Source organism: Pipra filicauda, unplaced genomic scaffold (assembly GCF_003945595.2).
Source record: "Pipra filicauda isolate LSUMZ 115617 unplaced genomic scaffold, ASM394559v2 scaffold179_size1759329_pilon, whole genome shotgun sequence".
NCBI classification, from domain to species: domain Eukaryota; kingdom Metazoa; phylum Chordata; class Aves; order Passeriformes; family Pipridae; genus Pipra; species Pipra filicauda.
The window spans coordinates 496,300-640,478 of NW_024104286.1; the positions used below are offsets into that span (position 1 = coordinate 496,300).

The window sequence follows — 144,179 nt, forward strand, 5'->3', positions numbered from 1 at the left end:
GAAAGTATTTCTGTTAATCTATTCCCAACCACCAACCCCCTAGTTACAGCTTTCTCAGGTTTCTTGGAGAATTGGCTACTGAAATCAAACAGATGACACAGTTTCACACTGATTACAGTGGCACAATGTGCCAGTTTCCCTCTGTCCCTTCACTGACGTGCCCAGGAACTGTCATCTCTTGGAATTTAAAGCCAAGGGTCACTCGCATAGTGGAATGCACTTCATGTCTTTCAAAACATCATTAGGACATAATCACTCATCATTTCCAAATAAATCAATCATACCTCCAAGGCTGAAGACTTAATGCTATACTTCATGCCTAACCATCTCCCTCTCAAATAGACTCTCTCTCCAAGAAACTGTCTGCAGGAGGAATATATATCTATGTCAGACCAGCTTCCAAGTAGCACTGAGTTCATTAATTCCTGTTAAATTTTCCTTTATATTTTTCATAAGTGTTTCTCCACTCCTTGCCTTTGCTCAAATTCACTAGACAGATTACCATGACCCAAAGCTCTACCATATAACCCCCAGAATCATTATGAGAATATGTATTGACTTTTCACTTTGGAGCAGAGGCATGGTTTTTTGTTTCTTGTTTTTTATGTTTGTTTCCATCATTCATCTCATCTGGGAACAGAAGAATAATTTAATGTCTACCTACAAATTCTAAAAAATCTATGAATAATTCATGCACTGGAGGAGACCAAATTACCACCCACCTGCACCTGTGGATGTCAAGGGATTAATAATCATTAATAAGCTCCACGTTCTCTTAAACTGCACTACTGTAGCACCAAATAATACATTTGATCAGCGTCACTGTCAACTTTGGAAAGCAAAACAGATGCATCACTGGAAGGCAAATGTTCTTTTCTAGATTAAACAAAATTCATGAGAAGGGCACACTGCGGATCTCCTCACCCCAGACTTTGAGGTCAGCAACTCATTTCACAGGAGAAGAGCAGCAGGCACTTATCTCACAGCTTCAACCTGGGAGTCCATCTTTGCATTAGGGGAAAAAACCAAACAGATGAAAAATACAACTCCCATGTCATGGAGTGTAAAAGGAAATCAGCATTTTCTTTTTTTGTTACCAGTCAGTGAAACAGGTCTGTCTGACCCCCTTCCACACACACTGAGCTGTTCAGCTTGAGAAAGTACCAGCTCCTGCTGCTAGATCAGACAAATTTCCTCCTGCCTGTTTTGTAGGCAAAGAGAAAAAATTTATATCCTAGCAGCCCTCTCGCTCCAAGAATGGAGCCTGAAGTGTTGTCTCCATTGTGACAGTGGAGCTCAGGTCTCTCCAGCAAACAGGGTGCCTGGTGCTACATAATGCAGAGCTCTGTCACATCAAAAGGTTGCCAGGTTTTTATACTAACCACTGTGAATTCTGTAAGTGTCAGCAACGCAAATGGTATATTTGATCCAGAGTTGCTCCCTTTTGGAGATTCAGCACACCAGGATGCCCCCATCCCTCATCCTGAGAGAAGCTATGCTCCTGGGGTCTCCCTGCCCTTCCCCCAGGCTTAGGGGCTGCACTGCAGCCAGGAGGGTCTCTCAGCCCTGCACCCACCAGCTCCCCAAAGAGACATGCCCAGCTGAGGACTTGGAGCTGCTGCACCAGCCCCTCCTCCTCCATCCCATCCTTGCCCTGCTAAGGGCTCTTGGCTGCACACATCACCGTGGGACAGGCCCAGGGACACTGCCTGGAGCACCTCCTGCCCCGGGCTCAGCCTGCCACACGTCCTGAAGAGAAGGCACTGAGGGTGCCCTCCGGGTCAGTCCCAGCTGCACATGGTGCGTGTCCAAGGGTAGCACTCGGGCACTTCAGGCCCTGACCAGTGTTCTGCTCAAGAAGTGACCACTGATACCCCGAGCATGAGCCTCCCAGGTCAGCACCAAATTTACCCTTTCCACTTACCCCAAATATGTTGTCCACAGTCTTCAGCTGTTTATATTTGCCTTACTTGGGGTTTGTTGGCTTTTTTTGTTTGTGGGGTTTTTTTTGTTCTGGTTTGGTTTTTTTGGGGTTGGGAGGAGGGGGGAGGGAGGTGTGTTATGGCGGTTTGGGGGTTGTTTTTTTTAGGTTTCTACCCTATGGATAAAATATCCCCCAAATTCAAAATCAGATATTGAGAATATAAGGAATAATTAGTTTCCAAATATTTGCAAGGTAAACAAGGAACATTTCACTCCCCATGGCCTTAAGTACCAACCCTCAGTTTCCATTAAGTGTCTCAGTGTAAGCTGCTAAAGCATTAAAGTGTAGAAGTAGCTTCTCTGAGAAGCCTAAGACATTGTATTAAACCCATATAAACACATTAGGTTTTGATTGCTGCTTAGGAATAGTCACAATATGTAGCTCTAAATTATTTAACATAATTGTTTACTCGGTAATTTCAGGTGCCAGCAGCAGGTAAAGACAGATGTGTATGACCTAAATCATCCTAAAATATCATGGCTACTGGAAGCTATTTACAATAGTGCTTTCATGTGAAAGATGCATGCTCTGGAGTTGGAGTACTTCTCAAGGAGGTCAGAATCAGCATGGACAGTGCTGTGTCCTTCACATCTCCTTACTGCCTTATTGCATTGTTGTACCTAATCAGTCAGTTGGCTTTGAGGAAATTTGTGGCTGGTTGTAGTTGATGCCAACTTCATGTCAACCTCCCAGTTCTATCACATGGCTGAAATTACCCATCTGGAAAAAAAAAAACTTAGAAAGAATATACTAGGAACATCTAGTGCTTCCCCTCCCTGCAAATGGGATGAAGCCAATCAACTGTGAATTAAACTAAAAGCAGAAATTGGCATGAATTATGCAAACTATCTCAACTGAACATTTTTTTCCCTTCACCATATCCCTGCTTTACCTAGGGCAGAAAAATTCTTTCAGACAGCTGTTATTTTTTTTGGCTTCTTTCATACATCACCAGGAACACCTCCCACTGGGTTGCTCAGGAGATTGCTAAAATAACATAAGTAATACAGCACAAGTATTCTATCATTAGTCATCGGGATGAAGATCATTCTGGCTTTGTCTACTTCTCTCCGTGATTTCTTTCACTGCATCAGTACAGTCCTTTGTTCTCTGTGAACACACTCATCATTCTTCAATCCTCGTAGTACCCATGTGACAAGTTATTACACTCAAAGCCTTATTATGGGCAAAAGGGGAAACACCTCATTTGGGAAGCCAAGAATTCTATGTTAGACTAATTAAAATCCTAACAGCCTAACTAAAATACACTAAAGTGTTATTACAGTGCAGTTACAATGATATCAACCTTCGGAGTCCAATTACCTAAACAACACCATGTACAGCTCAGCAATAGAGTCAAAGATTGCTATACAAAAGTGTCCTCTGACAAGCTCTCCCTTGTCCTGCCCCTCTGGCTATCAAGTGTGACAGTAAGTTAGCCCCAAAGATCAGCCTGGGGAGAAGGACAGGGGTTCGAGTTTGAAATAATTTGTTAGCATCCCCAGTCCTTTGCTAGAAGGAGCATCATGTCCATGATGGGGTTTCTTCCTCTCCTTTGCTGAAGAGCATGTCATCAATGGTTTTTTCCTTCTCCCTCCAGGGCCCACATTTGAGTAATGTAATAAATTTTCTAGAATAATTGTACACTTAAATGTTTATTCTCTGATGTGCAAGTTGCTATTGCATCCAAATTTGCTATAGGTAAGAAATTCTCTCCATAAATTGAACAGCTCTCCTCTTTCTCTTTGTTACCACTAAAACTGGTTTTGTCCAGCTCTACAGTTTTTTAACTGAGCTGTCAATAGTCTTAAGTTTCCAGTATTATTCTTTGCCCCTTTCATTACCATCTCATGTCTCTACTCCTCTACATCACATCCTCTGACTTTTTTTATGGCCTCTACTGTCATACCACACCTACATTATCCCACATGACTTTATTATACAGCAATAAATGTTTCATTTGAATAACTGCTTCTTATAATTGCCTATATAAAATTAAGGTAATTCCTAATGCTTATATGAAATTAAGCAAGAGCAAAACAAATTAGGCAACAGCTTCCTTGTCATGAGGAAAAACAAAACTAATAAAAAAACTGTCATTGATAAACAAACAAAACTAAAGCCCTAGAATGGCTAAGGCAAAATCAGACAAAGCCTAACACGATTCATCCTGAGGCCTTACAAAGTAGGCAGGTTATAGGGCTATAATGACCGAGATATCTCACTCTTCCCAAAGCATCATAACTCAAGTCTCAGTGTCCTAGAGCTTTGTGGGCTCTTGAAGCCACTGAAACGTAGTGGGCACTTGTCTGTGTTACTTCCACTCCCATATGGCCAGTTACATCCCTTCATAGGCAAAGAAAATGCCTAGGAGGTAATTAAAAAATGATTTAGGAAAACACCCCAGAACCCCACCACCCCAGATCCAGCTATAAATAGATATGAATGCACCACATTCTTCAATTTGCTCCAGACAGTCTCTGGTTTGCTTTTGCTTCTATAAGTGTAGACCAAATTGAGAGGGGTGGAGAGCACGTCTTCAGCAGCTGGAAAGGGGGAAACTGTGCATCTCCTGAACAGAAGGTGCAGTACCAGTCAGTCAATTCTATGCTATTAGTGGCTGGGCACCTATCACACTTGTTAGTCAGCCAATTATGCTTTTTCTTTTCTGCTGGATTCAAGATCTTGAAAGTTTATTGATGTATGTATCATTTGTGCTCATTATGACAAAGGTTTCATCTATGTAAGTTGTCACTTTGTTGTGGTTGTGGCCTCACTTTACAAAAGTTTGCCACCAAATTTCAGTCAAAATTGTCATCAGTTCTCCTGAAATACACCAGGTGAAAACAAACTGCAGCTTTAGCAGAGCACAGAACAGGCCTATGTGACTTTTCAAGCATCCCCTCAATATCCATCCCCAACTAGGAGTGGGAGGGGAAGCTGCTGGTCCACTTTCATCTCCTGAACACTGTGTTTCATGGACAATATCTGAAGCCTGTAAAGTATTTGCAGATCTTCTTCTCATTTGCCTAGACTAACTGGCTTCCACAGAGACTAAATATAGTGGATCTTAATCTACAAGGCTGTGAAAAAGTCAGTCAAGTCCTGACAGCACAAACCAAATAAAATAGGCTCTTTTTCCCTCCCAAGTATAATGTAGTTTAGAGAAGCAGATGTTACCACCTTATGGCAGAGAAAAAAGGCCACATTTTCAGGCAAAACAGCCCCTTAATACATATTGAAGAGCCTGCACAGTGGAACACTCGGTGCAATCCAGAAAAGTCCAATTTGTGAAAGCAAGTAATTGCCTACAGCTGTCTTTTGAGACCTTGAAGGAAAGAAGAAAGCCATTGAAGAACGTACCCTTCTATGCTCAGCAGGGCCTGCAGTGCTACATCCTCATTATGCCAGGCACCACACAGAGTGTAGCTTGTAGAAGACTGAAGGCTGTAAGGAGATCCTCTACAGTTACATATATTTACAAAACCAGAACAGTGCTCCATTTTGAGCTAAGCCTATTCACTTTAATCCAATCTGTACTTGAATGAAGCTGTCCTTATTCAAGCTTCCATGTCAGACCAATCCAACTCTGCTTTTAAAGAATTGTTGAGGGGGGAAGGAGACTCTTGAGATCCTCCAGTTCAACCCCTGATCAAGCAGGCTCTGTGGGAGTGGGTTGCAAAGGACTGTGTCCAGTCAGGCTTTGAATACCTCCAAGAATGATGACTCCAAAACCTCTCTGGATCATTCGTACCCATATAGTAAAAAAGTGTTTTCTTACGGAATTGGATGGAATTTTCTGTGTTTCAGTAGTGCCCACTGCCTCTTGTCCTGCCACTAGGTACTACTGAGAATAGTTTGGCTCTGTCTTCTTGACACTCCCATCAAATATTTATACACATTGATAAGATCTCCACATGCTTTCTCTTCTCCTGGCTGATGAGTCAAAGCTGTCTCACAGCCTTTTCTTATGTGAAAAATGCTCTGTCCCTTTAGTTATCTCTATGCTCTGTCCCCTTAGTCATCCCTGTGACCCTTTGCTGGACTGTCTCCAGTGTGTCCCTGTCTCTTTTCTACTGGAAAGCCCAGCCTTGGACATCTCTCCAGATGCAGCCTTGCCAGCTGAGTAGTGGGGAAGGATAACTTCCCTCAGCCTGCTAGCAGCTCTCCTCCTAATGCAGTCCAGGATGCTGACGGCTGCCTTTGCCATGAGGGTGCACTGCTGGCTGGCCATCACCTTGCTGTCCATCTGGACTCCCAGGTCCTGGTCTGCAAAATCACATGATCTGTGATTTGAGCCTATAAACACACACTGGTGCAGGAGAGTCCTTGTTTCTTGCAGTGAACACTTGTGTCCATAAGATGTGCAAGTGTCACACTGGGGTAATGGCACCAGGTGGCTGGAGTAGCCAGCGTGCTGTACCAGCATTCATTCATCACCCCTGAGATTTTTGGTATATTTTACTTTCCTTCAAAGAACGGCAGGGAGCAGGTGGAAAGCTTTTCAACACAACTAACTGGCTGATCCTCCCTGAAAGCTCATAGACTATTCCCATAGTCTTCTGAATAAACTACTGTTTCCAGTGGGTTTGAGAACACCTGGCTGCCCACATGCTTGGCGTATATGCAGTAACACGAGCTCTTGATCCAGAAGCTGAGAACATGTCTTGAAATTTCCAACAGCAATCAGAACCACCTATAATCTAAACCTGAGAATCCTTAAAGGGTGCATTTAAGCCCAAAACTTCCCTGGCTGGTATGGCATCGTGCCTACGCTGTGTTTATTTCCTGTGCTTCAGACTCAGATTCAGCACCAGGCTGAAAACATCCACTGCTGACAGAGGACAAAAAGCAGGATTAGTCACATTCGAGCACCCGCTTCCACACCTTCTCCAACTTTAAGAGCCTTTGAGTACTTGCCACGTTGTTTCCCCTTTCATCTCTGTACAAGTCATTGCTGATTCACAGAGGTAGAAGAGGAAAATAATGAGGGAAACGTACATTTTGCAACACTAAAAAAGAGATATTAGTGTAAAGAGCCCAGCTGGAAAAAGCAAACAACAGAAACACAATGAAACAGTTATGTTTCTAGTCGAGCTTAGTCAAGCCTTGTAGATCCTCCCACACTCTCACAAAACTCGCCCTCCGGGTCTGTTTGCAACCAAGTTGCAATCCACCACATGCCATGAGGACCTGAGTCTGTTCTGCATGACCCACGTGCACAAAACTCAACAGCAGTCCTCTTTTTCAGTTTATCTGAGAGAAAAATCTGTGGTTTCTCTGCATACTAGTTGTGCTGAGCCAGGGACAAACAAGGTGGAGCACTTTGGAGTGGCTTCCTGCTAATGAGCTAAGATTTCCAAAGTGGGCTCAGGCAGATGCAGCTATAAAAGTACTGTAATTCCAATTCATTGGCCTCTAGTGGAAATGAAGCAATGAATAAGACAGCTGCTTAAGAGTTATCCAAGAAAGAAAACTATGATTAATGTTTGTCTTATTGCCCTAACATCTTCCTTTTTTCTTTTATATAAGGCAATATGTGTGTTCAAAGTAACATTCAAAGAAAATATTTCGTTACTCATTTTTCTTCCATCCAAAAAGCTAAATATCATCTACATCAAACAAATGTATTTCTGACCTACTGAGGCATGTGGATATGCAATGAGCATGTTTCCTCTCCCTTCAGTTTAGCTATGGCGCTGAAACGATCACACTTTCCACCCACAAGTCCTTCAAACCTTTAACTTCATACAACATCCAAAGTAATTCCTGCATGATCTAAACCAAGTTTGTAAAAGCTGTCATCATGTCTCATCCCCCTCATATAACTCGGTTGTTTGATCAACATGCCATGAAATAGCTACAATAAACCATCGACCCACTTGGCACGTAACCAGTGGGCTGAGCAAGGAAACCTCCCATTGCTTTAGTGCCAAGGGACGTGCTTCATCTGCTGCTTACAGTATAATACAGCATTTTTTTCAATACATCAGTCATAGTCTATATTGGGGTCACAAGTTCTTCACAGAATCAGCTCTGCCTTTCAGGAGCAGCAACCTCTGAGCACCAGCCAGCTCGTGGTACTCCATATCCTCTCGCATTCACGGAGCTGAGTCAGGCTCCTGTGCAGTGGTCAAGGCACAGAGACACACTTTTTCTGGACACAGGCTCATGTCAGCCCTCTGATTCCTCTGGGATCCTGCCCGAATTCTTCAGCTGCTATAGCTGAGGGAAGAAAGGCATGGAAATACCCCTCTCCAGCAGTAAAAATGGAGGCTCAAATTCAGGCAAGTCCCATTCTCTAAATGAAGCTGAGAGGGATGTAACCCTTTCTTCTAAAACAATAGCTGCTCTGTCAAACACTTATTTTAGCTTATTTTCTTAAGGCAGAGAGGCTTCTTTGAGCCCTCTGAGACAAGCTGCACAAACCCTGGGCACATGCTAGATAACCTAACACATGCTCACAGCAAAGTTTTTACCACAGCCACATATTTCTCTTGCAGCCATATAAGCAGAAGTGTGAGGCTACTGTTTGGCCATGTTTTTACTTTCCAGAACAGTTTCAGATATAAACTCTAAACAGGAATATTGTTGTATTTGGCAAAGTTTTTTAATATTTTCTCTCCTGCACTGGCATCAAAGGCATCACCTAGATCCACAAACCCCCTTCACTTAAAATATCAGTAGATAAAGCAAAGCGAATAGATGCAGCATTTTCACATATATAGAGCCCCCTAATGTTTGGCCAGGTGGTTTTGTTGGAGGAAGCTGTGCATGTCCATGTTCCAGCCTCTTGCACCCACAAGTATGCCTTTATCACCAGTTACAGTCCTTGCAGACTCTCCCTCCCCTCTATATTTACCAGATGGCCCAGCTGCTCACCTGCTCCTCCTCTCTTAACCAAGTTACATTTTGATTTTGTTTCTTCCATGCTTCTTGCTTGAATTTTTGCAGCTGGTACTTCTTTCTTCATCTGTTACTAGAGGCTATCAGGTGGTGTGGGACTGATCCATCAGCACCCTCCATGATCTCACTGTGACCTACAAGAGCTGACTAAGACATCTGTATGTCTGGGCCATGTCCTCTGCTCCTCTAGAGAGCTGTTGTCCAGTTGCAGTCCCTCTTTTGAACATCTAAACAAAGACAAAGCCAACGAATCCTCATACAAACTGCTCATGGTTCTACACCAGATTTCATGTTACATGCTCTGAGACTGAAAAGTCTCATGACGAAGTCTTCAGGCCCTATTGTACTAATGGAAAAAATTAAATGGGAAGGGGAAACGGAAATGAAATGGAAAGGGGGAAAGGGTGAAAGGGGAAATGGAAATGAAATGGAAAGGGGAACACGACGACAAATTTTGAAGAATCCAACCTGACCATCGGCAGAAAAAATTAAACTTCATGTGCAATAAGTACCCTGGCCTCAGTGTGCATTGCACAGCTAAAAGCATGCTTGAATTAGAAGTTTCTGAGTTATTTTTCAAGTCAATCCCTGTAAGAGGCAACAACAGGTTTTTACTGACATTTTCGTATTGCAAACAATTTTTATTATATTCCCTCATGTACTCCAGCAGCTGTGTTAGCAATGCCCTTGGTAATAGACTTCAGACTCTCCAGTTTGTTTGCATCTGCTATATTTAGGTTTGTTGTTCAAACCTCTCGATCTGAATATTGGTATGACTCATCAATTGTTGGCAGCGTATTATTATAACCAATCAGCATCTTACAATTAGAGACAATGGCTTCTGAATAAAATTAGTTGACTGGAATCCTTTTTGAGCCAGTCAGCAGTAGCCATCAGAGAAAAAGCTTAATCATTTGTAATTTTGTGTTATTGATCCCAAAATGCTAGAGATAAAACACCGCTGGAAAACTTCCTGGAGATTATGTCAATACACACTGAGTATTAACACAATCATTTTTAAGAAGCCAGACACAATGATTCATCCCTTTTAACACATTCCTGGACTTTGGAATTACCTGTTATGATTTCCATATCATTATTTACACTAACTGAAAAGCTTACCTTTCTCCCAAAATACTAATTTTAAGGTTTCACAGGAAAATTCTGCCTGAGCAACAGTTCTCCGAGTAGTTTCATTAAGTGTCCAGATCTATTTGACTTTGCAACCACATGGGAATTTTGCTACTTACACGTATGAGCTCCACAATCAGCATTTTTGGCAGGTTCTCCTACGCTGCAATTTGTTCTTGATATAACTTCACAACAGAGATCAGTCAGTGCAATCTTTGGACTCTACTGCCTCTGGCATGTCTGCCCAGCATAGCCTGTGAGTGACACACTACGCCGGTGGAAGCTGTGGCATTTGGGGAGAGGCAGAAGCCTCCAGCTTTGGGCACGCTCTGAAGTTGGGTTAGCCAGAAGCCCTGCCTTCTTTCAGGGATAACACATTGCTTGTCGGCTGCTGAGTGGCATTTTGCCACCAAGAGGCAATCTTCCAGCTTCCAGTGCTGTTTACAGGCATGTTTCACCTATAATTTGGTAAGGCAAATTGTTATCTGGCATGGCAAAAAAAGGTTGTTGACTCCAGGTAGAAGCTATTTTAAAATGCTTTTATGTCAGTATAATTTTTCCTCATTTCCATTTCTACCAGGGCATAATTTTAAAGCTCAATGCAAAGAAAAATATATCACCTTACTATCTTTCCAGAAGAACTCAAATGGCAATTAAACCAGCATCTTAACCAATACATCTTTGTTTGCAAGCCCAGCATATCAAGCAGTACCTTCACAGTGCCAGTGAAGTTTAATTGATGGCACCACCTTCCCCAAGAAGACAGAACACCTCCAAAGAAAGCTGTAGGAATCCTGAAATATAATTTTTCAAGATTTCACACTCAACAGCATTGATTATTAATGATTTTAACTCATATACGGAATTTGCTGTTTGTCAGCTCAAATTGTATTAACTTCATCTACGAGCATCCCTCGCACCCTGCGATACCATGACAAGCCAGGGCTGTGTACAGGCTTCACATCAGTGTGGGTGCTCTGTCTGCAGAGCAGCCTCCCCAGGCCAGTGTCCTGAGCCCACGTGAGTTTTAAATGCCACCAATCATCACTCATGCTCAAATGACAGCACAAAAACTGTAACACAGAGCGTGGTGCTTTTTTATTTCTTCTTTTTTTTTTCTTTCCCTTCACCCATTCAAACAATGCCATTTAAGCTCTGCTTTTACTCTAGTCATTGATGGCAGCCCAGCACTCAGCAGTAGGGAGATGAAAAAAAGGTACAGGTCAATCCTGGACCTAGCTTGCTGCAAAACACAGGAGTACAGGTTATGATACGCTATTGCTACACCAGCAGGGTATCTTCCTGAAGGCCTCACATTGCAATGTCACTCCTATGAGAGTCTGAACATCTTATTTTGAGACACACACTCTCCTCTGGGACATAGCTATACACTATGGAGAATTTGTCCCTCCTTCCCACATGGCAATTTAGGGAAATGAAATAGGATGGACATGGTTGATGTGCAGGGAAAATACATCATATTAGTTTTCACAAATGGCAGATTCTGGAACAGACACTTGGGCTATTAAGATAGTTTTAAAAGAACAAATAAAAATACAGCCAGAATGGCAGTAAACGGACTTATATCAAGTCATAAAAAAGCAGAAAAGTAGCAAGCAGGTTCAGACTTCAGTCCAAAAATTGTTGGGACAAACTCACAGTAATACAACACTGGACAACAGGACTCACAATAGCAGCATTAATTTTACCCTGAAAAGCTTTCCTGTTACACATTTACCACCACTGTCAGCCAAATCCTAGCCATGATTTCAAGTGTGACATGAGTGAGTTTTCATATGCCAGACTTTATCTTTCATAGATGTTTCTCTCTTGACATTTCTATGCAATCATATTATGAGAACATGGACACACATGGATTTACCAGTTCCTCAGCCTTTTGCAGGATCCAACACTTGTACAATCGTTATTTCCATTCTGAGCCCAAGTCCATCATTTTCCCACACGACATTTTCCTCTTGCTTTACTCATAAGTTCCAAAGGAAGTGGGAAGGAGGAAGACCACCTCTTCCAAAATATCCTTTTTCCAGGGGAGAGTAAGCTGTTTGAATATGGGCCGCCTGAGCAGCTCCTGAGGCTGAACAGTTTCCTTGATGTATACATGACAGCACAGGATTTCAAATGAGCAACTAAGTGCTGGAAGTGAATAAATAATTCAGTAGGAGAGATGGTGAGTGTGCCATTCAGTAAGATTAATTTTATTATGAAAGAAAAACGTTCACTGGAGATTGTGGGAAAACCTTTTGGAGGACAGGTTTTCTACCAGCTAATGGTTTGTGCAAGGACTGCATTGGTCGACTTGTATTTTAGAGCTGTTGACAAGAAGTGGCTCTTTAATGTGCATGTTCACATTTCTAAAATGCTGCACTGCTGCCATGAGCACCACTCATGGAGTCCACCATGTCCTGTACAGCATCAATCACACACCAGGGTGCCTTGAGCTCAGAGATCATTCTGCTAAGCTTTGGGAGAGATAATAGCAGTTACAGATTCAAGCCCAAACAAATCAAGTTAATAGATTTGTTTCCTTAGTAGGGGGGAAGGAGATTTTAAATCCAACTTTTACAGGTAGCAAGCTTATGTTCAAACATCTATGCAGCAGGATATATCACCTCATGACACTATTGTCCTTTAAAGAGCTTTTCTGTAATTTCCACTGAGCTTTAATGTCTTCATGGAGAATAAATCTCAGCCACCAACACATGCTTAAATTTTCCACCACTGATCCCCGTGAGCAAATGAACCAGAATTTCTGACAGAGTTCAGAACTGCCCATGGAAAATTCCATTTTCTTCCCATTTCATAGTCTTATTTCCACCTGTCTGTGCACTGTGTAGTCTCTTCCGACTGCACTCAGTACAAGGCATATCTTGGCCAGATTCTCATCTTGGGTACAGCAAGACAAACCCAAACAAACCACTATATCAATGAATATTTACTTTGAGAAGCAGTTCCACTTTTAGCCCTCTAAAGAATTACTGAGTATTTTCAGATTCTAGCAGAAATAGATTAGGACCTGAAAGTTTAACTAGATTTAAGTTTAACTAGATTAAGTCTGTAGAGTTATTGCTCAAGTCTGTACTCTATCTCTTTTTTTCAGTAATTACTGGTCTCCCTGTAAGAAAGATTTTGAGGGCCAGTACTTCCAATGAGGTTGATTAGTTTATGTCTGGTCTTTATCAAGAAGCAGTAATGAAGTCTCTGGATTTACACTACTGAAATGATTTTACTTACTCATCTTTTCATTTTCAGGCATTAAGTTTCAGTGGCTAGACCTTCCAGACTGAACATACCTAATCCATCCAAACAGGAGCCTACTGCCAAAGGGGGGGGTTAGGGTCCCTAAATATCCTGTTGCTACCTGAATACTTGCAGTATTTCCCATTGACTGGATTGAGCAGTCAGGTGGCTACAGTGCAAACCTTTGATCCAGCCAAAAAACTCACATCCCTAAACTAACCATGGTTAGATTAGAGTTGACTCATCTGTCAGTTCCCAAACAGCCAGACAAGATGAACAGTTGGATTTGATGCATGGTGGAAGCAAGCAACTGGGAGACTGGTACAGCCTCTTTGAAAAATCAGTCACTATACAACTGAGTTAAAACTATAATTTCTTATGGTGGTAAGTCACTAAATAGAGAGGTAGTGGTAGGGAGTAGCTAGAGTAGGAATGTGAAAGAATTCATGGTAAGATGGTTATCTACAAGGAGAAATGAACTTGGTGGCTTGCTTTGTAAAAACCTGTTTCAGAGATTGGTCTTTGCTGAAGGTGCAGTAAAGCAAGTAAACTGAGCAACAAGAAAGCTCCATGGGCAAAGTCATTCCTGCTCAGCTACCTTTACTCCATTGTTTCTTTGGTCTAAGCAATTTATGAAATATGAAATAAAAACATCAGAGAAAATGCCTGTGTCCTGACTATTCCCATGAAGTTGATCACTTCCCATGTCAGAAATTCTGAATTAGAAAAAAAACCCCAACCAACAAACAAAAACTGCAGCGTTTTTAAGATGAAAAAAAAAGAAACTTCCGTATTGCACAGTCAAATGAGATGAGGGTATCTTGCCATAAATACCCAGAATTTGGAAACAGGATAGATATATTAATAGGTGAACATCAGAACTCAGAAACCACCACTTAATCACAGAGACAAATAGCACAATATTTCAGATTCAAGCTTATTCACATATCTCTTTCTTCTCTATAGAGAAAGCTTTTTTTTTTTGCTTTTCATGAGAAGGAGCAAGGAGAGGTTGATTATAACTGAACTAAAGAAACTTGACTATGAAAATATGCCAAGAACCAAAAGAAATCATCTGTTAACAGGAGGAAACCCCCCCCCCCCCCCCCACCGTCTGTACCCTAACATCTTTTTGATTCCAGCTGTTCCTGTGAAGAATTTCTTTCTGCCAACACAAAGTAGCCCAGGAGCCTCTTCAGGTTTTTTTTTGCCTGCTGGTACAAATCTACTGTGTGCAGAGAACAGTCTTTGAAAAACATAAATGATGCAAGGCCAGATCTAAAGCATGTTGGAGGTCTTTCAAATTTTTTTGTCTTTCAGATTTTTATGAGCCTGCTACCTGTCTTGACTGTTTTGAGACATGGTTTGACACAGGTAAGGAGAGGGAAGGTGTGTAGCAAGGCAGTGATGAACTTGTTTTAGCCTCCAGAAGTCAGTGTGATGCAAACCTCTCTGTCTTCTCAGGTAAGAAAACAGCAGTGACTGTTACCTCCTCTTGTTACTGTATTACCATGTGACACGGTATGACTTTTGAATTCAGCATTTCTATTGCTGTTCTCTATAAGGAGCTCACCTTGGGCAGCTAATTCCTGGCTTTTAATCCAACAGAGCTATTCTGGCAGCACAAAGGCTGTATTAGCCTCTAGGTAAGTGCTTTCCAACACAACCTCAGTTGGAACTCCTTTTTATTTCAGTCCATAGAAACACTGTATCCTACCAATTCAGTTCAGTACAGGTGCAACTAGTTTCCTCATTTGCTGTATCCACGAGTTTCTATTTCTATGCTAATTTGACTTTTCACTGTTCCTTAACCACAAGCAGCAGCCTCTCACAAATCTCTTGTTCTGTTATTTACTCATCTGCATTCAAGTGTTGCCTTGTGACCAAAACATCCTCAAAGTGTTTCAATGACTCTACTAGTTTTTCCACTCATTTCCAAGCACCACCCTTCTCAGAGTGTATCAAGAAACGGATGTTCTAATATCTGAGCTCATTGCTACAGAAGATAAGAAACAGGAATACTATGTAAATGCACCAATCAGTACCATTGCAATAACTGGGCAAAAAGAGTAGAAAACTATGAGAAAGAAGCATCTGGTCACTCTTTTTTTCAACCTAAAAGCAATTTATTATAAATCAGATGACCTACAAATAGGAAGGTCTACTGCTCTGCAAATGACTGCTCTCTTCACGTGTCCTCTTAGCCCTGCTTCACTTCGACTTGACTAGTTTTTCAAGCACTGGTATGACAATAAGTCTTGAGAAAGCAGCATTTGCCTCACTAGTTCAAACTATTGGTTAACCCAGCCCAGTAATTTCACTGTAATGGCAGCCAGGTCTTCCCACTGCAAGATAGATGCAGAAGCAGAACAGGTTTGCCACCTGATGTCAGCCAGTCCATATGCACTCAGTCCTGGGCTCACAGCTGCACATAGTGGAATTGCCCTCCCTGCTGAATATACTTCCCCAAAATTAATAGTCTCATCAAGGCACCTACTAGAGATGTTAGTCAGGAGAGAACATCCTATGCTCTACAATTCAAGGTCTACCCACAGCACCTTCTCCACGTGCCTTTAGCAAACATCAGTCCACAGCACCCAGCACCCCTCCTTGCCTGGTCAGTCCACTAATTATGGAAGGAGGGGGGCAGGAAACACAGCCAAGCCCCCTCATTAGTGCGCTGCTTTCCTCCTTACAGCCATCAGAGAACTGAGACAGGCCAGCACTGTTTGTAACAGCACACACAGCTGGAGATCAGACAGACCTCATTAGGCTTTGACAAATCCGCCTTTAGAACCCAAAGTGAAGCTCAAACACTAAAGCAGCTGCAGAAATGCATCTTCAGCCAGTCTGGGCAAATTCTCAATTTACCCAGCACTTGAAAGAGCCTTACAAGCATCCTGCTCAACATGCCATGGCACTGTGAAGGATTTCTCACAGGCCTTCTGATTAGCTGAAATTTTTGTTATCATTCAGTAACAGGTCTAGATGCTTGCTTTCCAGATTCTTCCATGCTGATGATTTGGGCTCCACTGTAACTACAGACTGACATTGCTTACTGAGGTGCAGGAGTAGACATGCAGGGGGTCTAGCCAGACCTGGACAAGAACAACACGTGCCACTTTAGATTTCTATCCAGAGAGGACTATCCCTGCATCCTTCTAAAAAGCCCAGATCTTCACTTCAAAAGCATTTCTGAACATTAGGTAAAGGAATGCTCTCTGCCCTTTTCTGCAGTGACTGAAGCTGGTCTGAGCTGAAGAGTACACTGAAAGGGCATCCCGGCTCCCTTCTGACACACTAGCCTTTACGCTGTTTGTGGTGTCTCCCCTTTTCCTCTTCCCTCAATCATTGCAGAGTAAGGCAGGTTGTCTCTCCCATGCCTAACTGCTTTCCTTAACAATTAAAAATTCCTTTTCAAGATACAAGCAACTTGATCTTTTACCTCTTTCTTCAGCCTTCTGACATTTTTGATGTGACTTTGATGAGACTGATGAATCTCTTCATGTTACCAAGATTCAAAATCCTTAGAATTCACCCTTTATGTCCAGTCTCACAAACTAATGTCATTATGGATTTCGTCAACTATCTATTTTTCAACACTTCTAGTAAAGTAACACTTAAACATGTAACATTCTGCTCCTTAATAATGCTCTTTAGCAAGCATCTTAGGACAGGAAGACAGGACTAAGGACTTTCCCAGCCAAAACCAAAAAGGGTAAACAAGAAAAGAAAGAGGGAGAACAGTCACATAAAAATCCCATGGCAATCAGCAAGTTCCTTTCATCGCAGTATCATCTTTAGATTAATAATAAAATGACGAAGAAAAAAAAAATCTTTACGTATCTTCAGTTTTTGATCCAAGCATTTGCATGTTTCTGGGCATAAAAGGACCTTTTCTTCATTTTCCTATACCCACATTTATGCAAAAGAAGGCAGAAATCAGATGTGTCTGTTCACTCCTAAGTAGCTGAGCATCCACATCCTTGCTTACGCACCCATCGGTGTCTATATTTTCATACCGTAGTTGATTAACCAGCACTACATTATATCGAAGGAAGTACTGCTTCCCTGAAAATGGCTATTTGAATTTAATGGTAACTGTTTTATATCCCAGGGGTATTATCACTATTGCAGTCAGATTTCTACACTTAATTAGTTCATCGTCTGCCCTTGATGATTAGGTGGCGCTTCTCCATGGCAACATTGATTTGTGAAGTTTAGTTTCAGAAGGAGGAGAAAGCCACAAACCCGCAGATTTCAGCATAGCTGGCTACACCACGAGCAGGGATCGCTCAGGCTGCAAATCCTACGAGAGAGGAGTTGTTTATCCAACTTGTGCTGTGCTTCAGCAACTGGCAGGCTAAGCACTGCCCAGTGCCTCCCTGGCCCTCTGCTGTGGGGCTTGCAGCTGACTAGTCATGTGTTGACTCATTATTTCAGAAATGCTAGAAAACCAGCCAAAACCAAGGGTTATAACACTTCAGGTTCCATCCTCATCTAAACAGAGCTGGGCTACTGGGGAGGTGCCATTTATTTCTTGCCATGTTACAGACCAACTTGTTTCAAAATTTTCCCCTTGCCTGGCTTGACCATGCCTCTGACACCTACTATTCTGCTGTAATAATAAGAAATAGCAACTAGTCTTTAGACTATTTTCTATGTTGGAAAATCCCAAGACAGTCTGTACATTTGGTGAAGCACACACAAGACATCTAATAACTTGTCCAGCAGTTAAATCCTCTGAGTTGCAGAACAATACATGCTTAGCTGACATCAAAGCTGCCACAAAGCATTAAACTCACATAGCAAAATCAGACAGAATTGCCATGACTCTACCTGGGCAGTAAAGAGTTATTGATGTTGAAAAAGCTTTCAGTAGCCAGTATTTCCTCATTCTTCAAGGAATTGGAGACCTATTGCTATTTTCTAAGAAGACACAAAACCTCACAAGAACGAATAAGTAATATGAGAATACTTACTATGGAGTCAAAAAAGCCAATCCCAAATTTTCATCTTCAAGCAACTTTAGCCTCCATTGTATAGGGTTGCTACACATGAGGATTAAGTAATGGTTACTCAGTCTGTTCTAGTCTGGCTCTGAATAGCCCCTACTGAAGGTTTTCTGTTTTGAAAAACTAACTGGAGCAGTTTCTGCCCACCATGCAGCTTAATGAGGGTGGTTGGATTCTCTTGCCTGTATAGCAAACACCTCATTGTTTGTACAAAATAACACATTCCCACCAGAAGAAACCTTCCCATTTCAGTGGTCCTTGTGGTTCCTCTCCTGTCCCTCCCAGGGGGAGCCACAGGAACCCCACAGTCCCTCAAAGTGCAGGTTGACTCCTGGCTCTCTACTGGATGTAGCTCCACTGTGCAAAATGCTGGGGGGTTGGGGTGGGTCATTTAGACCTCCTGTGCACTGTTAACAGCAGAGCTGTCTGAATGAGCTACAGTAAACCAACAAGGTTTCAGTTTCTGCTGCACGCTGCTGAATTAAAGTCTCCTCCAGGGACATCATTGCTGTTAGAACCACCACCTTCCCGCCCCCGTTGTTGGTGAACAAAGTCTCTGTATAGATCTGTGATCTATTTCAAATACAACAAAAATCAGGCTTTAAAAGCAGCACAAATCATTGACTGAGCCCCCGACGGCAGGTCCCTTGCAGGCCACAGAAGAATGCCGGGTGGGAGCAAACAGGCAATTACAGTTCCAGCTATGCCTGACTTATCTAAGGTGCTCTATTGAACCAGCAGCTTAGCCAGCCAGTGACATGAGCAATGCCCAAAGAGCTCAGGGTACTAATTGGTAGGATTTTCAAGTGCACTAAAGGTCTGCTCTACAGGACTTCCTGGCCACTCTAATGGAATTAATTTCATCCTAATGCCTCATTGTTTGTATTATGTATCCTCCTCCTCCAAATATAGCATTTCAAATAATTAAAGCCAGGTTAATTACTCTGCCAGCCACTGGGAACACTTACAATGCCACCACATGTGGCAAAGGAACCACATGCAGCTAAAGAACCTCATGCTGTTTCCCATGTGTCTGGATAGTAAAAAACCCCACACTCTTCTGCATTTCAATAAATAATACTATTAACTAAAATACAGATGTGTGAAATTAGATGGTGTATTGGGTATGAGATTTGAAAGTGGAATATACAAGTGCTCACAACAAAGCAGGCCATCTGAAGGTTCAGGAATTATCTGTCTCTTAGGGGGTAACATCCAATAGTCTGGCATTACCAACACAGAGCTCAAATTCTTAACCCACCCAGGGGAAGGGCAAGGGGAAAATACAGACGTTGGGTACGTAGGCACTAAGAGGCCAAACACCAGAAAGGAAAAACTCAAACTGAATGCAACTCATCGTAGGAGTAAGTAGAATGGATTTACCAAATACACCTGTAAGCTGGAAATCAGGATGTCCCTAGCCAGCAGAGACATTACCCATTTGACCTTCCACAAAACAACAGCTTTATAGATGAAGTAATGACAGTCAGGGAAAGTGAATATAAGAGCAAGTACAAGTGACGGTGGGTAAGCTTACTTTCACAGCCTGAGATATCCTTCTAGTCTTACATTTAAGATCTTAAGTACTCCATATGTCCTAGCAGATTTATTGGGACATTTTTCACACACTCACCTCCCCCAGACACCACTGTCTCAGAGCTCAAGTGTTTAACAACAGGGGAACAGTTCACCCTCTAGGCTTTTGATCTACCCATCATCTAAAACAGGGAGATGAAAGTATTTCAGCTCTCTGGGAAGCATGGCCACTACTTACTTGGGTTTTCTACAGATAAAACATCTGGAACGACACAAAAAAATTCAAACTTACAGTAAGTACTTTGTAAGATTGGAGAGGTACATAGTGCAAGATCTGTTACACTTAAAGCAACAAGTGGCCCATGTTTTCTCTGATTTCTATTACAGCTTGGGTAATTCAGCAGCCAGGATTTCATTTGCTGCTGGCAATTCAGACAGCATTTGTCCCCAGATCCATAAATGTTACCTAAGTGAGTTTCAAACAGAAGTCTGTTTGGACATTAGGATGTTTAACTTGCAATCCAAAACTAATCCTTGTCCCTCTTTCACTGTTCATCACATCATTCACAAGCTTGTTTGCACTGTCCATTTCAGGGAGCCTTAGTAAAGTCTGGGAACAGTCATCTTTACACTGCTAGTATTACAGATGGAGGAAAACCTCTTCTTAGACTGAGCCACTAACCCCAAGTAGCAAATTGTACTTTTTACTTTCCTTGCTGGTCAAATCTCATGTTTTCAGAAAGTGCAGAGTGCATCAGCAGTTAAGAAAAGAATAAAAAAGCAAAGTATAAAATTACACAGTTCTGTAATGGATCATATTCCCCTTCCCCCCAACACCTTGACTTAATAACTTATGAAGCCAAATAATAAACAATTTGTTCCCAAACCCCACTATGCTGTTCTGGGGTTGTTTTCTGGGAGCTGGGGTTGGGGTGTGTATACAGCACGTTGCTGCTATTTTTGGGGTTGTTTTTTTTTTTTTTTAACTAGACTTGACACACACAGAGGTACATCAGTCTTTATTCTGACAAATAGCAAGCCATGTCCTTTTTCACTCATAATCCTTGACCCTCAACAGGACTTCCTTTTCCATAAACTCTGAATCTGGGTGCTCCAGTAACTCTGAGAGCAAAATCCACCTGTGACTTAACCTAAACCAGATTACATTCAAGTTCTGCCAACAGGGAAGGACACCTGCAGGACAGCAGAGTTCACTGTGTCAGGCTGCTTTGCCTTTCAAGGACTTCTACCTTCCAGATCTGAAAATGATAATCAAGCAGATTCAAGGATAACAGTGTGAAAGAGGATTTTGTTGAACAAGCAATTTAATACACCTACCAAGCTACAGACAGCTTCCCAAAAACTGGGAAAAGTTCTGTTAAAAGTCTTCGTTAAAAATTAATTACCCAAAACATGAGAAAGGTAAAAAATTAGCTAGATTCTTCAATAGATATATTTACCACAAGTTATCCTGTCAGGAAGCTACCTCTTACAATATGCCAAGTTATGTGATCACTTGCTAAAGTGATTTTGTCCATATGACAGAATTTATGAAGAAACGGGCAACAAACAGCAGCATCACTGCTCCTTTTTCTACCCACAAATAATTTTTTTTTAAAATACAATATTTTAGCTGGAGCAGGTCTCTGGAGATGATTAAGTAGTATTAAAGGTACTATTAAGAGACTGAGCTTGTAGTGCAGCTGCACCTTCCACAACTGTTTGGTTTGCTGATAACCTTTGACATATAACCATGGCAGCAAAGAGTGAAAAATGCCCCTGCAGTGTGACAACAAGTAAAGCACAAATCCACAGTGTGGCCAAACACATGAAGCAGATTTTCACTTTAGAAATACAAAGCCAACATATTTATCAAGGTCAAAGTTTAGTGACCACTACCCATCATAACTATATGCACAGCACATGTACGTATCAAACCGAGTATATAACAGCAGGATTCAATTCCTCAGTCACAGAAGTTCAACTTGAGCCATATGTTAAAAAAATGCAAGAACTGAGGAAGCAGAGAGCAAGTGCTGGGCTCTGCAGAAAAGTATCTGGGTGCCCTGGTGGATACCAGCTTGCAGCAGCATGCCCTCACAGCCATGAGGGCCGGCTGCCTGCTGGGTTGTACTGGTAAGAGCGCAGCCAGGAGGCCAAGGGAATCAGTCAGATCCTCTCTGTGTTTGTGAAGCCCCATGTGGACCTCTCTGATTACCTCAGCCCTTCCAATACAGGACAGCAGTTGCCAAGTCTCTTGCAGTGACTAAGGGTGACAAAAAATTCCGGAATTCCAAAATGAAGCGCAAGTGTACAGTTGAAATCAAAGTAGGACACTTTTTTTCAGAGAACTTTCTCCTCATTTGTAAATTCAGATCATCAGTTCAGTCTCCAGAGGCTATTCTGGCACCATATATAATTCTATCTGAGAAAAGCATCCCACCAGTTTTTCCTGTGTTCACTAAGATGATCTTCATTATATTTTAAGCAATTCCTTAAGTACTTCAGGGCATTTTTAGTCACTTGGAACTGCAAGCAACTGCAAAAGAAGTATTCCTTTAATTGCACTCACACTCCATATGGTTAGCTTTAAAGGCACAGGAGCAGCCTGACAGGACTGACAGCCCATCTCGGTGTTCAGCAGGGACTTGTGGGATGCACAGTCTGCATTCAGTACAGCTCACACTGGTGACACACTAACCAAAATCACCTGCTAAGCTACCAGCTCTATACAGAGACACTTAGTGCGCTGTCTCACAGCTGCTATACCTGTGACAGACCACACCCCAAGCATGAGCATGTTTAATGCACAGAGATCCTTGCAATACCATTTTCAGCTGCTGAAGGTGTGCCATCCTGATGTTAAAGGATTTTCTTTCTTCAACTCACTCTTTTGTCCTAAGGTGCACTCACACAAGTGGAGAGAAAAGGTACTACCGACAAACATATAATTAAAGGGAGATCTATACTCTGGCTAGACTATAACTTTCATTTGCCAGAAAAAAAATCCATGGGAAATTTCAGAAAAAGAAAATCATGAATTATTAGGAAATACCACAGCTGAAAAAATTTCTAAGACACAGCTAGTAAGGGTATAGACATGAGCGACAGAGGATACTGATGAAGAATGCAAACTTGAAGCAGTACAGAAATAAAATGCAACTTATTCCTCTTGCAGGGCATTTTTTTCCTTTCAATCTCGTATGCAGAATTTGCTCAGGACCCCGAAGTGTAACTAGGTTTTATGTCACAATAACACTATGTAACTTCAGATTTCATAAAGGCTAAAAGGAAGCCTAGGTTCTCTTGAAAAATTTTAACATTATCTCAAATTAGAATTTCATCTGTGTTTTTTCCAAGGTTTGCCATTTAGGAAACAAAAGAGTGTTTCAGTTTGGTGCAAGCAACTTCACTGAACATACAGTGTTCTCTCAAATAGGCAAAGGAGGGAAAAGCTACGGTTCAAGAAAGAAAATTCACTTGAAGGGGCACGGCAGCGTTGCATCATGAGGGTCAGATCATTTTATATTCCTCTATATCTGCGCAAATGTTAAACTGAGCATTAGTTATGCCAGACAATCACAGACCTAACGAGGGCAGCAGCATTGACCACATACCTGGCAGTAGCCATCAGCTTTCTTTTACTCCCTGTACAGGCCTGTGGGGAAAGACACCATCACTTTGTCCTGACATTTATTGTTTTAATTGAAGTGAAATAAAACCCATTACAGGTAGTCACAGCAATTAGCCCCATGTGGTCACTCAACCTATTTTTTGAATAAAAGAAGCATTTTGATAACAGCAAAGCAATTCACTGAGGGAAACACACAAAAAGGTACCTTTGATACTTTTTGCCTAAATAAAAGACCTGAGTTTGGGGACTAACCCGAGGCAGGAGAAATCCAAACAGCAGAGCAAACAGCTCATCTGTATTAATTGACCAATTGCTCAGAGTGAAACAAATTTTACACTTAGGTTGAATTTCTTTATCCTTTCACCAGCTGACTTCAAATGGTGACTTTCTGGAATTACAGCCCTACAGAAGGCCTTACTGGCCTATTGGTCTGTATAAATATCTCAGACTTTTCAGTCTTCTTCATTTACAAAACCAGGGTGTGCTCGTGCTGGCATTAGAGTCAAACATGCATGAAAAAAAAGTATTTGAGAGACCATATCATTCTGTTACTTTATAGGACCATTCAGTATTGAAGACACTTATTTGATAGTTTTCAAAGGATTCAAGAACACTCCTAATGAAGAGAGCCAGATTATATTTTAATTACTTCCTAGTACTAATCAGTGTGATAAACATTCTTTAATAAAACGGAAGCTATCTTGAGATAGGGCGAGTGCTATCCAGCTGCACAGTAGTCCTCAACATTCACTATTCCCTTTAGCCTCATTTGTTTAGTGCTCCAGTAAACAAGTGGGACTTCAGAGGTAGTCCTTAAAATGGACTTCTGACACTTGGGAGGAAGCACATACCAGCATCCAATTTGGTGATTTTTTTTTTTGGTGTGGGTTTTCCCACACCCCCCTTCTTTTCAGTTTCATCTTCGAAACTATCAGGCATGCTGCTAAGTCTAAATCAACTGTAATTCAAAACAAATACACTTGTTAAATGCACAGACATACAGAAAATACAAAACTCAGTAAAAATATTTCAGACAGACTCCAAGTCACAAGGGAAGGGGAGGGGTTATTAAAAAGCCCTCAATAAAGGGCTCTTGTTTAGAACTTGTTAATTACCGTCAGTCAAGCATGGACAACAATGATCTGATCTTTCAAAGTGAAATTTCCATCTCCAAGGAAAGAAAACAATGCTTAGTTAAATCCAGAGGAGCAGCAAGCCTATCTTTGTAAGAGGAAGAAGTAAACAGGCTTCAGAAGAAATATGAAAAATATTTAGATTTCCTAGAGGATTCCAAAATTCCAGTTATAAAAGCCAGCAAACATTTGCCGTTAGAGTGTTGTTTAATTGATACAATTAAACTTATGAGAAATGCCAAGATGGAATTTGTGACAGGGAACAGACGGTTTCCTGAACTACATCAACCAACATGCATCTTGTCATATGCATATTCTGTGTAGGAAGCTTAAAAGAAATATTTTTATTTGCATTAGCAGCAACTTGGCCAACTAGAGTTAAAGCAACTTCAAGGTATGTAATTTAATAAAGTGTCCTCCCACTTTTTTGCAAACTTTGGCATCTCTATACCTGGGCACATAATGGTAAGTGCCCAGCTTCCCTGATTTTGTCTAAAATATCCCAAGTGGAATAGAGTCAGCTCCCACATAAACTGCATTAAGCACAGCCCTTTATGTGGTCATTTCAGATTCAAATTTACTTGCATATCACCTAAGTGTTTTCCGGTTTTTTTCCCCTTTTTACCGAATGTCTTCTCAGGAACCAGAAGACATGAATTATATGTATTCAAATGAAGATGCTATCTGCCCATTAACATTATGCTGTGAGCTGTAATAAAACATCAACAGCAGAAAGAAAGCACTACCACCTCTATGACTCTGTGTGGTTTCATAAGGAAGCTCTTCCTTTTAATGCACGTCAGGACTGTTTCAGACAGCACTTGTCAAATGGTGCTGGAGTAGGTCCAAAGCAGTTCCAAACACTTTCAGGGCATCCATTACCCTGCTGGTAGATAAGCATCCTATGATCTGCCACAGGTTCTTTAAATCAACATTTCAGAAGTGCACTGACATCGGGTCCTTTAACTCTAGAACATTACCAATTAAAAAAATTTCCCAAAATACTGCTAAAATCTCGGCAGAGGGAATGGCGTTGGGAAAGGGGCGAGGGGACAGGCAGAAAGAAGTCCAGAGTTAAATTTGGTACCGGCTCAAACTGCCGGCGTCGAGACAAGCCGAATTGCAGCAGAAGCCCTCCTGCTGAGGCTCCAGGCAGCCTAGCAGAGAGGGACAGCTCGGTAAGGGCACAAAGTCAAAGGTGCAGTGAGCATCTGCAGCATTCAGTCATCCCCATCGCGCATCTCCCCGGCTTTGTCCTTCGACACAAAAGGCTGATGGCTGTTTCAAGCAAAGGCTTGAAAAGTCTTCAGGTAAGCTCGTTTACATTCTTGCAAGAGAAAGACTTAGCTGAAAGCTGAAGCTTCCATTACAAAAGAAGACAAAGTCACTACTTGCTGTGGCTATTCAATTGTAGTCGAAGTTGTTTTCTACTTTAAGCTGCCAATTTGTGTCTTGACAGCAGCTTCTTCCACCCCCCTCCCTCAGTTCCCTTAAAAAGAACAGATTCTCTTAGTTAATTCAAAATGACTGAATTATTTCCCAATACAGTAACTCAAAGTACTTACTATATAATCAATGCTTTTAGACACAAGTATCCACTGGGCATTTTATTTCACATAGATATCCAGGGGGTCAATTACACTTGCTGTGCAAATCATGCACTCGAGCCTGATCAGTGACACTAGAAATTCAATTATATTTGGCTTTCTAGATGAATCTTTTGATGGACTAGGGTGCAGCTATGCAGCTATTTAATTTAATAAAGCTATTTAGATCCAATGTTAAGCAGATGGTGAAACTTGGATGTGATTTCATAGTAACACATTTGAAAGTGACAAGTCTAAATCTCTCACTTCGTCTGGAAACCGGCTTTGGGATAACCTACTCCAACTTACGACAACCAGCTAAGTAGCGTCGACATCCAAATTAACCGGATTCTTCCTGCTATTAGGACATATCTGAAGGCAATAGGCAAGTAGTCTAAATATTGCCTTCTGGTATAAGCAGGACCATTTCCTCCAAGCACCATTCCGCGTTTGCCTTTTTTCTTGCTTACTCTGTGTCATGTATCACTTGAAAGTAAGGTGACTTAACCATTTGCAATGCTGCATCATTGTAATTTTTCCAGCTATAAGAAGGATAGCTGACGTTGATAAGTTACCCATTTTCCACTTGGAAAATTTCTCAGTTAAACATACAAGCACACTCCACAGCCCTCATGCCTTTACACAACATGAAAGCGGAGGAAAAAAAAATTATGCAACACCGAATCTCAAACATTTCCATATTGAGTCGAAAATTAATTAACACTGCCCCAAGAAGCCAGAGCAGAGAGAGACAAATATGGAACAAAATAGAATCTATTCTCCATCTTACAAGTGCATTAGGTATTTTCTCGTCAATAAAGCCCTAACGAGGATTTATTAGTGAGAAATAAATTAGCCAAGAACATAAAAAGAATGCAAATCCTAGGGAAGAGACTGCTAAACCAATTTTTTAGTAGCCAATTTTAAAACCGCTTGAAGAGCCAACACAAAATACATCTGAACAGGTGAGACTTTTTGCCTTAACCCATAGTTGGTGTTTTGTTACTAATCCAGGGCTTCTAGCAATATTCCTGGGGATGGGAGACAGATCCAGCTGACAGTAGACATCACATCGAGTAATCACAAGCATTAGTAAGAAAGTAGTGTACTCTGAAACAGTGTGTGTCTTCCTCCAGCCACCTTAAGCCTTTTGTTCATTTGCTTAGCCTACCTGGGTAAACCAATCTCCAACTGATGCTATCCATCACTCTGGATTTTAAACCTAATACAAAGGCATTTTATTTGCCCATAGCCATTTCTCTCTTTCCTCTCAATTCATGTCAAAGAAGGAAAGGACTTTGTTAGTTGTGGGATTAAAGTCAGGCTGCTTCAGTTTTTATACTTAAAAAGAGCAGTCACATCATTAGATGAAGTCTGGTCTTAAAAGAGCCAGTTTAGTCAAAAGACAGAAGTAAAACTGCTCTATGTTTTACCTACCATACTTGACAAGGAATTCAGCTTTTGCCACAAATAGTGCTTGAAAGTAATTATTCTCAAATTACTAGAGCAATTCAGAAAAGTTAGAGATCTGTGGGCTCTTTTTCTTGGGAGTACAATACACTATGGTGGCAGCAGAGACCATGCTTAGACACGTGTCTGTCTCTCCCCTGACCAGCCAGCATGTAGGTCTGAAGGGCTGAAGCATCTTTAGCAGGTCCACTGCTGCACTGCACATGACCTAATACTGCATACAGTCATAAATCAGCAGGAAAAACTTAATTTTCTGGAGTTTGCTACAAGCTGAATTGTGTAAACAAATATTGGCCCAAAATATTTTGCTGTCAAGAAAAGGCGCTGTTCAAGCACAGAATATCTGAAGTCATAAGAGGACTATAACACACTTCTTAATGGGACAAGCAAGATGAAGTATTAGGGAGACTGAAACTGCAGTCACATGTCCCTAGGGACAGCATCTAATGCAGCAAGACCACCAGGAGCAAGAATTCAGAGATCCAAGACAATAATAAACAAGTAAAATCGAACATTGGGAAAAGGACAAAGGGAAAAAAAAGGCGTAGTGGAATCTTTTATAACATGTCTTAAATACTTCACTTGCAAACCTTAACCAATACAGCCAGGCCACTATTTTCACACAGATGCAAAAATGAAGTTACTTTCCAGTATTTAGACTGAAGTCACATGGCACTGGAGTGGAACCAGAGGCAAAAGTGGTAGACAAGGATTTAGTCAAAGACATCTAATTTACCAAGTTACACTAAGAGCAGTACCTGATATATGGTCCCAGGCATCATAAAAACTCAGAACCCACTAAAGTTTTACCAGAACAGGAACAAATTCAAGTGTGGTGCAATGGCAAATATTCAAACTTCTTCCTCTGGCAATCAGTATCAAAAAAGTTATTTCCTGTAAATCTCTGTTGGATTATAATTCTAATTTAACCTAGTGGAAGAGTGCATTTCAAGTTGGAATATAATAAATCTGTGTCTAGCCTCAGTCAAATAGAAATGACTTTTTAATATATTTCACATACTCTATGCATTCTGTGTGTAGCCCTGCACAGAAATTCAAATTCTTCTCAGCTGTTGAGGAAGTTGGAGTCTACTTGGTTTCCAACTTGGTCCCAAAATTGTGAGGTAAATTCCAATTTACAGTCTTGATTACTAGTCATACAAAGGGTAAAAGAGTCACAGCTTGCCTTGTAGGCTCCCAAATAGAATTCATTTTCTACTGACAATTGAAGGATCTAGATTTCGATACAGCATAAAATTAAGTCAAGTAAGATCACAAAACAAGACTAGAAAAAGTTTCACTGAGGGGTTGTCAGTGCCGATTGAAATGCTTAACACATCTCTACTTGGGTTTCACATTGTTTGAATAATTATTAGTAAGACTTGCAACCTATTTTTTGTACATCTTCATTCAGTATAATTCAGCTAAAGGTACTAAGCTAATGACCAAGAACAATGCCACACCTTTGACTAAAGGCAGGAACATCAAATCTTTACTTTCTGTCAGAAAGGAACTCTGAGGTTGTTAGAACTTTGAACCATTACTTTTGCCAGGTAGGTTCTTTTACAAGTACAGTTTTTGACTAAGGATGAAATCATAGGCCTCTACTTCTCAAAGCAGTCATATCAGAAGCAGAGTGCTGAACAGTAATATCTAGAAGCTGCCCAAACTTCAAAAGTCAAAGTTCTTTCAGAAAGCTCTCCCCACAATCAGGTCCTTTCACACACTGGTTTATTAGCAAAGACACTCCCACCTAGCAGTTCTTCATTGCTTACAAATATTTTCAAAATATATCATCTCAGTTACACATCACAACACACACAGACAACAAAAAAATGAATGAACACTGGCAGGTTTTAATGCCATTGAATTTTCTAAGCAATCTACCAAATACACCAAAAATTTTATTATGTGTTACCCTGCTGAGATATTCAACCATTCTTCTGCCTTTGTTTTTTACTAGTTGTTACAGTTTACTGTAACTTTGACATATCTTTTTAGCACATTGTTAGAACATAACTATCTTTAAACACCTTCAGAAAAATGGTCCAAGCAAGTGCTTCTAAGTTTCCACAGTATTGCAGAGATCTATGCCACCAATTGCACAAACCCATCTAAACCAGCTTTGGAACACCACTGAAAACTCAGGCCACCTTGATTAATTTCGAGCCTAATATTTTAATGACGTTGGTAAGATACGTTATGTGTGTAAACTGCAATGAAGCATTAGCTTTGCTGTTGGGAATAAACGCATTTCCAAAAGCTAAACCTAGTCTTCCAATACTCTGGGCATGTACCACAGGTGGACAGAAAACCCCAGGCTACCTCCCACAGTGAAGTGACCTGAGTTGTCAAAACAATTTTGACTGCTCTGCTGCTACCTGTTACTACAGCACTCACATGCAGAGCCTTCAAACAACCCAGTGGTTCAGAGAGAACAATTTCAGGTCTGTGGCATCCAAAAAGTTACTGTGATACATCTTAATCACTTATCTGTACAACAGTATAGTTTTCTGCACCTGAATTTGTGTCACTCAGAGATGGAAACAGCAGCGACGCTGCCAGAAAGAAGCTAAACTTAAGAACTCTGAAGGTAAAAACCTTGCCTCCACTCTTCATGAATTATAATACCTTTTTATGGGGCTTTCCTTGAGCTGGATACCCAATACATGAGATAATTCTGTGACTGAACAGCAGTAGTCCTTTATCTTGCTTAGTGTTTCCCTTCTTTTAGTAGTACATTTTCTTAGTTTTCATTTGTATTGTATTCACAAACATTTTGGATACTCCAAACATTAAATCTTATACTTTCCATAATTGGACTAACCTGTAGAATTTAAAGATACTTAAGCAGAGGACAGCTTACATTTATCAAAGCTAGAGATGTGAATTACTAATCTTCCCCTCCTTTCCTACCTCCCTCACCAGTGATTTTGGGTGTTCAGTTCACCTAAGTGCTAGATTTTCACAAAGTACTATGTGCTTCCTGTTATGTAAAATAAATATTGAAAGGATTTCAGCAGGCAACACCACAGACATTCAAAAGTGGTACTGTTAGGAAAAAACACATGCTCTGCATATGCAACCACAGAGGAGGAAACTTATCACCAAAAAGTGGATCCATTTTTCCATACCTTAAGCAATCTGAAATCTAAACAATATACAAAAATTTTATATTTTGAATGTTTTTATTCCAATCAAAATACAAATACAAGCATTTGAAAATGTACAAAAATAAAAAAGGACATTTTCTACATCTTGAAAAAGCAGATCAAACCTACTTCTATATGTACAATTCTTTCTGTGGGAAGTCCTAATCAGCAGACTTTTTTCTGTTCTCTTCTGAGCATTCAATGCCAAATCCCCTCTCCCAAAATCCAGCCACATTGAAGACTACAAGCAACAATTCAAAAAGCTAACACATTGTTAATGTCCCTGAACAGATTACAGAAAAACCATTTCTCACAGGTAATAAACCTGTAGGTGATAATATATTTTGCTAATGACTTTAGGGCAAATTACATCCTGATGGGTAGTTTGCAATTCAAGCTTTCTGCAGTTTGTTGATATATAACTTGGGTAACAGAGTTGGACTACATTTTTAAGTTATTTTTACAAATTCAAAAAAACAATTATAGCTTTGTTGATAGCATTCTTCCTTCCTCCCTCCTTCCCCCAAAGTTTTAACTCTTCACACAAAAATGTATCTGCAAATAAGAATAAAAAGCCATAGAAAAGGTGTGAACCCAAAATAATTGTTTTTTACATCATCTGCCAAAATAACAGGACTGAAATGACCACCTCCTCAACACCACCTTGTACTAATGAATGCAGAGGAAGCATTGTCACAATAGTTTTGAACCACTCTATAATGTATACCCTCATATTTTTGGTATGAAATTTTCCTCAGTAATATTGATCAAATTATCTCAAGAGGTACAGTTCATTCATGGAATTGTCTGTCATTCCACGTGTTTTAATGTTTGGCCAAGACACTGTTTTCTTTTCATGTTTTGAGAGATGAGGGTTTTTGGAGCTGCAGTAACGTAAGGATAAGGTGAGGCAATGCTCATGGAAAGAGGTAGCTGATTAAACTGACATTGTGGGAACACATATTTTTGGGGGATATAAGCCCTACTTTAGGTCTCAAATACAGCAGGTAGCTTTAAAGTTTAAAACAGATGCTTGGTTTACATGAATGTGCTCAGTTCCTAAAAGAAAAGCAAGGTGACAGTGGTGCAAAGATAGCTCTCAAGAAACAGGTTCTCTCCAACCTTTTTCCTTGCCATTCCTTCAGTTGTCAACTTCAACCACATCATATAACAGAAAGCTGCTTAGCAAGAGAACAGTTAATATCTGCTTCTACAGCATCCAGAACACAGGCACCTAAGCCATAATCTTCTAGCTGCTACCTGTAACAAGCTAGAAACATTTAATTTACCTCACCCTATTGTGGATAGGTATCTCATTAACTTTTACTACGATGGAGACAAATGCAGGTTGAATACAGGTTTAACAACGACCTCCTGCCTGCAGCACACTTCACTATGCTAGCTTTCAATTCTGCTGCTTCTACAGCTTTGACTCTTGCCTCTAAAAAATCCAAACATCTGCAGAGGAACACACTAACACCACGGAAGTCATGTTCAGTATGACATACCCATTCTTCTCAACATTTTGTCTTCAGGTCATCTAATGAAAATCATTATTCTGTACTTACGTGTACATGTACTTAGAGAATAAACGAGCCATTTAATTTTCTCCAGCAAATTTTAGACCCCAACCTATTTTCTGCTGTCTTAAAATATTTCAGGATTGCCCTGTGAGCTCATTTCAGCACTAATACATTATATACCTTTTTTTTACTTCCTAAATATTTATGTTTTAGTCCGCAGGAAAACTTATTTTTCTGGAAAGGTCCTGAGCACATTTTTTTAACCATTACCCCGCACTCACAAGATTTCATGTGGGATAATGTTAGCACTGGTAACATCAGGATATTCTCCACTTACTTCACACTACTGCTTGAGGTTAAAGGGCAGTGCTGAAAAGTCCTTGAAGTTGACTGAAGTCTTTGTTTTGTTGCTAAGACATAAGAACACATCCTAGGCAGTTTTACTGCAAACTGAGAAGAAAGCAAGGAATGTAGTTATTACCAAGCAAGATAAACTCTTTAAAATAGGAGTCATATTTGGAAAAATGGCTAAATAGCAACGATAGGTATGATGTAGCTTCACATAAGACACTTACAGGAAGTTCTGTCTTGTCTAGTCATCTACTTCCTCCAACCAAGTTTCATATAGACCTAACTGTAAAACCAAAACCAGCATGCACATCAACAGGCAGAATCAATAGAAAATAAAAAGTTTTTGATGTAAGGCAATTACTTCACTTTTAACAAGATGGGAAGACACAGCATACTTCATGAAACAGCCAGTCAGTATTTGAGAGGTAGTCTAGTTGTTCATTTGACTGGGAGAGGTAGAGCTAGTTGAGAAATCAATAGCTAAGGCCAGTCAAAATGATTCCCAGGTTTTCTAAGCTGTGAAAAAATGACTCTCAGCCCAAGACTATTAATGTCACAAGGGATTCAGCTGTCTTGCTCATATTAGTCACTTTTACATAGGTCAAGTTATTGTAAAAATATCCATCCAGGGAGAGAATGGTCCAAGAAATAGCCAGGGAAAAAGCTTAGCTACATTTTGGCATGTGTCAACCAATTAATCTAGTTTATGCATCTTACGACTAAAGCTAAAAGGCTCTCCTCTTTTGGCAGGCTGATATAACTACAAAACCAAATACTTGCCCAAGACTAGAAGCAGGTTAGGTCTCAAACTCCTTGTGGTTTACCTATATGAAATTCTCCATGCAATTTCTTCCCACAGGAAAAAACACCAATTATTTTAGAGATGAAAGCCAACAAGACATACGGGTCATCAAGTCAACAGGTAATAAAAGCCTTGTTAAAGACGTCTGGGTACAGAATCATACATAATGCTCCCTTGGATTGATGTAGACTCTTCCAGGTCCTGAGTTTTGTGGGTATCTGCTGCTCCAGTTTTTGTAGTAAGTTTGCTGATAAACAGGATACACAGGCTGAAGACCTTCTTGTTCCTCTGGCTCTTCAGCCTCGTAAGTAAGTTGCCTTCCATTCACAGCTTTCTAAATACACATAAGAATCAATGAGTGTCATACTTCATGTATAGAACCTGAAATTCCTTTTCTTGTTAAAACTTTAAGCAAAATAAAAGATGCATGATCTCCAAAACAGTCCTATGAATAAATAAACATGAACTTAAAAATTCTAATCACTAACAGACATGAAAGAAGCATTAGTAACTATTCAGAGTTAAGCTGAACCTTTTGTTTCAAGGGAAGTTAGAATTTAAAGCTCAATGAATCTAATGAGCAAATCACCAATTACGAAAATGTCTGTTAGCAACTCCTGTGCTTTGTTATGTTACTCAACAAAAAAATCAAAGCTGTAGTGTTTAAATATTTAAATTAGTCAGTGAAACTACTACAGGGTATTAAAATGGTATCATCACTTTTCACTTCATGAACAGCAAACCCACACCTTGAACAGTTATTGACCAGGATGGACAAATATTTTTTTGCTAATGAAAAACATTTTTATAAGCTTATTTTAAGGAACAAAATGAAATCAAAGCTTCATTTAGAAATTCAAGCCATTTTATTATTTACCATGTGCTGCAAGTTTCCAGCATCTTTCTCTCTGTACTGGCTTTGCAAAGCAAAATGTTCTTTCTGAAAGAAGAAAAGTTACAGTGGAAACAAGTCAAGATTCAACACTGCAGAAGAGGTTTGGTTTATACAAAAATACTAGTCATCACACAATACACTCTGCCTTGGGAAGTGTCTTAACTGACAACCATTTAGAATCCTTTTTATAAACCAGTGACTGGTGGAAAAGAAGATCAGGGTCAGTCAGGGTCGCCTGTTCCACCTGTGTCCCCTCTCCCAACTTCTTGTCCCCCTCCCAACCTCCTGTGCACACCCCCAGTCCACTCGCTGGTAGAGCAGTACAAGAAGCAGAAAAGCCCCTGATGGTGTGTGAGCACTGCTCAGCAGCAACAAACATCCCTGACTCACCGACACCGTTATTTCCACAAATCCAAAACACAGCCCCAAACCAGCTACTGCAAAGAAAATCAACTCCTCCCCAGCCAAACCACCCACTGTAGGAGATGAGGTTCAAGACCACGTAAGGAATCTGGAGGTGCACAAGTTCACGGGATCTGATGAGATACATCTGCAGGTTCTGAGGAAACTGGTGCAGGAAGTGACTAAACCATTATCCATGATATTTGAGAAGTCATGGCAGTCCAGTGAAGTTCCACTGACTTGGAAAGAGGAAATAAACCCTCCATTTTTAAAAAGGGAAACAAAGATGATCTGGGGAACTACAGGCCAGTCAGTCACACTTCAGTGCCCGGTAAGACAAAGGAGCAGATTCTCCTGAAAACTATGCTAAAGCACGTGGAAAATAAGGAGGTGACTGGCAACAGCCAACATGGCTTCACGAAGGGCACACTGTGCCTGACAAATTTGGTGGCTGTCTATGACAGGGTTATAGTGTTGGTGTCTCTAAACCGGAGAGCCATGGATGTGATGGATGGACCATGTGGTGGATAAAAAATTGGCTGGATGGTTACACTCAAAGATCAGTGGTCAAGGGCTCAATGTCCAAGTGGGAACCAGTGATAAGTGTCATTCCTCAGCGCTTGACATCAGGTCTGGCGCAGTTTAACATCTTTGCTGGCAACATGGACACTGGGATTGAGTGCAGCCTTACCAAGTTTGCTGATGGCATCAAGCTGGGTGGTGTGGTTGACACACTGGGGGAAAGAGATGCCATCCAGAGGGACCTTGGCAGGCTTCAGAGGTGGAACTGCACGAACCTCATTAAGTTCAACAAGGCCAAGTGCAAGGTCCTGCACCTGAGCACAAATACGGGCTGGGTGGAGAATGGATTGAGAGCAGCCCTGAGGAGGACTTGGGGATGTTGGTGGATGAGAAGTTCCTTAATGCAGATGACTCGAAATCTCCCTTCTTTCATTTTTTTTTTCACCATTATAAAGGAACAACTTTATGAGTGAAATGGCTTATTTCCAAATATCCAGATAATCACCAACTGTCTGAGAAATTGGCCAATCTTAATCACACCAAGCAGTGTTAACTGAGAATTATGATTTAGGATACATTTTATACTACGGTATCATCACTCCTAATTAAGTTCTTCCCCTTATGCCACACTTAGTAAAGGGGCACAACAGGATCAAGTGACAACTTTTGCACAATTTTATAATTTTTGTTTTGTAATTCCTTCTTTTCCCAACAGTCCCACAGTGGTAGCAACAACACAAAGTAGCTAAGTTGCTGGTCTTACGGCAGAATCCCTATGCAACAAGTATTCATACAGGTAGGTAATATTTGCAGGGGCTCTCGCCTGAAAAAATTATTTTGAAAAGAACCCAATCTCAGTAATGTTTCTCCTTCTTTTCTCCTCCTTTCCCATAGCCTTTTACTTTTCCACATTTGTTTAGTTCAAGTTTTGAAGCAGCTTTGAGTTATTTAACTTTTAATATGACCCCCAAAATGCATTGTAAAATTACTTTAAAAATCATCTAATATTTTCTATCTTCTCCACTTCTCCAAAAGTTATTTTTCACCATCTTCACAGGTTTATTATTCCAAATTTTGTTTGTCAAACTTCTTGTCTTGTAATTCCATTTCAAAGTCACGCTGCTTTTGCTTCTCAAGTCTTGAAATGCAATCTGCAGACCAATTCTGAGAATATGTGATTTACCACTTAACAGGATTGGTAAATCCTCTTACTGGTCTTTCATATCTGAGCTAAGAGCATGAATTTACCACACAAGAAGGTAAAACACGTATGGGGAACAAGAACCACCCCCATCTTCACCAAAGGCTAATGTTCTGTGAGAAAACATGTTCTGTCTTCCTGCTTGAGACATTCTACCAACAGTGGACTTAGACATGATTAAGACAAACACTGGAAAGCAGAAGAGCAAATTCCAGTTAGTTCATTTATTCAATTAAAACTAGAGACAAAGGAAATCATCTCACATGGCATGAAAAGGCAACACCTTTGCTAGAGAATAAAGCTGCACATTTTACAGCCATGAAGCAAGTGATAAAACCAAAATCATCAGGTTCTGTCAAATAAAACTGGTGTTGAGCTACACTCTTTCTATGCAGGGAGAGATAGTGTATCTGGGGTTCTGTGCTGATACTTAACAGTAGTTTGCATTGCTTTACCTTTACATTTTGCAGAGTTTCATAAAAACACTGTTTTACTCTAAGCATGCTCCTTCTCAAACAGTCCTTCAAAACCCTAAACCAATTATCTCACCAACAATTCCATCTTGTTTCTGTTTTCATCAAGGAAGAGGTATTTTCATCTGCATGAAGAGCATTAGGAAACGAACTAGAAGAGTGAAAGGGAACCACAATCTATAAATGAATCAATATTATGCTAGGTTTAAGAGTACTGCGGATGATGTTTTCCAATTTGATTCAGAAATAGTCATTTGGTAAATGGTGTTATATGCTTTTAACTATGCTAAGACAATTTCACCATTTTCTTTCCTGTTTTGAATAGGAACAGAAATACTACTGTTAAAGAGCTTTAGCATTTGACTTGTTTGTGTGGTTAAATAAGTGAGGCATTCTTCCAAGTTGCAAGTCTAAAATCAGTCTTCTCATGGCCAGAACTACCTACTGGGTTGTACTTCCCTTCATCCACTCTTATTTTCTGTTGCTACAGAAGAGCCCTGTTAAATTCTGAATCCTTCAAGAACTCTGAATGTTGCATTGTATTATGCAAAACAATGTTTTTTTCCTTTTTCCTTCAGAAGCACCTGTCAAGCTAGTAATAGCTTCAGTTCTTTCCCATTGTCAAAGACTACCCATCTCAGTCATGTTTCAAGGCAAGCAAAGAAGTTTTGCTTCTTAGCAATATATCCTTTGAAACAGTGAATCTAATGGTTCCAAGGACTGCCTGAATTAGTACACCCTCTCCCACTGCTTTTTTAAATATTACGCAACAGAAAAAAATCCTCTTTAAGCCACTGGAATTCTTCCATTGCTCAACTTCTTGATTTGCCTCAAAAATTCGGTTGCCAAGCAGAGATTCCTCTCTCACTAAGGACGTAACCTTCAGGCTGCTCACTACTCTTTCACATTACATGCAATAAATGGTTCTGAGTAACAGAGTGGCATTTCCATGACAATGATTATTAAAAGAACACCCAGACAAAAGCAGTAGCTTTGTTCCTAAAAAAGGTGATAAAAGATGAACCAACAGTCTTCACAGTAAATTAAACTATAATGCTATTTTTTCTGTGTTCTACTTAATATTCCTGTGTTTTGGACTTTTGCCTCACTCTTTTATAGCCTCAGTGAACCAGTTCTTCTCAGTTCTGAAGTGATTCACACGAACATATGAATTGGTACTTGCAACTACCAGTACAGAGAAACTATGAGTACTCAGTTTCACAGTACTTTTGCACCTTTGTGCAGCCTATTATTTCCACTCAGACTGAACCCATCATCTATTGCTGCCGACAACGCAGTGACACTCTCCCTACAGATGTTTTCAGTGTAACCAGAAGTTTCCACCTGAACTCCCCAGTGAGAGGTTCACCAGAACGCTTCTCATATATGGTAGATAACACAGTTTCAGCCGCATTTGGAACATGAGTTCTGTGGTTAGTACATACATTCAATCACACAGGACAAGACAGGCTGCTAATTAATTTGTTTCTTGAATCTCTTTACAGCTATCCAAGTGTTGGCTTGGTACACCAAAACAAGGCAACCAATCACTTCTTAGCTAAAGCCAGTATTTTAACATTCATTTCTGTTAGATAAAGCAGAAGCTTTTGCTTCAAGCTAACAGAGTACATGTGATCATAGGTAGTATCAGCTGGGGAGACCCAGCCTTCAGCTCCAGTTCTTTTCAGTTTTGGAGTTCCACAGAGAGAGAAAGACAGGTACACTAACAATGTTATGCCAACATCCATTATTTTTAAATAAAGCGTAGTTAACATCTGGCCTGAAGAACTAGATCTTTCTTCTTCCTCTCCCAAAACAACTTATTTATCTAGCTTGAAGAAAATGAATATTCAATTCAGTCTGTTTACGATTTTTTTCTCTATTTACAAAATACAGTTACATAAAACATTTTACTATTTCTTAGTTTTTAAGTATTCACTTACAGAAGCTACAGTAAGCACAACCAAGAAAGAATTCAAAGGCTGCAGAGTTCCAAAGAGGAAAACAATAAAGTACAGACTTTATGAGTAGCTCTGTGAAAGATAAATAATTGCATTTTGTTGTCATTTTCCCATCTAGCAGCACTACTGATGCACAAATAACACAACAGTCCATATCTTTTCATTCTATAAGACAATCTTTTACAAATACTTAAAGCATAGGATTGTATTAGCAGAGGCACGATTCATCAAAAATTGCATTTGTTGCATACTGTAGTGACAGAAGAAATAGCTACTACATAGTTAGCACAAGATGCCCAACCTGAGCACAGAAAAGCACTGGTTCTCTTGTGTCATCTTAGGTGTTGTACCACCTTCAAAGCAAGACGACAAAAACCTACTACACTTTATGGCAACAAAATGTTTTCTACCTTCATAATGTTATAATCATTGGGCTGCTACTAAAAGTAGCAATGGACCTTAGAAGAGTTTCTTGCTTCACTCAGCAATAATATACACAAGTATTACTCACTGTAATATTTGCAACACATGTTATTGATTTCACACATTCCTTTCATGAGAAAGAGGAAGTCTTTTATCAGAAACTGATATTTGTGAGCTTTAGTAACCATCAATCACACAAAGAAAATCTGCAGGAATATTTTCAACATTAAGAATGCCATCAAAATCCTTCTTGAAGGTAGGGGATGATTTTTTTCCTTCTATCAAAAAAGACTTTTATGGGTCCTTACAACTGCAAAGCTACACCAGAGTATTGGAAAAATGGTATTTGTTATAAACAAATGATTGTCAGTCTTGTAATTCAGCACAACAGTGGTTGGAATTACGTTATTTATACAATGTACTGAGGATGGAACAGAAATCGCACTAAAAACAATTACAATTTATTTCTTACAGGTACTAATAGGTGATGGAAGTTTTCTTCATTGTAAGCAGAAATCTAAAAAAACAGACTGACTGATTTAGAGAGAGAGAGAGAGAGAGAGAGAGAGAAAGACACTTTAGAGGCTGTGGTCAGGATTCATGAGTTTTCATAAATAGACTGATTTATTTTATGAAATATAATAATCAATGATGTTAGCTGAAGCCATCTCCCATGAACAGATCTCTTCTATGCTGCCTAGTGCAAGAAATGCCTTCCACATTCACCTGGAGCTTCACAGTCCAGTCCAGCTCAAAGCCATGCTGGAACAAAGAAAGGCAGTCCTATCCTTCCTTGTCCCCCACTTAGTTTAACTGTCTCATATGTTAGAATTAGCTTTCCAGTGTATCACCTCTATGATCCTGTTTGATCAGACTACACCCACACAAACACCAGACATTGGTAAGGAACTTTTTTGCCTATTGCTGTCTTGCTTGGACAGCGTTACTTTAGATGACATGAAATTATCCCTGAAAGCATATTAAAAATTCAAGTACTTGTCTCAGATTTAGTATAGAATCTTTTGCTGCTGATAAATGCAAGAAAAAAAAAGGATAAAAATAGAATTTACATAATTGCAAGCATTTCAAAGTGATTTAGTGATCTTCACCGGGAATCAAACCCATACTTTGGTAAATTAGCTATGCCAAAGCCCAAATTCCAATATAACCCTACCACTCAAATATTAACAGCTTGAAAGAATGTCAGTTGTTATAAGCAAGGAAGGTGATGATGAAGTCACTTTTTAAGTTTACCAAATATATTCCCCCCCCCATGAAGACTGTTTTATATTCTATGTATATTCTCTTAATCACCACGGAATTTCAACTATAGATTTTTCTACTTCAAAAGGGGATGTGTCTGTCAAATGTTGTTAGGGATACAAAAATGATCTGTCTACTTGCTTCCTGACCTTTAAGGATGACTTTGACACCAAGAATAAGAGATTCAGATATCATACATGTGGAGAGAAACAGCTTGGCTGCAAAACAACTGAAAGGATCCATACATTACCCAGAAAGCAGATTCAGCTTAAATTAAACATAATAAAACAAAGTTAACACTTTCCCTACCTCAGTTTAAGCTGTATATAACCACTTACTCACCTGAAGCATAGCTTCTTTCTGTGGGGCTGAGAATGCTCGCTCCTCACATGAAGATGGTTTGTGAGTGGGTGGAAGATCGATCCTGTAGTAAAGAAATCAAATATGACATGTCATGTTTGTGAAGTCCAATTGAATGGTCAGATATTATTTAACTGCCAAATCACCCAACACTCAGTATTCAGGGACACACACCTTTCAGTCACCAATGACACACGTGAAATATTGTAATGTAACACATCCACCACTGGCAATCATTCAGCCACACACTTTCTGTAGAAAAGCACCACCTATAATTCACTCCTTACCCTATAAGAGGTTAAGTAGACTGAACCTCTCCCCATACACTCCAACTAAGTAGGGTTAGGAACTACTGTTATCTATCATGTTTTCTAGGTTATGAGATACAGCTTGAGCAACATTTTTAACTACAGCCTTTCTTTAAAAAGCCTTTGAGAAAGCCTTACTATCCATTATTGCATGCAAGACTTTTTCCATTGTAACCTTCTCAGTGAAAGCAAATGATTCTAAAAGAATTTAAATGTTTAAGACTGTTCATATAAATACGTTTCAGCTACAGAATCTAAGACAAACAAACAAGAAAACAGATTTTCTAACCATGTTAGAAATTACTCAGAAGTAAACACTTGACTCACCTTGCTAGCTCAATGCAAACAAGGAAACTTATTTTATGCTAAAGGCTCTAAGTTATTTAATTCTATTCCCCATTAAGTATATATACAGACATGACAGACATTTTCATTTCTCATTAAGTGTTCGCTGTATATTGCATGTGCAAAAATACTTGTATTTAAAGATATTTAAAGATATTTAAAGCCATCCTCACTTTTTATACATGTTCCAAACAGGGTCTAAACATCATCCACTTTAACTGATAAAATCTTTTCAGACTTTTTTTTGTTTGCTTCTTTTTTGTTTGACCATTTGGATGCCCAAAAAAGTAAATCACCTGTCTGCACCAGAGACTTGAAGAAACAACTAGAAAGCACATTAAGTCACTCATTTCTATGTACATGTCTGTGGGTGCTTGCTTAATTTTACACATATATTAGAATAAATCTTAGCAGGCCTTCACTTCTGCAAAGCATGGTCAATCTGCTTTCAAATTAGACCCACAGGTACAGCAAACTAGTAGTCTGTGGCATCAGTCAAGAGGGAACTCTCCCCTGCCCTCCAGTTAAATCTATACATTTTCTTTCAAAAAAAAAACCAACACCTTCTGAAGAGATAAAGCATTATATTACCTCTGAAGTCACTCTTATGATCTCATTTCTTTTACAAAAATGCAAATGATTTCATATTTTCTACTCTGAAAATACAGCCCTGAAATCATGACAGCTGAATAGCTATTAAGTAAACTCAGACGTTTACATTCCTATATAGAACAAATGCTTTCTATGCGTTACTTTCCATTGAACAAAAAAAAAAAATTCCAACACATACTCACACTTTGTCAAGATAGGATGGCCTTTTTTTCCTCGGGGTCAGCAGCACTGTCACAAAGATGGTAATGATAAAAAGAGCAAGGACTGCCCCAATCACAGCCCCTGCTACAGCAACAGAAGATGTCTGCTTAAATGGCACATCTGCAATGTGATAGCACAGATTACACCTTTAAGAAGTTCACACACTTTCAATACTCAGATAAGCTACTTCAGCTTGTTCAGTTGTTCTGAGAAATGTTTCTTCCTTCTACCACCAAACAGAAAGCCTTGTCCTGCACTAGCACTCTTGCAGTTCTGGTTCCACTCACTAAGTTAAAAAACTGGTTGAATTAAGACAGTTAATGAAATCGTAACCTGATTTCGAAAGTGTCATTGACTACTTGTAATAAATAATAGCTGCATGCTTTTATTTTCCATTTCAAGGCAAGATGATGTTACAGAACACATGCTTTGCACTTGCATGAGCTAACAAGGTTTTAATTCAAAAACCTAGACAACTATGGCTTTATTGGGAATCTTTCTTTAAAGACATCGAAGTCTGCAGAAAGCAAAAAGGAAAACATAAAATCAAGAGAAAAAAAGATATATTACTAGGAGCAATGAACATGCAAACTTACTAACTACTTGGCTTGTACTTATAAAACCAACCACTAAGACCACCTACCATCTCTAGGACTTCACACTTCAAGCTACAAGAAAGTAATTTTCATAAATAAATTTTAATAAGGAGGAAAGGAAAAAAAAGTGTCTTTTTCCTTCTAAAGCATTTTTGTTTGACCTTAGCATTGTCAGATCCGACGTTTAACAACTCTCATACTGAATTAACACACTTGTCAGTCTTTAAAGGTCACTCCTTTCACTATGCTTGGAATTGAATGTTTTAAGTCTCAAAACTGAAAAACCCGCTAGCACTTTGACTTAAAATCATCAAGCCCAGTTATTTCAAACTTGGATCAACAGGCTCATCAAAAAGTTGCACAATTGGAATAGCTCATATTAGATGCACTAAAACTCTTACCTGTAAAATATAGGTGGCATACATTAAATAATGCTCTGATCTACATTGAATACTGAATCAGAAAGGGTAGCAGCAAAGAATTTGAAAATTAACACAGTTCTATACCTCAACATATTTCTAAAGCAATTTACTTCAGCTATTTTCCAAACAAGGTATCACCATCCTCTATTTAATCTCTTACCAGAGGAAATTTTGAGAGCCTCTTCAGCTGTATGTTCCATTCACAGGTAAAAAAACCCCTTGAAATATTCAATATGTTCTATCATTAACTCAAAATTCTAATGTTGTTCTGCCTGTACGCTGAAAAGCTGGACAGAATAATCACTCATTAAAAAAACAAAACCCAAAACATTTAACTTGGAATCTAAAAAAGAGATTCCTGTCCTCTCACTGCATATGACAGATGTGATAAGAATACTACTCTGGGATCACACTCACAAAGGTATGTTTGAGTATTTATTAAGCTTGAATAAAACTAAGATTTTTTTTTGTGACTTCCTTAAAGTTATGGAATAAAGTCATGGAGTAACAACTTGCAGAAGCTAATTCACTCCACAAGATTAATTAACATACTGCCTTGAGTTCTAGTTTACATAATGGCTTTCTTGGTATAAGCTCCATTTGTGTCAGATACCAGGCTGAACACCACGAAACCGTCCTGGTTTTGCTGGGAGAGACTCAATTTCTTCTCAGCAGCTGGTACCATGCTGTGTTTTGGATTCAGCACGACAGTAATGTTGATAACACACTCATGTTTTGGTTTGTACTGGACTTTTTTTTTTTTGTGTGTGTGTTTCAGAGGAGGTACACAAAAGAAAACTGGGAGGGAGCATAGCTAGGACCGGTGACCCAAACTGGCCAAAGGAATACTCCAAACCACAGAATATCATGCCCAGTATGTAAACAAGTGAAGTTACCCAGAAGGGAGGCCACTCTGGGTTCAGGGAGGGGATCTAGCATTGGTCAGCAGGTGGGGAGCAACAGTATTGCTCACCACTTGTTTGTTTGGGTTTCTTTCCCCTTTTTGATTATCATAATTATTTCCTATTATAATTTTAATATTTTACCTTGTTTTCAAATAGCAAATTATTCTTATCTCAACATATAAGTTCTACTTTTGATTCTTCTCTCCATTTGACCAGGGTGGTCGGGAGAGAGGGGAGGTGAGTGAGCACTGGTGTGGTGCTTAGTTGCCAGCTGGGTTTAAACCTCAACAGAAACATAAATCCTAGTTTCTTCTGAAGAATGGGCATATGAATTAGTGGAAGACCCACCTAAGCACTGCCTTTTAATTGGCTTAGGTTTAGTTTATACTGGGTACCCACTTCTTTAAGTGAGAAAAATCACAAGTAACTAATATACGCCGTTAGGTCCAGAATTCACGAAGAGGCTTTGGTCTTGTGATTACACCAGAAGAGTTTCTTGACTGTTTCATACTAACTTCACAGTGCCTTTTTTTCTGATAAATTCTGTTCTAATGTTGAAACACCATAGAGCATTATACTTTCAACCAAACTCCAGAAATTGAATCTCATTTTGTGTGAGACAACAACCACCCATTTGCTTCTGAACACCAATAAAAATAGTGATATCCCACAGCAAGAGTAACAACACACAGGAACTGAAGTGTAATTACCACAGGGCACGCTGAATATACTTTCTTATTTTGCTTTGGCAAAAACGGAGGCACAAAAATTTCATCAGCCCAACCAGGAAAACGATCAGAAACCCAGACTACCATGCCAAGGTGAAGAAGCTAGAGAGCACCTAAGATCCATGGTGCAGCATTTTAACTACCAGTTGGTCAGAAATAGATGGGAATTGATTCACTCCAAGAAATACAGTTAAAGCAGAGCTACAGCAACCAAAAACAAAAGAATGAAATTTTTTTTTTTTTTTAAAGCAGGCAATTCCTAGATAGTGGATCAGCTATGCTTTAAGTGAAATTGTTTGGCAGCAACTATCCCCATTTATCATTCTCTTATCTTCTTAAAATAGTTCCTGAAGACACTTGTTTTATAAGCTTAGGGTCTACAAGGGGAAGTGCTAAAAAGCCCATCTTAAACAGTTTAAACACTTCAGTTCATTCTATCCAGCCTCTGGGTTTACTGTGCTTTTCTGTCTTCAATTTTTAAGAACATACCTTTGAAACATTTTTGAACACTACCTATGTTCCAGAATGTAACAAAAAGTTTATTCACACAACAGCCATTTGTACTTACAATCAAGTCTTTTTACAGCAGACATAATGTACAAAACATTGCAACACGCGTAAGCCCTACCTGTATTATCAACTTCAATTCCAGAACATTTCAACTTCTTAACCCATAGGAATTAAACATATATATATATTTTAAAAGTCAAAGCAAAAAAAATCCACAGAGACAAAAGCAAGATATCCCATGTGGAAAACTGGTTTATGGTTATGTTTATTTCAAAGTAACACCATCTTTTAAAGATGATATATCAAGTATTTTTATTTGAAGAGAGGTATAATCTCTTTATTCCAGAAATAATTTGGATCAGAACCTTCTGCTAGAAATTTAACTCCTTTCCTTGTGTTTGCACTCAAACTACAGATAACCACTTGCTATCGTTCTTGAGACTTTGGTCAATCGTGTATTAGTACTCCATTAATCCAAACACAAACTTAAGTTGTTTAGGGATGCTTTTCCATTGGAATTTCAAATAAAGCTGTTGTCTTAATCTTTTTTGAAGACATGCAGTCATATGCAATCACAGTGTATTGTCTACAACGCTCAATACAACTATGTTCATGAAGCTCTAAATGCTGTAAAGCTACCAAACATCGTGAGGCTAGAAAAGAACTTCCAACATGAATGCTCATGAAGCAGCTGTAATAATGCAGCCTATTTTACCTCAAAGGTAGCAGAGACTTTTCCCTTTTCAGGTTCCAAATACTAATAGCCTTATCAGCTTCAATTTCCTTAAGCTAAACACTTAAAAATGGCACTTCAAAAGACTACTATTCTAAGTATGAATTTATCATTGTTCTGTATTTCCTCTAAAGTTTTTTTATTCCTCCCTAAATAATCAGCAGATTTAGTCTGGTGAATCTGCTCAAGACAAAGTAGAACTACTTCAGATGTCAAACAAGATGTCCTACATATAATGGATACAATGTCATTGGAAAGAACAGGAACATGTTGTTAAATCAGTATTGATTATTTGCAGGGAAAACAAATCCACTGCAGTACAGAGACTGCACAAGTCATCAGAATTCCTGTTTCATAGATTCTGTAGTTGCATCACTGGAGAGTGTGTTTTCAACAAATGAAGTAGCAGTGCAAGTGTCCACTTCCCTACTAATAATCTGAAACTACCCTCTTCAAAGCAAGCATCGTAACTTATTCGAAAGCAGCGTAAAACCGCTGTTTTAACCTCTGGTCATAAAAACTCTTAACTTTTTTGGCACCTGGGAAAATAAGAAAATTCACATTAGCCTCCAGCTTTGGAATCTCTATTATTCTCCTTAGTTGTGTCCAATTCTCCAGCTTTCAAATTCAACAGTAAGATTCCCACATAGCCTCCGAAACAGGTCTCAAAAATTGCACCCTGTGTACTTGCAAAGAGCACCTTGTATGCGTTAATGAGTTTTGACATCCTGCCAATTACAGGCCTAACAAAATACCTTACTGTATGTACATACAGACACTAGAATAAGCTTTAGAAATCAATGACTATAAAAAAATAACTTTTCATCTTATTCAAATACAAGCCTTTGACCTGTTTACAGTTACTCCTCAAAATTTTGTTCATAAGTTAGTTTCAGTGCAATGACTTAACTTTTAAGTACATAGTTACAAGAAGGCTCATTGAAATGCTAAGAGGTATTTGTTTTTATTCAGAAAAAAACCTAAAAAATAAAGCTTTAATTCTGCTGTAACTCATTTTAATTGGTAAAGTATTTGCTATATAGAAGCATTAAGTTTACCATGGATAGTACCTACACTGGAATAATTCAAAGCCCCAAAAGATTATATTTGATCATTGACTTCGGTAAACTTCTTTTTAAATCAGAGAACCAAGACAGCTACTTTTTATTCTTAAACAATATTGAACGGGAACTTTAATTTAGCCTTTTTTTTTACCTCTGACATAGAGCAATATAAGCACTCTGCATTAAAACTCCAATTTTAAACAGTAGTACAGCATTGGGAAAAAAAGCAGCTCAAATACATTTTCCCCAGATTCAGTATTTCCTTGTGTCAAGTTACAATATAAAAACCTTCAAAAAAAAAAAAATCAGTTTCAAAAAGTTTATTCCTCCTCTCTTGTGTAAGTATAAACAATCTGAAAGTGACCAGCCAATGAAATGAACTGCAGATACACGTTTAGTTTTCAGTGGTTACTACACATACCACTCCCTCCGAGATATTACCGCGCCATCTAAGTGAGAAACAAAGTCCTCATCATCGTATAATTCACCAGCCATAAAATTCAATCCATATGTTCCACCTTCATAGTAATCCATTCGTCTTTCATAACGTTCCTGGTACCTGTTAGTATTGTCTATATTGTTCAACTCAGGTTTTTCAGGGTCTTCTAAATAATCTTTAGATATTATGTTCATTGGATGATTTATTTCTTTTTTTATACTGTCAGGGTAAGAATCCACATCATCTGACTGAAGAACATCTATTTGAGACTCTTTTTGCATATCTGACGGTGGAATGTAGCTCTTAGCAAAGTAGTCACCACGGAACGTCTTTCTTCTCCTACAGCAGAGAATTCCACCCACAATACTGAGAAGTGAGAGTAAAAGAAGCCCACCCACCACAGAACCGATGATGGTACCCCAAGAGTCGTCCTGCATTGTTGGCAAGGTTGATGTTGGGAAATCTATTATTCTAGGCTGTGTTGCTAAACCTGTGATGCCATCAGTCGAAGGATGCCAGGGAACCGTGGGCAGCCGAGTGGTAGTAGTAGGAGGATCTAATGGAAAGAGCAAAGAAGTAGACAAGACACAGAAAAGGCACAGAATGTCAATGCAAGCTAAATCAGTTAAGGGTTTATAAGAAAGCAAAGTTGATGGGTATGTTCTACAAGAATAGTTTTTCATTCTCAAGTTCATGGCACTACAAAAAGTCTAACATTTTCCACAGGCTTTGAACTAGCTTCATTAAATGTGGTTTTGAGCTATGCTGCAGAAGGATAGAAAGTACAGGGAGTAAACAAAATAAAAATCATCTTCAAGCAGACACTTTGCCCTCCTCAGAGTAAGGAGATGCAGGTTTTCTGCTCAGATGTTGACTGTTCATTCGTTATTTACCTCCTTCATGGAGGAAAAACCCAAGCAGTCCTCTAACTTTCCATCCAGCAGTTAGGAATACTGGATCAAATTAACTGATTATGCCACAGAGTCAATTATTCCACACTAAATTCCCACTTCAGAAATTGTTCAGGGCATTAAGTATAAGAATGAAAAACTATGAGTTGTGTGTTCAGTCAGCAACGCATGAACTACTGATTTTAAGCTAATCTCTCCAAAAACATTTATTTCATTAATACAACTTACTCAGCCTCACCTTGGGATTAGTGAAAGAAGCATAGTTAAAAATGGCACGTATTAATCTCAAAGTAACACTTATGTTGAGCAAGGAGCCTTGAGGTTTTTAAAATAACAATAAAATACCAGAATATTTCACGTAAAAATTATTTCTATGCATTCCTCTTGAAAGCAATTTGATGCCTCATACACAAAGTAATTTCCATATTCATTCCTCAATATAAAATACCAATTGATTTCATGTCAGGTTATGTATGTAAACAAGAGACTGCCAGCTACCACACTTGTCCAGCACATGGCTTTTTCCTTTGTTCTTTAGGTCTACTGGAGATGTATGCATCTGTATTTACAGATCTGTATTGCTGACAAGGTTCCAAGTGATGGGCTGATGACACCAAGAAAGCCTCCTGAGATTATACCAGTCAATCACAATGTTTTATGCAACTCCAGTTCTTATTTCTGTGCCACACTGAAAAAAACCTACTTTCTGCCTTGCCCAATGCAAGCTAATTATTTTAAAAATCAATAAAGCAACACTAAACATGTTATTATAGCTTGAACCTTTTAGAGAGAATATTACATGGACAGCCAAGTAGCTCATTATACCACGTTATTTATTTAAATGCCCATAAGCAAGATTCATGGAACTACTACTACCACCACCATATTAGAGGTACCTTAGATTTAACACCACAAGAAGTAAAACAGATAGAACTAGAGGTCTGTCAGGCTTTCAATTATTTGACAAATCACAAATAGCCATAAATATGATTTTTCATCTTACTACTCAGAGACAGACATACAATTCTCTCATAGCAGACAGAATCGTCACATTTGCAATGATCACTACACATCTTCAGACTGCATCTCACTGCTTAATGCAATATTTTAAGCTTCACACAATAAGTAAAGTTTTATACAGGTTTTCAAAATGCATAATTATATTACTTGCTATGTAAAAGTGATGATTTGTTAGGGAGCTATACGTAAATGAAATTAATTTGACAGAAGACAGAAAACCAAACAAGAAGGATGCACTATCAAAATGAACAAGAGGAATCCAGATTATGATTTTAGTAAAAACTGATTTAAAGTAAGACTGATAATTTAACAAAGAAGTAGAGATTAAGGAATCCAAGTTTACCAGGCTTCCATGTCCCACACATCCATAAATCCAGAAGATAAGCTCAAACTCCGCTTCCTTGAAAAGGTATTTGCTTTAGACATAAGATTTTTTAGCTTTATTTATGCCTTTTTTTTTTTTAAATTGTCTTTGCAATTGCTCATTTATTTCCCTCTGATAGTGAGGTTTTAAGTCCCATCTTCCACATGCACAAGTATGTAGTACTTGCATCCTGGCAAATTTAATCATCGCATATGTGAAGTAAGCACAGTGGTAATTACACTGAATATATTAAAAAAAATGCAACAAACAGTGTTTTACAAAAGCTTTTCCTTAACTTCTGATTCATCCACCAGTTTTCAGGTTGTCCAGCTGCATTATCTAAAAGCACTAATTAGCACATTAATCTTAAATTAACTGCAAATGTATGCTAAATTAAGCATTTGTTTTTATGCATTCCTAGAATATATATAACCATGACACCTGTACTGCCTGTGTCCATACCTCTTACTGTTTGAAGAATGAGAAAATAAAGTTGTCCCTTCTTCTTTAAAAGGCCAATTACAACTAAGAACAAGTGAAGTTTTCTGATGTCACCCAAAGCTTTTTAAATGTAAAACTTAAGTCGGTTTTTTTTTCACTTCCTGTACCAAGCAGATTTCCCAAACAGAGAACAACACTAAGATCAGCAATGACAAAGTTTTTATGTCTACTCCATAATATTTTGCTTGCAAATCACATCTCAAGTGCTATCTCCAAATCAAGAAAATGCCACTCTTGTCCTTTGGTATGAAAGACAATACTCTTTCATATCAGAAAGCTGTTTAATTATAATACTTCACATAATCACCAATACATGTTTGAATTCTGAATGCTTTTTACATAACATTGAGTACAAAATTTTCATTTTAATTGTTTCATATGGCACTTGATTCAAAAGCAACAATTTCCCACATTTTACTTAGGACCCAATGTTTAACAGCTTTCACTGATGCAGGCTTGTGCTGCTGGACAAACTACAACACCACACTAAATGTCCATGCAGGTCAGGGAGCTAAAAGTGGCATAAATTCTGAACAATATCTGGGCTTAAGTTAAATGCATCTTGATTTCAGTTTTTGTTTCTTATTGTTCTGGGCTCTGTTCACATCCTTATTACATGTGCCCTGCAGTAGTGAGGACCAGCAAAGACCCCAACAAAATTTATTCTCCTTTTCCATAGCTATCATCCCCATTAAAACAAGAGACACAATTGAGGAAAGCAAAAACCAGTTTTCTAGTATCAATATACTAAGTCAATCAACTCACTCCATGCACATAAAGAAGTTTTTGCTTCAAAGCCTTTGACACAGATTTCTGCCAAGTAAAGCAAGACTTGCTGTTCACTTCAAATGAAACTCTAATACCACCTCAAACTAAAGCACCATGGTCCTTGTATACTGCTTAGTTTTTCCTCTATTAATTATTTTTCCAGATGTTTCCAATAAAAGACAGTACCAACTTTCAACAGCGTGAGTCTGATAATTTCATTTTTTCCTTAAATGACTATTCTTGATCATTTTCTCAACTCTTACAATACAAACAACTTTGCCTGGGAAGGTGAGTTTCTACAATTAATTTTAGTAAAGACATCCAATTAACATGACGTGTCATGGCCCCAACACCACATCTTCCCACTTCAATCCCCCTGAAGTACCCAGACACTTGAACAATGAGGACCCACCTTTGCTTCTGTGCTAAGTCAAAGCCATCAGTAAGCCAAGTGTCAGAAAGATGAATGTGAAAAGAAATAGATGGAGCATCCTTTGAACCAGATCATTAGCTTAAAAATCCTAGGTTAAGTCCTGTCTTGGTATCAATATCAACAAGCACATCATTTTAAGAAAATCAACTAGATAACACTGTATTTTTAAACTATAAATAATTTTGGATTTAGCCTACTATGAAATAATTCAGAGGTAAGGTGACCAGCTCTATAATAGGTAAGATAATTCAATACTGGCACACATCTCCTTTGGTTAAAATGTCAGTTAAGCATTACAGAAGTAGTTTTGGAAGGAAAGGTTTCTTGGGTAGTTGTTGTGAATTAATATAGACAAAGTTTGCCTAGTTCCAAGAGTCACAATAAAGTGGCTAAAAGTAGTTCTCCTTATTTGAAAAAAAACCAAAACCAAACCACAAACCCCACATGATTCAAGGTGCAAACATCCCTTTCTTTGCCAAGGACCTGCTACCTATTACTTATAATCCAAAACTGAGTTGGCTTTGTACAAATTACAAGATCTCTTTGAACTTGTCATTTTCCTAAGTGATAAGTATCTGTCTGTACCTGTATTACATGTATGTTTGCTTCTTAACCTGCTGTTGCTAAATTTCACTTACATGGCAAGTACTTAAAAACTGAATAATAATTCAATGTAGCTGGGTGTTATAAAAACAACCCTTTCTCTCAACTGCTGAAAAGCTTACATAGCAACTCCTCTGTAACAGCAGGGAAAGATGCCTTTCCATCAAAGGAGGCTTTCAGAAATGTCCGAGAAGAACTGATGTGGAAACTTATCATTCTTTCTCCAACCACTGCGACTCTAAAAGTCAAAAAATAGATGAGGACACTGCGTAACCCTCTCCCCACAGTTTCTTGTCTATGAAGGCTCCACACTGGAGTAGAACATTTCCCTTTAGATTATTTTTCAGTGTATGTGCCCCCATGTCTATTTTGGCAGCATGATATGCAGACAGGTACCATCGATTTCTTTCATCAGAGTCAATCATCCACTTTCAAACTCAGAGTACTTTTGTAGTTTCTAGCTGGGATTTCCACACACCAAATAGAAGACTTTGGTATTTCTTTGGGATACAGGAGAAACTTATCATTAACATAAGCTTGAGCACAAAGGAACATTTCAGGAAGACCATTAAAGTTTCAAAGCACGCCATACCAGGGAGCAAGAAAGTTAACAGTCAGAATATCCTGGGAAGTCCTTTGCTACACAACAGAAAAAAAAAAAGTAGTTTGTACATTAGAAAATAAACGAGTGCCTGAATTCACAATGTTCTCTCAGAACAGAGATTTATTTATGAAGAAACAAAAGTAAAACCGAGGATCAGCCTCTCCTATGTTAATCCTGACAATGCCCACTCTACAAGAGGGTGACCCTGTACTTACAAACCACACCTTCCCAGGACTGCCGGCTAACAAAGGCTGGCTTTACTTTTAACAAAAGTAGTGTCTCCCAAAGGCAGTCATGACAGAGGAAGTAAGTAGGTTCCTATCTGAATGCAAGCCTCACAGGTCACTTCTCCCTTGCAAGTGGAGAAAGGAAAGACCTCAGTAAACAGTATGAAGGAACACAGAGCCAAGAAAACAAGATACAATTCCTTGTGTAAGAAAACTGAGTAAATCAATATTGCAAGAGGAAGTGCTTTACATATCAAGCTGACGGCTTGTTTTGAAAAACCTACAGGAGGACTACATCCAGAACTTCAACACTTGAACCCCATGAGAAGCATGACTTGCTTTTGATTGAAAACTACACAAGAAGTTTAACTTTACATCACTGAATGAGTAAAAAATAGCAAAGATATCAGTGCCTTAAAAGCAATATAAAAAAAGTCTGTCTTCAAATAACATTTGAGTATTTCTCTATCCCTATAAAGATGTATTATCTCCTGTCAATAAAAACTGGTGATTTTACCATTTAGTTGGTATCAACTTCTCTTTTATTTCCCTATTCCACTTTAGGAGTACTAACAAAGTCTAGGAGCACAACAAAACTTATTAAAAATACAGCTTTATTTTTTTAACAATGAATATCAGGACCAAAGGCAACTTTTTTTGCTCAGCTCACATTATAATCCTAGAACACATTTCAACTTGAGATATTTTTTTGCTAGTAGTTAAAAAAAAAAAAACTTAACTACCAGCATTGTGACTGTTCAGAAGCATTAGCATCATAAATCCTTTTTGACAGCTTTACAATTAAAATTTCAAAGATGGTGTGATGATACAGCTTTGTCCCACTAGCTTCAAGCTTTCCCTTTGTTTTATACCAAGTTTCATACACTGGATAAAAGCAAAGATAGAAAAATAAGCTAATGGCTTATTTCATGTTATTGCTGATTGCTTCATAGTGCAGCAGTGCCATGTTTGCCATTACTAGATACCTCATCAGTTAAGTCAAATATTAAAGGTGGTAAGATTATTTCATAGTTACTTGTCCATCCTGCACCATTAAGGGCATTTCAGTTATTTAAAGAGCCAATCACAATGAAAAGTTATTCTTAAGCGTTAGAATAAAATGTGCTTTATATTACTTTCTGAAAACAACACAGGTGTTACACTTACAATTGCCCCACCTCTCATTTTTATCAACTCTCCTATATATGCAAAGGTAATACACAGTGGTTTTATTCACTTTGGTAGCATGATCAACATGAGGTTTTAAAAAACTGAAATTAATTTAATGTCAACTGAAGTATTTGTTGTTACTGATGCACTTAACCAGGAGAACCACGACTGCACGATTTCTAGCTAGCTGAGGTTCAGTTTTGGTGCTCCCTAAAACCAGCTAAGGTTTGCTAATTGCAAGTAAATCACTGCAGCAAAACAAAGTTGCTGAACAAAGCTGAAAAGCAGCGCTCATGGTAAACAGTATCCATCAGTTCACATCACAGATCAACTGCTGCACCTTAACTATCTCTGCAGTAAGCTTATTAAGCTCTGTTACATTTGCCATGGGCTAGAACACAAGCTGTCACCACAGCCCAACCGGCCTGTATGCTTCTTCTGCTTTTCAAAAACTTGATTCATTTTAGGAAACGCCATACATGACTTCCTGGTTGGCCTATTTTGGTCTGTTAATTGCAAACATAATTTGAATGATGGCCTTATATCTTCATGCATGACAATCATGGTAAAAAGCATGAGTTCTACTTACAGCAGATGATATTCACAGAACTGACAACTTGAAAAGTGGTGCACTTGAAAAAACTTTCCCCATTCCTGAGAATTAGAATAGGGCTGAAAACAGCTATGAACTGTACTGTTATTTTCTGAGTAAGTGTATTTCAATGTTACAATCCAGGCAAATATTTCACCCTATTTAATGATGATATTTGAATTTTTTTACTTGATACTTCTTAAACCATGCCAGTCTTTGTTACTGTTTTGAGACTTCTATGTAGCAATGAATTCTTCTTCATAGAAGCAGAATTAGAACCAAGCATCCAAAAGTAACTTCTCACCAAAGTAACTTCCCTAACTTGAAATCTTTTAACTTACATAAAAAAGTTATATATAAAAGGTGTATAAAATTCTAGCTATTAAGTTGTTTACAAATAATTCCACTGTCTCAAACTACTTAGAAGTTAATGGGAAACTAGGTCATTAACTAGGCAGTTAATTAGAACTTAACTACAATGTAGGCCATTGTGGAAGCTAGTATGTCAGTGTGACTGCAACTCCATCATTTGTTTTAAAGATGCAGACAACTATCAAAAATGAATTCTGACAGATGTGGCTTCAAACATCCTGGACCTTAAGTTTTAGTTGCAAGTTCTCATTCTCATCTCCACTCTTAAGTGTTCATATTGAGTTTTAAGTTCTTACTAAGGAGTCATCTATGTTTGTATCCATGCCAGCATGCACTCTGACACTTAATTCCCTTATCGAAACAGCAAATGTCAATAACTTATTGAAAAGATTTTAATTTTCATGTTTGTATTATCTTCCTTATAAAAGTGACATTAACATTTATTGATCAAGCTACGTATTAGCTAATTTTCCTAATCCATTATGGAAACCTGGAGAGCTTTTTCACACTTGTAGGGCACCATTCACATACACCATAAGTCATGCTGTTTTTTCACAAAGAAGTTGTCATAGTAAAACATTAATTACACTATGTTAACAGATACAAGGTTGTGGGCTCCAACAGCAGTGATGCTAAACAGTCACACACCTCTGCTATATTACACTAAGTAGATCAGCAAGTTCTGCATGAGATACTTCATGATTACTGGATATCTGCATGCTGAGAAAATGAGATGAGTAACTGATGTGAAACACATTCAGAACATAACCCTAACTTCCTTAAAGAAGAGCACCTTTGGCTTTCCTAAATGTAGTTCATCACCTCCCAACAACATCTGTTTTTTCAATTTATTACAGACAAAGTGCTGTTTGTTGCCGTCAATATATCCTGTCAAACACAGGTTAACACTGTAAGAAACAAATCTCAGTTCACCTACCAAGAGAAAGTAATGATTTCAGAAGCACCTCAACTTTAAGAATTTCTACTACGTGTTTTTAATTATTAATTATCCCAAATTGTATTATAGTTCTTAAATCCATACTTCAAATAGGTTTTCACACAAAATGTGTAAATATTTCATGCATCAACTGGCTCTTCAGTTTGTTAATTCAATCACTGACCAAAACACAGTTAACACACTGTCTTTGCTGAGAAGACTTACCTAATATGTAGACAGTCTTCTGATCGCTCCTCTGACCAAGTGAATTAGTCACCTTACAGATGTAAGTCCCAGTGTAGTTATAAGTCAATGGGCTGCTGAACTGCAGAGTATTGTTGACAGACAGCAATCCTTCAGGCCACTGTCCATCCAACCTAGAAAAACAGTTATATTTCAAATGTGAATCTTACAACTAGTTTAAAAAGAACACTTTAAAATAATATTTGTAATAGTCGGTAAAGCGAGCTTTTCACTGTGCTCTGACATTGTCAGTGGGCTTTTCTTGGACGTTCTCAGTGTACACCTGAACATTTATTTAGTTTTTAATTTCTGTGCCAAATCCTTTAAATGTCAAGTCTGCTGGCACTAGCAAGCTGTCTACAAATGAAGACTACTACAGCTAAAAAACATCTCAAAAGAACTTGAAGGAACAAGCCAACTCAAGCTCTAAAAACTAACAGTTTAACTAAGAAGTACTTATACTGCTGTCAGGATTATCTGCCTGTTCCTTTGCATCCAGTTGAGCTATCACAATAAATATTTCTGTCCATACATGCTTAATTTACAGGGCATTTTGACTAGAATTTCTGAGCAAGAGTTCAAGCAGTTTCCCCCTCTCTTGACCTGCTTTTTCTCATCCCCCATCACTTTTCCATCCAAATTACAGCACTGAAACAGAATGTGGAGAACATTTGGAGAAACAACTGGTTAAAAAAAATTTGTTTCTGGTCAACTGGCTTTTCCAACTCTATCATTTCCCTGTACCACTCTGCCTGACATTGCAGTAACAACTGGGTAAACACGATGAGAAAGGGGAAAGGGCAAAAGCACTGAAACTATTTTAACAGAGCTGCCAACTGCCCATTAAACACCTGTGTATAATTTCATGCTGTTGCATCCCATGTTTTATCTAAGTATCTATTAACAGCTAACCAGGCCTAAATCAATATGCAAGCATGTGCTTACCAGATCACAGTACCTTGAAAGCATTTAGAAAGTGTGCTTTTATAAACAGCATTGAAAAAAAGCCACCCAACACCTTAAAATAAGTACTGAATTAAAAAAACCAAACACCCCACAGCTAACAGCAAAAATGATCTCCAACATATGTAGGCTGAAGACAACATTCCTACTACTTTGCTGTGATTATTGCCCAGAACTGCTTCAGCCATATTAAAGCTGATAAAAGTGATCAAGCACATACTCCATAATTCATTAGTACCAGAAGTATTTATTTCCAGAAACATTATAAAACAGCCAATTTGTTTGCCAGGTCCATGCTAATAAAATTCTCATACATTCAACATTTTAAAATTACTGACCATGAAAATACCACTATGCCAGCAAGTACAGTGTCATCTTTGATTCCAAGAGATACAATTTTTTGGTATGGTAGTTCTAAAAGCTACTATAATTTGACACCAGTAAGATAGCACACAATTCAACACAGCTACTTTTTGGTTCCTTAAATACTCCAGCTACCCTTTTCTTACATAGATTTCCCCCCACACACACACTTGAAGCTCCTCATGCACCAATATTGCAGCTTCTTTGATAGGTTTTGTTTCTGCTCAAAAAGGTACCCTAGTTTTGCTCCAGAAAAATCAGCTTTTTTGTAAGAGTTGGTTCCATTTTAACCTTAGGAGATATAAAAGTCACCTCTGAAGTTTGAAGTGCTTTAAATGTATTTAAATATGTTTATTTCTTCTGGAATTTCAGACAGAGGTAGTATTGATTAGTTTTTACATATGTCTCAAATTCAAATGAGAGAACTGAGAACCCAGTGCATCTGAAGAAACAAGTGGTACTGCTGTTCAGCCTGGCAAGCTTTTCTGAACATATGAATTTTTATGTGTTGAAATTTCTCATCACGCTGATTTTGAGCTAAGCCTGGGATGGGGATGGCAGTCTACTGTAGCAGTAGGTAAAGTACACATTTTACTAAAGTTAGTTTAGCATAGCCATGCCACTCTGAAAATTTCAGTGTCTGGTTTTAAGATTGAGTCAGTTACAGTAATGTTTTCTTTTCCTGCAATATTGCCATCAAGCAACTCCAAACTTATCAATACAACATTTTCAATCCACGTCATGACTACTCTTCCTCTACATTAAGTTATATCCACCATTGAGAAGGCAGGGAAATTGATTACAGCTTCAAATAAATAAATATTCCCAAATATTTACCAAGAGAAGCCACTATAACAGTCACACATAAATTCACACTATCCTTGGGAAAGTTATTTCCTTTTCTACAGGCAGCAAGTCAATCTAAAAGGGCTGAGTTTGTTTATTTTTTTTTCTTCACAGGAAAAACTTATCTGTGCTTGCTTTTATTGTCCTCCTTTGTCTCTTGCACAAAGTACAGCCATGGCTGTAGCCATGGCTACTTCAGAGTAGGGCCCACCTAATTCATATATTCATGAAGTGTGGCTGCTATATTCAATTTTTTATTTTACTAGACACCTGTTCAAGACCCAGTTTCCATCACGATGGATTCATCTGACTTGGCAACTACTTGAGCACTTTGAAAAACATGACAAATTCTGTAATTCAGTAAGCCATCTCAACTGTAATTTTCAGATTTTAAAATACAGATACAGAAAAGTCCGTTCCAGTGTTTACAATCTACTCTCAGTGATGATAAAACAGAACTAATAAAAAAATAGTTGGATCCCTACTAGACTTACTGGTCTTTGTTCTACGTGCTGCAGCATACACAGTTTAGTCTACTTTGAGTAACTAAAGAGACTTTACCCTGAGAGTAATGACAAACTGTTCAGGCATATAAATTTACAAGATATCCACCCACCCATATTCATACATACACATATCTTGTATTCTCCTTTTAAATGGCTGGATAAAATCATTACAACCCAATATAAGTCATATACTCTTTGTTTTCAAAACATGCATTTACTGTAAGCTAAGCAATTATACCACTTGAATCATGTGGCAAGTCCCTTTATATAAATATTTACCTGGTCCACATAAATTCCATAGGTAATGGATTTGCATCAGCATTACATTTGAGCTGAACGTTCCCTCTTCCAATGAACCAGTTTCCATCATAGCCAGTTACCGAAACTTCTGGGGCATCTGACAAAAAAAGATTCCATCTATCAATCACAATTTTTTTGTTAAGAGTGAATTGTGTCTAATGGTCAGATCAGTGGAGCAGAAGGGGGCTTTTTTGGTTTTTTTTTTTCTTTTTTTGGAGGGGAGGGAGGAAGTGGGATGTGTGCTTTCATTGTTGTTGTCTGTTTTTAATTTAAAGACCACCAGCACCACCAAAATACAGAGAACACAATGCAGTTCCAAGCTACAGCATAATATGTAGCAATGAACAAGTTGTTTTAATCAGTGCAACTTTCCCTGTGTTTTCAGCAACCGTACAACACCTTGGGGAAGTGAGAGGACTTCAGAAGAAAAGAAGCTATTTCATTTTTTTGGGAAGTGAGGAACGGTAATTTAGAGCTACTTCTCACTAAAAAGATACAGCAAAGGGTCAGAGACAGCCTTTGGAAAAACCAGGTAATTAGGAAATCACCAAAAAGTTCACAGATGCCAGCTATAAAGATTAAGTTATCCACTGGCACCAATACATAGAATTATGTTTTTAAGGCTCTAAAAAGCAAGGAGGTGATGTCAGATAAGCCAGAGACACCCAGCTGAAATATTCAGAAGCCACAGAACAGACAGTATGATTTAGTATAAGCTCCTACAGCAGTGAGGGAGGAGCAGTGGCAAAAGCTGTGTCAGGGAAAACTGAGGAACACACACTGCTGCTCACTTGCTGCTGTGTTACTATACAATTTTGTTAGAAATTCTTAAACATGCCTTAACACTAATTTCAGATAAAAACATTTAAGATCAATTTGCATCCTCATTTCACTTTAAATATGAAACTTTATTCTCTTCTTCACTGTTTGAGACAATGATGGGAAAAAAAAACACCTTTTAGTTCTATTTCTGTAGCAATGGCCCTTCAATCTAAAACTTCAAGACTGGTAAAATAAAGCAACACTAATCACTATTTTATGCCAAAATAAGTGATTCTTTACCAAACGGAATAAAAACAAACCCAAATTAGATTCTAGCCAAACCAAAATAGCAAGTCTACTTTTTCCAGCCGCTACATTTCTTCTAATTGAACTGACAGACTTCTGTGATTCAGGAACTTTAAAGCAGCACACAGCTGAGACAGGATAATAAATGAACAACTTGAAAATAGTTGGGTTTGGTCACATATGCATTGTCTAACCAAAAAAAAAAAAAAGGGTCACATAACTAAAGTTCATCTTAACTGGTTTTAGGTAAGCAGCATTGTAAGCCATCTCACCACATATCTTCACGTGTTTTAAAGCCACACATTTGTTAAACAAGCCTGGTACACATTTGAATTATATGAGCAACTTGAAGCTGAATATCAAATGTTAAGAATGTATGTATTATGTTCTTGTTTCCTTATGCTAATTAGAGTGGACAAAGCTTAGTGATTAATCTGAAAATAACTTACTGACCATAAGGCCTACTTTCAACTTGTCATCTCAAACATGAATCTTTATTACAATTCTCTTTACTATTGCTGAAATTAAGACACTATAAAGAGCTTACAGATCAACTGAGTTTGTTATTTTGTCAGTAACTTTTGAATTTTATTTTTAAATATGAATAATAATGCTTACCCGTGATTCAATATCCAAAACAAACAACAGAAACAAATATAACAGTGTTTTAGCTTCATGACCTTATTGGTAAAACAGAGACCCCAGGTTTCTACTCCTGCCTGACCTGCCTCAATCACAGCTTAGATTTCTGTGGAGTTTTCATTTCCTTCATTTTCCAGAAGCAGAAAGTGCTCATCTCCTTCCTGTGGAAGGTATACACCGATTAAGAGGGTGGTTGTAAGAAATACACCAAGCAGCATCTACCTTACAGAATACTTACACTGTATGTCCAACACATAGGGGTATCGGATCTCCTTTTCCAAAGCAGGGTGCCTCACAACACAAGTTATGTGTCTTCCTCTCGCAAACCGCGTGGGCATAATCTCGTACTGGCTTACAACTGTCACTGTTTCATTTGGAAACGGAGTAATAGAGGGGGGTTTCTTTTCACCAAGGTCTCCTTCCCAGTCAATCTGTGCAGCAGGTTTTCCAGTGGCTGCTGTACAAGTGGCTGCTATTGTCGAGTTTGCACCATCTATTAGAGGGTTTGGTCCTTTCGTTAAGCTCACAACAGGTTCAACTAGGGAGGGGAGAAAAAGTAAATTTAGACAAGAAAGACTCCACATCTTTGAAACTGTCACTGTGTAAGAGTCAAACAAAATCTAATCCATTTGCAAAAGCCTAGGCTAATCAGATATCCCAGAAATAAGCTCAGAGGTGACAGCTTCATGAAGATTTTGCCTGCTGACACTATTCACCTTTGTCCGCTCATCCAAGTTCGGAGCTGTTCATTCACTACATTTAATGCACTGACAGGGAATTCCAGTGTGGATAGGTCCAAAACGCCAACTACAGTGCTCCAGTTGTAGTGTCTGACAACAGACAGCTTAAAATATTAAGTCGAAACTACAGTGCATTTTTTTTTTCAAAAAGCTTAGATTCTGCTGCCTTTTCAAGCATTCAAGTATTAATCTACACTGCCAGTTTATGTCATTTCAAAGCTCCCTCAGTGTTTTAACACCCAACATTAAGAGTTTAAGCTTTTGTTCATCAGTACAATATAAATGACTTCCATGCTGCAAAGGACATTCAACCTCCAAAAAAGCATTATTCTGTATACACACACCACACACTGAATATAAAATCTAATGTGTATGCGCAAATACATGTAATTTTATATAAAATTTATATGGTTTTGATACACAAAGAAATTGTTTTTAATTATTGATAAAATTCTGCCTATGAATATATTTTTGTGAATGAATCCCTATAGAAGTAAAAAATTTGAACTCAGTACTACACCCAAGACACATGGGAGGATGTGACCTCCTTGTAAAACCACTGCCCACCCCAAAATTTTGCAGATTTAGGCAACACACTTCACTATAACAGGAAGTTTAGTTCCTTATGTACAAGTCTACTGCTGAGGGCCATAGACTGAAAAGTTTTGAAAAATTTCCTTTTTCGTTTAACAGGGGTTTTTTTCAGCCCTGTACAAGCCATCCACCAGTTGCAGTCTAAGCCAGAAATACTATCTGGTCCTTCAGACACAAACCAAGGTTGTGCTTTTTTAGAACAGCCCATTTGTGTCACCAATATTGTAAGATACAGGTTTTGCAGTAGAGTAGCAGGCTATTACATAATGCTTGTCTCTTGCTCTTATCAGGCTGCTGGGAGTCCTCTAGGGCAGGTCATCCCTACACATCATAATTCTTCAGAATCCACCTCAGTGGACCAGCACTCACTAATCACAAAGCAAAGACAAGTCTTGCAACTTCTGTGCCTTTCAGGGCAAGAAGGAAAAATTTAGTTAGTGGAATTTCTTTCCCAGAAGTTGAAGCTGAGCCACACACACAACTTGAAATGAAATAGAGCAGAGATCACCAGAGAGCAGAGTATCTGGCAAGATACTTCTCCAACTACCTATACCTTCCAAAGATAACTGGGTATCAAATATTTTCTTTCAGCTGGAGTGAATTCAGTGCCAGGATCAGTCTGTGACTGTTTTCTGCTCAATCTAACACTGCTCATGTCTGAAGAAAGTAGTTTATTATTTGCTCAATTACACTAAAGGGAAAGGCAGCTACTAAACGGATAACCTTATAAAAATGTCTTTTCTGTTCTATGATTGGAAGAGCTTAAAGAATATAAATCACCGTGAAATTGAAGGTTTTTTGGGCCAATACTGAGAGCAAATTATTTTCTACTTTGTTTCTCTGAATGCTTACCCTCTGTGATTTGTTAGTGACCTTACTGTAAATAAACCAACAGCAGGGGTTTTATGCCAAGTTCTACACTCACTCTCCTATATCTGAAGCATCTCTAATGGAGCTTCTTTCAAATCTGATTCCCTGCTCTCCAACACGAGCAATAACTAGAGCTTTCTGCAATAAGCCTGGAGCATTCTATCATCTGGAGAAAAAAAAAAAGCCTTTAAAACCTAATATGGAGGACCTGACACTACACAGCTTTGTTATTTCACCCACAGTTTGGCTTCCACGCTTGTTCTCCCCAAGTCACTAGCTGTAACTTTTTCAGTAGCTTCTGTAGTATTAATAAAAGGCAGATGTAAACACTCAAATTTACATTTAGAATTTTATAAGCATAAAGATTTTAATTTTTGCTGTATCACTCCCTGCCTGAGATCTCTGTACAGTGAAATCAATTAAATAAGCAACTATCAGTAGCGTTTCATGCCAGCAATACAGTCAAAGAGTTTCAGCCGGAAATAAAGTTTCATATATTCTATTCCTGTGACTAAAAAAAAAAAGTACCTAGCTGCAGAATTCTTCTTCCACCTCTTTGTAAAGGGACATATAAGTAAACAAGAACTCTTAACTAAGGTAGCAGAGATCTCCAGATTTAAAGCAGACTAGTCAGTTCTCTTCTTTCAGAAAAAGAAGTCTACAAGTATTAAGTGACAGTAGCCAGAGAGCAGGATACACTAATTAAAAAAGCCCACTTTCTGCTAAGATTATCATTATTAGGAAAAAAGACTATTTTCTCAAGTGGTACCAGAAATTTGTGACATAAGCCAGTTTGAGTTCATTGTGTAATACTTAGTTTTACACTTGTCAACAAGACACAAAGCTGAACTATTCAAAACTACTCAACTCTGTAAAAGACTTATTCCCAATCCAATGTGTTCCAGTGCTTTAGTTTTTTTCTATATTTCACAAGTGTTTAGCCTTCTACTGTCACATCTTCCCACAAATTATGATTCTTGGACTACACACCAACTACAAAATAACTAAATAGCCACATACTAAAAAGCAGAAAGCAACTGCAGTTAGGATCCTTATATCTATAGTTGATCGTTCAGAATTATCATTTGTCCCAGCAACTGAAGCAAAACCAGCAGAAACCCAGCTAGTTATTTTACACGTTACATATATTCTACATGTATACATATCTCATATATATATATGTATTCTACAGCCTCTCTAGATGTTTCATTCACGGATTTAGAGAAGTATCCGGCAAATGAATCCACAATGACAAGGGGCCATTGGCACCTCACCTCTCTCAATGGGAAACAGTTATACCACTTTCCATTTGGATAAAGGATTGCCCAAAAGAAGGGGGTTGGAAGGGTTTTTTGTGGTAGTCTTTTTCTTACCTTTTTTTGCAAAGTGTAACTTCTACATGCACCAACTCTTGCAGCAGTCCCCTTTTATCCCAGGAACATTCAGAGTGCCACCTGAATCATACCGAAACATGTCCTACAGACTTTCATTGCTCACAGTGGTGGTGGTGGACACATGAAGGCAGCTGGGAGAGCATTAGAGAAGCTGCTTCACCCTTTCAGTAGAAACATTATGCTCTATTCAGGTCAAATGAAAAAGATGGTGAAATGCTTTGTTTGGGAAAGGAAGCCACCAATCCCACAGAGATCCAAAAGCAGAAGAGTCCTGCTTCCACAGTGTAAGAGTTCAAGGGCAGTGGTGGTTTCCTCCCTGCCTTTAAATCATCAACTGAGTAGATACAGTGATTGAATGGACAGAGGTCACTGCCCACCGATCATTTCATTCATGTAAATTAGAAGAACAGTCACACAAATCTAAAGCAACATTATGGCATGAATTACATTTGTGCTATAAAGATATTTAAAGTCTCACCTAAATTGCACATACTGACTCATGACCATTACCTGATTTAACTCTACTTACTCTACCTTCATCTTATGTTCAACATGGACCTCTCACTGCTCAAGTCCTTACACTTCATAGAAAACCAAGATAATAAAGCATTCAAACAAGAAAGAGCCTTAAATCCTATTGCATTAAGTTTCCAGGCCTCAAAGTTTCTTCTTGATTTTAAATATTTCATAAGCCTTTTTCAGCTGTTTCTGTTAGTTTTAAAACTTTTCTTCTGCCACTGTGCACAGGAGGTCTGGACAAAATTGGAACGATTACAACACAAACAAGATTATTTCCTCTTGCCATTAAATTCACTAATTCCTTGGCAACAGCACGACACTGGGAATGTTCCTTCTTCATTGCAACTGACATTTACTTGAATAACTTCTTTCCAAAACAGTATTTCTAGCCTTTATTTTCTCTCCCCTCAAAACCAGCAGCTTTATATTTCTGTGTACCTTATCCTATTGGATAATTAATCCTTAATTATTGACATTTAGGTTGTTTTGTTTTTGTGGTTTTGGGTTTTTTTTTGTTCGTTCATTTTAAGACCAGTCAGACCAGATAACTTTGTTATCTACTTGATACTTTTTCTTGACCCAGAATATTGTGTGTAATTAATGTGTATATCTCACAGGCACTTCTTAAACACCATTACTTTATTAGAATTGTCTGAGAGGATCCAGTTTCTATACTGTCTGACATGCACCTTCTGATTGCTAATTGTAAGAATTTCTACATGAGAGTGTCTGGGATCTATCCATGGTGACAGACTTACACCTTTGACACCCACCTGCACAGCTCATTGTTCACTTGCAGCATTGGTAAGAGCCAGGCTGCAGAAGAACAAGACCTCCTTTATTGATATCCATGCTGAGAAATCTAACTTGGCAAGACAGCAGAGTCAAGCCAAACCAAGTATTTAAAACAGTCATGTACAGCACTCAAGTTGGCAACATAAAAATTATGTCAGCTGTGCAAGCTGACCTGTCACAATCAATCTCTTCTGCCTCAAGACACCAGTTTGGCCCATTTGGTCAGTGTCTTTTAAAAAACAGCATGCCACAAAACTATTTGTGATTTTTTGCTCTAGTTTAACACAGTTAAGTTTGAAGAAACAACACTGTAGACAAGTTCAATATACCTGTTTGACCCTAAGAGCATTTTCATATTTTTACTGTCTTCACCTCTTGTTTTAAAATGCATTTTCTTTAAGACAGCATGGGGCACTAAACAAAGAAAACTGGGTGCAAGCAAAGTCACCAAATGTGGAAAGTTTGTTACACTTAAGAAGCATAAGAGAAGTTCTAAATATGGTGATCAGTACACTGTGGCAAAACAAAGGGCATTTTATCTTGTAGTTATTTTTTTCTTCCATTTGTCTTCAGTGTCTCTGTCTTACAGTGTAGAAGTACCTACTACATAATGAACTATGTCCACTACATATGGGAAGGAAACTAATTCTTTGCTAAAGAGGAACAGATTAGGGACTAGGAAAAAAGGCAGTGCTGCTTGGATTGGAAACAGTTTCGGCCCTAGGACAGGAAATTTTCTCTCCTCACTTAAGGGAGAGTTTTTTAGACCAGTGGGAAAATGCAGTCAGACTAAAGCTGGATTTTAAAGTTACATCAACTTTTAAATTTCAATTACAGCTATTCCATGCCTTACGACTCTGCTGAGCTTGGAATTGCCGAGCTCAGGCCAGCAAAGCTCACAACTTATTAATTTACATGCATATTCTAAAAATCATTACTTCCCCAGTATTCTTACTCTTTAAGTCTACATTTCAGTGTAGTAAAAGGTTTCCAGAAGGACAGAAAATACCTAAGTTCTGTGGCCAGTGTAAGCCCAACCAAGGGTGGGCTACCAAGCTGTACATGCAAACCAAGCTGCTGCTAACTAGGACGGAAAGGCATCTTTGCAAATAATAGCTGGGTTTTGCAATTCAGAGGTTGATATCAAGTCACCGAGAGGCTTAAGAGCAATGGTAACCATCTGCATCAACCATGAAAAACAACCTATGATCAGAAGCACTGTATGCCTGACAAATACTTTTCCTACTCCATTACAACTGCATTTTTTTATAATATATATCTAATCAAGCAAATTGTGGTCCTTCCACATTTTCAAATGCAGAATAATAAATACATAGGACATACGTTTGCTTTCCAAGTGCGTCCTCAGGTTCTCCATAAACCTGAAATTTCAAGGACAAAATGGACACAACTAGTAATGTGATCTGAAAAATAAATCTTGGGAACTGACTAGAAAAGATGAGGCAGAACAGTAAGAACCTCCCATGCATATTGGTAAAGTACAATAGCTGAAACCTGAAGTCAAAAGACTGCTACAATAACCACAGCCACGGCCACTTGCAGTACATGGAAAAGAGAGCCATAAAACTACATGCTTTGTACATCACATAGAATTTTGGTCAAGTTACTTGTTTCAAACTGGGTTAAGCCAGTTGCTTTGATGTGTTTATTTTGCCCCACCTTGTGGTGAAAACCAGTTTACATACTGTGCAACAGCCATCTGATTAATCTCAGTGAGTACTCTACTATCTGTTTACAAAACCAGTCATTGAGGACCACCTCAGCTGTAGAAAGTACCATTGACTACTTGCAGTAGATACAGAAGTACCTTTCTCTACTACAAGAAGGAATACTACTAAAAGGAGAGGGCAAGTCAATAATAGGTTTTCAAGTTTCAGGGTAATCATTTTACCTCGCACTGCACTACCACCTAAGTCCACCTGTGCTTCAGTAGTAATTCCTTATGACAGCAATACTCAACCCTCAACAAGAGGGACTAAATTAGTATAAGTGAAAACCCAAGTTTATGAAAACTTTCCATTATGACCACCCACGACCAGTCAAGAGCTTAAGTTGCCTCTTTCATCCCACAGCTCCCAGCAGTCAACTAGACAGTTTATACTACGCAAAGAACAGTTTACATCACCAGCCCCAAGCAGCTACATTAAGTTACCACGTTAGCAACACATTTATAGAATAATTTGAGCTGGAGGGGACCTTTTAAAGGCCATCTAGTCCAATCCCCCTTCACTTATATCAGGTTGCTAAGAGTCACATCCAAGTCGACCTTGAATGTTTCCAGGCATGGAGCATCTGCCACCTCTCTTAGAACACTGACCTGATTACAGATGATGGATTATTTCACTGAGACAATTGGTCATCAGCAGGTTTTAAACAATACCTTTTTTTTCCTGAAAACTGGTGACTACTCACAGCACTGTCTGAGGGAATTTATGAGGGAATTTGCCCACCGTGGTAGCTAAAGCAGCATTCAGCAGCTTCTCAGCACACACACACAAGCCCATGGTATCAGCACTGCCCAGTCAAAGTTGTAAAGCCATTAAATGTTTGTATTGGCACAACATTTAAATAGGAGCTGGTTATTTTATTTTTAATATCTAGACAATCAACGAGCAAGTTCTAAACAAGCAAGACCTAAAAGAAGACTTCTCAATGACATTAGTAAGAACAAGAAGATACCTGTAATAGAAGACCGGCAAATACATATTTTGCATATTCTTTGTGTTAAAAGGTAAAATACAACTTATTAGTAAGCCTGCAGAACTTGACCTTCTTTCATAAAGAAGTTGACTTACCCAGTACTGTTACAGTTGTGGATGACTGTGTATTTCCAAGTGGGAATGTAACTGCTTTGCAAATATATTCTCCTTCATCAGAAAAGCTTACATTTTTTAAAATAATTGTAGCATCAGTAAGCGAGTAGTTTTTAAATGCCACTCTTCCTTGGTATTCTCCTTGAACAGATATTCCATATTCAGGATGATGAACAGCAATAGTCTGTGAACTTTTACCATATATCTTCTCCCAAGAAACTTGTGTTATTGTTTCATTTACATCAATTATGCATTTCAGTGCAACCTTCTTCCCCCAAACTGCTGTCACATGTGGATCAACAACTGGTCCAGCTAAGGCACCTAAAAACAAAGCAATGGTTAGTTGGGACACAACAAGATTATGTCTCTGAGTCTTCACATTAAGCTTCCTTTAGTAATTAGCTTGGCTTTTTAAAAGACAATTCCCACTTTCTTCTGAATAACTGATTCACAGCAGTGTAGAAACACCACAGAAGCATGCTTCAAGCAAAAACATCAAAGCTAGGCATAGACTGACCATTTTTTAGAGAATACTAGAGAATACTATCACCAATACACAACTTCCTATAAAAACAACCTGACAATTGTGTAACTGGTGTAACAGTCTTGTGGAAATTTAACTAGATATGAGCATTGTGTGTATTCAGATTTACTGAAAAAAGCAATAACCAGACAATGGTACTGTAGCAGTCTGCCTACTGATCCAGAGCATCAGGTAAATACTGAAGTTAAATGACTGCACTTGTTTCTGTTTTCGAAAGATAGAACTCTTAATAAAGATTAATTCAAGAAAAATGCATGAGTGTAACTTCTACCACTTACCATACCAGTAACTACAATTAAAAACCAAACAAGAGAACCCCTGTCAAACCCCCACAAACTACTCCACGTGATCACCAATCTAAGAACTCAGTTTTAACTTCCCTATCCTACTTCCTAACAAAGACATGTACCATCATACATATGCAATCTTTCTGCTATCCTGCAGTGTGGTGTCTTCACACTAGATCTTCCCTCACACAGCAAATACGCAAGAGTGGGCATAGTCAAGTGTTTGCGTGAGATTCAATGCATTTTCACTTAATACCTAAAATACCTTCCAGAGAAGCAACTATGTTCTGAGCTCAGCACTTTACACCACGCTCCTTTCAAAAAGGGAAATCCATCAGGACAAAACAGTTCAATCAATCACTGGTTCGCAATTTCTTTTGCCAAACAGATGCTCCAGAAACTTCACCCTAGTTCTCTTGAAGCGAACTAACATGATGAAAAAGAACCAAAGTCTTGGTCCACACTACTTCTTTTTCCTGTGCTTAAGTTTTAATAGAGCCATTGCAGATGCTCCAATTCTCTCTCCAGTTGCCGAATCAGTACTCAGGCTGTTACTGAGGATGTTCACCCATGGAACATGATTTAAGTCTAAATTTTAGTAGTCCCATTTTCATAGGCATGAAGGGGTCATTCAACCTGAGATACGAACCGCCTTTCCACCCACCAAGTTCACACAAAAGACAAGCCACGTGTTCAGGACAGAAGTCTCTATGTGCCTTTATGTACGAGTCCATTGTTAAAAGATTTCCATTTCCCATCAATTGACTTTTCATTGTTCAAACCATAACTGAGTCCATGAAGACACCCAAAAAAGTGACTGAAAGAGTCAGCTACGGATTCCTTCAGTATAAAACTACTGACTAACATCAACAGGATGAACACCTTAATCTGCACAAATAAAAAACTAAGCCAAAACTTTAGACCAAGACTGTTGATATGCCAGTCACTAAGACTGAAAAATTAGCCTGAAAACTCAAAAAAAAAAATCTGAATGCATTTCATATAGAGAGTATCTGCCATGACTAATTCACAAGTAATGCAAGCATATTTTGTCTAGTCTTCTCATGCCTCTTAACTAACATTGTTGTGTCAGACACTGAAGAGAGGGCAACTATTTGCACACTAACTGAAATGCACAAAAATCTGCCCAAATTTTGTCTCCACTTGCCACTGCTACAGTTAAGCATAAGGTGAAGTGGTTCTTAAAAAGTATTTGACTATTGTTTTCTACATTATTTATAAGGCTCACAAGTTACATTTCAGCAATGTATTCCAGAATGTACAGGATATATCTATTCTGTCATGTCATTAAATCTAGTCAATCTTAACCTGTACTAAACTTCAGCATAACAATCAGTTGTATGTAACTCCAACAAACTTAGCATAGAAAAGCCCTACAAGTGGATTTACAAAAACTGCTCAGACTTCTGGGAAGGTAACAAAGCGAACTGGAAAAACATCCCAGTTAGTTGACCACACAAGCTCTTTTGTTTCCTTTTTTTTTGGACAATTCTACTCACAGTAATTAGAGGCTTTAGCTACATAAAGATGACCAGGGTACATTTAAAAAGTCAATACTCAACAATTTTTCCACCAAGGAATTCTTCTAACAGCTCGTTTGTGCTATGAGAACATTGTATTCTCACACAAATTGCATGAATATTTTCAGAAGTCAAACTTTTTCGTTGCTGCTCCTACTTTCAAGATTTACAGATTGAAACGAGCAACATAAATACACATTTATATACATAAACACACTTGCAGCTATAGAATGTCAAGCAGTTACATCTTTTTCAGTCACCTTCAACAGCAAAGGAAGTAAAGCCAATAGATCACTACTCCAAATTTTATGCATTTGTCTTCTGACAGATGTTCAGACTCTGAAGACAAAAAAAAAAAATAATCAAACTTATCTATGCAAATCATTTAAACTGAACTTACATATAGTGTATATAACAGTACATAGACTCCAAAATGTTTCGAGTTTTAGGGAGACCACACTGATGCTTTCTATCCATTGACTTCCCACAGGCTATTTCCATAAGACAATAAAGCCAAACTGCAGAAGAGCAGAAAACTGAAGTTTTTCCCTCTATCAGCAAGTTATTCAGTTCACATCTGGCCTTAGCACACACTAATGGCAGGGAACTAAGAAGAGTTCCAATCAAGAATGGAGCAGAACAACAAGAACATCCCATTTTGGTGACATCAAGTTGCTATGTCAGCAGAACTTCCCATGAAAAACCCTTAAGGTCAGGCTAAGCATTACTGTTAGGTCAGTCTAATTTCAAATTACATCAGAAAGCTTAGACTTATTCTTCCAGTCCTCCTCCTCCTGTGTCAGCACTCACCAGGCACCCAAGAGACCCCAACCTACAAAAACTCACTTGTTCTCTTCCCCATTTAACCTTCTGAATGAGCTCTGTCGATCACAAGCAGCAATGCAACAGAGGCAACGAGCACAGTCACACAGTCCAGTGGTACTTTCAGATGTATTTAGCTGGAAAAGCAAAGCACTTAAGGACACTGCAGAAAACAAGCCTGAACTTGAGGCTTTATAAAAATATATGGTTAAATGACTGGGAAGAAGTCAGTGTGTGTGTCTTTTGAGTACCAGGGCATGGTCAAATTCCTGTGTCAAAAAAAGATCAGAACCAAGGAATAGAAGAAATTCAAGATTAAGTAGTACAAAATGCCTCAACACTAGCTTTCAATTAGAACTGTTAAGAAAGTACTTAGCACTTCCATCAAAGAGATAGTATTATAACCTATCGCTCCTCCTGCCTAAGGATCTGCTTTATCACAATCCTCACTTGGAGTTCTAGTTCATCAATCAATTTTTGGGGGGAAGTGAGCTTCTATAAACATTTTTTTGTACTTTTTTTTTGTACAGTACTTGCATTATTTTTTTAAAGAAGAAAACTGGAGGTATATTATTTCCATCTCAGAGAGCAATTCTTAAAACCTTATTCAGTGTTTATCATAGTAATATAACAGGCATGCAAAAGCCTGCCAGAATGCAAAAAGTTTTGGTGAAATGAGGCGTAGCAATTCAATAGTCTGAAGCCGAGACTATTGAAATCCTCGGGCTTTCTCTCAGTCAAAAGTTAACTGTTGCTGAAGCAGGGGTTTTACTCAAAACACCAAGCTCAAGGCAGACAAATTCTCAGTTAAGTGCTGTCACGGGATGTTCTGCACAATTTTTAAGTACTCTGAACCTCCACCTGCTGCTCCTAAGGGTACAGATGATGACCTATCACACCATTCTAACAAGAGGCTTGTGTTACTCTGCTCCTTCATTCCCCACAGCTGATGGAAGGGACGGTCAGTTATCTTCCAGTTGTTGAACCAACATGTTAATCTACAGAGAGACACCAAGCAACAGTAATATTTGTGAGGAAGGCTACAGCTGCCATCCATAAGACATCATCCAGAGCCCACAGAGAGGATTCACACTGCCTGTTAGAAGGCAACACAAGGCAACACTGGATAAAGAACTCTCATCCTAACACAAATGAGTCAAGATGACAAAGTATGCAAACCTCTACAGCACCACAATAAACAATTATCAGCAAGACTCACATTTTCACCATGTAAAACAACAAAACAGATGTAAAAAGGGTATTTTACTCCAGTGCAACACAAAGTTGTAACAAGTAGTTACAACTCCGGGTTTAACACTAACACAGCTTGGGCCCAACTCATGAGCTGGAGCTTTGAAGCAGCTCTGCCTTTGAAGTCAGGCTGGCTGTTACCCACTATTCTTATCTCACAATGTCATTTTCACATGTTAACTGATGCTTCTGTTCTAGTTTCAGTAACTCCCCAGAAGACAGTGACTGTGCCCCTGCATACTCTGCTTCCTACCGTGCTGCACAGACCTTTAGTGTCAAGCAGCAGGAAACGAAATATAATCTAAGACACTAGAGGAATTTAAAAAAGAATATTAAACTCATTTTTAAAATTCAGTTGGGAGGGACACTCTTAGAAAACCAATTTTATAAGGTTAAAGTTTTAAATCTAACTACTCACCAAGAATGTTTACAAAGTTCTGTGAACTTTAAAACTTCATTTGGCATTTCAATTTAAACCATATTAACATCAATGTCCATTTTACATGTTCTTACATTATAAACTTATATATATATATTAATACATAGTGAATTAAGACATTCATGTTTATCCTGATACTAAGCTTTCAGATGTTTACAAAGACATGCTGAACTAATAAGTGAGGCATGCTATGAGGCAGCTGGACGTTCTTCCGCAATGAATATTTCCAACTCTGTTCAACCAAATCTTCCAATCCCACCTCCTTTAAAAGGAAATGAACAAGACAACGAGGTACTCTTTTTCCAACAGGCCAGGCACAAAAGCAGGACTGGAGGAGAACATCTCGTTCTTAGTCCCACTCCCTTAAAAAACTAGTAGTAAGAGTAAACAAGTAGTTCCAAAGTTATCCATAAAAATACACACCACTAACCAACACAATACTCTTCCTAACCAACACAGAATGCTTCACATCCACATTTAAATAAATTCAAATCCCTGAGTATCAGAGCAATAGGTATAAATATGCTAAAAGAAGAGACTGAAACAAGCAGTCCTTAAGGTAACTGAAACCTCTGATTGGAAAGTTCCAGATGATCTTAATCTTTTGAAACACAAAAGATGAGTTAATAGTTCTGACAAACTGGTGCAAAATGTTAAAGTCCTCCTATAAGCACATCACCAAAACATCTAACAGATATGGCAGAAGGTCAAAAGAAGCATTGTACTTCTGAGTCTTGGTGGTGCTGCCAAGTAACTGCATTGTATACAGAAAACCAAATGAGGTTGGACACACAAACCTTTCCCAGGCAGGCAGGAAAAAAACCTTTCAAGTTGTAGTGGGTCCAAATTAGAAGAGCAGTCAACATAAACAAGTGTAAGTAACACAGGCAGGATGATAAATAACTGGTTAGAGAGCAAAGACTGTCCTAAAAGCTACAGCAAGTATATGGTGATTATGCTTGGAAGTGACACTCTAGAGTATGCTAATATAGAAGTAAACTCTCTTCTCCAGCCAGCAGCACTGAGGCTCCATCTGGAGTTGTTCAGCTTGAACATCTTATATATCAGCCATCCAGAGTCTGAAAGCAATGTGTGCTCAAAAGCCTAGAAAACATGACCTACAGGAAAGGATGGAATAACTGACTGTTATTCTCCAAGAAGGTAACCCAATAAAGGTCCTAAAGTACTTACACTGCAAAAAGAGAATGACTGCAATACTAAGTATGCCTGTGAAGGTTAGGAAGGAGATAAACCAAAGCAAAAAACAACACCAAACAAACAAACAAACAAAATCAAACAAAACCCCACAAAAAACTTGCAAAAAACAAACACACAAAACCACAAAGAAAACCAACAAAGCCCAGGATTTCTGTGCTCAAGAACACCACTGCTTTTAGCTAACACATATTTACTTAAGACAGAGCACTTTCAGTTACTTTTTTCATCCTCAGGTCTACTGCTTTTGGGTTTCACATGAATATTACAACCTGTTCAAATAGATACTTCCTTACCAAATGTATTCCTCATCTCCTTTTATTTGCATCTATTTGCATTCTTTACAGTTACTCTTTTCACTAAAGGTTCTCCTCTTCATCAGGGGGACAGCCAGCTCACAGCAGGCGACCAGTCTTCTCTATCACTTACTTTTCGTATTCTGATCCATAAGCAGATATTCATCTTTTGTCATGTGATTTGTAAAAAGCTTTTAGTTCTTCAAAGCTGTATATATGAACGCACATGGAATCTCTGTCAGCATCAGTCTGTCCTCAACTGAGACACCGGGGAACACTCAAATCATTCCTTAGAGAACCAGTCTTCTCATTCTCAGCAAAAAATAAGACTTGGGAGAAATGACAGCCTTCAGCTTTGAGCAAAGTAACTCGTTCAATAATAAGCTGTGTTATAACCTGATGTTTAGACATAACTTCAGTCTTGCTTGCTTAAAATTTATTTTAAAAGCTCGATTTCTTCATTTATTTGCAGGGCTGGGAGTTCAAGGTGATGACAAATTCCATTCAGAAGATATACAGTTTTAGTCAGCTAGTGCTTCAGCTTTTCTGACTTCTATTAATCAAGTACACAGAACTTCACTGGCCTTTAAGTCAGCTCCATCACCTACTACCAACTGCCTTTCATTAATACAGGCAACTACACATATTACATAAAAATCAATGCTTTCTAGACACCAATTTATTCTGAAGAGGTTTCAAACCTACTACACTCTTCAGAGCTAACTCTAGAAATTCCAATTCAAGTTGAAAGTAGCTGTCAACATGTAATTACAGAGAACATGCTTCAAAACAGTGCATTACATAGTTCATACCTTGTACAGGCAGCTGCCTGTAAGCAAGACCTTTGGCAAAGTTCACAGAGCTGACCATCACAAACCCAAGGCCACGTTTCCAATTATAGAAATATTATAAATATATTATAAATAATACATATGAAGTTTAATACTCTCCTCCACAAAGGACACTTCAGGAGCATCGCTGAACATCCACCTACACTTCAGCTTCTTTAACTCTTCAATACTCAAGTTTTACAAGGTCCTCCAAAGCCCTGTGTAACTCACCTTTACTCCAACTTATTATCAATTAGTATTTATGCATAATTAGGGCACCTCATGCTCCAGACAATGGAATAGACAAGATCCTACTATCCTCCAGCATCACCTATAACTAACTATAGATTCCACCATAAGAATTCTCTCCAGAAAAAGGTCCTAGGAAGACCACAGAGACTGTTAGTTGAAGATCTGGTCAGATAAATACCCTCCCACTTCCTTCCAGGCTCCAGACCTCTCCACTCAAATTTGGAAAAAGCAATTTAATGCTATTGAATGCTATCACAATATCCACTTTCTTATTCTTTGAGAGGAAGACAAAAATTGGGGATGAGGGACTGGGCACTAGGTATCACAGAAGTCTGAGGAGTTACTGCCCATCACTTCTGCTTCATTTCAAAACCTGGAAGTTACCAATGACACAGAAGCATAGTCTCCTCCACCTAGCCACAAACTTGCAAAAATGTGGGTTGCTATTCCAGATGTCACAAAAGTCCAACAAACAACTTCCCTTCCAAGTTACACGGTTGTTGTTTCAACACTACCATATAATAAACTTGCCATTACACACACTAACAGAAATAAAACAAGGCAACTGCAACCAGAATCAAAAAATACAAACACAAAGTGTCAGTATAGGATTTTTTTGTCACTGCTGTTTGTTCTCTCTCATTATAAAGTAACAACTCACCTTTCTAATACACAGCAATCAATACATACACTTCCATCCCAACCATGAGGGTAACTACAACGTGCATCTTGCTAATTACCCGGAAAGCTCAAGTCTATCCCACAGTCTAAGTTATGAGCAGCAAGACATTCTTGACTTAATCACACTGACTTCATTTGTCAGACTGAAATATTCAGACTCAAGTCCCAGGAATCACTATTCATCAGCACCACTTTGCAGAGGGGGAAAAAAAAAAACAAAACCAAAAAAAGGCAGCTTTCACAGAAAGCCTGTGACATCTCTAAAGTGCTCAACAAGTCATGTCCAACAGACATAAAAGCTATAGTGATCATTTCCACCCAGTAATTACCACAAACACAAGTGAAGTCCTAGGTACAAGTCTCTTCATAACACACTTATCAGTGGCAAAGACAAACAAGCTCTAATATTGATGTAGAGAATAATGATTTCACATAGGTAAGAGGCAAGGGACCTCTAGAGGTTACTTAGTCCTGCTTAAAGTAGGTCCAGTTATATCAGACTGCTTGGAGACTCATCCAGCTGAGTCTTCAATATCACCATAGAACAATATTTATTCCTCAATCACTTTGGCACGTGCTCCCTCAGAGAGAAGTATTTCTTCCTTACATTGGTTCAGGATTTCCCACACTCCAGCAGGGCTATGAAATTCCTAACTTAACCAAGAATGAAGTTTTAAGTACAAATAACTTAAAAAACCCCAACTATGTAGTGCACTTTAGCCATTTTGGGGAGAACAATGTAAATGAAAAAATACTGTTGTGTTAACACCTGTGTCTTTGGTAGGATATTACTTTTACACAGGAACAATAAAGCAAAAATTCAAGTAATGTGGAAATGGAACACGGCATAATGAGAGAGACTGCCCACTGCATTTAGTGGTGTGAGCACACACAGTCCTTACAGAAAGCTCAAGGACAAGCTACCAAGAAATTCTGTACAAGCAATTGCTCGACATAAATACCAAGTTATCAGGATTTTGGGGGCTCTGGGGAGTTTGATTTTTGCCTTGGTTTTTCTGTGAAATTAATAAGGAAGGACCTGGAATTCTGCTAAGTGTACAGCAACAGTTGTAAGCATTCAGCATTCCCTGCCCCCAGCACTCTACCTCCTACATTGAAACTAGAAAGTCATTAAAAAGTGGTCAGGAGCACTGATGTGTGTGATGTCCTTCTAGATGAAGGAACAAGACCTTTAATCCGTAGGAAAGTCCCGACTCCCTTAAGCAGACCATTCCTTCCCTTTTTATATGCTGTCATTCCACATACCACCTACTCTCCAGAGAACTGAGGTCTGGGGGAGGAGAAGGAAGGTTGTACTTTGCACTAAGTAGCAAAGTCTCGAATAAGTTCAGACAGACAGCTAAACATTAACTTCACATTTTCAATTACCTATAAAGTTTGAATGTTATCTGCCAATATTGAACAACTGCAGCCACACAATGACATATAAAATAAACGCATTTTGTCAGGACCAGCAAATCTCAGCTGTCCATGAGAAGATCTGATGAGTTAACAGTTACATTACAAAGTTATGTGGATGCCTGCTGCCCCCTGCACTGCTGACACTGCTGACTTTTTTTTAGCTCTTAAGGCCGCCCTCCACTGCAAGCTACTTCAGAAAGTTAACTCTTTTTTGTCCAGGAACTGCATCATGACACTAAGCTTAGGGAATGCTGCTTAATAGCTGCTGGATTCACTGCCAAACTATATTTTCTATATGTGTCACACTGTCAGCCAGCTCTGTGCTGTAAGAGACTGGTCTTACTGGCTCCTTATTGAAGTAACAGAAGAAATGTAGGTAGATCTTTAACAAATCCTCTAACAGTTATGACTTCCATTAGGAGTTAACAATGGGATCCAATTTTAAAGTAAGCTTTTAGCAACCAAATTGCTTTATATGAAAAACTTGTTTCAGACTTGACTTGGACATTTTAATCTGGATAGAAGATTTCCAACTACTACTTTTCTTCCAGGACTAACTATAGTATACTAGCTCCTGCTTACCCATGCACAATATGAGGCTCATTTAGACTGAAAGGGACTTCTGGAGGTTATCCAATCCGACCCCCAACTGAAAGCAGGGCCAACTTTGAAGTCAGATCAAGTTGCTCAGGGTCATACCATAGTCAGGTTCTGAATATTTTCAGGGACAGAGATCCCACAACCTGTTTCAGTGCTTCATTCTCTGTGTGGGAAAACATACTGCTAACACATTATAAAGATCTGCCTTGCTGTAGCTTGTGTCTGCTGCCTCTTATCCTTTCCCTCTTATCCTTAGCATAGCTAAGGAGAGTCTGTCTTCATTTTCCTCCTCACTACCTATTAAACAGTCAGAGCCAGCAGTTAGGATCCCCCACTCCAGATCTTTCTCAAAGTTAACAAACTCACTCCTCAAGCCCTCTTCATACATCATGTGCTGCTGACTCCTTATCTTAGTGGCCTTTCACAGGCACCTCAGCATCTTCCTTGTATTTGGGAATACAAAACTGTCCATGGTACTTCTGATGCAGTCTCACAAGCTCCAAATAGTGGAGAATAATTGCTTCTTTCAACTGGCTGACCATGCCCTGTGTGCTCTTCACCTTTTGCACCACAAAGGCACACACTGACCCACAAGGACCCTTATGTTCTTTACTGTTAAAGGTACTTTTCACCAGTTGGCACCACATTTATGCTGCTGCATGGGGTCATTCTGCCCCAAAGAGATTTGGCTTGGCATTTGCTTTTCAACTTCATAAAGTTTCCAACAGGTATTTCTCCAACCTGCAAACATCCCACTCAATTAGCCCTAGCCTCCAGCAAGTCAATTGACCCTCAACAGTCTGGCAGCATCCACAGATTTGCTCTAAGTACATCAGTGACCTGGAAGAGTGGCTGGAATGTAGACAAACTGCCCCTGCACTGATGCCACCAGTAACAAGCCTCCAGGTGGACTTCAGCTGATCAGAACCTTTCAAGTTCAGCACTACACACAACTTTTCACCCACTTAATAATCCACTTCCCAAACCATATCTCACCAGTTCGGCTACAAGCACATTTTAGGAAATCTTATTATAAGCTTATTAAGGCTAATAACACTCGCTGTTCTTCCTTTGTCCATAGTCTTGTCCCAGGTACTTAGAGTAATAAGTTCAGGACCTCTTTTCACAGCAGTCTCAAGTTGTGGAGACATCACCGTAACTGCTTTTCCTCACTTCACTTCAGTTTTCACCGTGTTTGTAGCCACATCAATTTATCAAACCTAAGCCATGCCTCTTGAGTCTCAAATAACACAGCTGCAGAGCAGCTCTGGAAATCCATTACCAAAAGAATTTTCACTAACAGTTCCACAGAGTCCCACAGACCTCGCCTCTTTCTGTAAGGCAGAACACTGCAGAATCATTCAAAGATATTAAATGAAGCTTACACAAAACTGTTTCTCAATAAGAGATCACATTCTGATTTGTCAAAAGGTAACATAAGTTATTAAATGTTCATGTGACAGTACTGATGCATCACCTGTAATAATTAATCTGGTTATAGTAAAAAGCCTTACTATTTTACAGCCACTGAACCTAACAGTTGTGTTATACATATGGAATCATAGAATGGTTTGGGTTGGAAGGGACCTTAAAGTTTGTCTTGTTCCAGTGTCCTGCCATATAAGCTGTGTGTAGAAGCCTGAACTACTTCTGATACCACAAACTGATGAAATACAGCTACACAGAACTTAGTATGCTTCTTCCTATACAGGATATCCTGGATAAATGGGAATATTGCACTTGCTAGTTACCAGAGGTAGACTATTTTATGCTACCTCAGCTACCAATAATACATTGAAACCTTCAACAGGATGCATTTAAATTTCCCAAGTCATTAATGGTATGGTCACAACCATCACATTCTCATGGTTGACTTCTTTAGAACTATAGAGTCTCTTTAAATGTTAAAGTACCTTAATGAAGTCATAACAACATTACTTCTGTTTCAAGAAAGTCTACCTTTTGAAGTCAAAAGTGCATTGAAGTGTTTAAATCACAGAAATAGCATCACCAGTGAAGGGCTGAGAAGTGGGTTTTTATAATGCAATTATCAATCTTTACAAATATATTCAAAAATGTATTAAGCTTAACAGCTCTTGACATCGCTTCTCCAACCTCTAGTAATGATTTTTACCAGAGCTAAGTAGTTGTTTTGTTGTGGCAAGGGCCAACAGATGATGCTGGAGAAATTAAAGGAACTTGGGGAAAAAAATTACCCAAATCAGAAGTCTTGCCCTTTCAGTTACTTGCATTTGATGTAATTTAACTTATGCTTGACTCAAGTGATTATTCTTCTACCAAATTATGTGCACTGAAATTAAGTAAAGCCAGTTGTCCAACTTGAACATGATCTCAACTTGTCCATATTCTTTCTCCAGCATCCACTCGTCCTGTTTTTAAGGCTGTTTTTCAGTGTGCTTGTCCCAGCAATAGTTTTCAGCTTAACCACCTGCACCATGGGTGCTATTTCAAGTAAAAAAAGCAACAGAAGTGGGCAAAGAATGCCCACACAAAACAGGATTAAGAAAAATTTAAGTCTAACACTCACTTGTAATCTTCTAACTCGAGGGCTAATGAAAGTAACAAATCCAAAAGTAACTATTAAATTCATCAAGCTAGCTCAGGTAGTTTTTTTTCCACTCCTCTTTACACACATCAACTATGGAGACCTGTTTGACTAGTCTTTACTCACCTTCAGCAGAAGATTGCCATTTCAATGCCTCCAAATTTTGTACATGCCACTGCACTCCAGGGACAGCACTAGCACCTGCTAAGTATTTAAAAAAGTCACTTAAGAAAACATTCTGTTCTGTACAAACTAATCCCAGGACTAGTTTAAAAACTATCATGTTATACCAGCCTTGACTAATAGAAAAGGAGAAAACAATGAATCCCTGTAGACATATAAAGTTATCTTAAATGTCAGATAATGAAAGTCTGACATGGGGGGGTAGGAGGAAAAATTGGCAAGAGCCTCTACTGCTGTAAATAATCCTGGTACAACAGTCAACTCCAGACAGAATGAAGGCTGGTCAAGTGTAGCCTAAGAATAAGGAAACATGCTATTCTGAGTTATTACAAAACTAAAAATGTTTTTTCTTCTGTACACTACTTGATAAACAACCAAAAAGCAGTAAAAATATTAAACAGAAGAATGCAGTAGTGATAAAATACGATTGTCTGGAAGGTTGTTACTACTTTTCACTACCTGAACTAAAAGTGACCTTCTCAATAAATTTGACCTACCTTTTCCAACACTTGGAAAAAGCAAGGATAAAGGACAGAGACAGAAGTTTCAGTACTTTTAATTTTTTTTTTATTCTTGTTGTTAATTTTCTTCTATTGCTAAGTCATGGACAGAAAGATCAATTTTTGAGTTCACATTTGAAACATTTCCAACTCTAAAAGTTAATTACCTGAAAGAATGAGGAGAAAAATAACTCCTGAAGCGTTCGTGTATTGGATAATACAAAAAAGTTAGTTCTGTGATTTTACCCTGACTTGGAAGTTGTGCTTTGTCTTAAAGCTCTTCATCAGAAGACTGTGTACTAAGTTGTGTAATAAGCAGCCACTGGCCCAGCTTTTCTAGAACCAATGTAAATGTTGGCCATGAGCCCCCTCAAGTCTTACTCGTATGTACCTACACTTCATTTTAACCCACTATCTTCACATCCAGGGGATTAAGACAAGCTTTCATCTAACAGCTTTTTCATCTCTCCCACTTTATAGATTCAAATACAATAATTATTTTCCCCAGCAAGGTCTTTACTGCACATTTCACTCTTTAATAGCTTCTCATATATTTCCTTGCATTTTATCCACATTCAGCTATTCCCATCTTTTCTTTCTTAGCTCATCTTTTGATTTCTTCCCACACTAACATGATACTCTTTTCTAAGCAACCCATCTGCTTTCTAACCAGGAATAAAGAATAATGCTAATGACCCCTTTACCTCTAATGAGAAAGCCTGATCAACTTATTTCATGCCTAATGAAGTAATTCATCATCTTCTCCATCCTCTCAATAAAAATACATTACTGTACTTCAGAGGGCTATGATATCTGAGGCACTGAATACAACTGCCCTTCCAGTAAGTACTTCTCTAAAATCTTGTTTTAGACAGGCTAATCCTAACAAAATAACCCCATAGATACACAGAACCATAGAATTGTTTAGGTAAGAAGGCACCTTTAAAGATCATATACACCTCCTCCTCTTCAAACAACAGCAAAATCAAACACCACATGGTATAACAAATTATTAATGATTAAATAATTGCACCTATACCTATTCTTCACTAAGAAAATCTGGCCACTTAGTTCATATCCAACTATCAGGTCCCTTAGAAAATTCCTCACAAGAACTTCTGCATTACTATCCACATACCAATCAGTACAACAGTCATCAGGGGAAAAGAAAAACAAAACAACCTTCAAATAATCCTGATTCAATACAACACATTCATTCAAGGCTGGAAACAAAAGTTCAAGTACAAACACAAACTGTGCTAGAGCAAAGTAATCTGTCATCACAAATCCCACCTTTAAGTGGAAAGGTAGAAGGGCTCCAGAGCAAGCAGACAGACGATCTCAGCACTCTCACTGTGCACACTTACCTAACCAGGCTGTAGCTGCACCTTCCGATAAAGAACTTTGTTTGGACAAAGCCCCGTTCAACCCCAGAACAGCAGCTCAGGCCACCCCCAGAGCAGTGCTCTGGTGTAAGACCAGATGGAAAGTCATACTCTTAAAGTTTATTGCTCTTCCAACAGATAACCACATCAACACTAAAAAAAGGACATTTACTAACAGCACTCCACGTAGCTGGCACTTAGTAAGATTATCTTTTAACAGTCCGTATAATAGGTTTGCTTTTTCTCTTACCCTACTTTCATTCACTACTAATTTTGTTTCTACAAATTGAGATTTAGACACCTGACTCTAGAGCTTCTTACTTATTTTTTCCTTTGAGCTCCACAAATGCTCCGCTTATTAGCCCCACACACTGATTACTGAAGCAACACCCCCCCAACTCCTATTCCCTTTTCACATCAGATGCAATTTCCATCTGTGATTTTGCATACCTTAAAAACTCTACTACCAGCACCTGAAAGGTAATCAGCTGGTACAGGTGCTCTGTAAAGCCAACATATTTTTGCTTCTTCTGCTACAGAACAGCCCTTTGTTTCTCAGTATCACCCTGGCAGCAATACTACATAAAAGGGATGGGAAAGAAAACAGCCGAGATTTGACCATATTTCTAAACAGAATACCTGACTCTAATCTCACAAGAAATAAATCTTGCTAGAACTGCCTTTTGTTCAGTATTAAACAGTATTCATATTCCATGACAAAAAATTAAGTTATTTAAGGAGGCAAGAGAAACACATCATTTAAATCAAGTAACTGTTCAACCTTTACGTAGCACAAGTAGATAAAAAACCATTGCAATTCTTTTATGATACTCCAAGTGTTCAGATCTTAAATAACATTGTACTTCATTTCCATATATATGGGAGCTCTTGCACAGCAGAAGCATCACAGTGTAACATGACATCTTGAACATGACAGACCTACCACAACGAAACAGAGCTAAGAACCATTCCATAGCAGCACCCCCCATAATCTAACTAGTTATCCTGAAGTACAGGCTGGACAAACTTCTGGCAGCTTTTTTTTTTTTTTTTTAAATTATCAAACAATCCAGATTTAAACTCTCCTATTTGAAGTTACTCTTATTCCTACCACTGAATTTGCTCTGTTTCTTCACACAGCAGTTTCACACACTGCCCAGCCTACTACATAGTTCACCACCACTTCACTCTTTCCAACTTCTCAAATACCTTCTATAGTTTTTCTATTCCTTCTCTCACTATTGTCATATTGGCTCATACAATGTCTTTTTAAAACTGCATTTTTCTCCATACCATTTTCAAAAAATAAATGCATATTCAGACATGAATTTCTAAACTATTATCATTGACTTTGACACACAATGACGAAAAAAATACATTCTGTTGTCTTTTTGAACACTCTACCATGCTTCCCCATTTCCAAGGCAGTAACCTGGTTTGCCTGACCTCCCGTTTTTGCCATGACTTAACCTGAAAAATCAGTAAAAAAGTTTATACTCAAACAGACTCTTTTGGTCAATAGTTACTTGGGAAATTTCTTCTTTTTTTTAAATTTTTTTTTTTTATATATTGTATACTGTAAACTTATACCATCCACATCTTTATAATCCAATCCTTCCAGCTCCACTACCATTCTGGAGCCTGTACTCCAAGCTGCTTTGAAAAAAAAAAAAAATACAACGAAACTTAAAAAGATATATGCCTCACACACTTTTTCTAGCCTTACTAAGAAACTTAACCAACAATTCAAATTGAAAATAAATAATCATTTCCTCAATGAAAAAAATGCATCTTCAATATCTTTCCTTTCTATTGACCTCGCTGTATGATTTTGCTAATTTTTAATTCGTACTTATATTCCAAAAAACTCTGCAAAAATCTTTTTGCTGTGTACAAACTAATGAGGCACTGAAATTATGAGGAATTTATTTAGTAGCACACAGGTCCTCGTTTACAACATAGCTGAAAAATATTTGTCACAATGCAGAGTAAGTTATTTTATAGATTTAAGGTTATGATGATGTATCTTTTGGATGCCATACATCTCCCCAAATTCAAAGCTATACTGATTTGATCATACAAGTTCAGTACCTACTTCATTGAATCATGCACTGTCTGACTGAGAAGTGGAACAATTACTTGTGCATGTTACCTGAACCCAATAGTCTTGCTTTCCTAAGAAGAGCAGTATTTACTAAAGCAGGTTTATTTTTATTCAAAAATCCAGAAGTTGCTGTTATTTCAGATGCCTGATATATTTTCTCTCTTTGTGCCCCCCTTCAGTTTTTTGGTGGGAGTGTTGAGGGGTTTTGGGCAATATTTCTCTGAGGAATTACAGATCAAATAAATTGTCATTTCTAATTGCCAGCCCAAATGATTGTATAAAAATACTGGCATTATTCTACTAGGGTTTGTATTTTTTTGTGGTACCATTTTCAAATCTTCCTTTTGCTATCATTATCAGAATTGGCCGACCAATAGTAGGAAAGGTGACCAAATGTAATCAGCAGTTTTGAATTCCATCAGCACGTAATCATGCTCAAAATGTATACAGGAGCACTCTTAAAAGCCAGCCATAACAATAGTTTTCCTTCATACTCATGTGTTACAGTTACAATGATAATGAAAACAATTGTGGGAAATTTCAAGTGGGGAAAAAACCAAACTAAAATCCGAGATATTGAAAAAAAAAAAAAAAAAATCAATCTTCCCCTGCTGCTTATCCCACAGTCCAAAAGTCACTAGTAGTTTTTTTAAGTTTCCCCTTTCATCCAGAGATTATACTTCTAAACTCTGTGCTTATTCCCACACAACATTGCCGCTTCTGGCAGATGTTCTGAAGTGTTATCAGTCAAGTTCACATATGCCAAAAAGAATCTGGGAAGACTGACATCCGAATGACACTCATCAAGACTAAACCGGTAAGTCACTTCGTGACACGGGGCACGGATGCTCTTAACTTCATTGTTACTATTATCTTCACATTTAGATATAAAAATAGCTTGTCAAGGTTATGTCAAGTCTGAAGCTTCACATTTTTAATTGCAAAAGAGCAGAAATAACCCCGAAAAAAAGGGAGAGAAGCGTTAGAGCAAAAAAGTTTGCCGACCCTATGGAAATTAATCTTCAAGCCTTAAAGTTTTGAAATGTGATGCCTTCTCAATATTTACAAAGTTAGGAACAATGATCTTTTTTGAAAGCTACATCATTGCCAGAGGGGGGAGACTATTACATACACGAGCACAGTCCTACAGCAGCAGCGCCTCAACTCCCTCCCTGAAAAAGCATTTCTCAGATACTACACAACTGCTTTACGGCTTGCAAGTTCCTGGGTATTTTTATCACATGAATCTCCAGGGACTACCTCCTCTAACTTGTTCCTCCTTCATTAAAGAGGGAAGGGACACAGTGTCTCCTATAATAAAATATCCTTGCCAACTACTCATTGCTGCATTGGGAATACAACGGCAGGATGACGGTTTTCGATTTGCTCTCGCCCAAGTCCACTTTTATCCCCTCTCTCATCTTCCACTGCTGTAAAAAAAAATGACACCACGCACATCACACCGCACGCAGTAGTAAATAAATAAATAAATAAATAAATAAATAAATAAATAAATAAATTCCTGCTCAGTTTCCAACTGCTACGTCGCTCGTTTGTTTCCCACAGGAAGATGCACGGGAAGGGGGGGCTGGTGATGGCACTTTCCCCCGAGCGGTCACGCCAAAGCCCCGCGGGGCCCGGCACCGCAGTGCCCCCGGCAGCAGCTGCTCGGGATGCGGGTGATGAGAAGCGCACAAAGCCACCGCACCGGCAGCGACCTCACCCCGCCACCAGCACGGATTTCAACCTCGGCGACGGGGAACAACCACACGGGCCAGCAGAGCCGGCAGCAAAGCGTGAACTATCCCGGCCCCCAAGAGCACCCGCAGAACGCCAAGACCCTTCCGTCCTTCCCACAGGCAGGGAAAGGGGAAGTGCGGGGGGGGGAAAGCACCCGTGAATTCCCGCAAACAAGCAAAATCCCGCCGTTCAGGAAGGGAATTTCAGCGGATAACCTGCCGCCCGCCGGGGGAAGCCCCAGCCCCGCCGGCGGCGGATAAACTTCCCCCGCTGCCCCGCCCGGGCCGCGGCCACCCGAGCCCGACCGCCGGGGAAGCTCGGCCTCCCGGGACACCCACCCGCCCTCCCGGCGGCAGTGGCGGCGGTTCCCGGGGGGAAGCGCCCGCGGGTCTGCCCGGCGCGGTGCGGGCTCCGACCCTGCCCCGCATCGCTCCCTCCTGCACGATCCCGGCCGCGTCCCGCCCGGCTCCCCCCGCGCAGGGCGGCCGGCAGCCCCCGGCAGCCCCCCCACCCCGACCCGCCGGCCGCCACACAAACTTTCCCTCAACTCGGCCGCGTCCCCCGGCGCTCCCGGGGCTCGGGTTTCTCTCCTCCTCTTCCTCCACCCACCCCCTCGCCCGTCCGCTAAGGGGAAAAGTTCCACTTACTGCAGCAGAAGCGAGAGAAAACCAACCCCAGCAGCCCCAGCCCCGGCCCGGGAGGCACCGCCGAGCGCAGCCGCCGCCGCCGCTGCCGCCACCGGGGGGAGGCACCGCCACCAGCCGCTAGGAAAAGTTCCCGGCGGGCGGCAGGAGCCGACGAAGGGGGAAAACCAGCGGCAGCCTCCGCAGCGGCTCCGGCCCCTGCCATGCTCCGGGCTCGGCTCGCAGTCGCCGCCGCTACGCCGCCCGGCCGGTCCCGCCCGGTCCCGCTGCCCGCGCCGGCGACGCCTCCCCACACGGAGCGTGTGTCACTGAGCGGGGCGGGGCGCGCCGCTCCCGCCCTCCTCAGAGCGGGCCGCACCACCCGCCGCAGGGAGGGGGGGCCGAGGGAGGGTGGGAGGCGTGTGCCGTGTGCCTCCACCGCGACCCCCGCCACCTCCCCCCCGCCCTGGGGCGAGTCGCCTCGTCCCCGCCTTCCCTGCCCCGCTGTGTGGGACTCGCAGACGCGCACCGCGCACGGGGGGGGGGTTCCCGTAGGTATCGCGGGCGGCGGGTGGGAGGGGGTGCCACGATGTCCTCCCCCGAGGGGCTGTTGGTACGTCCCGCCCCGCCCCGTCGCTCCCGCCCCCGCCCCGAGCGCGGCCGGGGGCGCCCGCCCGGACCCTCCGCCTTCCCGGGCTCCCGCCCCCTCGGCATCCCCCCCGCCCCCTGCGCCGGGCCGGCCCGGGCGGCCCCTGCCCCTGGGCTGGGGACGGGCCAGCAGCGCTCATCCCGGGCGGGGCGCCCCAGGAGGCGGTGGGGGACCGGCCGCATCCCGCTCCTCCGGGCACGGGCGTTCCCAGGCGCGGGGGGATCAGGCCGGGGCCGCTCCCGGTGTCCCGCGGGTGGACGGGCCGCTTCCTCCTCGGCGGGGGCGCCTGCCCGCTGCGCCGGAGCCCCGCGCCGGGGCCGCAGCGTCGGCGCCGTGGTTTTTGCCAACAATAAACTTTCCCGGCGTTGTCCCCTCGCGGGTCGCGCTGCCCGCGGCACATCCCCGTGCGGGGCGCGCAGGGTGCGCTGCCCGGGCACCGGCGGGGGGTGCCCCGTTCCCTCTGCACCTCCAGCGTGGCTGGGGCAGCATCCCGGCCGCACGAGGGGAACATCGAGCGCTCGGGTGCGGGGCGATGCGGAGCCATCCCCAGCCCGCAACAGATGGCGGAATCCAAAGGCGGACTCTGGCAGAGCTAAGAGGTCTGAAATCATCTGGGAGCAGAGTGAGCCCTGTGCAGAAATCACCGAGGAATACCAAATACGGCCCTGTGCAGCCCTCGCACAGGGGCCTGCAGGGGTCCGGGGGCAGCAGGCAGGGTTTCTGTCACGCTCGTGCCTGTAGAGAGTTTTGGCCGTGGCACAGCGCATAGCTGTGCTCGGGAAAGGCTGTCATCGACGAGGGCAGAGCTGCTCCGCAGAGAGCGATGATGCCCCAGCCACGGGCGGAGAGGAGTGCTGTAAGTATAGCCAGGGCAGAGTGGCCACTCGCGAGGCGAAGAGGGAATTCATGCCTTTGCCCAAGGTCCCAGGAGTCCAGCTAAGGGCTGTATCAGAATTAGAGCATTCTGTAACCAGGTCATAAAATTAAAGGTGACTTTTCTAAGAAATGCAGTTTCTTTGCTGCATCTTTGCGCTGATCATCAGTTTTGTGGGTACAGTGCCAATGGATGTATCCCCAAATTAGATTTTCAACAGCAAAATACAAAAGCTTGAAAGAATTGGCTTGAGAGTCTTGCTTCTTTACAATCTAGGTGTGCATTCTAGTTTCAGATGCACTATCCTTGCAAAACCTCATGGAAAATATTGAATAGCTGTATATACACCATACCTGCTACTGAGACATCTACTGGGAACAAGTTCTACGTAAGCCCCACATTTTCCACAAACAGTGTAATATTTGATGATTTCCTTCAACAGTGGGCATGAAGAGCAGTTTCTCTCAAAGCTACGCATGGCTAAGTTTATCAGATGCTCACAATAGTATGTTCATCCAGTCTTCAGCCACACTGAATGTTTGCCAATTAACTGGCCTCATTAATTTGTAACTGTGAAACAAAACAGAATTCAGGCGAAGAATTACTACAGGCAAACTGCTGGCCGCGATGGACGTTGGACATTCATCAACATTTTGCTCTGAAAAACCAACATAACTGAGAGGACTCCTAAAGTTTTTCGAAATCAATGTAATTTAGTAAGTCTAATCCTCAGCTAGCACAAAGCTGTTCTCATGCCAATTTGCTCTGCGACAGGGACACGGGATTGCTCGGGTGGTACGGAGGATGCTGTCCAAAGGTTCATAGACAAGTTTGTTCAGCAGTTTGTTTAAAAGAGCTTTTCTCGCTCTGCTGATACTTTTGAAGCCTGGTCCTTTACTCTGTTGTTAGACTCTGCCGTTTTGATTCCATGGTAACCAATATATTCCACCATGCCAATAAACCTGGATAAATATAATACTGAATTAATCATTAGAGCCCCGTTTTTATTTATGATAAGAGCCTTTTTACATGGGAAAACTGATGAGCATAATTGTAGCAGAATAATTTATACTGGTATGGCTGTGCTGATGTAACTTCCCAGGTAGATGTTTTAATTGGGTGTAATTATTCCATTTCCCTGTATAGATGAGTCCTATATAGATAAATCCCATTTTATAGTTAACAGTCGAAGCAAATTACATTACATAATTACATTTACACCAAGTTTAAGGCACTCTTAGGATGGGTAGGAAATATAATGGGGCCATAGTGTAATTGAGAGTGCAACCTTAAAATCCTATTTCTGACAACCATAATCAAATTGCCATCTGCTACAATATTTTTATTCTTTCTCACTCCAAAACAACAAAAGGCATTAAGCCTGTTTAAAATAAAATGGTTTGAAGGTCTAGCACCAAAATATGTACATCAATTCATGCAGGCTAAGGAAGCAAATGCAATTTGTCATATTTAAACAAAACTGTGCCCAGTCTGTAGGTAACATCTTCCAGTGCCAGATTCAGCACTGTTGTAACCAGGCATCCTGGGGACTTTGTGATACAAAAGGAAATTTGACTTCATGATATCAAGGCTAAATTTGGCTCCCCGATGCTTAGAACACTCCTGAAGGCATGATGCTCCAAACAATTAATCTTGCATAATATGGAATAAATGCGTATAGGACACACTAGCTCACTTCTTGTAAATCCGTTGTTACTGGCATATTTTTTCCGTAAAAAGATGGTTTTGTGCAGTTGGCAGCAGTCCTGTTCAAAAGCATCTTTGAACTGTAGAATTACAAAAGACTGTACTTTATTTCCAGTCCCTATTTCCCTCTCTCTTGCCATTGTCCACCCACCTGCCCTTCCCCCTTCCATGAAAAAAAAAGTCCCTTACCCTTAGTTTAGACTGGGGAGTTTGGCAAGTGTTTCCTTCTCCGTTCTTAACCCTTTTGGTAGTTTGAAAACAAAGTCCTGAAGCAGTGTGAAATTAACTTATATGCATATCATTTGAAGTGACGGCACAAATTCCCGCTGGAATGAAGGGCTATTCACTTCAGTGGGAATCGTCAAATAGATTTGTCGCAGAACAATGTGCTTTTCTGAAAACTCTCGCTTCCATTCGAATGGATGGGACGGGGCCTCCCTGGCGACGGTTGCACACCACCACCGGTTATGACCCTTTAAAATAAAACTACACCAAACCAATCCCAAACAAAACCTGCCTTTTTCTTTTTCTTTTTTTTTTTTTTCTTTTTACTTTTTTTTTTTTTCACTCACTTCCAGCTGGATGAGATATTTAGCTTGTTATTGCACAGGGTTTCTGCCGTTTGCTAATAGGTGGTTCTCCTTCTGCATTGTTCCTTCAGTCAGAATAATTCTGTCTCTGGGTGCGCCTCAGCAAAACTGCTGCCAGAGTGACTGTTTTCTGTACTGTATGGAGAAAGGTGCCTGTCCAGTTCCTTGTCTAGAAAGCCATGGAGAAGGATCTCTGTAGGTTGTGCAGCAGGCGTGACTGACAGCGCTTCGAGCAAGACCAATGGACGTGGGCTGCATATTTATGTGCATGTATCTCCTGACCCAGTGGTGGACTTGGCTGATCATCCATGGATGTGTTTGGGAAGGGCTCAGACAACACCCCACAATCCACAGTTTGGCCTATCACAGGTGAACTATGTTTTTAATAGTGTTGGATACACTTAGGAATTTTTGGGGAAAGGATGCTCTTTAACCTTGACTATTATCAAGAAATTACTAAGATTAGGAATATATTGTAAAGTTTGATTACTCTCATGTTTCCCAGCTCTTTGCATACAGTATAATGCAAAATGATCTGGATTGTCATCTCATAAAAAATCTATCATAATATTTTGATATAAATCATAAACAAGCTTAGCCAAGAATAACATACATACAGTCGCATGGCATATGATATTTTTAAAATCTATTTGCCCATCTTATTAAAGATGACATACTTAAATCTTGTTTCAATCAAAGACCCTTTAAGGAGAAATCTGAGTGTCTGACTCATTCTTCATTGCAAAGTACAATTAGAAAACTGGTTATCTTGCTCACAGAGTGGCCCTGCTCTCACATATTTGTGCGAGAACTGTTATGTGTCTCAGAAAAGTCCCAAAGCTCATGCTTTTTTTCACAAAAGAGTAATGCAGTTATTGACAATAACCACTCTCCAGCATTATGTTTCATACCCATTGTCAGAAGTACATATCATCCAGTCTGCAGTGCATCTGAGATTCCCATTGTCTCAGCTGAGAGGTTTAAAACTCACAGACAACTAAGTGAATTCCTCATGCATTTCTGACAGAAAAAAAATAGGTAAGGAAATGGTAGACTTTCCACCTACATCTCTCTGGTTGCCACTTACCTCAATGACAAAGAGAACAGAAAGCTTAAGGATTCCTCTCAGAAGTAAATTTGCAAGACAATGCTTCCTCTGTTTTCTTTCTGCACTGCTTCCCTTTACTGCAGTCTCTTCCTCTCCTTCTGTATGGGTATTTTCTTGCCTCTCTCTTCCTCTTCAACAATTTATGTGTGCTTATATTGAGGTGTGATATTTTATACTAATAAATACAGAACACCCTTGATTCGTAAGTGTCTGTATGGACCGATGCACAACTTGCATACTTCATTCTAAAACTACAGCTTTTCTTTCTAGGCACAAGCATTAGATACTCAAGATGAACAGAAAGAGAAATGTGAAGGGAACAGGTAGAGAAGAGAGGAAAAAGAGAGAACGAGTAAGTGAGGGCTGATACTGTGATGTTTTAAAAGCAGGAACACAGTTAGAAAAGGGAAAAAACCCAAAGGACTGTACCCTGGGCTATAGCTGGGAGTAGCTGGGGCAGCAGAGGGAGGATATCAAGTTGAGTCACTCCCCCTAGGGCTGATCCTTAGCCAAAACTATTAGCCAGAAGCTGAGGGGGTTGCCAGTCTGCTTGGGTGCCAGTTGGACATCCCTGTACTGCAGTCCCACTTCCCTGTTTTTGGCACTGGTCTCTCCAGTGGCCAAACAGATGCCTCCAGGCACACCTCCACAGTCTGGCTGACTTCCCTGCACAAGAGAGAGATGCTGACCTACTGCTTTATCCGGCCTGGTGGAGGATGGATAATTATCCGGCATGGTCCTGGTCCAGCTCTGTAAGATGATTCTTGGTGTCCTTGTAGATGTTTCTCTCACAGCTGAAGAAAACCAAAATAAATCTTCTTTTCTCAGAATCAAGAAGGAGAAAGATGATTTTAAAAAAGAATTACATCCCAATGAGGTCACAATTTTATAGCACATACCTACATTTCGCAATGATATTTTAATTGTGCCGATTCACTGACATGATCCCAGCCCCAGCAGGAGGTTAGTTCCTGATTCAAGGAATAGGAAAAAGGAGTTCTAACATTCATTTTAATGTGAGCCTTTACTCATTTTTAGTATCTGCACTGTTACACTAGCTTCACTTAATTATGGGAGAAGAAGCAGGTTTAGAATTCCCCGGAGGAACTCGCTCTTTTTTCTTCTCAGACTTACTCTCTTCATCTTCTCAACTGCTCCTCCCTTAGTCTTTTCATTTTCCTTGAGAGTGCTTATTCTTATCATTAGAAATGAGCACATCTTGGCAAGATTTTAGCTACTAAAAATGGTGTAAACTTATTACTCTGTTTAATTCTTTCCCCCCGTCTTTTCCTCCGTGGATTGGCTGTTAAACATAGCAGGTTTTCCACAGTATGATGAGTGGAGTACATGAACCCAAAGATTATACTTGCCTGTGCCCTAGGGATACAGCTTGGATATGTAATATATGAAAGATGCATCAAGGTAAAGTCACAAGGTAGCTGCAGTGATATGCATATGTGTGTCCAGAGAAGGGCAACAAGGCTGGTGAAGGGTCTGGAGCATCTGGGTGAGCTGGGGTTGTTTAACCTGGAGAAGAGGAGGCTTGGGGTAGACCTCATCACTCTACTACCTGAAAGGAGGTTGTAGCCAGGTAACCAGCAGTAGGACAAGAGGGCACAGTCATAAGCTGCACCAGGGGAGTTTTAGGTTGAAGATGAGGAAGAAGTTCTTCACAGAATGGGTGTTTGAGCACTGGAATGGGCTGCCCGGGGAGGTAGTGGAGTCACCATCCCTGGAGGTGTTTAAGGAAAGATGGATGTGGCACAGTGCTATGGTCTAGTTGACAAGGTGTTGTTCAGTCATAGGTTGGACTCGATGATCTCAGAGGTCTTTTCCAACCTAATTTATTCTGTGATTCTGTGATTCTATGCTATATATCTGCTGCTTACATCCATGTTTTGTGCTTGAAACCATTTTAACTTCTGCAAATTCAAAATCAGCATGAGATTGAAACATACCATGGTTCACTAAGCAAAAGTCACCTTGTTATACATGTAGGTTTTTGCTGTATGAAACCTGTGTACATTGCAATTTCTATTCTGCCATTTTTTAATATCTGTAAAAATTAGTGTTGGCCTGAAACTAAATGAAAGTTTCAGTCTGAATGACTTCTGAGCACATTTTAGCTCACTTACAGATCAAATATTTTAAAACTTTGTGCAACAAAGAGGAATGCATGTTAATTTTAGACACCTGTTTTTACCTTTTTACATGTGCCATTGAATTCCAAATTTCCCCTTCTACTTTCAGCCTTAAAAGGTAACCAAGAATGCACCTACATGCCTTTTGATCCCTTGAGAAAAAATTTGTGAGCTGAAGAACATTATTAAACTTTAAAAACATGTCTCTGTGCACAAAGAATGCTCCATTTCTATATAGATTTTTAATAGATGCTGTTTGAAGCATACTGGAAACCTCTAAAGCTCTGCTTTAACCTGTGGTCTGTCCCAGGGTGTGTCTTTACACCAAGAGAAGTAACACTGTACACATGGAAAGCATCAATGAGGCTGAAGATTTCATCTACGTAAATATCTTGCACCGCTTCAATTATTCCCATATACAAGAGAAAGCTGCATTTATAAAGAAGCAAAAAAACCTTATTCCTGTGAGGAAAAAGAGTGCCTTTATTGATAATAACTCCATCTAAATTGCAATTATATAACTCTTTTACCTAAAAATCACCTCATGATCAAAATTGTTACATAACAAGGACAAAATCTGTGTAGATTAAGGGCATGTAATAGTGGATTTTTTCCTTTGGTTGTCCAAGGAAAAATGTAATTTCAATTGTGCCAAAAAAAAATGGCTCAATATTTTGGCTTTTATACACATTTCTGACCCCTTCAAATTAGGTCAGTTTCTAAACAAAAGCATCATTTAGACGTGAAGTATCAGTGTTTCATTTCAGAAATATTTACTGTTTCCTTGTTTCAGTCTTCCACATTGAGACATTCTGCAATTTTCTGGAAACTATCCCAAATTCATGAATGTTTTCAGATTCTGCAAAAATGGGGTTTGGATCTCTAGTATTTTAATTGGTGGAGGTGGGGGGTGTGGAGCAAGGGTACACCTACACCTTATTTGAGAGTTCACAAGGCCTGAGAATTTTTTCCCTTAATTTATAGTAATCCACTCAGAAAGGATTAAGTTATCCAAATCAGGCCACCCTGTAACAGAAATACAAGAGTCCTCTTTTCAACTTACATGAAATAAATAATTTTAAAAGAATATTTTATGTGAGGTGCACAGTACTGAAACACCTGACATTCTTCTAATGTCATCCTTTAGCAGACACAGTCAAGGAGGAACACAGGCTTGACTGGTAAAACACACACATGTGTAACTTAAAGTATGAGAGAAACACAATTAAAAGAAGGAAAACATGCTTTAAGTGGCATGTACATGTAAATACCTTGAGGAATACAGGCTGTAGGATGTATTTCTCCTGCCCACAAACTCACACCTGCTAATGCCTTGTAAAATTTGTTGCATCCTCAATACTATCCTTCCACAGCAAGTTTCGAGGCTTAATTATATATTTAATTATCTACTTTTTGTCAGTTCGTTTACTTCCAAGCACATTCAACAGCATGTCATATGGGATCAATTCTTCAACAGTGATTTTATTATAGTTTCTATATAATGTTACTTCGGTATATCCACCCTGTTCCCACTCCTGAGCATATGGTGTCTCTTTTTTTAATACATCTGAATTAGAGAAAAGTACCAGCGTTAAATATGAATCTCTTGGCTTTTGACGCTTGCCAATCCTCGAGCTGTTTGCAAATGTTTTTGATATCAATTTCACTTCTGTACCACAAGTGTTTTGTTAACATCTGTCCTGCAGCAGATGATCATTTTTGTTTACTGATTTATTCATGTATCTATATTTTGGTGTGAAAACGTAGTTGTAACTCTTGGGCTTTAATCCGCAGAAGGAATGGAGCAGAATGAAATGCAGTCAGTCACGCTTTGCACTTGAAAGGAACAGCGCCATTATTTCTTTGTTTTCTGCTATAATCCTAGGTATAATAAGCAGAATGGCAAAAATAAGTTGAGGTCTTTGTTGCAGTTCTCGCTCTCTCAGCCAGAGCAATGCTTTCTCTCTTGTACGTCGTCTATCAAATGTTGTTTAAGGATCTTTTTGCACCAGCTGCTATCCTGTTTCACTTTTTACTTCAGCTAAGCTCTCTAAACAGTTTGATGAGCATGAAGAAGGATGCCAACCTGACAAATCCCGTTTTTCAGATTTTTCTCCCAAAGTTACTCGGTCGCGAAACACCACGATCGTGGCTGTATTCACTTTTGGGGCCATGAGACCTCTCAGCCCTGTTATCGTGGAATCACAGAATCACAGAAAAGTTTGGGTTGTAAGAGATCTTATAGATCATCTAGTTCCAATACCCCTGCCATGGGCAAACACACCTAAAATGACGAATCTGAGAAAAGCCATCATCTCATGGTTTTGCAGGGCGTGGAAGCATGGAATATTGTGTTTTGTTTTTTTTTCTTTTCTGTTAGTCTCTTTATTTCTTACCTGTTTATGGTTATATGAACACAAAATCTTGTTAATATTTACGATTTGGATGTGTAACATGGTTCGGGAAGGGCAGCATCCAGTTCATGAGCTGCATTTTCAGAGAAGACTCCACGTTCCCACTATAGACTACTGCCATTAGCATTGAGTGGGCTGGATATTTAACTCATCCATTTCAAACTGAAATTGCCATTTTATGTTATTTCTAGAGGTTCTTTATTTTTAGTCAGTTATCCTCTTCCTCTGCTTGCAACCAACTGAATTAAACTCACAATAAATAAAATAGGAAATACAGAGAAGTATCAGATAGTCTTGGTCATCCTTAACCTCTGCCACCCAAAGACTGACTCTTTTGAATGTTTCAGAAACAGATGGTTTTCCATGAACTGTATAAAATGGTGCAATGCTTTTATTAGCACAGGGTTTAAATAACCTGTATAAATAGTTGTTGTTATATTGGTAAAATAGTGATTCTAACAGATCTCGTTGGGGAGAGCGGGTGTTAAGCATAAATGCCAAAATAAAAAATAGCCCCAAAACCATGTAGAAATTCAATGAGAAACCAAGCACATTTTCTCCAGGACAGAAATTTTTCACATTTTGATACAAAATTTAAAGCCAATTTAATCAAATTTTCCAAGAATCCTTGGCTGACACTGGTCTAAAATACTCAGTCCAAACCCTGACTGCCATTTTTAGCTGCACGGTTTGTTGGTTGTATCACTTCAGTTTCTCATGAGAAGCCTCCATCAAGGTCATAAGCTCTCAGAAAGACAAATGAATAAAAAAGCTTCTCCAAAATCAGAATGAGTTGTATTATGATTGACAATATTCTTATTAATAATCTTAGAAATGCGATTCATAGAATCATAGAATCCCAGGTTGGAAGGGACATAAAGGATCATCTGGTCCCAACCTTTCCTGGCAAGAGAACAGTCTAGAAAAGGTGACCCAACTGAATTTTAAAAGTGTCCAGTGTTGGGGAATCCACCACTTCCCTGGGGAGATTATTCCAATGACTGATTATTCTCCTTCTGAAAAATTTTCCTTTTGTGCCTAATCAGAATGTCCCCAGGAGTAACTTGTACCCATAAGGAACCCATGAGAAAATATGTACTCTGAAACTCCTTTCCAGGAGGAAAAAAAGCTATAGTCCTTAATTTTGGTGTATTATGAGCAGAGTCTTATGCCATTGAGTATTTATATGTCTCTGAACAGTAATACATAGGTATGTCTTTTAAGAGTTAAGGGCACAGAAGTAGAAGGCAGACAGTAATTTATGATTTTCTAGTTATAGTTTACCAGAGGAACATTTCCTGTGTTCCAAGCAAAATAGAATTATGGTTGCAGTCCAGCCATCATTCTCATATGTTACATTTATCTACCTGTGTATGGAGATATTTACCTAGATAGGAATATCAGATGCAACTTGTCTTCTGAGTAACCTGATCCTGCAAAGACTTACAATTACACTTTATTTTATATGGCTGGTATGACCAAAACCGTGATACTGGCACATGCAGAGTTCATTCTGTGTGTTAAACTTAGCAATATTGAAGCCCTGATCTGACTTGATTACAGTGAGTTGGGAAATTACACCAAAACTACTTTCTATAACTAGAAAATACATGTGAGTTTAAATCAGACTTTCTCACAAGAGAATATACACCATTTTCAAAATTGCTGGAATTTGTGGTGCAAGTGAGAATCTCCAAGACTAAAAACTATCTGAAACATGTTAAACCTTGTTTACTGAATCATGTTTATTACATTAAATGTCTTCAGTAAACAGAGAAGATGGAATGGGCCCTCATAAAGAAAGAAGTCACTAAAGTATTGGTGAAAGGATATATATTGAAGGCTCAAATGTAGACTCTGACTCAGGCAAGAGAGAAACCTCAGCCTGGGAGATGAAGGAATGTTTTACATGAGGTGCTGGAAGGTTTGCTTTTAGGTATAGTTATAGACTACTCACAACTGTTAAGTGTAGACAGCTTGGGAAATGCCTACTGGATTACTTTTGTGAAACAGAAGTATTGTTTCTTATTCAGCTGTTATGACTGTGTCTATTGTTCCTGCTCCATTTTAAAGTGAATATTTTTACATCCTTTATTGTTATAACAGCAGGGATAGGTAATTTTTTTCTCAATTACTGTAAAAGTCGCTGAAAGTACAGTTTTAAAGGGACCGAAATTGTTCACACCAATGAGTGTAATTTGGCAAATAATTACAACTGAAAAAATATGGAAGCAGTATAAAAAGATCTGAAATGTTTCATTTCAGAAACACCAACTGCTTATTTTGACATTTTATAATGAATCATTTTGGGTTTTTTCTTTCAAGTGTTTTTTTCTTGGCAACTGGTCTATATTTTTTAAAGACAAAATAATTAGACGGACATAATCTGAGAACAAAACACAGCATTTCAATGAAAAATACTCAGAAAAAGTCCATTTCTATTTCAATGTAGCAGAAGAATTTTTCCTTATTTTTTATTTTAATTATTTAACTAAAAAGAATCATAATTTGCTCTGCTGTGTTAGTAATGACTGCAGGTGTCAATAACCCAGTGCATGTGTATCAATCTAAATCCAATTACATTTTGGAAATAAAAACCACCTCATAAATATGTGGCAATGCAATTAATTTGGTTTTTCAATGTTCACAGGTAACACAATGAAATAAAGGTGGCTACATCATGTGTGGATGCATGACAAGCCTAACTAGGTCCTTAGAACTGAAGTATGTTGGCGAACGAAATGAGGCCAGGACTCCAAAGAGGCCTGGCTTAATTCAAACTCTCCTTTGAAAGATGTACAGGGTATGATCAGGCAGCTTTGCAGCAAAAAACTTTCATGGTAAGAATCTCATCAAGACATCACAGAGTTCACTGAAAAACTAGCTTAAGGCCATCCTATACAGACAGATACAAGGGAAGGCATGGGCTTGCTTTATTTCCTGAGGTCTTGGAGATCTGCTGAAGAAGCAGAATGGAACAGCTACAGGAGCAGAAAGCTTGTTACACTCAGAAGAGGATATTTGGAAGACATGTTCGGAACACATCAGAGCCCCACTTCAGAGCTTTGGCATGGAAGTGGAACACGCATGGCTCATAAAATGGGCAGAGAAGAGTTAAGATACATGGCACAGTTCCCAGATGTACAAGTGTTAACTATTAAAGAAGCTGCGCTGATGCAAAAGAAAAAAAAAAGTATTTGGACCTTGTTCTTTCACTTATTCTTTTCTGAACTGATGTAAAGCTGATCCAGTGAAACCCCACCAAGCATCTGTCAGCTCCTGGTTGCAGCACAGAAATCATCAGTACAAAATTCTCCTCAGGAAATGATGGAGTTCAGGCGTTTGTACAGAAGACCTCTGATCCATCAGTCAGTTAAGAGCCACCGCTCTACAAAGTTTAAACCTTTTCTCCTATGTTGCAGCAAGACTCTAATGATTTTGTAACTGCATATGCAAGTACCTCTGTAAGTTAAAATGGCTCTTTATCCCTTTGGGTTCCCAGTAGTGAACTGAAGTTTTCATGCGCCAACTTTTTCACATTTGTGCGAAAGGAAAACAGAGAGGAAAACTGAAGGGATTAGTCTTAATACCTTAGAGCTAAATAAATATTTACTGAGTTTGATTCTGCCATCATTTCATGGCTAATGCTAAGTACAAGGTGACTGCAGGACTGCTGAAAATATATAAACAACGTTAATCTGCTGGTTTTTGCCTCATTTCGAAATGTATCATAGAATCCAATTTTATGGCATGTTTTGATTTTATATGTATCCCTTCCCAGGTGAAATAGGCATTTTTTGTCACCTATGACACTTATTTCTCATATGTGTTTCTAAAATGTAAGGCCTTGTTTCCCTGTTTAGATATACCTTTATGCAAACTATGGCAGAGGTTTACTGCTGCAGCAGCTACTTTTTGACTCTATCAGGCAGCCAGCTATTTTCTACAAAATCCTCCCTGTTACAGGATTCCAGACTACCCACAGATCACTCCAAACAGGAATGTGAACATTCAAAACCAGCTCTCCTGCTAACAAAAAGAACTTTGTTGTTCTCTATGTAAAATTCAGCCGGTAGTTAATCAGATTCTTTCAGAGTAGATAACTAATGATATTAGAATACCCATGTAGGTGCAAATGCGTAACTTTCTGATATTTTATATGAGTAAAATTCATGAGGCTAATTAGAAAAAAAAAAAGAAAAATTATTTCTGCACTGTTCACCTCCATTTAGAGTTACTATAATTCACAGGATTTGCGTTGTAGGTGAAGATGACAAATTCATGTGTTGTAAAATGTAGCACCTTCTACTGACTAGCTTCAGACTTTTGCAAATGAGAGAGGTTTGTGCTGCTCTCCTTCTTTTGATTCCAGACCATTTCCAAAGTCAGCTGAAGGCCTTATGGCATATCCAGCTGCCACGAAGAAACGTTGCAAAGGTGCTTGGCGATGCAGCCACAGTTTATGATCAGATGCCTTTTGGAAAGTTATGGCAACCACCCTTGGAAGTATATTATGTCTTCATGGAAGTCATGTAACAGTTGATAGCTTCTTAAAAAGTTTAGTAGTTTAACAAGGAGTGCCCCTCTTCCCTCAACATAACCCTCTAGGATAAAAATTTCACAACAGGACAGGAAAAACTCAACTAAGGTCATTAAACTGTCACATAGATTGTCTCCGAGGCCCAGTAAGACACCATGAGCACCTAGAGAGAGTGTCTTTTTCAAGATGTTCTTTGATTTAAAAAGCATAGAGGGATTAATCTGATAAAAAGTAAATTTGTTATTGCCATTCTGGGTTTCTCTTGCAGACGGCAGAGAGGAAAATGCATTTATGTGGTACAGTTCATCTCATCCTAAAGTGGGCAACAAAAATAGAGTAGAAGAAATACCTTTGAAAGTGTCTGCTTCTCACTTTGGACAACTAGAAAACCTGAACTAACTAGCTCAGGTGTAAGCATTGACATTGTAGACATACAAATTAGGGAAAGGGAAGTCCAATCCTGATGCATATATTTTGGGCTGAGGCTCATCACAATTTGTGCAAGTCATTTACATAGGAAATTTATATCTTTTTCTAATGAACAAAGTATACAACTGAGCAGACTTTATGTGGCTGAAGACAACCTCAGTGCCCTCTGTACAGGTATGAAAATGAAAGTGTGTGAGCATACTTTAACTGAAAACTGGGGCTATAGCTTGCAAGACAAAGGGAAGAGATGCTGCGTGCTCTTGACTCTTTGGTCAGTGCTGGCCATATGTGTTGTTGACTGTGCTATAATGCCAGTTGTAGCCACCACACATGTAACCAACCCAGACTCAGAACAGCTGCAGAAAGGAAGGTACAGGATTTCTTGCCATCTGTTTCCCAATGCTGAATCTTTGAGCAACTCTGTAGTGGAGTACCAGCTGCACTAATTGCTAGAAGCAACTTCTGTTTTCTCATGTGCACAAGAAATGCAGTAGCTCTACCTTTTAGAAGTCCTGAATTTTCTTACTTATTTCCATTTATCTGAAGTTAGATTCCTCTCAAGTTTTTTTCTTATTTTGTTGTCCTGCTAGAACATAAACATATAGCATACAGGGAAGCTATTGAGAGCAATAGTTTCATGGACTACACAAGAAGTGACTAACAGCCTGCTGTTGAAACCTTGATTGCTCTAATAACCATCAGTCTTCTTTCTATACTGAGGTTTTCTCTGACATGAATCCCAAGCATAACTATGCATATGCAGCTTTTGTATCCGCCTCTTTTAAAATAACACACCTTCAGGTGTCAGGCTCTAAAAAGCACAGAGGCTTGTTTGGATATTGGTATAATGGTGTGTGCTGTTACTGTTCTCTCCATGTGTATGAGGACATAAGCATACACGTGCATGAGTTCATCTCTAAAATCACTCTTTTCTGAGACTTACCCTTGACTAATTATTAAAATGGTGCTACAAACCCATTTTCTCCTCTAAGACTTCTCCCTTCAGAGGCATCCATCTCAAATGTGAAATCTGGATGGTGTTTTCTCTGTTTTCTGGCACCCCACTAGGGAAGTAATTTGCAAAACATACCCCTATGTTTTTAATCCACATGACAAACCCTTTAGTTCCACTGAAGGATGAAGTTAGCAAGAGATTAGCATTTTGGAGACCTATGCACACTGACATACAATCACAGTAATTTTTTATTGACCTCCTGCTGATGTCTTTTCCAGCTTAGTGCAATACACTAAAACTTGTGGCATGGCGTTGAGTTGTACCTTCTGAACCTGAGCCATGCAACACTTGTCAGGTTATTATGAAAATTTCTCACCCATATCAAACAGTGGTGATTCAGTACCAACTGACTCCACAAACTATTTTAACATCTTTTATGTATTTGACAAAAAGGAAATATTTTCACTATTTTACCATAATTAAGATTAATATTGAGATGGCCAATGATATGTCTTGACATTTTGATAGAGTGCAGACAATTGCTGTTGAAGAAGGAAAACTACCTGCCAAAGAAAATAACTGAAAGCAAAATAACAATTAAAAAACTTTACCAAACTACAATCAAACATGGTGACATTTCACAGGTGTCTGGGTGCTCAGAAGTCTTCTTTTAAGTTATGACATCAACACAGATGAGTTAAGGCAAGGGTGTTTGGAAGGGGTGGCGTGGCTGAGATATTTTAAAAGAGTGAGAATTAAAAACCCTGTAGAAAATTTGAGAGGACTTAATGGAAACATATTTTTCTAAAATATGATTTGACCAGAGCTTGTAACTGATTCATTAGATACTTTTCTGATCATTAGTGATCATTGGGTAAGCTTGTCTGGAAAACCTAGCAAGTTAAGCAGAGAAGATCTCCTTTTGCCATGTTAAATAGTTAATTAAATATTGTCTCAGAAAAATATCTTGGTTGAAAATCTAAATATTGCTTAAATATGCTCTAAAATATTTTATCCTATTGCTATTTGTGTCACTGCTTACTCAGGAGCCTAAAAAATAGACCTTGAAGAACAAATAAATAGAGAATACTGATATTTAAGTAGATGCCATAGTCTCCACAGAATTCATGCTAAATCAGTATCCTGACAAGGTGCATTAAAATCATTCTGTTATGTGCATCACTCCAGATGCTTATATTCATTATTTCCATTTGGGTCATTACTTCTCACACATAGCAGTTAAAATCTTTATTGTCTAAGTGATATTCATTTTAAATAAAAACATTTTTTAAAAAATGGTTTCTTACTCTTCAGAGTATTGGTGGTACAGAACTGTAATCTTTCCCACAGGGATGGTAAATGAAAACAAGAAATGCTCTAGTTATAAATATTATGGTGGATATCTGTGTAAAAACTATGAGTTTAATTTATGTTCCTTGTGATGAAGTAATGTGTGGCAAAATTACAAAATGATCAGTTTGAGAATGAAATTCAGTGTCTAGTCCTGTTTAATGTTCATATGTATGACAGAAAGAAGTGCAGTTCAAGAATGCAGTTTATGTTCTCTTTGCAATTCTTCTGCTAAAAAGCCATTGCAGTCATTAGACTTTCATTAGATTTATTTAATAAGTTCTATCCAGACAGTAATTTACATAGTCATCACTATCAATTATACCACGGTTGTGTCCAGGACTTCAGAATAAGTTTAGAAAATAAGTGCAGACTCAAGCATTCTATAGAAAAACACTTTATTATCTTGCCATTCATCGAGACCCTGGAGGTGTACAAAGCAGCTTGTGCAGTGTGCAACAGCAATAATATTTGCAGCATTTCCTGTGGCATGGAACCACGTGAATTCATGGCAGATCACCTCACCCAGTGGTGCTGGTGGGAAGGAGGGGATGCCCTACACCCAAGGGCCAGCGCAGGCACAAAGCTTGTGTCCATCGTTTGAAACTCTCCTAGGAGCCATAAATTTGGTATCTAAACAAAGCATTAAAATCCAGGACCTCAGCCCTATAATGGACCATGTTTTTGAAGCACTCCTACAAGTTAATACAGTCATAGAAAAGACAGTGCCCCCACACTTTATCATTATCATTTGAACGATGTTTGTTGCAGAATGGTGCCTACAGAAAGTAAACCTCTCAAGTAAATTATTTGCTAGATGGAAATCACTTCTGTTGATCTTTCAGAGTAATGTGACTGGATTTTTCTTGTGGAAGCTCCTTTTCAACCCTTTTGTGGGAATCTGAGTTGAAGGGAGAAAAAAGTGACCCAGCATAAGAGAAAGTATGAGTATAAGAAAAAAAATCTGTTTAAGGTTTTCTGTGCTAGAAGTCAGGGGGAGGGAAGCTGCACGTGGTGCACATACTCACATTTGTTTATGCAGATAATGTTGATGTAATTTGAGATTTCTCTTTCGCCCAGTAATGTTTGTATGTAATTCTCACATTTTCAGTGTCCACACCATTGTAATACCATGCTAATTTGTACTTGGTCTCTGTATTATGAGTCACTTCATTACATTTTACTGAAAACCAAGACTGACCCATGTTTGCATTCCCATGACTGAAATAGCTTTGGAATCTGCATGCAGGCTTCTCATTGTCTTTTCTTGCTTTTGTCCCCTCAGACTCCTGGTAAAGGAGATTTTTATAAACTGCTCGAGGCTTCCTCTGTGGCTGCACAACATTGTACCAACACCACTCGAGAATTACAGACAACTTCACTGAATGTGTATGTACAGACTGCAAAGGAATCTCTGATCTTTGTCTTCTGTTGCAATTTGAGCCTGTATAAGTTTGACATGTGGACTGTGCAAAATCTTTCCTGAACTTTTTTTAAGCTCTGGTTTTGTCCATGGGAATGCAAGGCATTTTGTTACTTCAAATTGGAAGATCTTTGTTGTAACAAGGACAGAAAAGCAGAAAGCAAAAACTGGGTGAAAGAATTTTAGTTAAGACAACTAGCTAGCTAGGACTCTGATCAATTGTGAGCATAAAACATATAATGAAAAAATACTTTTATTCATAGAATACAAACATTAAAATAATAAAAGCATGTTATTAGATACACATTAAAATCTTCTGTGTTTTACTGATATCATATTTGTTCATTCCAGCAAACTTCATCTGGTTACCTGAACTGATTTAATAAATGCTGAAAATAATTTCTTTATGGCTGGACAAATGCAGACACATAGAAAACAAAATATATAGCTTCAACTGACTTCTTCTTGTGTATGTTTTTGATAGTTAGGTTGAGATGCAAATCACTTCCAGTAGGTTTGCATTAAGTAAATGCATGGGTCCCATCATATGGTGCTGGCAATTAGTGGAAAAAAGAAGCTGATATCATGTTCTGTGAAATCACATGTAACACTGTATGCAAACTACTGGACTGTTCAGAAGGTGATTGCTGGAGGAGGAAGGAACGGAGTTATTCCCCAAGAATCTTTTTATCCAGTACCCCATGACAATTATTCTTGCTTTACTTAGCATGCAGCAAATTATTTTAATACTTTATTAGCTAACCTCAGAGTAAAATATCACTAATCTTTCAGGGAAGATATTGGGTATTCTGATGAACATTTATATTCATGTAAAAAGACACAGCTGTCTGAATACCTGTGGTTAAGATTTTAATGCTTTGATACAAATCAGTCATATAACTTTGAAGCAGTGAATGTTTTTTGGCTAGATGTGCATTATTTGAGCCACTTAAACATTAAAACAAGGTATTTGTTTCTGTAAGCTGCAGATCATTTCCACTGAGGAACTGAGTATTGTACATTCATGTGTCAATTGGTTAATATTGAGGGTGTTAAGTGTTTGCAGGATCTGGATCCAAGGGAAGAGGTTCATATTATTTTCCTGCTTACAATATCTTTCCTCTCAGTTAGGTGATGGTTGTCCCAAAGAACATTTGCTGGAATATTTACTGATGAGTTATGTCACTACTGATAGCTTTCAGTGAACACTGGTGTTGTACAGTCAAAATCCTCTAAAGCTAGGATAAAAGCTTTGAAGATAAGAAAGATTACCATGGGAATGTCATTATTTGGAGAGAAAGAAATAACTGCATTACCATAAAAACCTTTAATGATTGTTTTACATAAATGCATATCAAAAGAGAAAGTACCAGGATCAGTAGGTGCTCAGTCTTTTTTGTTTTTAGTTGAGTCAGGAGTTTATGTACTGATTTAGTCACCTGAATTTAGATTCTCATTCAGTATAAAACAGGGTAGTTTTGCTGGAATAAGTGATGCTATATTGAAATATATAGAAAATGCCTTCCCTTCCCTTCCCTTCCTCATCTCCTCAGACCATTTTCTGGATGACTCTTTTTAGAAATGTACCCTTTATAGGATATGAGTATCAAGAGCAATAGACTTCATAAGATACTGTAATTCTCAAATATGAAGAAGTTAACTTCATACTATTAAATTATATCTCCAGTAGAAAAATCATCAGACTGAATTTAAGTTTTCTTTCAGACTTGCTGAGAATTGAAAGATTCAGTAAGTTATTAATTAAAGCAGCCTAGTCTAAGTCCAGATCATGCTCTCAATTATTTTTCTCCCCCCGAAGCAGAGGAAATAACAGGTGTGATAAAACTGCTGTCTTCCCTTCAAAATACGGAAATCAGAAACCACATTCCAACTTGCAGCTCAGAGTTGAATTCCCACAACTACCCAGAAGGATGACAGAACAATGTCTGAGTGATCATCCTCATCTTTGGCTGAAAAAATTCTTTGAAAATGAGATATTCTAATGCAGACAAGTATTTATCATCAAGAGCAGGAAAACTATTCCACATCTCCCTCACACATCCAGGACAACCAGGTGTGACAAGAGCTATGAGACTTAAGTTGTGAGTTGTAAGTGGGAAAATCAAGCTTGCTCTCTAGTTATAATTGTGGTGCAGCTGGGTAGCAGGGCTCTGCCTGTGTGCACACCAAATCATGAATTCCTTGAATGGCTCAGGAATATCCCAACCATCTCATCATGGATGGGATAATGGGCAAGCTTGAGACAATGGACCAACTTGAAACTTGGTCTGGATCTTCATAATACAGGAGTTGACTGATTGTTACAGGAGCCCATCTGGTGGGAATTTTGGACTGATGTAGCAATTGCCCCTGATGAAACTCCTGCTAATGCCTAGTCTAATTTCTATGCCTAAACATGTTTATTGACATCCTGGGTTGAGTGCATGAATGTGTCCTTGCTGCAGAAGTGGTTGGATTGTGCACAGATAAAACATTTGCAAACAGAAAATAGAAACCATTCCTCCAGAAATGCCCATGTGGAGTAGTTTTATGTCTGTAGCGAGGACATTTAAGAGATGTTTTCTATGTAGGACATATGAGTAGCAAGGACATGCATGTACTGTGCTGATCATGTAGGACTGTGGCCTGTTGGGTTATAAGAACTGAGTAAAACTGTGGGTTTAGGGGTCTCTCCTGATCCAACGGAAGATGCCACTGCAAGGGCCCTTGAAACAGTCACTGGGCAGTGACAGCTTGTCCTGCTTCAAAGATTTGATTCCCCATGCAAGGCCAACCCTATGCCACCATCCTAGTACATAACTTTTCATTTTAACAAGCACACTGACCAAAGCTCTGTTTGTGCATCAGTCAGGGTCCAACTAAAGAAGAAAAAAGCTGATTTCCTGATGTCTTCTGGACAGTGAGGAGTAATGAACCTTAAAAAAGCACGGCTTCCAGCCACATGGAAAGGAAAACAAGAGATCTTAGGTCAGAGTTTCTTTACTGCTTCCCTGCTGGCTTGGCTGGTTCCCTTCTCCCTCCCCTCCCACTGCTGCTTCCTCTTTCCAGAGGCTGTGGAGTTTCGATAAACCCGTCCTGCAGGTCCTCCAACTTGCCCGCTGATGTGACTTTGGAACCAACTGTAAGAGACCTGATTTGACTGTGCAGGATTATTGGCTTGTAAATCTAAGACTTTGACCACTAAACAACCTTCCCAACTTAACATTTTCTCAGCCATTTTGATCTTCGTAGACTTGGGATCCCTTTATTTGAGATAGGTTGTCCAAAACCATACGTCTATTTATAATGAGATCCATTTTCAGTCCTCAAACTGAAAACATGGACATGATATTTAATGCACTACAAGGCAGATTTTTTTTTTATTATTTAAAAAAAAGGAAAAGAAAGGGAAAGAAAAAAAAGGGCAAAAAATGAAAAGGAGGGGAAAGCTAGGCAGGGAATGTAGAAGTGGTCAGGGGGTATAGGCTCTGTTAAACACTTTCCATCTTTCGGCAGTCAACATGCACAGGCTGAAACTCCAGAGCCTGTAGCTCATATCGCCTCTCTCAGGAGCCTTACCACTGTGACTGCAGGCATTCGTAAAGAAACTGTGTGTGATTTTTCAGAGCTGAGGGCAGAGTAGGCCCTCCTGTAGATAATGATTACAGGTTATGCATAACTGCATTTGTCAAGTACTTGAGGCTGTTGTGAAGTGCTATAAACTTCTACTTCAGGGTCGTACTTTCCTTTCAGAGCAATCTCTAAAAACACAAAAATATCAAATAGCCAAAATCAATAACAGGAATTGTTCTTTCCAGAAACTGCTGCTTCACAGAGATTAACTCGGTTTGGCATCTTTTTTTGTTTGGATCATAATACTGTGGTACATTACAGTGCTGAGAACGCGACTGAAATTGAGAAGATGAATATGGTAACAACCAGACTGAATCCTGAGAAATACCAACAATATAAATGTCTCAATTACTGCTTTTAGAACAGCAAATATCTGTAACCCATGTGGGCGTCCCAGACTTCAGTGTACTGGGTCACTATTAGGGAGATGAGCCAAGGGAAAGCTAGGAGGTTTGCTTTCTGCTCTGCTGGAAACTATGGACATGCAAGTGTTGAAGACATAGGAGTTTTGGCACTTATTTTAGGACATAGAGCTGTCATGAAGGACTCTATACCTAAGTCACAGGAGGGATTCAAAGGGGAGGCAGAAAGACATGAAGTCAAAGCAGTAGTGCTTCCTCTCCACCATTATACTGGGGGCATAATAAAGCAGTTGCCACGATCTTCCAGAAATGATTTAAATGAAAAAAAAATAAAATCAAGGAATAAAATAGAAACAGGATTAAAAACAAATCAGCTGGAGGAAAAGTCACAGAGGGCCTGATTTACAGTCACGTGCATATTCCATGTCTTAACAGTGTAAAAGGTCCTCAGAGTAAATGGGTGTTCAGCAGGCACTGTGCATACATCGCGGCTCACGTGTGTTGTTTGAGAGTTGGTCTTACAGTCTTCTCTGGCCAATTTAATAAGTAGTGAAGTGCAGAATGCTTGGCATAAAAAGTAGCACCATCTGTTCTCAAAGCATGGATCCTTGTCTCAGGGAAGGGAGCTGCTGTCGTTTTTTATGAGCAGGTAGGTAGTTGCCTCACTGGAGGTGAGGCTGACCTGGAGTTCTCAGCCCATTATGTACAGTAACAGTTTTATCATTCTCCACATTGTTCCTTGTCTGATAAGCCCCAGAAGTTATTTACAGTTCAAATAATTCTGAGGTTGCTGGCTATTACAGTAAGAGAAGAGATTGTGAGGCAATGCAGATTGCAATACACAGCAGCAAGACATTTCTCCAGGTTACTGTCCTATGGGGCTACATTCATTAAAGCAAAGGTTGGACTAAAACTCCCATGGGGCAGTGGGTCATGGCTGATTTCAATAGTGGTATAAATAAAGTAGTTGGCTTTCTTAGAGGGCATCTGCACTTACTCCACCTGAAGAAAGAATCCTTGTCTGCCACTGCTCAAGAACTTATCCCTTTGCAGGCACCAATATAACCACCAGCATAAGCAATCCTTGACTCCATGGACTCCCAACCACTTCCTCATTTGCCTGTTTGATCTCCGCTAATTCTTCCTCTAATAATATCTCTTCAGATAGTTTGTGCTCCGTAAAAGACAGGAGAAACTTTGACTCACAAAGGTCTCTTGAGCCTCACAGACCTGTGGGCTTCCCTTCAGCCTTGTGGGCGGATATGAGCCTGTCTGTAAGGGCCACTGCAGATTTCCTCCTCTCCCCCCATTCACAAAGGGTCTGACTCTGGCACTTTCTATTCCTCACCTCACCAGGGTCATGATCCTGGAACGTACTTCATCTGTACCACTGTACAAAATAAGCCACTTAATTTTTAGCTCTGTTTCTTACAGAAACAGGATAATATAATCCTTCTGTATTTTTCCTTTCCTTGAGTAGTTCGAAGTAGCTGGCTAATTTCAATAATCTTTAATAGAGAGATAGAGGCTTAAAAGATAGTTCAATTCCTACAAATGTAAGGAAAATAAGTGGTCACAGAGGTGAACAAAATGCTTTTTTGCACCTTTTTATGGTAAATGCTACCATTTAAGCTCCCATCTTATTATGAACATGAAAATGCATACATTAGAGGGTGTGATAAATGTTTGTCCATGGCAGAAATTAACCTCGAGCTCAGAATGTAAAAGCCAAAGATGGTCAACTAGAAGACAACACTTCACAGAAAATGAAGTTTCATCAGTCTGATGCTTGTGGAACCCCTCATGTGATGGATTTCTGACTGGGGACCTTCTTCTACCACTATAAATTTCATCTGATTTACCCATCCCATGGGTAAATAACCATGAATAAATGGAAAGATTGTGAGACAGCCAGCCAGATGTTATAACGACAGAAAAATAACTAGTGTCAGAATTTATCAGTTCACAAGTGTTTTTTTTTTTAATCTAGTAGCCAAGTTAACAAGCCTCTGTGCTGCAGTCAGTATCTACACACCATAAGTGAGTGGGATTTATTTTGCCACCTAGGGTATCAAAGGTACTGCGCATACTATTTTTTAAAGTGTTCATAAATGTACCACTTGCTATGGTATCAATTGCACTAGAAGATTACCAAGAGCCTTCTATCATGAAGTGTTTAGCAAATTAATTAAAAAATCTGAACCCTCATGAGTCTAAAAATTCTTTATTGTTTAATACCATAATCTTCTTGTTATAAATAAGGGGTCCAGTCATACAAAGTAATCCAAAGCCTTTTGCAATGCATAATCCAGTGAAAAGACTGGGTTTGGTTCAAAGTTGGTTAAGCTGTTTGTAGCAGGTAGGGACAATAGCAGGGTTTTAAAGTGGTCTGTGAGGGCGAGCAGCAGTTCAATGTCTAGGGAGGACTTTGTGAAATGCAAGTTGTTCACATCTGTGAATTTAAAAAGAAGCATCTCTGGAATGAGGGTTTTATAGACTGCCCGTCAGAAACTGCAATTCCAATTTGCACCTGTATTTACATACATTTAAATACAAATAAAATCGCAAATCATCTTAGCAGCAGCTGAGGATGAAGCACAGATAAGCCAAGGAAGGGTGGACAACTGTCATTAATATTCATTTATCTGTGTTGCCAAATTACCACTTTTAAAATAAGGGTGGGAAGTCAAACAGAGATGTTTAATTGGGCAAATAACTTCACTGCTTCCTTATGCTGCTGAAAGGAAATTCAAAGGATTTCCAGACATTAATCTTTTCATTAATCCAAAGGAAATCCTTGGATGATGAGAAACAGTTACAAAGTGGACCTCAGGGATTGCATTATGTAAACTGCAGGACTAATCCAGGGATTCGAACATGGATATCATGTCCTGACTGTCTATTCAACTAGTGCTTAAATTTTTATTGCACACTGAAGGATATTCAGTGTGGCTTTTAGTGCACTTGTGTGGACAATGTCTCTACCAAAAACCTCTACCAGCTATTTACAGGACCTGCACTTCAAACTCCTTTGTTCTTTTTTTCTGATGCTCTTCATTTTCTCCAGCCCCTTTCATAAAGACATATTCAAGTGCTGATATGTAAAAGGAATGTTTTAACCGGGACCTTTAAAGGATCACAGAAGATGTGCCCAGATGCAGCAATACCAGTGTGATCCATAGTATGAATGCTGCCAGCTTTTCATGGATCAAATGCATCATGCTCAATAAGGCACTTCTGCAGCTGGCTTCATAACTCCCATGAGGTCCTTTACAGTGTTGTTTGGAGCCTGTAAGTAGGGAATCACCTCATAATTTACCAAAAAATAAGAGTGTGTTCAATGCTCCTTGTCTACCAAGGACCAAACATTTTTTTCAATCCCTCAGTTTACCTATTGTTGACTTTAATTAGCTGAGTGTTCCTCAATGATTTTCAGATAGATCAATATTAAAAAGTGTTGACCTGGACACTGCTTTCAGATAAGCCTTAGAAATACCTATAAAAAAAGCTGCACGTGTTTTTTTTTTTTAACTGAGGGCTTCTTCCAGTGATACGAAAAACTCATGAGTCAACAAAGAGAGACAGTCTAATTTTTCTCACAAATAGATGCATTCTAGGTTTTTAAGAAACCAAAGTGTGATGGGGTAGGATAAACTAATGGCTGTTGTCTCAGGAAAACTAAATTATACTTCTTCTATCCTGTTTGTCTGGTGTGGTTTTTTTAATCATTTTCACTTAATTTGTCAATGATTCCATATTGCAGAAGACTTTTGCCTTCTGATTAGAAGTAAAGCCTACAGGAACTTTAGTTCTCCACAGAGCAGTGGAAATAAAAGGAAATTCAGGAAACAAGATAACCATTTAATTTACCTCATGAGCTGTTTTTTTCCTCACCTATGTGTAGAGAAATATAGGAATATTTAAGGAAATATATTAAAAAAAGGCAACATATGCAATCCTAGAATTTGTCATGCATTGTGTTCCCAGGAGCACAAACTTAAAACAGGTAACAACTTTACAGAGTGCTTTGCTTCACCCCTCCTGCCTGTTCTCTCCCCCATCCCAGTCTGTCTATTCAGGACACCACACAAAGCAAGGGCAGTAAATTGTTTTGATCATCTCTTGGGGGAAAAAGCACTTTGCATTCTATGGGCAAGTCTATGTCCTTCCTGCTGAACAGGCTTTACATGCGGAGAGGGAAATGAGAGCTGTGTGAGAAGCAGGTTGGGCTTGGGATAGAGCCTTGGACTGGGGAACAATGGTCCAAGGCTTGCCTTCGCCATCTGGCATTGCTCAGGAATGTGCACTGGTCCCCCTGCCCTGAGCCCAGCTGATGTGGTCGGACTGGGGCATGGTACTGACTAATTTTTCTCATGAGAGGTGCCTCCTGGGTTTTTAAGGAGCAAACGTTTTAAGGCGAGTTCGTGGGGGGTGAGAGAAAATCCACCTAGTCAGAGGGACCACACCCACATACAGATGAAAGTGTACCAATTAGTAATCAGCCGAGATAGTTTAACAAGAAATAAAATTGCTGTATAGTGTTTTTCTTCAAAGTTTCTCTCTGAGCTCTTAAGGCATCCACTCAGAGCATATTTTGTGGCCAGATTTTTCGTCTTGTCTGACTATGGTTGGGCTCCTAAATCCGTATTTTGGCAGCTAGCTGGGAACTGACAGAGCACCAATAAACCCACCAAAGTCATCACTTTGAAAACCAGGCCTCCTTAATTTCTGTGCTGAAATGGACATAAAAGCCTTAATTTAAGCACCTAAAATTGAAAAAACTGTCTAAAGGCTTTGCAATGATAACAGATTAAACAGAACTGTCAGCCAAAGATGAAATAAATGAAAGTCATTCCCTGCCCTGACCAATGTTGCTTTTCTTACCTAAAAAAGATCTGATTCATTGTTTGGCATGTTCCCCCTGAGGAGTTCATGTGTTTTCAGAGCCCTGGCTTGTTTTCCTCCTGCCCCTTTCACAGCCACATTGAAGCTGTGCAGTCAAGGAATCAGCCAGAGCTTACACACTCAGTGGCAAAGAGAGGCAAGCAAAAAACAGCAATTTTCTTTTTAATCCTCTTGCTTTGTCATCAGTGTAGCAGCTTTTTCAGATCCTCAATTGTATCCATTTCTGTGGAAGGCATACCACAATCAGAAACTACTTTCTTTCTTTACCTCAGTCTAAACAAACTCAGCCTAGCTGTTAATTTTCTCTCTCTTCAAACAATATTAACTTTAACATGTCTTGCTGCCTCCTCAATTGTCTGTTTCACTTATCATTTCCTTTGTGTTATGCCCCAGAAATATGAACTTCTAATCTACATCTTGCTTTAATTCTATTACACTTCTCAACACATGTGATCCTAATTCAGTGCCCTTATTTTTGGAACTTTCTAACTTTCCCATGGAACTCATTTAGAAGTCATTCATCATTTTCTGACTCAATTTTATTTCCCTCTTTCAATCTTCCTTTTCCTAATAAGAGGAAAACACAAGCAAAGAGGGAAAAAACCCAAAAAATATTTCCATCAAAAAAAGCCAGTCATTTATTTTCTAGTAGGTCTTCATGCAAGGTGGGCAACAGAAAAATGTCTGTTGTAAGTGATGAAATGGTAATACAGCATTCGTAGAAGTGAAGTGGCATGTTTGCCTTTCAGTTGTTTAATTTTAACCTTTTCTTCAATCTTGGAGAACAAATAAAAAGCTCTGTGTGAAAATGAGTATAAAAAGCACCTTTTCATTTAAAGTCTTGTACTGGAATGAATGATAAATGCTAGTTCCCATCTCCTGAAAGCAAGCCTTTAGCAGGCAGACAGCCATTTCGGAGAGCTGCACACTTTGTAGCAGCAGCGGAAAAACAAGGAAAGTTCCATGCAGGTCAAAACAAAATACCAAAATCTTTACCTGTGTAGGTTTATGTTAAAGTGATGTCATTGAGAACAGCCTGCACCGCCTTCAGCTTGCAGGGTAACGTGCCTTCTCCACTCACTTCAGAAAACAATACAAAGAATGAAGCAGCAATACCTGAGTGCAAACAGAAACACCCAGCAAAGCACGGGGAAGTGACTGACTGAAATGTTCACAAATGCCCAAGGACTGATTCAGCAGAGAAACACACAATGAGTGTGGCGACACATGAAAGAACTGACTAAAGATGAAGCCGGTGCCTGTCTTCTCCATTTTCTCTTGGGACCCAAGGGGAGCAAACACCATTAGGATAAGTACAAATACTTTAATAATAGTATTTAAAAGTAGAAATACTAATCCTAAGGGCTGCAATAAATTAGGCTTCCAGTGTGGTGACTACTACAGGACATCCCCAAGGCAAAGAACTGCTGCAAAGTGATCTCTCCATGGACATTTCCCTTACTGCTGATGAGTAATCCCCCTGACTCCCGGTCTGCTGTCACAGCCCGTTGTGATACCCTGACAGGAGACAGGTGCTGTGGGAGCTGCAGAGCCAGCTTGGAATGGCTGCTCCGGCAGCTGGGGAGATGGGGCAAGCAGCCTCTGGGAAACAGCAGCCTGGGAAATGGTCTCCCAAGTGAATGACATGAAAACTAAACCATGCTTCCTCTCTCACATTTAAGTTAGAAAGCCTCTTGGTGCTCACTAGAGGTGGTGCTGTGCTGATGTGCCTCCATACCAAATACGCTGAGAGATTTCCTGCTGTGCAAAAAATGAGCTAAGGAGAGGACAGAAGAGCACACATATATATTCCTAATAAAAATACAAACACCACAAGTCTATGGCCTGATACATTTGAATGATATTGATTTGACAAGTTCCTGCTGGCAGTAAGAATCAAAGAGAAGTCAGCAAAGTTGCCTGTGCATGTGCTTGCAAACCATTTTTTAACACATCAGGTTACCTCAGGCTTCTCTTCTAAGGATGACTATTTTTTTTAGTCCAAAAATGTGTCCGAAAGTTTTGACAAAGGGGATCAACTTTATAGCTTCACAACTTGCAGATGTGCTTAACAACTGCCAACATCTTCAGCAATTTCAGGCATAAGTAGGAGATCCTCAGACTTCTTTCTTGGTGGGTCAGTTGGCCTGTGAAGACTTACAGGTCCTGCCCTGGGGCAGGGTTGTTTAAGGGTCTAATGTATGTATTTTCACTCATACCTGTTTTGCCCTGCTGAACTGAAACTTGTTAACTTCTTAACAAAACTTATAGTCTAGGTCTAAAGCTCAGCTACTTAAACCATTACCTGACTCATGCAATGTGATTGTTTCACTTTACAGCTTCTGAAGACTAAATCTGGGAAAATTCTGTAATGTCATAATCAGTTTAAATGATCAGTCGTAAATGACCCCTGTGGCTGATAGATGCAACTCCATTTATTCCCAACCTTGGTGGTATTTCTGGCACATAGAGTCTGCTTTCATAGATCTGCTGTTCTGGGGTAAGGAGTCCAACTCTGAAGTCTATTCAGGACATAGTCTAGGGTTCAACAATGCTGAGTCCTACTTTTTGACTTCACAAAATTTCAGACACAAAAGCAAATGTGGGGAAGGATAAGATGAAACCTTCTGTTAGATCTAGATTCAGTTCAGAATATAGTTCAGATGGCAACTGATACAGAACTTCATCTGTAACTCCAGACTTGGACTTCTGTGCATCTAAGGTGCATGACAACATTCCTTTGTATATTTATCTCCATTTACTGCTTTGAAAGATTTGTTTGCATTCATCACTGAGGTAATTCATGTTCAAAATCCTTTGTGATTATCACTGACACAGCCAAACATAACTCCCATACTTGGGTTCAACGCTCAAGCATAAATCCCCTCTTCACCCTCAGAAGTGAGACATGTAGCCATGCAGCGTTTAGAAAGTCCTGTCATGGATGGTTTTGTTAATTTTTATCTAAGCATCTCAAGGAAGCCGTCAGCCACAACCATATAAATACTTTGCAAGCCTAAGGAAGGAAAAGTGAGGAGTGCCATTTTTTTGATGTCTTTGCAAAAGTCTCAGCAATAGATTCAGAGGAGACTACCTCAACACCACTGGTTTAACACACACTGACCATTTTACAGGTGTTTGACCTTTGTTAGGCTGGATTTTAGATCTCTCTTGAGCTTGGTATGAAAGAACTAGCAAGCTCAACAACTTAACAGATGTTATGCAGCGTTGTTTGCTTTATAAACAAGGTTTCTATAGGGGAGTGTTTAGTAAGGCATGCACTTGCTAGAACTCATATAACAGGATGTACTTTCAAATACCAAAAGCAAGTAGCTGGAAATGACAAGTAGGCATTAATTACTCTTTGCATACTGAGCACATCTACTACCTTTTACAACATCAACATCAGAAAAATGAGAAATTAAGTAACACTAGATGGAACCTGACAATACATTGCATATATATGATTTTTTTTTCTGAAATACTTGTTGCATTAGAGGTTTGTAGGCCAAGTAAAGACTACTTTACAACTTTCTACTCCTGACTCCCCTGTGTGGTGTGACTGTCCTCTCATCTTCCTCCTCCACTGCTGAATTTCCAGGTTATCCAGAGCTACTCCCCTCTGTCTACATTGTTTTTCGTTGCCAGCCCAATGGACATATCTTAAAATAGCAGGTTGTCTCCAGTGAGGGTAGATTCACTCCTTTCAGCTATGAGTGGCTGATGCTAGCACCCCTGCACAAGAGTTGAGATCAACATCTTGATGGGTCGGGTCACAAGGTAGGTTCAAACCTACTTCAAGTAGATTGAGATTATTTTCTTCTCCCTGCTGTTCTGTCTTTAGCACTTTGTAACTGCTTTGGAGGAGTTCTTTGCTCAATTTTTTAATCTCTTTCCCCCATTCTAGTAAGTACAGCTCATTTTTACTTTTGGCAATATTACTAGTCATCACGTTAGAGGATGCTGATTATTAAAATATGTAATAATAAAAATAAAATGTAATTTAAAAAATAAGCCATCTATGTATAGGTAATGTGTGAGTACTTGGAATGCACAGTTCATAAATGGTTCTGAACTGACCCTACAGATAATCCCACTACAGACAGCTGCCCTGAAAACAGGACCTTATCTGACGATGGTTTGTAACTGGTGAGTCAGTTAGTGGATGATCTTGCATCAAAGCACATTAGGGAAGAACAAATCCAAGGTCTGCTGATAGGAATAGAGATGAGAGACAGCAATAAAAATGGAATAGACCAGAAGAGAATGGATATCAACCTCTGAACCACTGAGCAACAGGCCATGCACACTGTGTGAGAATTAGCAGGCTGGCTAGTCTTACAACCAGGAGGTGTAGAAACCCTCTTTTCCTCAAGAGGATTAAGATAAGATAAAGCAGTTAAGATAAGACCTTGTAATATTCTGTGTTTCTCTAATAGAAAACAAATACATGATGTTGCTTTGCAGCTAATAAGGGTTCTGAGCCCTGGAAGTATCCCTGCTATAACATCGCTGCAAACATGAAACCTGCCCATACAGCTGTGTTCCTGGTGTTACTTTATTACTGAATAAAGAACACCTCCAAAAGCACACTGCTTCCTAATGCCAAACTGAGGTCTTAATTCAATACGAACTCAAGGAAATATGACACCTGCTGAAACAAAACAAAACAAAGGATATAATGTGTATTCATAAAGATCTCCTATCTAAGCTTGAATCATGCCCTAGGGTGCCAGACTTTGAGATCATAGCCCATCTCACCGTGGGGCACAAGACAAAGCTATTGCAAAGCTTAATGCTGCTGCACACAATGAATCACAGAGTCTGGTCATTTGAGTGGGTTGAATAAGGTTTGTTACATCAAGATATGGACTTCATTCTTTTGAACAAAGCAAAATATTTAATGAAAACCTGACATTTTCTTAATATAAATGAGTAAGCACAGTAATTTGCACTTATATAACTCCTTTCATGTCCTCCAGAGCTCAGAGCTTCTTAACAGTGAAAGGTGATTTTTTTTTCTTACATTTTAAAGGAAAAAATGAAACACTTGGAAATGACTTGCACAGAGTTGAGTTAGAACTCTGGTCAGTCTCCTGCTGCCATTGTTGTACATAGCTGCATCCTCTTCACTACCAATTTAATAGTTCATTGTTTGGGGTTCTTTGTTGCTAGCATAAAGAGAATAAGTTTACAGTAGTTGTAGAATGATTTTTTATTTCATTATATAGATTTATCCTGCAAGCACTGGAATGTAAAAATAATTTCTGTACTATCCATTGTAATTAATTTATAAATAATTAGGACCGGCTTCATCAGAACTAGTAGAGGATGAACAGACATTGGTAGCACATACTTTTCATTTGGCATCAGCACTAGCTTATGTAGCTCTCACTTTGTTCTCTTGCATAATTTTTTCATGGTGCTCCATTTTTAAATCTGATTCACTGCACAAACAGTTGTTGATTCACAACATAGAGAGTGGTGTGTAGGGAGGGAATGACAATGGGCAATGAGAACTGTGCTGTCCGGCTCTGCTACTGATAAAAAATGCATGAATATTGCAGCAAATTTGATGTGTCCTGGACATACTGAATATAAAATAAGCATGTATTTTAACTGCGGAACCCAGATATCTCCAAGGTTCAATAAAAGCATACAAAGTCTTTATGTTTAGGTCACTAGTTCAAATCACAAGTAAAAGACCTGAGGTCCATTTCTTAGCAGAAGAATGGTAATAGCACTCATTCCTGCTCTTCTCGGTGCTCTTATTAAAGAGGCAAGAGCAGAGGGAATGCATTACTCACTCTGCCCTAGAGCGGGTCAAGGCTGAGCACATTGGCAGGTCTGTGTGTAGGATGCTGCCTCTTGCTTTGTCCCTGTTGAATAATGAGAAAATTAATCCCTTGTGTAGTGAATGTGACACCTTCTGACACCACAAATTCAGGCAGATGGAGGGAAAGGATGCAAAGTGTCTATGGATTCGTGCTGTGCAAATCAAAAGCCACTCAGAAGCAATTTGTATTAGACAAGTGTAAAACCAATACAACCCAGAGTCAGGCCAGCTCGTAGCTGATCGATCAGAATATTCAGTAAAGCCATTGCAAATGTCCAGCTTTTAATTGGCACATAAACTTTTATGAAACAGAATCATTGCATAAACAGTGACAGCATGTAAAAACTGCAACAAGTACACCAACAACAGCTTAATAGTAATTCTGACAGAACATATTTCATAAGAACCTGTTTACCACTGATATCCTTCCTGAACTTATATTGGAAATAAAGACTATTACATTGCAGTCAACTCATGAAATTATTACTACAAACATTCATTATTTTATGAAGCAGCCTATTGACATTCCTTAGCCTGCATAAAGAATTATGAACTCCTGTTACACTAGTACACGATGGCTTGGCTTTAGATTATAAGTTCATCACTGTGTTCATAAGCTCTCACCAGTGTTTCATTGCTTATGTGTAAAATGCGTACACATTTACCAGTCTTGCTAGAACCACAACTAGATAGAAATTATGTTAAAAATTCCACTACCTGGCATTCATTTATGTGCAAAAATGAAGCTGTAGTTCTGCTGAAGATGAATTATAGGACTACATAAAAAGAAGGCATACTTTTTTCAATGTGTTAACAAAAAAAGTGAAACAGTGCATTTATAACTGTACTGTGCTGGTAAGTCAGTCTAGAGTCCTAGGAGTTTAAATTGTAGGTTTGAAGTTTCAACCTGTGCATAGTTGAAGGATTCTCAAGCTGGTGATGCTCAACTTTCCAAAGTTCTCATAGTCATCAGTAAAAAAAGTGACTCTAAATAGTCAAAAGTGGGAAGACAGAAAAAGTCCAAAAGATTACAAATATTCCCACTGACTCTGGAGATCACCTCAGGGAGACGTAAGGAAGGAAGCAAAGAGTAATGGAGATTTTGCCAGCATGAACATTTTCTCCCAGAAAAAAAGCCCTCTTCCTAGACTTCGTGAATAATCCCACAAGGAGTTCTTTCTTTATTCCCTTTAGAGAAAAGTGTCATTCTCTGTCATACACTTCATCGAGTGGCAGGTGATGGTGCTGACCACTGTATTAAGCATCTTCCTGGTCTACAAGTGGTTTGGTTATGCTTTTCATTAAACAAAGTTTCAAATGAAGTCTTAAAAGAGTTGGGGTTTTTTGAGTAGTAGTCACTCAAAACAGATGGATCATCGGTGGTGTAGAGTAGCAAAATACTTTTCTCATCTTGAGTTTTGTGAGATACCACATGTGCTTATGCAGATAATACAAGACAACACTTTATTCAAAGAATACTGGAGACTTCTCTGATATGAACTGATAAATCAGTCCTGATAAGAGCAAACAGCTCCAGTTCAAATGGACATATTCAATTATATAAAATTTTCACTTGTCAATGCATTCTGACAGAACCATTTAATATGTCAAAGTCTTTTCAAAATGGAATTGGACATTGCTGACAGCATAAATTACATTAAATTTTTTTCCTATTTGGGTTGCCTACTTGATCTCTGTAAGTCTTGTGAATTTGGGAAGCTCTGCTGCTGTTTTGGGATGGACATTTCTATACATTTGTTCTTCATATTGTTAGTCTGAGACATTAAAACCATATGACTGTGTTCAGTAGTGCAATATGGACTTTCCACCTTTCTTGTACCACTACCCCTGGAGGCTGGGGCCAAGGTGGCTGGCTACCACCGTGGGTAGCTCTGAAAAGCACACACTGCCTGGCTGGGGTGCCATTGCCACATCTCCACTGGCACCCCGTGCTGAGATGCTTCCTGAGGTGCTGAAACACAGCACCCTGCATGGGGCATCCAGCCAGGCTGAGCACTGACACACTGGAGGTGGCTGATGGAGACAGCAGACATGAAATCACTGCTTTCCCTAGAAAACCACATCAGCTGAAACCTAAATCACTGGGGGAGAATTCAGTGATGCTATATTTTCAGAATTATTTCTAATTACTGCGTTAATCAGGAATGCAACCCAGTCTTCTGACTTCACTTATTAGTCATACAGTCATGTAGTATAAACTGGAGGTGAATTAGTTGGCTCCATAGTCTGGCTTCCCAGATGTAAACATTTTGAAATTTTGTGATGAGAATCTATGCTTGCAGTCTGAGTCTGTTTGGAAGGTATGTGCTAGTTTGTGAAATATATCCTCAAAAAGGCAGCAATGCTACCAGAATCAGAAACATGTGTAGATTTTTGCCCCAAGTTAAGCATGTGTTTGGCCATGCATGTGTGTGTATTTCAAAGACTGTCACAAAGACATTATAATTAATTTCTTTCTAATATGTTTAAAATATTTTCTTGTGCACTGTAAATTTTACCACAAGAACAACTAACCTTCTGGTGACATAGCTGCTTGCTCAGACATAGAAGTTTATTTAAAAAAAAAAAAAAAGCATTTTCCTTCTCCCGAGTCAGAAAGTAAAAGCACATGTGCACACTTTATTCTGAAAATATTGCCTAATTCTCATTAAAAATCAGCTGACATTAGAGTTACAAAGTGTATCCCATCACACACTCTGCAAAACTGTACCTGTATCACTAAAAGTCAGACACAAAAAGAACATCTCTTTTTCAGTGAGAACAGGTGCAAAAATCATGTTTGGATATAGCAGGGCAGAAATACACTGATGACTTCTTGTTCTTTTCCTTAAAATGAATACATTTCTTGTTTCCTCTTGCTAGAAATTTTAAAGCTTTCAAGTTGAAATTAAAGCTGTGGTGCACAGATTTGGGATGAGATTATTTTGCTTCTGGGAGGGTTTGCATATATGTTTTACTTAATTTCTAGGAATTAAGCTTTAAGATTTCTCATTTACTTTTATTAGAATTCTTCCTCCAGAAAAATGACCTGGATTAGTTTTGGCAACCTGGCCTCCAAAATCTTGATTTTTGCCAGGCTAGACCATGGTGACAGGCCTTGCTAATGAAAAGATGTCGAATTATTTTCCTCTCATGCCAAATGCTTTCAAACAATTTTCTCCTTTTCCGGGGTAATGTGCAAGCCAAAGATTCTTATTCTCATACCAACACTGTAGTGCAAAGAACACAGTGAAATATTTCTATTAAAAAAAGGAGAAATAGCTATCTGTTAATTTTTATTGCTACATATAAGCAAATGTTAATAAAATATAAACTCATGCAGTTGTTCTTTTGGGATGAGGGATTAGGTGCTTAATGTGAGTCTGTTGTGCAGACTTATGTAGTGCTCCTTGGAATTCTGCTGATATAACAGAAGGAACACTGCAGCTCCAGCACTATCAGCTTCCTAAAGTCTTCAAGCAGTTGCTCATGAACAAGCTTATGGCTTGAGTTCATCTGATAATTCACACACGCTGACATTGGGTGTTCAAACACTTTGCTAGTAACACAGGTTCATTTGGCTAACAGGGAAGTGATGCCCATTTTCACTGTAAAATCAACTTTGTATATTCCAGTTCAATAGCTGGTGTTGTATCTCACCTCTCCATGAAAGGGCAAGAGAGGTACAGAGCCAGAGCCACAGTTAGCTGTACTTAGTGTGGAAGAGAGGGGATAAGAACAGAAAATGGGTTTCCAAAGGGTGGCATATATTTTCAATCCTTGTTTTTTTCCTGTCTTTGACAGGGAAATATCTATTGCAATTAAATTGATAGTTGTTTTAAAAGTGCTTATATAGTACCTCAAACTTCAAGACTGCCATGAAATGACTAGAAACAAATATTGCAACACTGTTCTTGACAAAATGCTAGTTTTATTTGAAAATTGTCTATCTTACTTGGTGTAATGACTGACATTTAACTGAAGATTAAAGATTTTTACTTGAAACTCCAAGTTTCAAGTGCCTCCTACAAGTAAAATGTACTATAGACTTATGATAATGTATAAATACTCAGTAATAAATGTTTCTTGATTATTGAAGAGAAGGGTGAACTATGAGCAGACTTTTGCAAATGTCCAGGTTAACAAATCCTAGAGAAAAAAGTTCTTAGTAATAGATTCCCTTCTATGGTTTTGTTAACACCAGTTCTTTAAAACTCTCTAATGTGTTCCACAATGCTCCACAGTCACATATTGCACTCATGACTTTTACTGACTCAGCTATTTTCCAGTCATTGCTTACCTCAGTAACTCTGAAATAACAGTTTCCTTCTTGAATGTGAAAGACTGGTTTTGTCCGAAACATGAGAATTGGATACTTTCAAGCTCTCACTACTGTGTGACATGAGACCTAATGATGAGTAAACACCAAAGGAGATAAAATCAAGAGGCAAAGCAGTCAGTCAGGTACTGGGCATTAGGATATGCCAATTTGCGTTGCTCACCTGGAAGACTTTGTCTGTGTTAGTGAATGCATCCTTTTGATTCATCCATGGGTAATAGACAACAGCTTTGCAGATAAACTGACAACAATTGATAAAAAAACATCTGCAGAGAGAAGTTAGCTACAGCCTGCTAAACCCTTTCTGGAACAATAAGGGTAACCAGATGCTTTCCAACTTGCTTTAGTTTTAAGCAAGATGCCTCAAGGACAAAATGACATTTTATGTCTATTTGAAAAGGACAAGGAGATCTGGTAAACTTGTTTGAATGGATGAAGGGAGGCTGATTGTCACTGGCTGGCAGAAGGAGCTTGCTAAATAATTAGCTTACCAATCACTGTACTGCTGGTGAGCTGTACTATGACATAAACTGAAGAATTGATAATATTGTATAATAATAATTGATAACACTTTATAATAATCTTGTAACCTGCTACAAAAAAAATTTCACTATTAAACACCCCTTCCTGGAAAGCTCCTTAAAGTCATCATTTTCTCTTTAGTATCAGGTAGGAAGCTTGTCTCTCAGTGGTGGGACCTGGACTATCAATACTTGCATTCTTTTCACAAGACTGGAGACATGCTATAAGCATAGCTATCAACTGGCCCAGTGATATTTGATGCAAAGATGATGACATTGGATGTTTCTAATGGTCATTTCAGCTTGTGCTGTTGATCTGGAACATACATAATGTTGATAGCTGGGTTTGAATAAAGTGTGCTTAGCAGAAACAGCTGGATGTTTAAGAGTCGTGAAGATGAAGCCAAACTGAATGAAAAAATAATACTGAACCCATAGAATTGTTCATACTGGCACTTTTTTTTTTTTTTAATGAAGAGAACAAGCCTTAATTAAAGACAGAGCCTTTTTCTGCTAATTTAAGGAAACTTGAACTTCAACATATAAGTTTACATCTGTAAAGACAAATAGAGTTATATTATCAAGAGAAGTCTTATCATTACTTTTACTGGAGGTAGGGGAAGGGAAGCATGTGTTATAGAGTAGAACTCTTAAGATTACACTTTGATTACATTCATTTAGCACTGGAAATATGAAGAGGACTCCTGTGATCTCACCAGTGTTTGCTGACTATTACTCTGACTGTTTAATAGATATGCAACTTTACCACTTCCAGTTTTTCCTTACCCTCTTTATGGGCAGAAGTTTTGATCCCATAAAGTAAAATTTGATGTTAATTTTCCTAGCAGCCAATAAAGATAAAATGTATACTTAACCTGTTTAGCCTCTTGCTGTTGAGTTGTCAAGACAAATTGCTTAGAGGCCTGACTTGGTCAGAGCCAAATGGGGGTCAGCATCGAAGTGTCTGTGCACATGAAAATATAAGCTCATATTGCTATAAGCTACAGGGTATATTGCATTTATCTGTATGCATCCTAGGAGTATGATCAGCAAGAAATACGAATGAACTTTCATTAGTAAGCTTGTAATCTCCCTAAAATTAATTGTCTTGTGTATCAGTAATCATGGATCACTCCCACCAATACGGCTGTTTGCATTTCAAAAAGAAACAAATTTATACAGGCCTAACAATGGACTGTGGAAAAAAGTATTTTCCTTTTCAAGTCTGTCATATGAGATATATGAAATAGTTTTGAATGCCATATCAATGACCATTAATATGGATGTTAGAAATTCAAGGACAAATTTCAAAACATAGCTTAGCTCAAAGTTGGTTTAGGAATATCTACATTAGTGTAACATCCAAAAATTATTTTGAGACAATTTACCAGTGACTTGAAAGAGAGGATCTCATTATTCTCTACTAAAAGCTTAATAATATTACAATTATGAAGTTTAAGAATAATTTTTATATGTATATTCTAAGGTTATATTCACTCTGAGCAAAACCACAGTAAAGTTACTGCCTGTATTTATATCTTCTTGAATAAACTCTCTAATGATCTCCCTAAACAGCAGAAAGAGGGACTGTGGTCATCGATATACCTGGATTTGTCAGCTCTACAATAATTTCACTGAGAAATGCAGGTGCCAGAACCTGCCCCCTGAGCAAGTTCTCAGGATCCTCACGGAGCTATAAGCCTAACATTAGACATCTATTGATGTTGCATAAGATGTGCCTAATTTTACTGCAATCACATTTTGTTTGATTTTGCTGTGTAGACCTAAATTCCATTTGGGTAGTAAAGCCTCTGGCAGGGAACAAAGTGACTCTTTCTTCCTCCCCAGATGGAGACTTTTTTTTTTTTTTCTGGGATTGAAGACTGTGGCTCATTTGTTTGAAAGACATTGAAACCAACTGGTTTCCTATCATGCTTCTCAAATGTAAGAGTAAGTTGTGACGAGGTAGAATGCAGAGTCTATACAACTTGAAGTAAGTAAGTTTTTTTTTTATTTTTTTTTGTTAATTATTAACAGCATATTTCTGTAAAACAGAGATTTGACTGCCAGTGGCAAGAGCTTCAAAAGACAGTACTCATCTTTGTCTATGCAGAAAGGGTACCCTGAAGCTGCTGATGGAAATGAGCCACAAGACAAGTGATAGTCAAATATGAGGGAGAGATTGTTGGCTCAGGTTGAGCTGTGGCTTTGGAGTGCAATGTACCTGTCAAAAGGTGGTTGTGGTTAACAACTTAATAACCTGACACTGCCTGTTCTAGGACTAGCAGGGCAATACAGCCTTCGCTTGCTTTTTACATCTTATTCTTGCTAGGAAATTGGCTGTAAGATACATTAGATTTATTAATAGGGGAATGTAATTCTTCGCTAGCTTCAGCAAAAAAAAAGATATTGCAATTTTAAACCAGCTTCAACAGGAGACAAAACTCTGGTAATATGATGATACATCACAAGTATGAACACAATAAAATATTCAGTAGAGATGAGGTTTGGAAACAGGCAGTAAAAAAATAAACTTCACGATGTGGTCTTGGTACTTCTGCAAGTATTAAAACATACTACTAAATAGGAGTTCATTTCCTTTAATCTAAGACTTTCTATGGCCAGAGAATGTCACTGTGATTAAAGAAGAAATGGAATGATGGGTAAATTACATGAAAATTATGTAAAATTGTTATTACTTACAACCCTGCTCAACCCTAGTTCAGAGTCACCTCTAGTTCAACATCAATAGCAGTGTAGAGAAACAACCTTAAACTTGCTCATTTTAAGTCTGAATACAGGGAGACCAAAAAAATCCCCAGTGCTTTCCAGTATTAGAGCTACTCTAGTGCTTCCACCAGTGAACTCAGCGATGGGAAAAGGAGAGGGTTCATCATACATGAAGCCACAGTTGTTTGAAGTACTTGAGCTATAGTATAAATAAGGCAATCTTTTAAAGGCAGCACAGCTATTAAACAGTAATGAAGAACTGAAAAGCAACTCTGCATAATCACCATTCAGCTAAATGATGATTTCACAGATGGAAGAACAGATGAAATTCAGCCAAATGATTTTAAGGGCAAATGAATAGGCAATAATGTACTTAGGAAGCATTAGCCTCTCTTCATTCTCAGAGACAGTGACCTATTGTTCACAATTAATAAAGCCTGAGGCACAAAGGGGACAGAGACAGTGGCTGCCTAAGATCTGTTCAAATCCACACAATAAAACAAGCATAGAAAACCGTGCGTTGCACTACATCTCAACATAAAACAGAGACTCAAATTATTTTCACGCATGCAGATTAAAATGTAAGCTCCACTAAATTTTGACGAGTTACGACTCTCTTCCTGCATGCAGCGAAAGTCACTTTTGCTGTAAGTTAAAGGATCATTGGTTAGGTAGCAACTTAGATCTCCTTTGCTCGCAGGCCTTTCCAGGGCTGGCACAAAGCAGCACACAGAGTCACCAACCCTTAAATGTCAGCTTGTCTTTGGGAGCTGAAAACTCAGAAATAGTGCACTATCATCTGTTAGTAGTAAAGTAATTTCGAAATGAAGAATGCATTGTGTGTCAAAGACCTGAACCCATCAAAACCAGCATGGGTGGCTTCTAGAGACAAGTAATTCTTTTAATTTCTGTAACTACCATACCAGCAACTCTGACAAAGGAAAAATATCTAACTGCAAACATATTACCACTGTGAGGAAATGCCAATGTTAATAATTCCAGTAGTTCATGTTCATAAATGAGCTTAGAGACATTTGTTACAAATTTGGTTCTCTGGGAAGCCCCAAAAGAAATTGATTTGGTTTTTGTTTGTGGTTTTTTGTATTTGTTTTTTTTTGGTGTGTGTTTTTTTGTTTTGTTTTGTGTTTTTTTGTTTGTTTGTTTGTTTTGTTTTTTGTTTTTTTTTTTCTTTTCTTTTTTTTCCAGTGCAACTATTACTTTTGTCATGGAAAAATAGATAATTACATGCTCTCAGTTTTGAGGATATTTTGCCCTCCAATATGTGTCCAAAGCTACTTTTCACACTAAGGCTATCAGGTTAGTGGTTTAAAGCCTGCAAGACACCAAAAGGACAAATAAATATTTGCAGTAGCTATACTGTGGAAAAACTTGGTTTTGCACATGACTACCATTCAAAATATTTTATATTTCTCTGTTAAACTGGTGCTGCAGGACACAATAAATGTAACTTTAGAACTACTATGATATTCTAACACATCTAGCCTTGAAAAGCGGGATTTCTTCTTCTGCAATTCTCCACCAGTTGTATCTGTCCTATCTCTGCAGAAATTTGGACCTGTAACATTACAGACTTGATGCGAAAAAAGAGTAGGGAATTGATGCTCTTTTATCTGTTAAATACCAGAACTAAAGATTGTCTAATTAAATCATCAAACCATGTGTTTAAAAAGCAATCTGAAGAAAGTACTTTGTGGCACAGTACAGCTGGTATATGGAAGTCATTTGCACAGGATACTGTAAACAATAACAACAAAAAAATCTAAGTGGGCTCAGAATAGCTAAAGTCATGAAGGATAACTCTGCTAAGCAGAAGGTCAGGCCTTGGGATGCTCTTGTGCAACTGAGGACCATTGCTGATTGCAGTTTTCTGGTTAGGGACTGAACTCAGGAGGCTTCTATCAGAGGGAGTGTTGCATTATGCTTGGTCTCTCACTGTGTTCTTTCCCTTGATGTTTTCTACTTGTCAGTGTCAAGCATGATGTGTTCTTGGGTTTTTAATCCCACCTTAGGACAGGTTGTCTCTAGTTTTTGGGCATGTCATCGTGCTCGTGACTTCATGCTGTCCTTGTATTCACGTAGTATGTGATGTCTGTTTTCTCTGAGGGATTGTTCCCATCCTTAGGGGCAAGGAGGATGCCAAGCTCTGCATTCACATTGCACTGTAAGCTTGAAAAACAGACACTAGAAAAATTTGGACTCAACATCCTAGATACCTAGGAAGAAACTTGGGGCACAGGCAAAAAGACACAAATTACTGGTCTGCATACACTAGCCCTTAAATAGCAGCCTCCTTCCAGATTTGAAAAATCTCTCCAGGTAAGCAAAGCACCTTATGGGATGAGGATGATGACAGTGCATGGAAGAGGACTTTGAATTGCCAATATAGGAGCAAAGAAGAAACAAAATGACTGTCATTGCAGCCATTGAACCTGACTGGCCTATAGCAAAGCTAAAATGTACAAGTTCTCTCTGAGTTACTCTGATCTGAAATGTTGCTGAAGGCTCATGCAAATGTTCTGCCTTATTGTGTAAATATGGCAAGTTGCAAGTCTGTAACCAAGAAAGCTTTGGTGTGCCTATTGTAGCATCTTAGATGGATGGTAAGAGCCATTAGATGGTAAAGCCATTACCTGAACTCCAGAAGGTTTCCAGAAGTCCTGTAACACTGAAAGAATTTTGCTGGAAAACGGAGGAAGGACTTGGGGAAAGCTTGTGCAATAACGACCTAAAAAACCCTCAGTACTAAAGCTAGTTAGCCATATTTCAAATGCAAAAAGCAGATTTCTGTAATAAGTACCTTGGGTTTGTATTGTCACAGAGACAAATAGAGTGTGTCATTATGTCAGTACCAAAGATGGAGCAATACGGAATGCCAAGATACTTAACGTATGGTTTGCTGGTTTTGAGTGATTTTCATCTTTAAAGAAATGCAAAAACAATGTTGGGGGTGGGAGAGGAGGTATTGATATTTTTGTCTATTAGGAAAAGAGGTGTCATTTTTTGGAGGACTGAGAAATGGTATGAAAATATCAGCAGAATGGGCATGCACATGACGAAAAAAATTCTTTTCAGAAATAAAGTCTATGAAATGAACATGTTAGGCTCATTGTGGTCTAGTCAGCACAGTGCTGTATTAAAGATTAATCAAAAGTGTCAGTAAATATTCAAATTTTATTAAAAATTCTGGTACTGTGCTGTAATGAATGAGAAGCATTCAAATAATCCATACATGAACAAACTGAAACTTGAAATTATTTTGTTCATTATGATTTTTTTTGAATTGAAGATTGTTTATACTTAATATTTACAGCATACTTTGAGAGACTATTCCAATTACAAATAACAATTTCACCACAAACTAAATATCAGAAAACAATAGCCTTTTCCTTCCCTGAAGGGCATGAAAAATTAGATTTGTTTTTCCTGTATTCTCGCATCTCCAAAAAGTAATAGAAGATCCATATGGTTTGGCTTTTCTGTTACTTAATAAGAGCAAAAAAATGACTGCTGCTGCTGCAGTGAGAGGAAAAAATTGTATGCTTTAATGTCCAACAAAATGTCATGAAAAATGTGTCCTAATACTGTAAAAGAGGTTAAACTGCCCTCCCATACCATGGAGCTATGAAACTTAAATGTGACTGTTTGCGTAGGCAAATTTTGGGAAAGGTTGAGAATAGAGCTTTGTGCATGAGTAAGATTGAGAAGGAGAGGGCAAACATTTTAGATTTCAGTGTACAAAAGAGGAGATTTTTCAAAGTTAAATTGCCAAATTTTAGGGCTCAAAAATTACATACCTGGAGCACTCAAAAGCTGCTAACTGATATCCCTAAAATCTGTATAAGGGAAAAAAATTATTCTGGATTTTATGCCATTAGCAAAACTAAAACTAAATCCTTCATTATAAACATTGTTCCATATGAATAACAACTTCTTTAATGTGGCTCTGAGGGTGATAAGAAATCTATAAGGAAAATTAATGAGGGCTGACTACTAATGGAGTAGGTGGCTGACCATCTTTGGGAACACTGAGGTCTAGAAGCATTGAAACGGAAGAGATGATGGAATTAAAATTGTTGGCCCTCCTGCGTAAGCACTAGCCCAGGCTTCTGTGAAAATATAACTGTCAGGATCCAGAGGCAATGGAGCTCAGAGAGCTCTCCACATTGCTTGTCTTCATACTCTGAGCATAGTGGGAGCACCTTGGTGCAGCTCCAGTATCCTAACTTTAGCTGCAGGCTTCCCTGTCACTTGGTAGCTGCTTGGGCAGAACTCCTGTGTGACCGCACGGATCCAAGTCCCCCCCACGTGTCCCCTGTGGCTTGGACTGCAACACAGCCTGGCTAGAAACCTGCTCAGAAAAAAACGCGAAAAGTAAGGAGTCAGGCTACCTGTGGAATGATCCAGTATCATTCAGGTTTCCAGAATATGCCAATTATTGTCATTCAATGCTTGGCATGAAGATGTGAGCTATAGTAAAAGAGAAAATTAGGCAAGTTCCAAGATGATATGTTAAGATCTCCACTAATAACTGCAATCTGCAAAGAGATGTAGCCATTTATTCCAAATTGAATACTACATTCATTGTTCTAAGCAAACTTATATGATTGTAGGGAGTTTGATGCAAAAAGCAACGGTCAGATGTCAGACCACCAAACCCACCATTGTTCTCCAGTTTATTCAACTGTAATCAGTCCTATGGTGAAGTTTAGCACAAGAAGACAGAATAGCATTGCCAGAAAGCTGGCTTGATCCTGGCTTAGTAATAGAAACGTTAATCAATCAAAGAAACTGAAAAACTAGCTGAACAGGTTTTCCAGGGAACACTGTAAACTGAGAAAAGTGGCAATAAATAGAAGGGCTGTCCTGAGAATGGGAAGGACAAAAGAACTGAAAATACAAACCTTCAGTGTTTATCACACACAGACACTGCATGATTTGCTGTAAGATGTTTAACCCATAAACTATAATATCTGTATACAAAGTACATAGATATATGTGGCATGCCAGGCAGGGAGAGGGAACCTGGCAGAGGACATCACTGATGTTTTCCTAGGGTGGTAGCCAGGGTTACAAGGAAGGGGGGAGAAGACAAGCCAGAGTCAGAAGGGAGATCCACCTGCAAGTTGTGCTAGGAGGAGTGAGAAAGTGCACCCTTTGCTGCTGTGGGGTCATCAGTGGCACAAGGGAGTCAATGTCAGAACCCCAGTTCGGTTGTCTGGAACAGTAAACAGGAGTTCATACATCCTGCAGTGTTCTGAACCTGCTGTCAGCCTCAGATGAAGGAGTTGAAGCCTACAGAAAAGGTAGCAGGGCTGCATGAGGGCTGCTTGCTTAGTTCCACCACATAGTGTTTGGAAATTCAGTAAAAATTGAAATAGGGCTACCTATAAGTGGGAAACTGCTTATTTTGTTTCATGCTTTCTGTTGCAGACATGTGACTCCACATTAATCCTTCATATAAAATGTTGAATATATAATTCTGGTAGATTTATGGAAAATCCACTTCTATTGAATGAATTAAAACTCAGACATGGTGTATTTCCTGTCAAGAACAGGGAACTTATTTCTCAAAGGCAGGCTATCTCCTCCTATGTTGGAGACCACAAAGAGATAGGCAGGGAAAGTTTGAAAAGGGGGTTTCAAAGCACAGCATGAGCTTCTAAAATGATTTCAGAATTTGTGGTATCCTGGTAAACTTGTGACAATTCTTCCTCACTCATTTGATTTCTGTGTGACACTTCAACAGTTAATTTGTTCATCATACTGTTTTGCTTAACAAGTGTCTACATCATGTGGGTGAGGTCTGTTTGTATGAGAGATACCCAGAACTGATGTTATAATGAAAACCAATTGTACACAAAACTTTACCTCAGTTAGAGGAAATAGGCAAGGTAACATACTGGAGGTTGGGGTTAAACAGGAAACTCAAATATGCTTCACACAGGAAAAAAATGCTTCACAAAAGCCAACTATTTGATACCAGGAAAAGAACTTGTATTGGTCTTTTAGGGTAATGAAGAATTTGAAACTGTATACCAACATATACACTTACATAACATGATTGACTGAGCATCACTTGCTTTTGACAAGGTGTGAAGTGTAATGGATTGACAGAATAAATAGTTCTTTAAAAAGCAGCAGCTTCATAACTTAAACTGGTTTTGTAGCTTAAAATTTGGGTTTGTAAGTTAGTGCATAACTAAAGATATGAAGAAGAAGGCAAATGGAACAGTAGCCTGGCAGTAACCTTTGAATAGCCCTAGACTATGGGAAGCACTAAAATATCAGGCAATAGACCACGCAGTGACAGCAGACAGGAATATAAAATTTTTTTTCTGAATACTTTTCGTTAAGGGCTGAAACAGTGATCCATATCAGAAGCTTTAAATTAACCTATTGAGTTCCTATTAACTCCCTAAACAGGACACAAAACAGTTTCTTGGTCTGCTTGAAAAGGAATCATTGGATGTTCATTATTCCTCTTGAGAAACGTGTTATCCTCACTTAGAGGATTGCTTTTTTTATAGCACCTTGATGTTGCTGAGTTGCATAGAGATTGTTCTTCACAGGCATCAAAGATCATTAATGAAGTATTTTTTTGTGAAGTTTTGTGTGAAAGGAATATAATATACAAATCTTTTTTTTTTTTACAAAGTACATCTACCATGAATTTGAGTGCTCTTATCAAAAGAAAAGTCTTCAATTATTTCTAAAAAAACAGTTAAGGTTAAACCCCTCCCAAATCTTGCCAAACAACCCACAGTCTTTCCAAGCTGGGTAAGAAATTAGGTGATGAAGCTGAACATTTGATAGGAATTTTTTTCAAGCCATTTTTGTGCTGCAGAAGCAAAGGAGTGAACATGGGCTATTGCTGGTACAGAGCAAGTCGTCAGTGTGCTAGAAGGCAAACCAGTGAAGTCAAAATGGTGCAGTTCAGGCAAGGATAGAAATTAGTAGAAGAGGTATAATATAGATAATCCTTCCTGATGAAAAAAAAAAAGCAGACCGTTAGAAATTTCAGAGGGAATTAACTAATTAAGTTTTGCAAAGATCTGTCAGGGGACCTTTAGTAAATATATATATTGAATAAGATAGGTGAAGCGACTAGGAGTATGGTGATAAAATGCACAAAGACAAAGCCTGGAGGCATCTTTAATAGAAAACAGAAGTGGAATATTTTGCAAAAAAAATGATAGAGCAAAAATGGAATAAAATTGACAGTGCAAAAGGCAAGGTCTTGTACTTGTGTGATAGGCAATACCATAAGCTGGTAGCCTCAGTCTATTATGGCATAAAAGGAGAAAAGCTTGGCTGTAGCAAAGGTTATTACAGACAATTCCAGAATTTGCCAAGTGGTTCTTTGCAGAGATTGAAGTAATAATAACACTGTATATTGCAGTTAGGAAGCTTCTTCAAACTCATTTAGAGAAACTTATGCACTGCTGCTTCAAAAAGTTGCTCATTTACACAAGGATAGGGATGACCAGCATAATATCTGGGAGTTTTATTTCATGTACTAATGAAACCTTGCAGAAATAATAGGATTATAGGTCTCTAATGCACAGGTACATTTAAAAATATACCACAAGGGGAATAGAAATGAGGAGAGAATAGGATGTTTTCTGTACCGTGTAGATGATAGCACAAGCTGAATTTGATGCCTGGAGGGGTATTTTATGTCGAACATGATGTAGAACATAATTTTTTCCAGGGTTTACAAGAGGCAAGTTGAAAGTAATGGGAGCACAGAAAACATATCAGTAATGGCAGATCACGTAATAACCTGGGTGTCACTTTGATCAATAAATGTACATTGGTACTGCTTATTCCTTATTTAATTGCAAAAGAAAAAACCACACGGTCAGTACAAAATTGTGTTGTTTTTAATACTGGAAATTTAGAGGACTTTTGCCCTTTCACGATGTCACGTTTGTGCATTTTGAGGGTGGTGGGAGAGATCTCAAGTGAAACCTTCAGCCCCCCGCAATGATCAGCTTTGGCTTGTTTAATTGCAAGTGTTAGAGATGTACTTTCAAAAGCCATAGGCATGCATATAGTATTCAACAGCAATGAAGCAAAATTCTGTGGTTTAAATTTGGGTTCAATTAGGATATGATTAGGGCTGAAATATACAGATTATGTTGAAGCAGGGTCCATTTTTCAGTCAGCTGTTTATTCTTTAGCATCCACATTGCATGCTTCAAATAATATGGGCTTTAAGTTGATTGATTGAAGTGTTCATTTGATAAAATACAATAGAAAATTAAATTACAGTCATCGGAAAGCATTTAGACACTTTTAATAATTAAGTGAGAATTAACAGAAGCCTGTAAGTTAAAACTAGGAGGACCATGAACAGAACAAGTGTTATTTGTTGAGGGGAAATAATAACTAGAATTGAGTAGCCATGTATTGAGGTGTGCCATAACAGCTAGGATGGCAGTATAAAATACCAAGTAAGAAAACAATTGCTTTTAAGGAGGATTTCTCTTTGGTAGATGCTTCTAACTGACTATTTAAATGTTGAGTGTCCTGCTGTATTGCCTCCTCTCTGCTGAGGATTGCCAAACTAGGAATGAAGTAGAGCTAATTTAGGAAAAAGGAAGGTAAGTTCCTGGAGGGAGTGATTAGAAAGGTTAAATACTCCTCAAACAAATCTGTTATACTGATGCAGCCCTATGGTATAAGGTTCAATTCTTCTGATTACCATGTTCTTGCAGACTCCTATGGTGGAAGGAGCTTTGTGAATGCAGCAGCTTAATGAACAGAAAGATGAAGGAGATAAATATCAGGGCAAGCACTGCTGGTGTGCTGAGAAACTAATTACATCTGGGGTGTCTGTAGTACAGAATGGTAAAACTTTAAACTAGAGAATGCTGGATAGTCATAAAAGATGGTTTTCATATCGGAGTGCACAGGAACAGAGCCCAAACCATCAAGGCATAGGAAAGGGGTATGGCTGTATCTGAGACATGAACACTGAGGATCACTGTTATCAGAAACAGAAGTATACAGTGTGCAAGGGGCAGAAGAAAACAGAGGAAGTTACTTGCAATACATCCCATTACAAGTTAAAGACCTTGTGGTTAGTCAAATTACCCTAAATTACTGAAAGATTAAGGACCATGCCTAAGCTGAATATCTGCCTTTTGCACAAATACATTAACTAAAGACAATTAAATTTGCCTAATCAAGCTTAACAATGCCGCACACTGTTTCTCATTAGAAAGTCACTGTTTAAAAAAAATTGACTACTTGAAATGAAATGGTAAAGAGATTCTGTAGGGATCTCCAAGGGTGCAGCCATCTGACTTGCTGGCTTAAGAGTAAGTTGATGTCATTGCCTAGCATTTGCCTCAGGCAAAGGAAATTTTTGGTCTTAGTAATTTCTTTCTGCAACTGAAATGCATAAGGAAAACAAAAGTATCTTGGGTAATGCTACAACACTTCTGCTCATGTTCAGTAGACCAGGGCTCCAACTCCAGCCTTCTTAGTGCTTGTAATACTTAAGCCTCAGAGCAAAACTCAGCTTGAAATACGAGGGCTGGAAAAATATTGTGAGACTGGTGGGAAATTCAGAGAAAGACTAACCAAATTTAGGATTTCTATGCTGAAATGAGCATGACTTAAGATGATGCAGAAGTTACATCTCTTTTTAAAGACATAAGAATTATTATGGTCTTTATTTCAAAGTTCACCGACGCAAACACTTAAGGCTGCAGGGTGCTTGCTGATGGCCTCAGGCGTGACTCTGCTTCCCAAGAGCATGTCAAGTCGAAGAAAGATCTATGCTTTTTCATGAAATACAACTTGCCAGAAAGACAGGAAGCTTCTCAGATATTCTTTAGAACTTTTACTGTAAATATATAATACAAACAGATGAGGTTTGCAAGGGTGATGTTACTTATTGCATCCATGTTAGGAATACATCCGTGTTTCTTCCCAACCCCACTGCATATAATTACTCCAAGGAAAAACTTTACAGTTCCTACGAAGCAGGCTGGTGAAGGGTAGGGGCAGATCTGTCAGGAGCAGCCCACCACTCTTTATTTGTGTTCTGCCTATTCAGAGTGGGGAGGAGGAGGGATATCTTTGGATTTTGTCACAGCAGAGGGTGCCTGAAGGTTTCCTGGCATAAGTGTTCAAATTCGTGACCAGATTTTTCAATTTGGTGGTAAAAACAAGGAGGTGTTTTAGGGATCTGGGAAGCGAGTAGCTCCCCATGCCTTTCCAGGGATCCCTTCATGCTGCAAAGACACAAAGGGGATGATGGAGAGGGAGACAAGCTGAAGGCCCAAAGCAGGCCTTGTTGGCAGATATATGAGTAGCATCTAACTGGGGAAGGTGATCCCAGCGGGAAACTGGATTTTAGGAAGACAGCTAGTCTCATAATTTGATGTAGGAAGTATACACAAGAAGGACTTTTGTAGCCATGTATATTAATGGAAGACAAATTTAGAGGTAGTGACAAAAGCATGAATTAACACCTCAGTTCCTTAAAATCATAAAAAGCAGTCAGTCCTGACTCATGTTTTTCTTTCCTTGACCATCAGATGCTCAAAGAAGAAACAAAAGAGAAAGAAAAAACAAAACAACAAAACCCAGACTCTAAACACTGTCCTTCTTTGTCTGCACTCCCCCCAGCATGGTCTATGGTGCTGAAGGTGTATCTCAGGTTGAACTCCAAAGAAGAAATAAATATGTGGCCCAGAAAGCTGATGGCTGGAAAATCCTTCCTCACTGTCTAACTAGCTTCAATCTTCTGTTGAGCTGGTGGAAGTTACTAGAGCTCATACACCAACCTTAGCAAAACCATGCTTGGACTAGGAGAGTTTATTAGCACAGAACTGAAGGGAGGTATGTTACCAGAATTAGCTTCTGACACTATAAGGTGGAGTCACCAAAAAAAGTCATCCATGAATACATTGCAGTTCATAAGAACATATTCCTCCTCAATACATCCGCTCCTCTGCTCCCATGCTTTGGAAGAAATTTCTGCCTGCAACTATGCTACCAAACCTCAGTAACCCCTTCTGTCCTCCTCATTTAGTATGAATGCTAAGCTTTTAGTGAAGAGCCAACCAAACAGAAAGATATAGGACCACACAACTGTCCAGAGAGATCTGAAAGGCGAAACCTGAATACTAAAATACAGCCTTCCTGAATGGGTTTTGAGCATTTAGCTTCATCAGATGGTGTGAACAAATATGATCTTGATACCTAAGGGAAAGAGAACCATAAGAGTTTTTAGCCACGCTCCTAGTTATACAGCAAGCATGTTCAGTGTGAGTACAGCCCTTTATGTAGTACCTAAATGAGCTGCAAAACTTAAAAGCTATTATTTTAACAATTAAAATTTGAATAATGTTGCAAAACTTAATAAGAGAGAAGTATATGTTTCTTATGAAGGAACAGTAGCACTTTTTGAGATTTTGCTCAACATACAAATAAGTGGCTGAGCTGGAGATCAGAGTTACCCATGAGCTTTTATTTCAAAATGATTCTTGTCACTTTCTGGAGAGAAAGACCAACCTTTGAAAGCCTCTAATTTGTTTGGAGTTGCCAGTCCTTGAGGGTTTGCATGTTGGAAAAACAGAGAATGCTTACTGCCTGTCAGTTTTATTTTGGTCTGTTTTATACATTTACAAAACGTTACAGTGAAAAACCTTACATTTTATACAGGTGAAGGGAGAGGATTAGATTCTTGATTACACAGATTAGAAAATATTTTCCTTCTGTTATTGTGAGTAAAATCATCACCTGAGACTCACCCTTGGGTCTAGTGAGCAAATGAATAATTTTCTGACCTTTTCCCTGCTTGCTGGTCTGATGGACACTGGTATTTTTTCCATGGCTATTTTTCTCTAATATAAAATTTACACAAAACTTTTGCCTGTGCTGAACTTGAGTGATGTCACCGGGTTCTCTGGTAACCTCCTGCGATAAATCTAAAGATGACCTGCCTCCTGTGGACAGAAGTCCTCTCCTCAGCTCAGGAGGAGTAATCAGGTCTTTGAATCTCAGCAACAGTATAACCCTTTTGGATAATTATCCCAAATCAGCTGTTCAGAAGTCTTGCTTGTAAAGCCCCTAGGCTATTTCTCTGGAACCACTGCATCAAAAACAACCCTGTTGACAGCAGTTGTGAATCAGTGGTAAGTTCAAGTGAAACTTGGAAGTAAAACAAAGTCTGTTAATGTGGCAAAAAGTCAAATGAGCCAAGAGTTGTTTATTGGCAATTAAAAGCTTAAAAGCTTAAACTAGGCCTATAATCTGTACTTTTCGTAGAAAGCACTGCAGGTCATACAAAATGAAGCACTTGTTACATAAATTGGGGATAGTTAATAGAAGTAAAACTTCGAAAGCTATGACTTTGACTGCAGCCATGGATGCTTGGCCAGTTGTACCTTTAGCCTAGGCAGCCATCCATGATAGTTCATAGCCTCTCTGGACTTTCACAAAACTTACTTTGTTAATTGAAAATAATCTGGATATTGGACATGTTTGAAATAAGCTCCATCTGTTTTCATTGTATGTCCACGTTGCTGAATGAGAATATATAGGTAAATTTTTGTTAAATAAAGAAGCTTTAAGTCCATTTTTGTTATACAAAGCCAAGTAGATTGGATTTAGAAAGGCCTGAATAGCCTTCATATAAGAAAGCCAAGGGCAAGATCAAGTTCGCTTGTGCTACTAACACAGACAGCACCAGCTGCCAAGAAACATTCTGCAGTAAAATGTGTTCATATAGAAGAAGAAGAGCAGAAGAGACTTACACAGATTTTCCAATTGACCCTGACCACTTACAAAAGCCTGTGGAAATATGAACTGCACTTATACTGGGCTTATCGGATAAAATGAGAAAGCTTGTAATGGACATTTTGATACGTTTCATTTAAAAATTTGTACCTATTTAATGTATTAATAAAAATGTTTACATATTAGAAGCAAGAAAATAAAGTACATGTAAAAATTTGAAAAAAATTGCTTCAGTCTGTGAAATGTAGCATATAAAAACTCCAGATCAAGTGAGCAGGCATAGAACTGAAACTAAGAAAGAGTTGACAACAGCTCTATTTATCCTTTTACAGGGTAAAAAATGGGCTAGACTCAAATTTATAGTGAAAAAATCCTTAAAATCATCTTCTGTTTATGCTTGTCAATATCTACTGCTAGTTACAATTTTTGTCCCTCCCTCCAGTCTTCTCAATCTGCAGCATTTGCAGTTGGGTAAAGCAAAAAAAGAGGCAGAGTAACTTGGAGAACTTGAAACAACTTGGAGAAGCATATTGTCTCACAGTTCTTCATTCAAATGTTTTAATTGTCTTAATAATGGAGTTTTACATACATACACATACATAAATACTACCGAGTCTTTAAGGAAGAAATTAAACCATGCATGCAGGAAAGAAATCACATACACAAAATACTACCGAGTCTTTAAGGAAGAAATTAAACCATGCATGCAGGAAAGGTCATTCTCTATATATGCCTTTTAATGATGAATTGTTTTAAAAATTAGATATATTACTATCTTTTTTTTTTTGTTATAGTGGTGGTGAAACTGAAAGTTGCGTGTTGTTTAAAGTATTTTTTCTCTTTAGCAGTGATGTGATAGTCCAGCCCAGTCAGAATAAAAACAAAATATGAGTGTTTTCATCCATATTAGAATAAGCAAGGAGAAAAAAGGAGTTAGTAATCACTGTAGAATACAAGTGCATCAAAGGATAACTTGGATCAAGATAATTTCTATGACCTTTACTACTAACTTATAATTTCTTGGTAAAAAAGCTGGAGTAATGAACGAAACCAATTAAAAGTACAGTCAAGCACAATATAGAGCTGTGTGGAAACACACTTGAACTTTTGACTTCTCTGATGCCTTTTGTTTGCTAATCCATGTGTCAGAAGAGCATCCAGGATTTCTGAGCAGAGTCCTGGGATTTAGGCACACCTGACTGACTTTTGGTCACTGTGGCCACATGCTTTGCATGCATGACAAGTTTGTATCTCCACTGTTTTATTTAGCACTCCATTCCACTGTGTGCAGTGGTCTGTGGAGGAATAGTCAGCTAATTTGGCTACCTTACACATTCCTGGCAACCCTTGTGTAACAGTCCACAGTGCATTGCAGCATACCTGCACTGATTGATTTAGGCACTGCTATACTTCCACTGTACTTGGATCATTTTGCTGACAAGCCTGGATTTAGTTGTAGGGGGCTGATAATGATATCCTTTGGGTGAAGGTAACTAATGGACTGATAACCTCTGTAACAAAAAGCATGACACCCAGCTATCCATCAGGGCTCTCTGTGATGTGCCCACAATGGTGCTTTTCTGTGGAGAAACTGAAGAATAGTCCCTCACTCGAGTCACTCACCTCTGGCATGTCAGCAGGAGATTCTCATTTTAAGATCACTTGCAGTCTTTTCCTCTTCTTTTACTCCTAACATTCAAGAGATTGCAGCAGGATCTTTAGTAATGCTCTTAACACTGGGCAGTACTGTAAAATACTAGAGATGTGTAAATGTTAGCATAAGTTGCAAAACAACAGATAACAGCCCAAAGGGATTCTTGCTCTTCTCTACAGAGGTTATTCTGCATATGCAGTTGTTCTATCAGCAAGGAGCCGCAGTGCTTCAGTCCCAGAAGCCAGGAGTGAAGCCAGATATGTGCTGCAGTGCAGTACAGCAATAGCAGCCTTGCCATGGTTTGTTTGATATTGTCAGGAGCCTGACTATAACCAAGAGTCCCTTCCCATCTGCTACTCCTCTATGATGTACGTGGCACCTCTACCAAAAACCCTTAAGCCATATAGCTTTATTTGCAATACTGATTCATTTGTCGCTCAGCCTGAACAGCATGAGACCTCTTCCCTTTTATTCTCCTTACACAGTACAAAAGACTCTCATTAAAAATTACATCAACAGTGAAAACCCTGAAAGATTTTAAAAGCAGATAGTGTGGCACCTATCCACTGCCCCATGTGTTTTTCCCTGCATGAAGCAGCTCAGGAGACTATCTCACTAGCTAGATGCAATCTTTCCCTGACTGTCCCATTACCTTCCTCAAAGGAATCTTTCCCTTCCAGAACTCTTTCATATTATGCTGTCTCTTTTTTTTAATTTATTTTTTTTTTAATTTTATTCATCCCTGAATTTATGAATTCAGGGAAGAAACAGAGAGAAAGAGAGAAGTAATGAGTTGACACTGCTTCAACTGTTTGAGCAGAGTCTGCTTACCTCAGCAGCTTTTATACGGCTCTGCAAACCTAGAATATTTGTGAAACTTATTTGAGACACATTCTTTATGGAAACTCTGTAACAAGCTGGTTTACCCTGACTTC

The 144,179-nt window shown here is 39.1% G+C and overlaps 1 protein-coding gene across 1 annotated transcript; it reads right to left on the reverse strand.

The window, feature by feature from the left end:
• Nucleotides 1–30,822: 30,822 nt before the first annotated feature.
• NECTIN3 (nectin cell adhesion molecule 3) lies at nt 30,823–88,903 on the reverse strand. The gene is made up of 10 exons (XM_039379854.1): nt 88,329–88,903; nt 81,896–81,973; nt 69,006–69,344; nt 61,516–61,815; nt 59,547–59,664; nt 56,572–56,723; nt 42,429–42,567; nt 40,964–41,045; nt 34,359–34,421; nt 30,823–33,815 (listed from the first exon to the last, which is right to left on the reverse strand). Exons 1-10 carry the CDS (start codon nt 88,528–88,530, stop codon nt 33,639–33,641), a joined length of 1,650 nt encoding a protein of 549 aa, XP_039235788.1. The 5' UTR covers nt 88,531–88,903; the 3' UTR covers nt 30,823–33,638.
• Between the last annotated feature and the right edge of the window lie 55,276 nt (nt 88,904–144,179).

Bases quoted from the DNA above. Each gene is read 5' to 3' on its own strand.
- NECTIN3 (XM_039379854.1), bottom strand. From the start codon at position 88,530: ATGGCAGGGGCCGGAGCCGCTGCGGAGGCTGCCGCTGGTTTTCCCCCT. The intron at 59,665-61,515 runs GTAAGTATTCTG...TTTTTTTGTCAG, and splicing joins CTATGTGTTGGACATACAGT to ATGCCCCAGAAGTTTCGGTA. The intron at 42,568-56,571 runs GTAAGTCTTCTC...ATCACATTGCAG, and splicing joins GAAGACTGTCTACATATTAG to ATGTGCCATTTAAGCAGACA.